The 144,179-nt window shown below is 33.8% G+C and overlaps 4 protein-coding genes across 6 annotated transcripts; 1 reads left to right on the top strand and 3 right to left on the bottom strand.

Moving 5' to 3' along the window:
- The first annotated feature begins 43,604 nt into the window (after nucleotides 1–43,604).
- Nucleotides 43,605–65,887, top strand: MS3_00004018 (uncharacterized protein). The gene is made up of 13 exons (XM_051211899.1): nucleotides 43,605–43,665; nucleotides 45,187–45,266; nucleotides 47,240–47,496; nucleotides 48,202–48,340; nucleotides 49,428–49,592; nucleotides 51,708–51,913; nucleotides 53,216–53,327; nucleotides 54,928–55,128; nucleotides 55,902–55,995; nucleotides 58,773–59,296; nucleotides 62,525–62,689; nucleotides 64,067–64,361; nucleotides 65,510–65,887. The coding sequence occupies exons 2-13, from the start codon at nucleotides 45,201–45,203 to the stop codon at nucleotides 65,704–65,706; spliced, it is 2,421 nt and encodes an 806-aa protein (XP_051072022.1). The 5' UTR covers nucleotides 43,605–43,665; nucleotides 45,187–45,200; the 3' UTR covers nucleotides 65,707–65,887.
- Nucleotides 65,888–66,178: 291 nt separating this feature from the next.
- On the bottom strand, nucleotides 66,179–74,076 carry MS3_00004019 (uncharacterized protein). Its single transcript, XM_051211900.1, has 4 exons — nucleotides 73,679–74,076; nucleotides 73,498–73,646; nucleotides 69,022–69,253; nucleotides 66,179–66,557 (listed from the first exon to the last, which is right to left on the bottom strand). The coding sequence occupies exons 1-4, from the start codon at nucleotides 73,940–73,942 to the stop codon at nucleotides 66,435–66,437; spliced, it is 768 nt and encodes a 255-aa protein (XP_051072023.1). The 5' UTR covers nucleotides 73,943–74,076; the 3' UTR covers nucleotides 66,179–66,434.
- A 6,336-nt stretch (nucleotides 74,077–80,412) lies between these two features.
- On the bottom strand, nucleotides 80,413–93,802 carry DLL4 (Delta-like protein 4; the record flags this gene model as incomplete). The annotated part of the gene is made up of 8 exons (XM_012938868.2): nucleotides 80,413–80,951; nucleotides 82,255–82,486; nucleotides 84,852–85,051; nucleotides 85,958–86,112; nucleotides 86,371–86,425; nucleotides 88,432–88,689; nucleotides 92,958–93,111; nucleotides 93,797–93,802. 8 exons carry the CDS (start codon nucleotides 93,800–93,802, stop codon nucleotides 80,413–80,415), a joined length of 1,599 nt encoding a protein of 532 aa, XP_012794322.2.
- Nucleotides 93,803–124,860: 31,058 nt separating this feature from the next.
- Nucleotides 124,861–134,625, bottom strand: TIMM50_1 (Mitochondrial import inner membrane translocase subunit TIM50). 3 transcript variants are annotated; one of them, XM_051211901.1, is made up of 9 exons: nucleotides 134,374–134,625; nucleotides 134,308–134,339; nucleotides 134,254–134,275; nucleotides 134,162–134,220; nucleotides 134,008–134,127; nucleotides 133,866–133,970; nucleotides 130,134–130,392; nucleotides 128,053–128,156; nucleotides 124,861–125,063 (listed from the first exon to the last, which is right to left on the bottom strand). In XM_051211901.1, the coding sequence occupies exons 1-9, from the start codon at nucleotides 134,588–134,590 to the stop codon at nucleotides 124,971–124,973; spliced, it is 1,011 nt and encodes a 336-aa protein (XP_051072024.1). In that variant the 5' UTR covers nucleotides 134,591–134,625; the 3' UTR covers nucleotides 124,861–124,970. The 3 variants fall into 3 exon arrangements, with proteins under 3 accessions (XP_051072024.1, XP_051072026.1, XP_051072025.1); XM_051211903.1 differs by adding an exon at nucleotides 129,414–129,491 and having other exon boundaries at nucleotides 134,254–134,339; XM_051211902.1 differs by having other exon boundaries at nucleotides 134,008–134,220.
- Nucleotides 134,626–144,179: the final 9,554 nt, after the last annotated feature.

Genomic DNA, 144,179 nt, shown 5'->3' on the forward strand with positions numbered 1-144,179 from the left:
AGTGCGAAAGCGAAAATACAACAAGGGACGTAGTGTCAAGGAAGATTGGGTAAGTAGAAGAATATCCACTGTAATTCATTAGTTCCTTATACTATATTTACTTTATACTAACTGTCTTCTGATTGGCCAATAACTGTCAAGGATACTCAAGATTCGTTCAAGGTTCGTCCATAAACTAGAGTCTCGCCGATCGTTTTGTTTAAAAATGAAAAATTGGGTAGACATTGTGATTTAGAGTAAAGAAAGTGAACATTGGTTAGTAAACATTAACCCTGTTCATTAAAACTTTACTTAATTTGGCATCTGATAATCGATTTTGTTTGAAATAACTTTATATCATGTTGTTGTTTCTTTTTGGATTGAACATTATGTACACAAATATATTTCATTTTTGAATTCACTTGGTATTGTTTGGCTTGTATCTTCCCATTGAGGTTTAAGACTGCAATTGATCAGTCTGTTATTGGCATATGTGCATACTGTGTGTATGCCTCGATATTACCTTAATTCACAAGTTATTTGTAAGCAATGATGGATAGTGGCTAGTAGTGGAATCTAGGACGTGCGTTTCGTCCTATGGATTCCACTGCTAGCCACTATCCATCATATTTCATTTTTGGTTAAAAATATTGTTCTTATGTTTGTTTATCCACATTTCTGACCAACATCCATGTTGTGACATTGTGTTATATATTCACTTATTAAGACTACTAGCCATATAGTCACATACTTCATATCGATTCAAAATATATTAATCATATATTTGTATAAACATACAATATTACTCTATTATAACACACCCCAATCCAAATCTCAGTAAATATATTCTACATAGAACCATTAGTAATTAACTGGCGACTGAATTTCTTTCCATTATCTTATCAATATACTTACGTTTAACATATCAATTCATCTAAGTTGACTAATGGAATTCATATTATAATTGATGCATTTATCTAATATGAATAGTAGAACAAAGTGTAATGTTAACAATAATAATGAGATAAAAGTAATAATGTTTTCTTAAATTTTTTGATTGACATTTTATAATTGGTTAGTTATTCATTATGAATAATTCTGAACTTAACAACAATGAATACATAAATCAATCTAATATGACAAAAAAAGAAAAGAAAAAAAAATGTCAAAAATTTCTTTTCCATAAGTATACCCTTTATGATAATATTGTCTAGACATTTTAAATGTATTTTGATGAAGTTTTATTCTCTGACTAAACCATTCAGCTCAAAGAATAAAACTTCATCAAAATTATCCATCTGAACTACAAATCTTCCCCACCATTTTAAATGGGTATATTTCACCCCACCACCACCACCACCAACAACAACAACAACAAAAATAAACAATCCATTTGATTTATTTTTCTATATATTTGAGAAGTATTTTAAGAAGTAATCCACTTTCATAAATATCAGAAATGATACATTTAATGAGTAAATGATAGAGATAAATCTTTACATTAGATTGATAGTTATTCATTTCAATTTACTTAAGAAAATTTATATTATTAGTATTATTATTATTATATTTAACCATACAACTAGATTCATCATAATTCTGAGACAATGTTCTTCATATCATGTTAACTGACATTTTTCATTGGAAAAACAAACAAACAAACAAACAATAACACACAATAATATTGATTATTAAATGTTTTATCTGATGAAAATAGATATATATATTGTTTCGAATTAATCATCAGGAATGTAACATAATTATTGTCATTTATGAGTATTCAATTAAAAAAAAGTCATACAGCGATTGAATTTGGACAGAATTGATAGTTAACTATGTTGCTGTTATGTTTTTTGTTATTTTCTCAAATAACTCCGCCTGGAGCCCCTCTGATGCTACTGTTGGTCCCTAGTTCGGATAAAGGGGGAGGCTTAGGCATAGGATTGTTGACCCCATCCTGTAGAAAATTAACTCGCTAACAAAACTCTAATCAGAAAAAAAGTAATTCAAACGATTTAAACTATGACATGGGAGTTAGAAGGTCATTGTTTTCTCAAATGTTTGTAAATCGCCTAGATTATTAATGTTTGTAGGTATCAATCCTAAAGTTTGAATTGATAGTATTAAATAAATTGAGCATTGAGTAGAAAATTAGTAATAAAAATATACATCTGTTATCCTAATTCGTAGAATATTGTATTTCTGATATCTCATGACTTCATGAAAGCGCACTTCTGAGGAGTCCCATACCAGGATCAAACGGTCGTCCAGCGCATCCAGGTTTTCAATGGTGGTCTAGCTTAAATGGACTCATGAATCCAACTGTTAAAATACTTCAATCTACAGAAATCCACATACTAATATTTATTATCACCAGGATTAGCTACAAAGAAATACCATTGGTCGATGTAAAATTCTTACTAACACATAACTTATCATAAGTTTCTATCAGTAATCACATTGAAAGACACATCATTCACAACTGACTGATCACTGGGTGGTGATCAGTGTCATGTGTGTCAGGTCATTCTTAGTGCAGATCGAATGCTATCGACCAAGTTGCAATGTTACCACTAGTCTAGGTGATTCGACATTGCGTGCAATATGTTGTGATAAGATGGTGATTGAAGGTGGTCAACAGGAGACCCTGGAACCGGGTTTCACGTTGTTTGACACTCGTCAGCAAGGTTTACCTGTAATCTTTAGGGAACTGGTGCTCCCTGACTCATTCGATCCCGTATCACCTAGCTTCACATTCAGAGATGTTACCAGTGAGCTAAGAAGGACCTGACACACATGATATTGATCACCACCCAGTGATCAGTGAACTGTAAATACATCTCAGTCCACCAGGAGTTTAGTCACGCCTCCAATAGCTCAGTGGTAGCATCTCTGACTGTGGAGCTGGGTGATAAGGGATGGAATATATCGGGGAGCATCAGTTCCCTCAATATTACACGTACATCTTGCTGACGAAAGCACGAAAGCCGGCTCCAGGGTTTCTTTTTGACTACCTCCAACCACCATCTTAAAGACACATCATCCATGAGATTTACTAAAAATGTAATGAGTATGTCAAAAAATACTAATATCATGTTGAGGAGTCATTTTTATGAAGTAACTGGATAATGATTATTATTATTATTTGCACTTGAATTCTTTATTCTGTCAATACTACAAGTTGATATAATAATGGCTTTATTCATAGATTGAAAGCAACTGATAGAATGGTATTACCTCAAGTCTAGTACTATTTTTCATTCACGTACAAGGTATGTCTGAAGTTTTGTTTCTATTGCTTCTCATCATGGGATCTGAAACTTTGTTATCCAATATCATGTATTACATAGTACTTTTAATAAATTTTGAGCTTGTTATCAGCTTAAATATTTGTCAATGTAAATAAGAAATTTGAGACGGATTCTAAATATGAAATAAAAAAAATAATGTAAAATACAACCATATGCTTCATCTATAGCAAAGTACCTTAACATAAAAATTACTAAATAAAGAAGGAACAAAGTGTATTGGAACAAAAGTATTGTTCACAAAATTACAATTCATAAATGACAGTACTGAGGAAATTGTAACTTAAAGACTAAAAAAGCGGCACAAAAAATATTGAATGCAGCCAGGCTAAAATTGCTCATTTCTTTCCTTCTTTATTTACCAAATGTCAAACTGGGAATTTTCACTTTAAAAATTGCTTCTGGTATTTGTTATTTTTGGATCAGAAAAATCCCCCAGTTGCTAAATAATCATAATAATAATAAACAAATGTTCAATTTAACTTTGACACTCAAATTCCTCTTTAAATGTTTTATTGTAGGTGGCAGGAACAGTTAGCACAGATTTTCAAGCAGGCTGCCATTATCATACATATTATTATGTTTATCTTGATTTGCAGCATGCTACCAACATTTTCTTTATTACTAGTCGGCACATTGTCAATATTCTTCATTATTATAGTTTTGAAAAAAAATATTCCAGATTCTTACAAAACAATTTACTTCTTTCCTTTTGTTCAAATTGTAATATACAATACAATAATATACATATTAGTTCAGTGATGTTTTTTCCACTCAAATATTTGGAATTAAATTATTTTCAAATCATAGTAGCTTATAAGGATGTTTATATATCAATAGTTGAGATCATGAGTCAATTGAAGCTAGACCACGATGGAAAACTTGGGAGCACTGAACGGTTGTTTTGTTCTATTGTGGGATCCCTCAACAGTGCGCATGATCTCAACTACTGAAATGACTAAAATCTCCACAAAACCCCTTCTGATATATGTATATACATATTCTTAGAGGAGTTGATTAAAGAAAAGAAAATTGAAATAGTATTTTGAATCTAAGAAAAGAAAACTCATACATACCAACGTATCATTTATGTTTGAAATAGAAATTTGTTTTCAAACATTTACGGAGATACTTTAGTTATTAAAACAAAATATTTTAGATTCAGATAGTTGAGGTGGTGGAGAAAATTTATAGCTCAGATGGATGATTTTTATGGAGTTTTGTTCTCTGAGCTGGATGATTTCACCGTGGAGCTTCAGATAGAAGTCTAGATCTTGTGCGAATGATGTCGTTCAGAAGAACGATGAAAGCTCCACGTTCGAACCATCCAGCTCAGAGAACAAAACTTCATCAAAAGTAAGATTGTTTTGCAATTTTCTTTTATACACGACATTGATATAATTGAAAAATTTGTAAAGTATGATTTTTTGTTTTTGTTTGGATCATCTATTTTGAATTATGAATAAACTTATTATTTTATTGATTTATACATCAGATAAATGTAAACTGAAATGAAACAGTCATTTAAAATGTAATGACTTCAGTCTCTTTCTTTTCTTTTGTTTATTCTATTTTGATCATTTTAATCGACATATTGAACTTTTATAAGTTTAAATAGCGATTGATTATTTGATTATAATTTTGTGACGACAGACCACGGGTGAACTCGAGGAAGCTGTAGAATGCTCAGAAGGAGTCAAAGATATTCCATCCATTCGCGTTTTGGAAGAATATTCTAGAATTCCTACATGTAGCTTCCCGATCGGACAATACTAATAACCCCCTGTATGCGGATTGGAGGACTGTAATGATGATTTCGTTCTTACTAAAAACTATAAATACCTGACAATTTTGTACTATAATTGACACTGTCTGGGAATAATATTCCTTTCATTAGTTTTCTGTCTTCTCATTGCGACTTGGGTTCTAGCGTTCTAGTGCTCACGTTATACGCGGTATATCAAGGACAACTTTCTAGATATAACAAATTTTTAATAAAAAATACTGATGTAGTTTCATAAATTTTTACAATTTTTCTTCCGTTTTCTAATACATTACATTAATAACATCAAGTTAAGATAATTTTAGCTTTTAAAGAATTTACTACTTAATTTCATGTTTACAAAAGTTTGACTACTTATAGAAATTCTAGTCATTCAAGTATATTTTTTTCAGTTAAATTAAAGTACAGAGTTATTATAACTTCAGTAACTAACCAGGTCTGTTGTGAGATAGGAACTCACTGAAGACAATAGTGTACGGTGGCGCAACTTCATGGATTGGTTGAAGTTAGATATTAACACCACAGGATGCCAGCCGGTTCAGTGGTCTAGTTGGTTAAGCTCCTGGAGCGAAACTGATAGGTCCTGGGTTCAAATCTCGTGGGGTGCGGGATCGTGGATGCGCACTGCTGAGGAGTCCCATACTAGGACGAAACTACCGTCCAGTGCTTCCAGGTTTTCCATTGTAGTCTAGCTTCAATTGACTCATGATTTCAACCAGTGAAATTTATAAAAATCTCCAGAAAACCCATTCTGATAATAATGCATTTATATGTTTCACTACTTATTTGGATTAAATATATGAAAAGTATTCAAAGTTCATATTCAATCTATTTTAAATTATCTTTCGTTAATGTAACTTCTGTGTATTTAACTAAAATATTTTGTTATAAAGATTAGAATAAAACATAAAACCGATTGTTTAAATGTTTGCATATTCAAATATGTTTCTTAGTGTGATAGAAATTTAAAATCCAGTCTGAATGATATATGTGAAAATGTAATCTATGTAAAGATATTCTGATTGATAACGGTACTATCAAATCAAAGTCTTATAACACATATGTTTTTATATTATCATTATTATACTATCCAATATACTTAATTTGTAAGCGGTACATCAAGAATTTTCAAGTTGATTATAAATTATTTATTATATTTATTTATTGATTGATTTGAACACATAAATATTGATACAAAGCGGGAAATAAATAGATATGTGCCACATAAATCATTCGATTTGTGTGACGGCTAGGATACTTCCCGGGTGCCCAAACCGATGCAAGTGGTTTTCTCAGGAGACACATCTGGAGTCTTCGACCCAAAGGTCTAATTCACAAGGAGGTATGGGAACTTTAGGAGATACAGTCTGATTGCAACCGGTGACTAACGATTGGTTCATATGCCATTTGTTCCCTCAGGATTCTGCAGCTCATATGCATCTTTGGTTTGGAATCAGGGTTTTCCAACTCCCGTAGGTAGAACCTACATATCCACTGACGCAGTTAAAGCACCGGACATTTACTTTTCATCTTTTCTAATTCGTAAACCACACACCCGTCACAAGAAGGCAGTGAGTAGGACTTCTCTCTCAGAGGCTGTATATGAGTGGCCATATGAGAGCATTTCAAGAGGGAGAGTGAACTCTCCCCACCCTCGGCCGTACCAGGGCATTTAAAAGCTGAATAGTAAACAGATGTAAGTTTTCGACGCGTACTATTTTATATCTCTTAGGCATTTTTTCTGATCCGTCTTGTATAGTGAATTTCTGCGTATCTAGCATACCATAAAAACCATAATACGATTAATCATATCAATTACAAAATAGACAGATTATGAAATCTCAGTCTTAAGAGTCTTTTCCAAAACCATCTATTTATTTTACTATTGATAAAAAATCAAGATTACGAATTTACCATTCAGCCATATTTATTCACAATCTCACTGTTCACTTCATTTTACATGCCTTGTGGTGTATGCTACTGATATTGACAGATATAAGTAGTATGTATCATCAATATTGTAAATGAAGTATTAATTGTATGGTGCTCAGATTTTACTAAGATATTCTGTAATGTTCTATTAAAATACATTCGATTGTCTCCACTTTTCTTCTTGTTCACTACAACCTTACTATATAAAACAATTTTGCAGTGAATATATTTACAGATTGTTATCAAATGACAAATATGTAACGACAGTATAATAACTAATAGATTACACATTATATTGACAAATGTGGTCGTATTTAAATGTTTCACTGTTGTAAAATAGTGTACAGAATAAGGATTAGTTTTTTTACTTAATCGAACAAAAATAACTATTATATTCTATAAACTATATATATCACAATATTTTATCATTTGTGAATTCAATGTGCATTTACCAATTTACCTGCTCTTTTGGAGCTAGGTATATAGGTCGTTCGATGCGTACTTTATCCAAAAGAATTTAAGAAGATTGTCCAGCGTAGCTAAAAAGAGGAGGCAACGGCTCAATAAGAAGTTCTATAATCGAACACCTTGTGAACACAGGTCACTCAATCAAGACAGTCTCTGCTTTCAAAGTCATCTACAAGGCAAGTAGAAGTCTTCCGAAGACAATTAGACTGCATCTTCCTTGCATTGCCGAAGCAATAGCCATACATCTGGAAAGACCGGAATTGTGTGTGCAAAAGAGACTGGTACAATCTCTTCTTTTACCGTGGCCTTAATGTATTAAAATTTTTCACTCGTTTTCATACTCTTGTTCCTTTACATCTATCTGCTTCACCTTCCGCCTTCCCCTTATACCTTCTACCCCCAACCGGTTTATTTTTATTTCCACGGTCATTACGATTACATTTCATATCTGTTTCAACATTTTATCTTGTCATGCTCAGCCATCCTTTCCCAATGATAATTTCCTTATCTATCTTTTGCTGAATACTTAAGCCATTAACAATCAAACGATTATTGAACTTTCCTTGTTTTAAAAAAAATTTAAGTTTACTTGGTATTGTTTTGCTTGAAGTTTCCCATTGATGTTTAGGACTGAAGTTGATCAGTCTCTTATTGGCATATGTGCATCCTGTGCGTATTGCATCGATAATGTCTTAGGTCACAGGCTTTATAAGCAGGTCCATTCATCTGACGAGTCCCATGTGGGACGAAACACCCATGCTGGATTCCATTGCTAGCCAGCATCCATCTTTCCTTATAGATAAATGTAGGTTTTCTATACAGTGTAAATTATTTGCTTGATTATAATGAATACAAAATTTAAAATTATTAATTATTCAAATGAATAATATTTGGAGGGAATTAAGCTGTTTTAACTCTAATTCATAAGCATTGATTCCATAGTGGAACATCAAACTTACAACCAAAATCAATACAATAATTTCAATAACCATTGGTCAAGTGAAAGAAAACAAGAAATAGAAATAAAGTAGTATTTAACTTTATGCATGAAAAATTAGGTGAAAAAAGTAAAATAGCTAAATTATATGTAATAATGGGATTTGTGAATATAACATGAAACCACTGTTAATGATGATCTGAAATCACCCGGAAAAAAACACTGAAAAGCTTGGAAACATTGGATAGTTATTCCATTCTAGTTTTGTACTGACGAGTAATTTAATCATATCCGAGAGTATGAGATATTGTTGTTTGGAACATAGTTTTAGATCTTGAAGTGGAGCAGTAATTAATCGTATTTTTGACTTCAGTTTCCGTTATAAATCTAGATCTTTATCAGTTTGTTATTTTCTCATGTTTTATATTACAGGAATTTTCAGGTAAATGTTGGGGAATTCAGTTCAAAGCTGAATATAAAGAACATAGCTGGTGTTAGATCAGATGAGTTTTTAAGCAATGTTTGTATATTTTTCATAAAATGAATTGATATCATTTCGATAATGCAATAAGAAGAGGTAGTTTATCAGAATTATGTCGGTTGATATCAGTTGCAGAAGCATTAAAAGTTTATTTATTCGGAAAATAACTAACAAATGATATAAGATCAAGATAGAGCCAAAATAATTATAATTAAAAAAACATTTAGACAACTAAATTTTATTTTATTGATCTAAAGACATAGTTTTTGTATGTGTTTTTATACTTCCAATGTTCGGTCAAATATAAGATCCAATCTAAGGTCAAACAATTATACATGGTCTTCTAGTTGTTAATTACTTTTCAGCTGAAGTTTTACAATCATGAAAATCATTCTCAAGTTCCATAAAATTTTCTCTATAAAATAATTTTATTTTCATTAGTTATAAAAAATAAAATAATTAAATTCTTCAACAAGAATGGATAGTAAATAGCAGTTGAATCCAGGATGCGCGTATCGTCCTAGTTTCAGATTTGTCAGCTGGATGTACCTGCATCTTAGAGTTCATGTTCACTCTGGGACTCGAATCCAGTACTATTCGCTTCAAACACCATCACGTTATCCATTTAGCTACTGAGTTTTGATAGCCACTTTCTGGTGCAATAGAGTGATGTTTAAATTCATTTTCTATCGTTTGCTTGAATCTTCCCATTGATGTTTAGTACTGCAATTGATCAGTCTGTTATTGTCATATATGCATACTGTGCGTATTGCCTTAGTTCACATACATTATAAGGAAAGATGGATAGTTACTATATAATGCTTATGAATTAAGGTTATATAGAGGTAATACACACAGTATACACATATGCCAATAACAGACTGATTAATTGCAGTCCTTAACATCAATGGGAAGATTCAAGTAAAAATAATACCAAGTAAATTTAATCATTCACTATGAATTATTATTATTATTATTATTATTATTATTATCTTTTACTAAATATTTGAGCGCAACTGTTAAACATCATCATCAATTACAATTATTGTCATTTTCATGTTAATTTTAATGGTTTGAAAGATTTTTGTCTGAAATTTCTTTCTCTTTTTTGTTTGTTTGTATTAATATTTATTTATTGGTCATAATGACTTATTTGAATTCATTCAATATTAAATAAGAGATATACTTAGAGTGAGTTTATCAATATATCATAATGTTGGGATTTTACATTTTTCTCTATGCTATTATAATTCATTCTTTAAATGTATATAAATCAAATTGTAAACAATTCAACTTATTAGTGATATTTAAAGAAGATCGTATTGACATTAAAATGAATGGATAATAGTTTCATTTATTCTTGTTACTAAGATGATTGTGAAATCATTGTAAAATTTATTTTTTGTGTTATAAGTTATTAGTATATTTAAATGATATTTTCATACTGAATATTAATATTGTATATGGTATATCATAACTCCGCCTAGAGTCCCTCCGGGGGCTACTGCCGGTCCAAAGGAGGAGGGTCGGGCATGGGGTTAGCAGCCCCATCCCGTAGAAAACTAACTCGCTAAAAAAACGCTAACCAGAAAAAATTATTCAAATCTTTTAAACTCTGCCCTAGGAGTCAGGTCTTCATTTAGAAGAACTATGACGCCTCATGATGAAAGCCGAATTCCTTCGGAAGTTACGAGGCCAATGCTCCTTCTGACAACCAGAGCGACCATTTATTTAGGTAAATGGAATGTTCGTACAATGTGGGACACCGGGAGAGCCTTCCAAACTGCTGCAGAAATGAGAAGATACAACCTAGAGGTACTTGGGATCAGTGAAACACATTGGACACAAGTTGGACAACAACGACTAACTACAGGAGAGCTCCTGTTATACTCCGGCCATGAAGAAGGAAATGCACCACATACACAAGGAGTTGCATTGATGCTGTCCAAACAAGCGCAAAATGCACTTATAGGATGGGAATCTCATGGACCAAGGATCATCAAAGCCTCGTTTAAAACAAAGAAAGAGGGCATTTCAATGAACATCATCCAATGCTATGCGCCTACCAACGACTACAATGAAGACGCTAAAGATCAGTTCTACAATAGGCTGCAGTCAATAGTCGAGAAGTGCCCAACAAAGGACCTGACCATTTTGATGGGAGATTTCAACGCCAAGGTTGGAACGGACAACACTGGATATGAAGACATCATGGGACGACATGGACTGGGAGAAAGAAACGAAAATGGTGAGAGATTTGCAAATCTATATGCCTTTAATAAGCTGGTCATAGGCGGCACCATATTCCCACATAAACGCATACACAAAACCACATGGACTTCACCGGATCACTCTACACAAAACCAAATCGACCATATTTGCATCAACAAAACGTTCAGGAGGACTATAGAGGGCGTGAGAACCAAGAGAGGAGCTGATATAGCATCAGATCATCACTTACTGGTCGCCAAGATGAAATTGAAACTCAAGAAGCACTGGACAACGGGGCAGACAGTATCACAAAAGTTCAATACGGCCTTTCTCCAGGATACTAAAAAACTCAACAAATTCAAGATAGTCCTCAGCAACAAGTTCCAGGCCTTTCATGATCTACTCAATGGAGAAGGAACTGCTGTGGAGAGCAACTGGAAGGGGATCAAAGAGGCAATCACTTCAACATGTCATGAGGTCCTGGCTCACAAGGAATGGATAATTGTTGACACACTGAATAAGATTCGAGAAAGGAGGAACAAAAAAGCAGCAATCAATACTAGTCGAACAAGAGCAGAGAAAGCCAAGGCACAAGCTGAGTACACAGAAGTAAACAAACAAGTGAAGAGGGGCATCAGAACCGACAAACGTAAATATGTGGAAGATTTAGCAACGACGGCGGAAAAGGCTGCAAAAGAAGGGAACATGAGACAATTGTATGACACGACAAAGAAACTCTCTGGAAATCACCGTAAACCGGAGTGATCAGTGAAAAGCAAGGAAGGCGAGGTAATCACCAACATTGAAGAACAACGAAACAGGTGGGTAGAACACTTCAAAGAACTCTTGAGTCGACTAGCTCCACTGAACCCACCCAACATCGAAGCAGTACCCACGGACCTCTCAATCAATGTTGACCCGCCAACAATTGAAGAGATTAGCATGGCCATCAGACAAATCAAGAGCGGCGAAGCAGCAGGATCAGACAACATTCCAGCAGAGGCATTAAAAACAGACGTAGCGGCAACTGCAAGGATACTCCACATTCTCTTCAATAAGATTTGGGATGAGGAACAAGCACCAAAAAACTGGAAAGAAGGACTTCTGATCAAAATACCAAAGAAATGCGATCTCAGCAACTGTGATAACTACAGGGGCATCACTCATCTCTCAATATTGGGAAAAGTCTTCAACAGAGTATTGTTAAACAGAATGAAGGACTCCGTAGACACCCAACTTCGAGACCAACAGGCAGGATTCCGTAAGGATAGATCGTGTACAGACCAAATCGCAACCCTACGGATCATTGTGGAACAATCAACTGAATGGAATTCATCACTCTACATCAACTTCATTGACTACGAAAAGGCATCTGATAGCGTGGACAGAACAACACTATGGAAACTTCTTCGACACTACGGCGTGCCTCAGAAGATAGTCAATATCATACAGAGTTCATATGATGCATTACACGTGCATGGAGGACAGTTGACAAATTCGTTCAAAGTGAAGACCGGTGTTAGGCAAGGTTGCTTACTCTCACCCTTTCTCTTTCTCCTGCTGATCGACTGGATCATGAAGACGTCAACATCTGAAGGGAAACACGGGATACAGTGGACATCTAGGATGCAGCTGGACGATCTAGACTTCGCAGATGATCTGTCCCACCTATCGCAATCGCAACAACAAATGCAGAAGAAGACGAACAGTGTGGCAGCAGCCTCAGCAGCAGTACGTCTCAATATACACAAAGGGAAAAGCAGGACTCTCCGATACAACACAGCATGCACCAACCCAATCATAATTGACGGAGAAGATTTGGAAGATGTAAAAACCTTTACATATTTGGGCAGCATCATTGATGAACACGGTGGATCTGATGCAGATGTGAAGGCGCGGATCGGTAAAGCAAGAGCAGCATATTTACAATTGAAGAACATCCGGAACTCAAAGCAACAGTCAACCAACACCAAGTTCAGGATTTTCAATACAAATGTCAAGACGGTCCTACTGTATGGGGCAGAAACCTAGAGAACTACGAAAGCCATCATCCAGAAGATACAGGTGTTTATTAACAGTTGTCTACGCAAAATACTTCGGATCCGTTGACCAGACACTATCGGCAACACCTTATTGTGGGCGAGAAGAAACCAGATCCCGGAGGAGGAAGAAATCAGGAAGAAGCGATGGAAGTGGATAGGATACAAATTCAGAAAAGCACCGAACTGCGTCACAAGACAAGCCCTCACATGAAATTCTCAAGGCCAAAGGAAAAGAGGAAGGCCAAAGAACACATTACGCCGAGAAATGGAAATAGACATGAGAAAAATGAACAAAAATTGGGTGGAACTAGAAAAGAAGGCCCAGGACAGAGTGGGTTGGAGAATGCTGGTCGGCGGCCTATGCTCCATTGGGAGTAACAGGCGTATGTATGTAAGTAAGTACATGATTCTATTTAGTAAAAAAGGCTTTAGTTTGTTATTCAGCAAGCATTAAATGAAATCTTGAAGATTTCAATGATTACCTAGCCGTTCAGGTTAATGATATTATGTATCCCAACCAGATATAATAATCCTAAGTTATTCACACCATAATTGGGCCTTCTTTGATAGCAGTTATATATACTGTTCGCCAAATAGTAATGCAGTTGGCAATCTATTCTTCAATCATAATCAATATCTAATAATAGTAAGTTTATTTATTGTGAACAAAATATTGGAGCTATTACTCATATGACAAATACTTCATATAGTATAGGAATTTGTGGAGATTGTAATGTTTTAACAGTCCATCTAAGCTAGACCACTATTGTAAACATGGATGCACTAGATGGCCGTTTCATCCTCATATGGGACTCCTCAGCAGTGCCAATCCACGATCCCACACATTGGAGTCGAACCCGGAGCATCCGGCCTAGTGAACACCCACTTAAACTTTAGACTACCAAGCTGACATCCAACTGTGTTAATGTCTAACTCGTGTCGAGTATGAAACAGTTATTTAACACCGACAGTGGATGAAGGGTTGCGCAAGATAATGAATCAATTTAAGTTAGACATTGACGCCGTTGGATCCCGGTTCAGTGATCTAGAGTTTAGGTGTTCACATACGAGACCGAAGGTACTGGGTTTGATTCCCGTGTTCAAGATCGTGGATGCGCATTACTGAGAAGTCTTATACTAGGACGAAACGGCCGTCCATTGCTTCCAGGTTTTCAAAGGCTATCTGGCTTAGATCGACTCGTGAATTCAACTTGGAAAAAGTTCAAAATTATTCTTTCTTTCAAATATGATCTAAAATTATTGTTTCAGTGAGTTTATTAGTATAAATATAATATTTAAGGAATTTCTAGACAGAATGTTACTTTTATCACTTGTTCACGGCTCATATAAAAACAATTATATAGTCAAGAAGAGACTGATGATTGTACATATCTGTTTATATAAACAAAATAGTAAATTTCGAGATTCTGTTTACCCTTGAAATTCACTTTATGCATCTTTAAAATGAGCAAGTACTATGTCTTAAACAGATAATATAATATAATTCTTTATCAGTAAATCATGAGGTGATATGAGGTAGCACCGGAGCACCATTTTCAAGATACTAGTTTTTCGTGATAACTAAAACATAATCATTATACTACAATAACAAAGCAACAAATCTAAAAAGTAACTTAATAGTTGAATTCATGAGTCAACTGAAACTAGACCACCATGGACAACCTAGAAGAACTGGATGGCTGTTTCTTCCTAGTATGGGACTCCTCAGCAGTGCGCATCCACTCATGAATTCAACTATAATGTCCACAAAACCCCTCTCTGATTATAGTATTTAAACAGGATTAAATATGCTCTATTGTGCTGACCAAAATATAATAATCTTTTATTCTTGTTCTATCCAGATCCTCAAATAAAATATTCCCAGTAGAAAAAAGTCCTGACTTTTTTTGTTTTTTTATGTGTCAATAGTCAAGCCTTAAATCAATCGATCTACAAAAATTGAAGTAACAACTTACCTTTAAAAATGTGGAAATTTAAAATTCATTAGTGTTATAACTTGTGAATTGAATGCTGATTGTTTTGTCTCTTTTAATGCTACTTTTTATACCTGGTCGTCGCTGATTGTTATGCCGGAAACGCTCATCACTCATACTCGGAACGAGGGACCTCGGCAGTTCTCACGATGCGAAAGTGAGAACACAAAGACTGGTATAAGTGAAAATTTATTAACCCCAAAACACGACGACAACAACCCTAGGAGAAAATACACTCATTTATATATTGATTGTAAACCCACTTTTAATTAATATTTAGGATGAAATCACATACATGAAGAATACTAAGAGTTATAACAAATTACATACTGAGCATACTTCATGTCAATGGAATACAAGGAAATCGTATATTATACAGAATAAAATATCATAAGAGAAGAGAAAACAAATAATACGTTGAGTAATCATTGCATTGAATCAAAACGGAAGTAATCTTGAACTTAAACTCATAATGAGTAAACCAATCGAAAATTGACTTTTCTTTCCATCATGTCAATTAAGTTAATTACGTCATTTAACTGTATTAAGTAAGTGAAAATTAAATACTTATAAAGTACTGAATTATCACCATTAAATTTCAAGTATTTGTTAAAACAAAATATCTGTCTAATTTGTGTTATCAGAAAGGGTTTTGTGGAGATTTTAGAACTTTTACTGGTTGGAATCATGAGTCAATTGAAACTAGACCACCATGAAAAACCTGGAAGCACTGGACGGCTGACTCATGATCTTAACCATTGAAATTACTATAATATCCACAAAACTCATCTGATATTAATCAACATATGCTCACTAATGACTGGCTTCAAGAGGTATATCCTGGAGTTCTAGTGAGAAGTAGTGACCAGTGGAGTTCAACCAGGTCTGTTGTGAGATATTAACTCACTGAAGACAATGGTGGATGTGTCGCTCAATTTCGTGGATTGGTTAAAGTTAGACATTAACACCGTTGGATGTCGGCCGGTTCAGTGGTCTAGTGGTTAAGTGCTCGCGCACAAAACCAGTAGATCCTGGGTTCGAATCTCGCAGGGGGCGAGGTCATGGATGCGCACTGCTGAGGAGTCCAACAATAGGACGAAACGGCTGTCCAGTGCTTCCAGGTTTTCCATGATGGTCCAGCTTCAATTGACTCATGATTTCAACCAGTAATATGTTTTAATCAATTGTATAGTTAAATTAAAAGAAAAGAAAATTGGGAATTTTATTTTTCTTGTAATTTCCTAAATTATGTTCATTGGCATTTCAGTTTAATGGGATTATTTATGAGATGAGAATCACTTAAAATACCGGTAACTACATTCTAATGATAAATGACGTAACACATGACTTGTTTTTTCATGTTTATTTAAACATCTCATCGCCATAACATAGATAATTGGATAATTTTAAAGTGCTGTAATAATAATAATATAATTTATATACGACGTAAATCATAAGTTGAATATGTATTATATCAGATTGAAACATAGTGTATATGGTCAATAAGAAAAAGTTAACAAACTTTGGAGTGAAATGGGTGATATAGTAGTATCAGTGATGCTAGGAGTCAAATAAACAGAATAATGGATTTACAAATCTGTAACAAAACATACAATTTAAAGAAAGAAGAAAAACGTGTATCATCTGTAATGTGATCAAATTTAAAACAATTCGTCGAGGTTATTAACGATTATTTCATGATTAGCTTGTGTATTGCAACTAAGAACTTTATACTTAGCAGCTCGAAGTAGAATAAAGTTCTCTGAACTCATGATCCGACTACTTCTAATCTCCCACATATTTATTCGAGGGATTTTATCATAGACCAAATATTATTATCTAAATATCTTTCAGCTACTTAAAAGTTATAATCTTGATCATTCACAGTGCTGCAAAAAAGTTTACGTAAACAGTATTCACAGAAGCCTAAAATTTGGTGGTAGTAAAAAGCAAAAAAAGAATCTGCTCTCTATGAATCCAGTATAGCAATTACCGAATTGAATTATATTTAAGGGAGTTACGTGTGGCTGTGTCCACAGAAAAGTAAGTGATATTTGTGTATAAATATATATAGAGTGACAAATTGAATGAATCAAAAAAAGCAGATTTATTAATATGATCACATCCATGGCAGTTATTATTAAAATCGGTCACACAACTGATGAAGATACAAATTTTAAAAAAAGTATCCAATTAAATTTAAAAGAAGCATATGCTCAAATTATTCGGAGCTTTGGAAAGAAAAAAATTTGCGCTATCATTTAGTTACATGAAAACAGTGTTTTATTATTTTACATTCTCTTTAAAAGCTTGATTATCGTTTTTCCACTTGGTGATATTGTGTTGATGTTTACATGACATATATTATACAGTATGTTAGAAATATGGTGCTTAAATATACTCGAAGCAAATAAGTGTTTATTAATTAATCAGCATCATATTCATCACATAGTTTACTTTGCATATACTTAGATTCTGGGTCCAAGTACCTAATGAGGAGTTTACCATCATTTGTTCATGAAATACCAATCCAATAGTTTTATAATACAATATATAACATATTTATATTAAATATATAATATACATAACATTGCACAAGCTAGTGGCTATCTGAACTCAGTAGCTAAGTAGAGAACAAAATGGCATTTGAAGCGAACTGTATTGAGTTCGAATTCTAGAGTGAATATACACTCAGATGCAGTTACATATATCTTACGAGTGCCAAATTAGGATGAAAAATGCGTCTTGGATTCCACCATTAGCCGACATCCATCTCCGCTTATAATATATAATGTAACAGTTTGCAACTGAATAATTAAACCATCAAATATTCAAAGCATGCTTTAATAATTTATTGATAATAACCATATATACCTTTCATGTGAATTTTAATGTGAAAAACTAGTTCCAGAAGTTAAGATAGATAAATTTAAGAAAATCATTCTCCAACTATACACTTTACTCATTAAAATGATTCAATTAACATCAAGCTTTTATTGATTCCTTGTTTGTTTTTTGTTTCCGTTTTCTTCATCAATCACATTATCTATACATATCAATAGTTTTGCTAACAAAGTTTATTTACTTAGTTTTCGCTTCAATGATCATTTTTTTTCTTTAAAAAAGTAACATCATGATATTAACTATTGAATAGAATTGTATTCAATAAAGCTGTCAAATGTTATATACAATTTTATAATGAATGATATTTAGATAAACAAAAGTGAAATTATTACTATTATTATTATTTATGTTCCGCGTTTAGATTTTAATCTTTTATTCAGTTGCCAAGTATAATAACTAACACAAAGATTGAATTTTTTTTGTTTTGTTTTCTTTCATCGATTTTTATATTGAATAATTTTGTTTGTTGTTTTTTTTTTCAATTGAATAATTTGTAATCGTATACGGTAGTTTTGTTATGTATGTCAAAGAATGTTCAACAGTAATAGACAATTATTCTAGTGAAATAAGTAATATACCTATATATTTATATATACATAGTAATTGGTTGAAAATAAAATAACCACTATGATATAATGCAATAATTCATCCATAAACATTTCATATTATACAATAGTGTTACTTCAATTCAATAAATTAATAATACACGGTTTGTATATGACATAGTAATTTGTTTCTGTCTGGTCAAATTCTATATTACCATGCAATTGTATTTACCCATTTATAAATAACAATAAGTAAACAAGTAAAAAAAAAGTGATAGCTAAACGACAAATTTCCAAGAAAATAATAAATAAAATAGATTCTGGTTTCTAGGTGCCATTACCAAAGTTTGACTTGATAATTTCAAATCAATTAACCATTGGGTAGAATAATTCACTTGGTATTGTTTTACTTGAATCTTCCCATTGATGTTATGGACTGTAACTGATCAGTCTGTTATTGCCATATGTGTATACTGTGCGTATTACCACAATATTGCTTCAATTTACAAGCACTACTAAGGCAATACGCACAGTATGCACATATGCCGATAACAGACTGATCAACTGTAGTCCTAAATAATAATGGAAAGATACAAGTAAAAGAACACCAAATGAATTTCAAAGTTATTCTCATCTTATTTGTTTACTCTGAATTTTTTCCTTAGATAAATTTTTAACCATTATTATATATTACATTAACTCTCATAAATTGTCAATACATATTGGTGGTTTTAGATACTTGAGGGAGAAATCCTGAACCTAAGTTTTAAGTTAATAAGAAACTGTCAATAAGATAGACTTGAAATCTTCAGGAAAATGATAATCCCTAGTGAGTTATAATCTTCACAGTCTCACATTCTATGATGCCGTTAGTGAGGTTTGAAATAACTTTTTATCTGAGATATTTTCAATGATCAGTCATTCATACATACTGTGATCGGTGGATATAACTATTAAATATTATTATTTATTGATTATAGGCAACTAATAAGAAACCTTTGAATCCAGTTAGCATTATTCAGTAAAATATATTTATAGAGTCGAATAAATTGATAGTCCCCATGGGAATCTTTATCAATTTGTGTTTTGTTTATAAATTGCTTGTGATAAAATTCACTCATATTAGAATGTGTTAAGTTTTCAGACCCATAAAGTATTACTTATCAGTGTAAAACAAATAGTATGCAATTAAATAATGTTCAATTGTTCTGTTATTTTCTTATTCTTCTTCTTCTGTATTCAAAATTTGTTAATTTTGTATTTTATAATTTATACAAGAATAAATACTGTTGTCAAAATCTATTAATTGTCTGTTAAGTGAAATAGCTTGAGTAAGTTGATAAAACATCAGTAATACATGAATTTATTTACTTACTTACGCTTGTTACCCCCAATGGAGCATAGGCTGCTGACCAGCATTCTCCAAACCATTCTGTCCTGGGCCTTCTTTTCTAGTTCTGTCCAATTGTTGTTCATTCATCTCATGTCTGTTTCCATTTCTCAGCGTTGTGTGTTCTTTGGTCATTCTCTTCTCCTTTGATCTTGAGGATTCCATGTGAAGGCTTGTCTTGTGACGCAGTTGGGTATCTGCCTATTTAGTTAGTAGTAAATGTTTTTCAAACTTTGTCAGAATGGTCAGATAGTTTAAATATGATTTGATTATGGCATTAAGATGGTTGAATTTTCTTATTTACCATCTAGTAGAAAATGAAATCTCAACGTAAGCTAACAAATTTATTTATTTATTTGGACATATAAATATTGATACAATGGGTACCGAATAAATAAGTGTCACACATGTCACTCGATTAGTGTGTGGGCTGTGATACTGCTGAGGTGCGCAGTCCGAATCGGGTGGTTTCTTAGGGTACCACACCCGGAGCATTCGACTTAAAAGTTTGATCCACAAAGCAGTGGAGCAACGTTAGGAGATGCAGTCCCATGGTTGCCGGTGACCAATAACTGGTTCATACTCCATTCATTCCATCAGGATTCGTGGGCCCATGTGCACCACTGATTTGGAATCAGAGTGTTCCGACTTCCTTGATTGGATCCTCCGTATTCACCAAACTGATTACAGTGACACATCCGTTTTTCGTCTTCCCAATTTCGTAAATAACAGTAATGTTGCGAGAATATGGTGAGTAAAACTTCCCTGACAGTGGCTAACAAATTTATTTCAGTAAATGATTTAGCTTAAAACCTTGGCTTTCAATAACATTCATACTACGCTAGGCAAGAGAAAATTATTATCAGCAAATATCATACGCATAGTTTTCTCGATCATCTTGAAGAGAGCAGAAGCAAAGATTTGGATATCGTCAGCTACATAAAACCTGTGATATTTAAAAACAATAATTGTAAAATGGGTTTAAATTGCTTACATGAAAGAGTTTCGTTGGAAGTTACAGCGTGACTATAATCTATAAACGAACCAATCAGATTAAAGATATATGATCCTAGATTTTGGCGCGATATTCGCTTACTCACTTGGCTAAACATCATTTCGGCATTATAGTTGAAGTCAGTTCATGATGAAAATATTAAACCTAATTTCTAACCCTGACGTTCAATTATAAATCCTAATCCTAGTCCCTCGCACTAATTTATAACCCTACTAAGTAGATAAACATTTTCAAGATCATTTTAGCGTTGCTCCAGGGTCATCCATAAATTATAGTCTCACCGAAGTTACTTTGAAAATGCATCAATATAATATAACAAGTAGACTAAATAAAATATTGTAATTCCATATCTTATACAAAAGAACATTATACAGCATTGACAGTAACAAAAGTTTAAATGGCTAGAAACAATTGGTTACGTAATAAATAAATGTTGATAATAATTAGAAGTAAAATGAATAAAACTTAGTGAGTTAATATCAGATGGGTATTGTGGATATTATAGTAATTTCAATGGTTAAGATCATGATTCAGTTGAAGCTAGACCACAATGGAAAACCTGGAAGCACTGGACGGCCATTTTGTCCTATTGTGCGACTCCACAGCAGTGCGCATCTATGACCTCGCCCCTGCGAGATTCGAACCCAGGAACCACCGGTTTCGCGCGCGAGCACTTAACCACTAGGCCACCGAATGAATGTGTCGCTCAGTTTCGTGGATTAGTTGAAGTTAGACATTCACACCTTTGGATGCCGGCCGGCTCAGTGGTCTAGTTGGTTGAGCGCCTGGCGCGAGACTGATAAGTCCTGGGTTCAAATCTCGCAGGGAGCGAGGTCGTGAATGCGCACTGTTGAGGAATCCCACAATAGGACGAAAGGGCCGTCCAGTGCTTCCATGTTTTCCACTGTGGCCTAGCTTCAACTGACTCATGATCTTAACTGCTGAAGTTAGTGAATTAATATAAGACTACTTATTTAGAAGATAATCGAAATATTTAATAATCAAACCATTCTCTTTAAAACTTTTCAGAATAATAGTTAATAACCGAAGAGGATATACCATGAAAATGAATTGGAATCATTCACGAAATCAATATTTAAACGATATTACATAGGAAGAGTTCAACTTTCAATGTAACATTAATCATTCATAATAAACTAAATTGACATTCACTCGATGGTAACATAAGTTTATCATAGATATAAAGTGTTATATACATCTATGTTTAATTTTTATTTATATTTTATATTTTAATGATATTACTTACTTACGCCTGTTACTCCTCGTAAAGGAGCATAGGCCGCTCACCAGCATTCTCCATCCAACCTTGTCATGGGCAATCCTTTCAAGCTCTTTCCAGTTGTTATTCACTCTTTTCATATCTGCTTCTATTTCCCAACGTAATGTGTTCTTTGGCCTCCCTCTCTTCCTCTTCCCTTCAGGATTCCAGGTTAGGGCTTGCCTCGTGATGCAGTTTGACGATTTGCGTAATGTATGTTCTATCCATTTCCATCGTCTTTTCCTAATTTCTTCTTCAGCTGGAAGTTGGTTTGTTCTCTCCCACAGAAGGCTATTGCTGATGGTATCCGGCCAATGGATGTTGAGTATCTTGCGTAGACAGCTATTTATAAATACTTGTACTTTCTTGATGGTGGTTGTTGTAGTTCTCCAATTTTCACCTCCGTACAGTAGAACTGCCTTGACCTTCGTATTGAAGATTCTGACTTTGATTTTTAGTTAAAAGTTGCTTTGAGTTCCATATGTTCTTCAATTGTAGGAATGCGGCCCTTGTTTTGCCGATCCTTTCCTTTAAGTCTGCATCTGAACCTCCTTGTTCATCGATGATGCTTCCCAGATATGTGAAGGATTCTACATCTTCCAGAGTTTCGCCATCAAATGTGATTGGATTGCTGTTTTCCGTTTTGAATTTGAGGACCTTAATTTTCCCCTTGTATATGTTGAGGCCCACTGATTTTAATGATATGGCTGATAAATAATCAGAAAAAAATCTAACAGAATAAATATGATTATTCATATATATCTGTTAAGACACCTGTTAGTTACTAAAACCAGATGTGAATTTTTCTTATCATAATGTCCATAATTGAGTTATTTTATTTTATTCTATTTTATCTACAAAGATAAGTTTCATATTTCAAGGGGTGGATAGAAGTAAAACAACAACAAAATAACACACACAAAAAAAACTAAATTGGTGCCATATTTTTCAGAATTTTGTATAATAAATTGCATTAGTAACTTATATTTTAAATGATATATATAATAGTTTAGATATGACCAATTGAATAAGTAATTCCATTACAGAAACATTCAATTCATTTTGTATGAGAACAATTATGTTTAATGTTGTAATATAAAAGTTTTCAAAGAACTAACTGATCAAATATAATATTTCAAATCTATCTATTAGTTGTGAATTCCTTTAGTTGGTTATGATTCATTTTTACCAAAAGTTGTACTACATGAAGTTTGTATTTTAAAGATTTGATTATGAAATTATATATATGTATTAGATAAATGGTTCATTTTGATTGAGATCATGAATCTATCCACTATCCCATACACGTGAATCGAACTCAGGACCATCGATTTCAAGCACGAACTTTTGTTTTCTAGATCGCTGATGTAGTTATCCACTGAAGACAATGGAAGATGATCACGCGATTCCATGGTTGGGTTGAAGTTTGACATTAACACCGTTGGGTGCTGGTTCAGTGATCTAGAAGTTAGGCGTTCACGCGTGATACCGAAGGTCCTGAGTTCGATTTCCGTGTGTTGGATCTTGAGTACTCATATCTGAGGAGTTCTATACTAGGACAAAACGATCATTTGGTGATTTCAGGTTTTCAATGATGGCATAACATTGATCGATTCATGATCTCAATCAAAACTCAACAATGTCTACAACCCTATACTAATGACATGGTTTATTCTTTCTCGTGAAGCTATCTCTATTCAGTAAATCTAGACTTAACATGGAAACGTCAGAATTGCAAAGCTGTTGTTTCACAAGAGTAAAAAATTTAGAAACTTTAAACTTTAATTTAATCATTCAGAATGTTTCATTGAATCAGCCTTCATAATCTGCACATTATACTTTAAATTTCCTAAAACTGTTCCATAAGTTTAACTTCTCAACTTGTAACATTATATGATATGAAATCTACTTCATTCACGATGTTCACTATTGCTGTTACATATCACCTGATGGATCTCACCAACCATAATATTGTGTTGAAAGCTTAGATTATTCTGTTAGTTTGGAAATTAATATACTAAAAAAGAGTGAATTTGATCTTGAAATATATTTACTGAAATCACGAAATAAACAAATCAGTCAGGCTATCGTGTATTATCCTTTCTTCAAAAATACCATCCAGCTCAGAGAACAAAACTCCAACAAAATCATCCACCTGAAGTACAAATCTTCACCATGTCCGAAACGCATGACTTTTTTAATCGTAATACGATGTAGAATTAAACGAAACTTTCCAAGATTTCAGTAAGAGGCTCTAATGTGTGATGAATTTGCTGAGACTATAATTTATGGACGACCTATGAGCGATGCTAAAGTGACCTTGAGGGTATCCACCTAGTAACTAGGATCAAATGAGGGTTATAAAGCAGTGTGATGCATTTGAATTATGATTTATAGTTGATGGTTAAAATTAGGAATCAGATTTAGGGTTTTCATCATGAACTGATATCAGCTATGATGCCAAAACTTTATTTAACCAAATGGATGAGTGAATTTCGCGCTGAAATCCGAGACATGTTATCTTAAACCTGAATGGTTCGCACATAAATTAGAGTCTCACCGCGAATTTTAAACAAATTAGTGACATATACTAATTAATGTCACTGAATAATAATCGTAAAACACGACAACCGCAAAAGAATTGTAAATATATTCTCCTTAGTATTGTAACCAATATGAGACAGGAATTCGATCGATTTAGTTTAATCTAAGAGTCAAAATTTTTTTATCATAATGTATTTTTAAAGTACTATACAGATTTTTTTATTATTGTTTGCCCAACTACGAATTGTAATGCAAAGTGTTGCTTACTTAGTCATAAGACTAAGGAATTATGATTACAATTAATAACATGAAGTATATATTTGTCCTTTTCAATCAGGATATGAATAATTTGCTTAGTTTAAATAAAACTAAATATTTATTCATTTATTTATTTATTTGAACACATAGATAATGGAACAACGAGGCACCAAATACATATGCGCCACACAAATCTCATTTGATTTGTGTGAGGGCTGTGATACTGCCCGGGTGCCGAAACTGAAGCAGGTTAAGACCTAATAAGAATTGGTTCATTTATTTTCTTAAATGATCAGTGAATTAAACCTTATACTTTCAAGTGTTTATTGTTGTTAATAAATGTGGGTTTTAATAAACATATTCTTAATTGTATATTTGCATGACCACTTTTTTTTCATATGTGAAAACATAAATTATGCATGAAGTTATTGGTGATTGGATTTTACCTGGAATACACTCATATGTAATAAAGACTTCTATTAAGTAAAGATGGATAATAGTTAGCAGTGGAATCCACGAAGCGTTTCGTCCAATTTGCGACTTGTTAGCTAGATGTACCTGTATTTCAGTGTTGTTGTTCACTCTGGGATTAAAATCCAGTATCTTTCGCTTCAGAAATTATCAAGTTATCCACGTACCTACTGAGTCTTGATAGCCACTTGCATGTGCAATGAGGTGAAGTTTAAATTCATTTGGTATTGTTCGCTTGAATCCTCCCATTAAAGTTTAGTACTGCAAATGATCAGTCTCTTCTTGACATATGTACATCCTGTGCAGATTACCTCGATATTTCCTTAGGTCACAAGCATTATAAGAAAAAATAGATGGTGGTTAGCAATGGAATTCAGGAGGCTAATCACTGTTCATCTTTGCTTATAATAATTGTGACTTCAGACAATCCGCACAAGATGCCAATAAAAGACTGATCAATTGTAGTATTAAACATCGATGGGAAGATTCAAACAAACAATACCAAATGAATTTAAAACTTCTATTATTAAAATTATTATGTTACCATTAAATTTACAAAATAACATAAAAATTAAGTGAAATCGAATCATGTACATGGCATTTTCCATTAACTTTAAATGACTATTCTACAATTAAATTAACTGGTTGAAATTATGAGTCAATTGAAGCTAGACCACAATGGAAAACATGGAAGCACTGGACGGCCGTTTCGCCCTAGTATGGGACTCCTCAGTTGGGTGCATCCACGAACCCGCATCTCGCGAGATTCGAACCCAGGACCCATCAGTCTCTCGCCAGGTGCTTAACCAACTAGACCACTGAGCCGGCCAGCATCCAACGGTGTGAATGTCTAACTTCAACCAATCCACGAAGTTGCCACACCGTACACCATTGTCTTCAGTGAATTGATATCTCACAACAGATCTGGTTGAACTGCACTGGTAACGGCTTCTCACAAGAACTCTAACAGTACCTCTTGAAGTCAGTCATCAGTGAGCAGATGATTATTATCAGAAGGGGTTTTGTGGTGATTTTAGAAATTTCACTGGAGTCCCATACTAGGACGAAACAGCCGTCTAGTGCTTCCAAGTGGTCTAGCTTCAACTGACTCATGATTTCAACTAGTAAAATTTCTAAAATCTCCAAAAACCCCTTCTGATAATTAAATTAACGTTGTTATATTTAAAAAGTAACTTATGTATTGTAAGTTTAACTGTGAAATTATTCATTAGAATTATATTCTATTAATTAGAAAGTTTATACTGGACATACAATTTAACATTATCCTGTAATAAACTAGTGATCACAAGTTATATAAATGTAATATATCTGATTATTTTTTCATATCAGATGTCAGCAACTGTTAATGACGATATTATGTTAATGAATTTAAAGTTTTTATTGGGTGTGATAGAATAAATAGTATAGTTTCATCAGTTCATTGTGAATTTGTATTTAGTAAAATTGAAGATTATATCTAATTTAGTGTTATGTTCGTTAACTTGAATGCTACTACTGATTCGTCTTACTCTGAATGGAACGAAGAATCAATGATTCAGAGACTCAATGGGCTATACTGGTCTGTTGTTCCCGACTCAGCTAACTCGATCCAGAAGTCTTGGTAAGATGTAGAAAGTGTATTCTACAGACAACTAGAGATACCAGATTCCTCAAGCACACAAATCAAGCGTATTTATACAAAATATATATGATCGATATTGCCATGGAAGTTTTTGAACATTTAATCGATAAGTTAGTCAATCGACTATGTGCATGGGTGGTAAGAAGTGCCCAAGCATACATTTGCATACAAGCTCCACAAAGATAACATTACGAAATATGAGTTTTGGGGATCTAACGTCCCCATTACTTAGAAATATCTACATAATGAATCAGCTGTAAAGATTCCCAAATTGACTTTGTATCTTATAAAATTATCGTTATAAAGTCTACAAATTTTAGAATTATTTTTATATAAGATTTCCATTGAACATTGTTCAGTGCTACCCATTGTTAAATGTAAACTCATTCGTATATTTAATTAATTAAAGTACTGAACAATGTCTATACAGATTTAAAAGAATACCAAACCATGTTAATGATATGGAGAAGTAATCAGAAGTAGCCTAGTGAGAAGATCAATCGATAGAGATCAGAAGTGAATTAAAAGACAACTGCATTTCATTGTCTAAGAAATGGGTCAATTTCCTAATGATTAGAGTATATATATATAAATGAGTATTTGTACATTTTATTCAACAACCCAATACAATTTCTCTCTCACTCTTGTTTCCTAACTCAAGTAGTTAGTTAGGGAAGGGGGTTAACGCTCAGCACACTGTATATCAGTATTAGATTTTGAACACCACCCCATCGCAACAGTCATCTTTTTTCTTATTTAAAAGACATGAGTTCTATTATGAACATTATTTATTTATTTTATCATAAGATAATAAAGAAAGAATTTACAGTTTCTGTTTTACAATTTATTGATTATTTTAAAAGTTTTAATATTTTTAACCCTATAATATTAACCAATTCTTTTATTCTATTCATAGAAATTTCATACTTTTCTAATGATTAACATTCATTCTTGACAAAATAGAAAACTTTCTACTAAAAACTAAACTTATTACTGACCAACATGACATTTAACATTCATCTTATTGATATAATATTATGTAAGGAAACTAATCCTTAACAACAACAACAGCAAAATCATTCTAATTTACTATTAGTTATCATATTACATTAACCGGTTTGACTTATTTGATAATAGAAATAGAATTTATGTTTTTTTTTTCTTTAGAAAACAAACAAAAAGTCGTTTAACAATGGTATACATGTCAAGAATATGTATGTATTACATTATTTAGAAAAAATGTTTTACAAAAAGAAAAAAAAGGAAAAAAAGACACAAGGATGCAGATTTAAAAGAAAATAATATCGTTGTTTCTTTTCTTTTTCTTTATCTTTTTTTTCATTTCTCATTGATTCATTGTTTATGATGACTAAAAAGAATCTATAAAAAACTAATTTTTTTCATTACAGTTTGGAGCCAATTATCAGATTTTAAATGACATTTACAAGTTTCAATTTCTTTGTTTCAATGAGGTTTATTATTTTTTTTTCTTCGAAAGTTACGAATTAATATTACTTCTTTATTATTATTATTATTATTATTAGTTTTGTTGCTTTCTGTAATTGAACTATCTTAAGTTAGTTTATATATCAGTTGTTAAAGAAACATGCATAAAAGTTCCCTTATCATTTGATAATTATGACGCATAAAATATTGTTCTCTAAAAGGAATGAGTGAGTCATTATCTAATAAACAATTATATGAGATATTGTGAATCAAAAATCAGTAGTAAGTCTGTTGAATAAAACTTATTTAGAATATCACAGATTGAAATCATGAGTCAATTGAAGCTAGACCATCATGGAAAACCTGGAAGCATTGGACGGCCGTTTCGTCCTAGTATAGGACTCCTCAACAGTGCCCATCCACGATCCCGCACCCCACGAGATTCGAACCCAGGACCTATCAGTTTCGCACCAGGAATAATTAAAATTTATAATGTTTCTTTCTGTTGATTATTTGGAGCTTTTGTTATGGATCAAAAATATTAATCGTTTTATTCTAATCAACGTTTGTGTAGATTGTTCAATTTATAAGTGGTTGTTATCAGTTACTACAGTTAGTGTGAGAATCTTTGAAAAGTCCTAAAAGTATTATATAATCAGTCGAAATCCTATATTCCACAGTTATTTGATGTGAAGTTAGTTTTTATAACCGACTAGATTGATTGTTTAAGTCCAGTCCAGTTCGAATTCGAGAGTGTTTACTGTTGAGAGATAACTTTTTTCGATAGTTTTCAGTTATTTTATGGTTTAGTTAGTTTTGCATTGAAGCGTCACTTAATTTAAATGTTTTTTTTTCAATTATCCTTCCATATATTACTCTTATATCACAATAGCATAACAATATAATGTAATATAAAACCCATAAGCTAATTTTCTTGTCATTGAAGTGTACCATAATGATACTAATACTAATCAAATGATCTAAACGTAATTTTTTATGGAAAGTATTTTTGTTGTGCCGAACATTTATGAAAATAACCGTAACTCAAAGTTTATTGACAGATGAAAATTCCATTTCTCTGTCTAGCTTACTTTCTCGAATTCGACAATTTTTGATGTTTATTCTAAGAACAATAGTTCGATTGATTAGTAACGAGATATTAGAATTTCACTCTGAATTTTGAAGTAAATCTGTATGGCAATCAACAAACCAGTACGTCAACAATTCAAACACCGATGGCTGGAATCCTCTTTATTATAGAGTTTGCCTTATGACCTCGGCTACCGACATAATATTTACGGTTTATTCTCAGAAATTTAGAAAGAAACTTAATTATCTCAAATACAAAAGAATCAAAGGAAGTTTACAACAATATAAGACCAAAGTCTTCCATAAATCAGTTAACGCTCTCTAAAATAGTTTATTTTGTTTGAAAACAACCAAATTAAAATAATTCCAACGCGAGACTGTGTGTAATGGCCAGGCCACACCAACTTTGTATTAAACGTGCCTTTCATAAAATCTATATTTTTTTATTTAAAAACATTTAGACCACACAAAAGCTTATAGTGACTATAAAGAACATGAAAATATACAAATTAAACATACAAATCTACTGTCTATCATATCGTCCCTTGACATTGATGAAAAATATATTGTTGAGCTAATTCACTTCATGTTAAAACTATCATTACCTATAACTAATGTGATCTAAGCTAAATTGGAAAATTGCTCTCAAATTAATTCATCATTCGTCCTCTAAATCTCATACTTATCTAAATTTTACCTCACAAGAAGTAGTACGTACAAAAAGTACTGAACATATAATCCTGTTGTACATGAAACGCATTATAACAACCTGTTTAGACTTGTCTAAAGTGATTTGATTTGTTTACTTCCTTATTCAGGCACATCTTAACCTAAAGGTCATTTACTCCTCAAAAAGTGTTTACAAAAGACTCTAAAGTGTTATAAATACAGTTGCTGATTTAACTGAAATGTCACCGATTTAACAATTGTTCAAATCACTAAACATGACAAAACGTTTTGCTCATATATAATGAATTATTTGAGAGTATGTTAGGATAATAGGCGTTATTTAATTCATTGATTTACTTTATTGGGTTTGTTTTCTCTTAAGACAACTAAAAGTATTTTCAAAAATATAGTATGACTTACTATGAACCTTTTACATATTATTTACGAAAAATTTAAAAGTAAGTCTGACGTTAAACATTCATTCAACGTTGAAGTTTATATACAAGATATATATATATATATATATATATAAAGTCAGAATCTTCAACACAAACGTCAAGGCAGTTCTACTGTAAGGACCTGAAACTTGGAGAGCCACTACAACCACCATCAAGGTACAAGTATTTTAAGATAGTTGTCTACGTAAGACACTCAACATCCATTGGTTGGATATCATCAACAACAGTCTACTGTGACAGAGGACAAACCAGATTCCAGCTGAAGGGGAAATCAGGAAAAGATTATGGAAGTGAATAAGACATACATCACGTAAATCATCAATCTACATCTAGAGGCTAGCCCTAACTTGGAATCCTGAAGGGAAGCGGAAGAGAGGAAGGCCAAAGAACACATTACGTTGGGAAATAGAAGCAGATATGAAAAGAGTGAATAACAATTGGAAAGAGCTTGAAAGGATTGCCCATGACAAGGTTGGATGGAGAATGCTGATGAGCGGCCTATGCTCCTTCACGAGGAGTAACAGGCGTAAGTGATATATATATGAGAAGAAATAGATTTTAATTGTTTATATCAAAATCATTAGACTAATATGCAACAGAGTATTTTAGAGTATATAATGAAATGTATATAAATGTTTATGACATGAAATAGAGTTCAGTCATCAAGTTAACTTTTAGAAGAAAGGCAAAAATAAAAATGTAAAACTTTTTTTTCATATTTATTTTCTTTACCGGCAATTGATAGACAGAAATTATGTAAATTTCTCATGTATATAAAAAACTAAATTAAAATAATCTAAACACTATGATATGAGGTAAATACATATTACTAGAGTCATTTCATTCATTTCAAGTGGTACATCATTTTGTTACAGTTAAATAAAGGAGAAAGAGAAAAAGGTTTTTCCCATAAACGTCTATTATTCTTACACTGATATATATGAAAACACATTATACATGTCAATCAAAGATAACTATGTACTTTTGTTATTTTTTTCTTAAAGAAATTACTCAGTAGACAAATGTCCAAATAATAATAATGCTAACTAGTAGTAGTACTGATAGTAGTAGTGATGGTAGTAGTAATAGTAGTGGTAGTAGTAGCACTAGTAATAATAACAATAATAGTAGTAATAGTAGTAGTAATAGTAGTGGTAATAGTAGTAGTAATAGTAGTAGTAATAGCAGTGGTAGTAATATTAGTAGTAACAGTAGTAGTGGTAATAGTAGTAGTAGTAGTAGCAGTGAAGCATGAAAAGTAATATGAAAATTTTAAGTTTTTGAAAGAGAAAAAGAAACATAACAATAAGAAAGCATAATACAGTGAAAGAAAATTGTTTCCATCTTTAATTCTTTGCATTTACGATTCATTCAAATTTTCAATCATCAATTTTTTTGTTATAATTAATAATACAATGTTATTCTTACATGAAACCTTAATTTCATGTATAAAAAACTTTATTATAGGAAGGAAAAAATAAATTAATAGTTGAATTCATGAGTCAATTAGTTAGATCACCATGGAAAACCTGGAAGCATCGGACGATCGTTTCGTCGTAGTATGGGACAGTTCAACAATGGGTATCCATAATCCCACCTCGCGAGATTCGAACCCAGGACCTATCTGTCTCACGAGCGAACGCTTAACCTGTAGACCACTGAGTGGACATCTAATGGTGTTAATGTCTTACTTCAACCGACTTACCTCCAGTGCTTCCAGGTATTCCATGATAGTCTAGCTATAATGAACTCATGAATTCAACTTTTAAATTACTACAAGCTCCACAAAACCGCTTTCTGATCATTTATATTTTGACTACAAAAGTTAGATTAGAATTAACCAAGTGTGACAAAATATAGAGTATATGTGGCTTATTAAGAATTATGTTATTTTTTTGAAAACTAACAATAAATTTATTAGCATTATGAAATAAAAAAACTTGTTATCATCTCAAACGTAAGTATTAAAGTGGAATAGGTTGTAATTCAGATACATCATTATTCGCTCAGTGAGAAGCTATGGGATCTAGTTCAATGAGCAATCATAAAAGGAAAACAGTGGAATAACACAATTTTGGATGGTGATTTAATTTTATTATCATTCACTGAAGTTGTAGTATATATATATATATATATTCCTAAAGCATGACAGTGTTGATTCAAGTAGCTCAGTGATAGGGTAACAAACCATATGGTTGGGTGTCCCCAGTTTCAACCTCATGCATAGTATCATTTCTCTCAAAATTGCTGATACGATTTTCTGATATTTGCCAGCTAGTGCAAAATCTAAGTTCACACTTTCCAATCGATTACCTCGAACCATCTGACACAGATTCACAATGTAAACAATATTGAGTTACTTAAATTAATGGCCAAACTAGTACTTGGTCTGTAGAAATCTATTAATACTAAAAAACAAGACAAATATGAGGTTGATTACTACTTAGTAACCAATCACTGTGTAAAATGTTTCAATGAATGAGTAACTCGTATTTCATAACAGTTTGTAGAATTTTCAAAGTAAAATAATTACTTGACAGTGAATTTTACTAAGAGGTTTAAAAACAGAATTCTGACATTATCAAACTAGGTTATCATAGTCTATATGTTATGTGTACATGTTATGTATGAAATACTTTCAAATTTATATTTTCAATAGTCAATTAGCATCTATCTACGCAAAATACTTCGGATCTGTTGGCCAAACACTATTAGCAACAACCTATTGTGGGATAGAAGAAACCAGATTCCAGCGGGAGAAGACATCAGCAAGAAGCACTGGAAGTAGATAAGATACACACTGAGGAAAGCACCCAACTGCATCACAAGTCAAGCTCTCACATGAAATCCTCAAGGCCAAAGGAGAAAAGAATGACCAAAGAACACATAACGCCGACAAAACGGAGACAGACATGAGAAGAATGAACAACAATTGGACAGAACTAGAAAAGGTCTAGGACAGAATGGTTTGGAGAATGCTGATCAGCAGCCTATGCTCCATCGGGGGTAACAGGCGTAAATAAGTAAACAATCCATTATAACTTTATAAAACTAGTAAATATTTAAAGCCAATGAAATCTCTAGATTTGAAGACAAATTAGATTGACTGACAGTTTCAATACGATACAAATATATTCGAACATAGAGATATTATAACTAGTTTCTAGTAATATACCTATTAATATGAATATTTTTTAAAAATAACTAACATTAGATTCAGTATATTCTGTTAACAATTAAATAAACCTTCTCTTTAGACTTAGACTATGAATACAAAATATTAGGGAACATTCTTTTATCAAAAAAATATTTGGAACATTCTTTTATCAAAAAACTATTTGGAACATTATTATTAGAATATAATAATAATAATAATAATAATAATAATAATATTAATCAGGTTATTATTTTTTATTAAAGTAAAATCATTTCCATGATATAAAATGCCTAATTTATAGATGTTTTACTTATCTTCTCCTATTCAATAGATAAGAATCTCTATGACCTGGAAAAAACTATATATATCTATATACTGTCCAATTAACCTAAAATAAACTCTTATAACTTAAGAGTTCATACTGTTATTATGATGATTAGTTTATTTGAAAAGAAATAAAAAAGGGGTTATTATTACCCCCCCCGGTAGAATTCTTTTGTTCTTGAAATTTGTTTCTTTATATTTTTTGTATTCTAGAATGATTTTATTTTTAAAAAAAAAGAAGAAGAACAAGAAAAAGAAGAAAAGAGCTAAGTTTAGAATAATGATAAACATAAATTCATTATTATTTCAAATGAACAATGAATCAAAGCTACAATAGAATGTTAGAATATTTTGATGGTTAGAAATAATTATGAAGAGAGAAAAGAAGTTATGACTTTATTTTTTTTAATGTTTTCCTATTGATTATATTTAAGAGTGATTTAGTTACATTACTGTTTGTACACAGTTTTCTATATAACAGATATACCTTATTTAATTATTATTGAATATAAAAACAACAAGAAAACATAAATATTTTTGACTTTTATTCTGTAGTTATTTATCAGATTTAATAATTAAAGTCATGTTGTGGTGCGTGCTACTTATATTGACATAAGTAGTATATGACGGGAGTCAGGAATGTAATGTCTGGCACCGGAAGATGGGGAAGATCAAGAAAGGAAGAGTGGGAATAGAAAGCAATTAGTATGGAAATGCAAGAACAACGAAGTTCGAGACAATCATTGAACATTTTGCAAATTAAGTATTATAGTATGTTTTTTTTCTATTTTACCAAGTAACTGTAATTTTGTGCTAAATATGATTCGATTGTTCCAACCCGTGTTCAGTTCACTACAATTTATGTCAAACTCTACTAGTTAAGTTGGAATGTGCCTACTAGTTTAAGTCACACAACATTGTGTGCATTTTGTTGAGATATAAGGTGATGACTGAGCGTAGTTGACCTAGATTATATGCTACTTAAGACTTATTAGCAAGCTGTACCTGTTTTTTTACACAACTGATGTTTTCTGACGTATTCAACCCTGTTTCATCCAGCTTCATAGTCAAAGACATTACCACAGGGCTATCCAAACAGAGACTGATCACGTATGCCAATTCTTTACTCGTGCTGATTGATTTTTTTGTAGATCACGTTAGATTACAGGCACACCTCGCTGACGAGCCGCAAATAGCACGAGGCCTGGGCTTTGTGTTAGATACCTTTAACCACCACCTTGCATTTATCGGATCTATAGACCTAGTAACCATTTCCATTCAGTAACTGGATGGACGATTCTTTATCATTTAAAGCAGAGATCGTCGAACATGCATCTGATCTCTGAAAGCAAGTGTATAGAATGAAAAAGCTCTTGATACGAAGAAAAATGCGTCATTGAGTTGAATTCTGTTTAGTATTAGCTATAAGTTTACTGTGGATATATATGAACATAAATCGAAAGGGAACCATTTCGATAAGCTAAATATATAAATATAATCCTTGGACAACAACAAAAATTATCAAGTCGCCTAATGTTTTGAGTGTTAAAGCGTAAAAGAATAACAGTAATCGTTATGAAGTTAAATACTCAAGGTTGTGTTTAACGTAAAATGGATTTGAAGTCATCATAAATCACAATAAACAGCATTGACTGTTACACTTTATTTGATGATGTCTGTTGCATAATCAGAAAAATGTCTTCAAATCCAACAAATTAACCAAACGTCACTCATCTGAATTATAGTCTCCTAACTTTGTATCACTTTATACATCAATTTCTTATATTTCGGCGGGTAGTCTTGGCCAGTAATCTATCTTATTTCAAACGAAACAGTAACATCAATACTATCTTAAGACAGTAGTAACTAAACCTCATAACAAATTCTGTCAATGGTTTGAACTCTCTTGTTTAAAATTTCAACACGACTAGGTGGTTTTTTGGACGATAACCTATTCGTTGCATCGACATCGAAATCCTAAACAATTATATGTCAAAAGATGGTACCATCACCTCACTAATCGAGAAAAGGAATAGATATTCGGAATTGTCGGAACCAAAGTTCCGTGGAAGATTTGAGGTATGACTGGTGAGTTTCATCCACCAAGGAATCGAAACAAACATAACAGGCGTCAATGAATGAGGACCATGCAACATAGTAAATCGATTATATATGTACTTGTAAACCACTGGCTACTGTCTTAGCTGTCTATGCGTAACAATCTCAACATGAGGCCTGAAAAATGTAATTTTGTATAATAAAGTATGATACTGTACACTTCACCGTTTCTCATTAGGATTTCACCTATGGAAAAAGATTTTGTGAAATGTTACATGAACTTTGAAGTAGACTGATATCATCAAAAAAATTATCAGTTGTTATTAAATCTCAATGCTGTGCTTAAACGATATTCTGGGTTTTATCCCCAGTAGTGATTGTGAATACCTACTTCTAAAGATTATGAAACTTGAATAAAAATGTTGCAAAATAATTTTTTGCTTTCATTGCTTTTGTAGCTAACTTTAGTGTTTGATAAAATAATATTGAAAACAATATAGAGGAGACTGTAGTACAGTCGATTTCAGTTACCGTAGTTCCCTATATATAAATATATATATGTTTATTTTAATCTTGGTTCAGTAAAACGTTGAAAGAAATAGCTAATATGAAAGTTATTTCAAACGTTTTGATATTTACTATTATTCACATTTCTTTCACTGAATGTAATAATCCGGTATCATTCATGTCTATATTATATCATCTACTTGACAATGTCAAATAAAAATTTTTTCATAAGTCATACTGTAGTTGCTTATTTCATATTATAAATATATACAGTATTTACCTGTCTTGATAATCCAAAGATCAAAGGTTTTACTGTACATCGTTACTTTTGCAAAATATTCTGTTATATTATAAACATAAATAGTACCGACAACAATTGAACATGAAAGTGATTTTGATCATTTTAACACATAGAATTTGTAACAACTGTCATAATGCTGCCATCAAATATATATATATATATATATTAGTAAGGATGAAGATAGGAATTATACGTTATATGTATATTTAAAAGTTAACTAACTCAAATTCTGTATACACTTCAGAATTAATACTATTCATATCGTGATTCGATTATGTCGGAAAGATTTAATATGAAACTAACACATGATAAGTAAATTTTCCAAACAATCTATCCACTGATATAATTTTATAAAAGTCAAACTAAATACACTTATATGAATTTGTAGTGGCTGTGCTTCGTTGACCAATCACCCTCGTAACCGTTATCATATAATCCTCAACGGTGTTTGAAATCAGAAGGCAAAGAGAAGCAGCGACTACAGTTTTATTAGCAGATAACTCAGATCACAAAGCAGTGAGGCGAATGAGTGAGTCAGCGAACCGAGAGTGTAGAGTAATAAATGTACATGTATATATGTATAAGGAAATGAATGGATCATCGAATCAATTAAACAGTTAATAATAAAGCTAGCAGAATGAATATATGTGTAGGCAGTAAGCAATGCTCAAGCATACATATTCATACAAGCACAACAATAATAAAGGCACAATAAGTTGTTATAGTACGGATGACTTTGTCCGCTAAATAAGTTAACAAAAGCGCTTAACTGAGTTAAATGAGAACAAACTCAATTGGACGTGAGTTGCTATCAGTTTTTTCTATGCACACATGTAAATAAACTTATCCCAATTTCATCAGTATTTGTTTTCTATTTTAATGATATTGTGGTATGTGCTACTGATACCGACGGATATAAGTAGTAAGTATCATCAATAGGAAGTGAAATGCTTACTGGCGGAAGGTTAAGAAGATCGACAAAAAAAAACAGAACGAGAACAAAGAATGATTGGTGTAGAAACAAAGGAACAATGAAGTTTCAGACGATTGATTTACATTATGCAAATGAAGTATTCATTGCATGGTTCTCAGATTTTATTAAGAGATTCTGTAATTTTGTATTCAAACGCATTTGATTGAACTTACTGGTGCTCTAGTTCACTACAATATTATTATGCTGTTATCTTAGAAACAGGGAGCTTGAATTATAAACTATCAATAAGTTATTTTTAATAACTTATTACATTTATTTAAAAGAAAAATATACTGGAAGTAATGTTAGTATTTTGGATAATTTGAAAGCTATTTCCAGAATGACAAAAAGAATAATTTAGAATCTCTGACTTTTTCAAGATTTAAAACTGTTGAACATTCAGCAAATTAAAATAAATCAGTTAATTAGCCCTTCAAAGATTTCATTAATATCAGGGTTGATATCAATTTTTAGTCAAATTTTATTCCATTTAAATTACTAGTAAATGAACGAAAAGCAAAGGTCTTTTAGATCATATAGAAATTTTTCTTATTTAAAAAATCTAGATCATTTCGTTGCTTGAGTTATTTTTTAAATGAATTTTAACGGAAGCTCCCTATCCTTTTTCTGTTGTTTTTAAAAATGAAATCTGAACAAAAGTATATTCAATGTTAAAACACAGTGGCAAATAGTAGTGTATGTTAGAACTTTATACTTTACGGTATTAAACATCAACGCAAAGTGAATGACTCATTCTGTTCTCATGGTCACATAGATCGGAGTTCTCGGACAGCATTTCCACCGCAGGAATTTCCTTGATAGTAAAACCATTTTATTAAACTTTAGCCGTTTCTAGTTTACTTGATATGTTGCCTGTGAATTTCAGTACTACAGTAGACTTCTAATGATCAATTTTTTCTCTATAAAAAATAAACTGGAGAAACAATTCTATTATTTCAATAAAATCAAACTACGTCACATCAGTGTGAATTTTATTGACTCCTAAAGATCTGACGGCAATTGGGAAAATAAAGAGAGATAAATATATGTTTACTTCACCGGTATCTCGACTGAACTGTATTCACACCTATCAGTATTTTACACCAACCGCACGACAAAAACCCAGCCAATATTTCGGACTTCACTTGTAGTAAATTCATGCTTTAGTGTTTGAACTCCGTATAATATTGCTCTCATTGAAGAACTAAATAAAATTTTTAGTATCAGTGAGTCAAGAACAGTAGTGCTTTCTCTTTAAGTAAACAAAACTAATGCATATAGTTATTTCAATAATTTACATATCTTATCCTCGAAAAATGATGGAAGAAATATATATAAGGATGTAGGGTCACACTGCTGAGCTAACCTTTGTGGTATCTATCATGTTTGAACGTTAAAATAAGCATTTGAAGAATCAATATCAGTGATGAAGAATGGAAGAGGAATTAAAATAACACTTCGGTACCACAGTTTTTCCAAAATTCCTTTGGGAGAAAACGCGGACGGAGAATTTATGAAACTGCTCACAAATATTTAAATGAATCTGTGAACTTTCGGGTCAGAAATGTGTATCATAATAACGATGTTGTACATCACTGAGGTGCTGCCGAGAGTTCACTATCTCGTCGACACTGTCACACATATAACTGTTTTTCTTGCAGATTCTAATGACCGTCCTCATAAGCCGGTCTTCATCTAACGGGCAACAAACTGGTAACTCATTGCCACATACGGTAAGAAATACGTTTCTCTTAACGTGGGTTTACGCACACCCATTCATCGGATTTTAGATTGTACGGTATTGACCTGCTACAACACCACAGTCTACTCATCGACGCGCGCTAACGGAGGTTAGTAGACAGAGGTATTAATTTTTCTAATTATGGAACTTTATTTTATGGTTGTAGACTATCCCTAATCACTTTTAAGCATATAGTCAAGCAATACTACCACACATTAAAAACCTAACACTACCCTACTAGGTGCGACTGTCTGATGTGAAACGACTCCCTGAATTTTTTGGGACATCCTTTTGATCTCGAGGCATTTGGCCACTGAACGGCAAATTGACGGTCATTACAGATTACACGGAAAGGACCACAGTCAAGCATTTACGTACTTTCAAAGGCCTAATAAGCTTTTATTGACGGTCCGTAACGAATCACATGTCTCTCAGGGAACCCTTAACAGATCAACTTCGTGGAAATGCTAAATTCCTTCATTTGAACGAAAACACGAACAAACGAATCTCCACAGTTAAGGGAATTATCGCAAAAGCAACAATATTCGCACGTCAGGACATCAACTACCATTAGTACCACATTAGACACTTCAAACTCCGCAATCGAAAGAGTCTTATAATAATGGGTAAATAACATATGTGAACGTGATTTGGCAACGAATAAATAAAGGACTGTTTGAATGGAAGTAATTTCAAAAAATTTTAAATAATATGACGAGACGTTTTGTGGCGGTGAAAATGTCCTTAAAATGAATGGATCTATATGTCTTTGACATCTATGATGACGTCATTTATTTTGCTAAGCAACCCTATCTGAAGGCTCTCGGTCACGCAACCGTATCAGATCACGAGTTGGTATGTAACAACTTCAGTTGTTTGGTTAAGAGTTGAACACAAACATCTAAGCAACTGTCAGGACATTAAAGCTGAAGTATATACTCACTTCCTTATTTTGTGTAGAGATTATATTTTCTGTTATTTTATATGGGATACCGAAAAGCTTTGTGTGTTTGTAAATATAACCTTGTGCTTCACTCCACCCTCCAGGAATAAAAATAAAGACATATTTTCATACTGTTCCGATTTCTTCTACCAGTAGAACGAAGGATGTGTTACGGTAGAAATAAAGACATTTGGCTGACTAAAAACTTCATATTGTATATTATTGATTTCACTGTGTTTTTGGATGTATTTGTTTTACTCAACTTCTGAATCTGTTTGTTTATATCATTATTTTCGGACATTTTGGTTTCTCTTTGTCTTTGGTTTGGTATTTGCTCCGTGAACCTACAAAATTGAAGGCTTTTTGTAATTGTTATAATTATTGTTGTTAGAACGACATTTGGGTCGACAATTTGTGAATTGCGAATAAACTTTGGTACCTAGATTTGAGTTTGGTTTTATTATTAATTTGATTTCGTAAATTGCAAATAGATCGCTACACCGCACTTCAATAACTGAACGAGCAAAAGCTTGGACGTAACATGGTGCCCATAGGCACGAAACGTACGCTTTATTATACAATCCTTACAACTGCTAGCCAGCTTAAACCAAACGCTTCTCGACGTATCGGTAGCTTTTCAAATATACATTTGAACCCCTTCATTCCTAACTTTTGATCTGACTGTGTTGGTATACTTCGATTATAAAGGTGTTACGTGTTAAGACATCGTCAAATTCAGAATACCTGTCACATTTTTACCATAAAATTTAATTGGAGAAATACAGTGTTTGGATTCACTGATGACATTTTAGTCTCTTTTCATAATAAGCACGACGCAGTCAGGCAGACATTATGATTATGCTGTACTAAAAGATGATTTTTCGTAGCCTATTGGTCTGATTATAGTTTGAAGGAACGTACGTGCCATGAACTCAAATCTTCCGATTACTTCTGTATAATAGATTTAAGCTAAGGCCGATTGTATAACGGCGTCAATAAGAAGCCAAATGAGATTTACGTGGGATTGGTTTATCCCATGCAATCGGTAACACAGATAGACACAAAAAAGAAAAAATGAAACAAAGCGGAGAGGACAAGCTTGCTGACTTATCTTGATTTAGCGCAAGTGACTCCCTAAGGTCAGACAAAAAAGTAAAACAGATGTGATGAATAGGATGATCGACACACATACACTGTTGTATAAAACACTCAATTTTATTCGCGGAAAACAGATATGGTCAAAATGTAGGCCGAAAAGCATAAACTTATTTTCTGCCCCAAAGCTAGAGCAATCCACGTAGCTATGAAGGTATTAAACAGTAAAAACTTTTACGATTTTTCATCCACCTTCCGTACTTCAAAATCAAGGTAGATAAAATCGCTTAATTTTTCCGAGACACCTTATTCTCAGCTCTCTCCATGACAGCTGAATGGATTGTAGCTCCTCTGCTTTACTAAAATTCCAGTGAATCAAGTGAAAGGGTTATCATTTACAATCGTAGTTATCCTGGCATCAAGCAAAAAGTAAAAAATAACTAAAGTTAGGGCTCAAAAGTTGATCCTCGTTGAAAATTATGGAGCGACTCCACATCACTAAGTAAAATTAAATACACCCAAAAAGTGCTTGATGATTCACACGCACTAAACTATGAAAAAAACTGGCTCTCCATGGAATCACAGACATGCACAATTTCTCGGTTTTATGGGTATTCTGAGACATGATTTTTCCTGTTTATATTTCAAATTCTTCTTCAGTCATTTGAATTCTGTCTCATTAGAGGTGTAACACGTAAGGAATGCATAACAAAAGATATTCTACAATGCCTTCTGCTCGCTCTATGATTTTTCCTACCTGTATGTATTGGCATTTTTGCCGATTCTCTGTACATTTTGATATGGCATGAATTTTATTCGGTAACTAAAAGACCATTCTGAACTCCATAGTTTCATTTAGCTAAGTAGGCCATAGATGTACAGTTTTACACGGAAAAAAGTTTGTAGATGCACAACACGAAGTCATTATAATAACGAATTAACATAATGTAGCGGTAAATAAATCCCCAAAATAATTAGCTCTGTAAGTATTCGACATTGGATGCTGACTTCCTGGTAAGGGACTTTCCTTATTTTTAGGTGCAGGAGAAGGAATAAAGGTCAGATAAGCGTGAACAATCAACCGAATAGCCCAAACCAATCAGATATGACAGTCTAACACGGAATCACCGTTTTAACCCAAAAGATCGCCCTCGAAGAAACGGATGGCAAAGTGTGCACGATCAAGTATGAACGCATCATGCTTTAATATGAAAATTATCAAGCCGGAAAATTCTTTCAAGCTATGAATTCCCTTGAAAATGCGCTGGACAATGTTGTGCATAGTTGTGGACTGTGTTATTTCAGTTAAATAACTGGATAATACAATGAATAAAGCAACATTTCACTTCTAATTATTCATATCCACCTGACTATCTTTTTCCATTCCACATCCTGACATGAATTCAGTCTTTATTGTTCTTTCCCCTGTCTCAGGATCATTAATGTAACCAAGGAAAATACTACCCGATTAAGTAACGGCAACTGAAAACAATTACGTGTCAAACTTCTGAAATCAAATGATAACAAAGAACGAGTTGGTAACGATGGGCAAATAAATTTGTATATGTTAAATCAAATTCGAAAAATTATGTCATTCCATTTGCTGTAAAGTAAGTGAATTTCAATGGTTACATGGGAGCCATATTTGTTTGTACGCACTAAGTCGCTTTGGTGAGCGTTTGAGGAATTTCAAACGAACTCGCAAATGGAGAAATTATAATGTAAGTTAAAACAGAGTTGAAGAATTCAAATCACCGGAGTTTATGCTTAGCCTGTTTTCATCGTTGGCATATCAAACATAGGAAACAGTAACTACGATCTATAGCTACTTTTCCGGCTTAATACGTATTCGATCTGACCTGTTTTCGAATGCCTATATTACTAAGAGATTCAGGCATATTTATTCCGCATTTATCCTCGTTTAACAAACAACTAATACACCCTAAATTCCACATAATTTTGCCTCATCGAAATCTCGAGCATATTCACCCTAAGGTGAAGTGAATAAACCTAATGAGTTTTCCGAAACATTTTACACTCACATGCATGTATGTGCATGTTAGCGGTTATACACTTGCAGACATACGTGTGATAAAATTTAATTTGTCTAAATATTCAAGTGATTGTTTACAGTTGCATTTGTGCAGTGTTTCTGTGACAGATTCCATATCTCCTGTCTATTAAGAAGCAGAGAAAGAGCAAAAGGAAATTTATTCCACCTTCACAAGGCGGGAGATAAGTTCTAGTTATGAATCAATCGAAATTCTCGATTCGATTCCATAAAGCCTTAAAACAATATAAAACACACCAATGTATTTGGCTTCATATGATGGACCTTAGGATATATTGGATGCACATTTGACTGGTACTCATAATGTAACTGAGGTTGAAACCATACTACGGACCTCGACGTATTTACCCACCCAATAAATATGACCATGAATCAGTTTTCATTTGCATTCAGTAAACCTGAATACGATTTTAAATAATTACCAACAATCTGCCATGATATAATTCATTTATGTAAGGTAAATGTTTCACACAAACAGTGCAACGATGTGGAGAAACTAGCTCTATGATCAGTTACTTGAGTTTAGGAAAACGGAATATCAGAAATAAAAATCGGGTACATATCATATTTTCTATGGGTGGAACTAACGTCTTTTGTTATGAACAGAGAGGCTGTTCAAAACTATTGCGTATAAACAATACAGATGTTTCAGTAGTGAGCACTCAGCCACGTATTTGCTTCAGACTCATAGGCTTTTCCAAATACGCGAGTATAGATGTCAAAGAAATATAGAGAACATCGTTTAGAAGATTGTTCGTTGCATAAAGGTTAACAACCAGCTTTAAAGATTGAATAATTATTTCATAGGATTCTTTTTCAAGGTTATGCGTAGTGATGACAGTACAAAACGAAAAACGAAGGCAGAAAGGTATTCAAGCAATTCTAATCCATCTAAAACAAAACGGGTCACATATTTGACCACTGATCGTTACCTTTTGAGTAGACGAACTAGCTGGTTTCGTTTAAAACTATAATTGTCTGTTGCTTTGACCCAGTTTTATTAGAATGATTATTAATTTAGAAACTTCTCACATTTTCAGCGCACTATAGACGTTTTGTTGAAAGCTTTACAAATGTTTAAGGTTTTTTAACTTTACGTGTAAACTTTACGCAAGTAAGCATTCGATTTACAAGACAGTGAAAAACATGATTGTTTCCAATTTTTTGATAGAAACAACCTATTGAATGGACGGAGATCCACTGAAAGATCTAGCGACAGCAAAACTTACAGCCGAAATTTTTGAAAAGAAAGTAAGTTTTACGATGAAAGATAAGAAGCATTTATTTCTCCTTAACATTCTGAAACAACTCATATTTTTCCCGGATATAACTGGAATACACTCATTTACGTTACTTAACTCAGTCTCCAAACATTTAAACACTGCTTTGCTTGAATGTTAACCTCAAGACACGTATAATTTACTTTAGGTAGTCTATCCGTGGTTGACTGTTACATATATTCCTCACAATCATTAATTATTGTAAATGTCTCTTGACAATTAATGCTATCTACTCTGTTTTATAATGAACAGAAAGCTCTAAAGCTACGTACTTCGGACGATTCCACAGTATAACATGTTCAGAAAGACGTGAATTCCACCAAAATATGATTCTGAATCACGTAAGACAGAAACATTAGGAAGTAAAACCTAAAATGGTTCATAAATCATGATGTGTTTATTAAGAAACTTTATTTATTAGATAAAAATGTGTATTCACCCTGACGTTAGACTTCATTGGCTCATTTCACTCTATAATTTACTAATCACTGAGTAGATATGTATCCCGGATTGCTTTTGCACATATCCTTTGTCCTAATACATATGATTCAACTTAAAAGGTCAAATAATAATAGTGTTGTAAATGCACATATCTTGAGCATTCTTATAAGCGATGAGTTAAGCAGAACTCAATCTATATTTACAACTAAACAGTGAATAAAATATAAGTAAGTAGGTAGGCATAGATATACAGGGAAGCATACATGAATATAAAAAGGTACAGTAAGAGAAGTGAAACATTACACCTATGAGAATAATTATAACGATAAATATAGAGGAATGTACTTGAACACAACTTCAAAAGATACACGGTCAGATTAAAATGGCACATTTACTGATCAACCTGAAACAGGTTTCATACTATTGTAATAAGAAGTGCCGCGAGGGACAGAATCATGAACCATTGACACAATAGGACATCTCAATAAAACATAAAAGGCGAAGACATTGGTAAAGTCGCTTTCTAATATAAAATATAAGAATGAGTGCTGTTAGAGGCATGAGGGTGGTTATCACTACCCGGTTGCCCACACCGTAGAAGGGTTGTTCTGGAGGTGCCTAAAAAGGAAACTGGATTAGAGGTGGTCTTAGTGACCTGAGAGCGTGACCGCAGTGCCCAATAGACAACACACGACCTTTTTATGGATAATTTTTGTGTTAGCTCCGTACTTGTTGAGACCTTACCGCCGGAGACGGATATCCGTGGGATAAGGCGAGGTGTGCATTTTTAGGGTCGACCTTTTCTAACCCCACCCCTCCTTGTGGGAAGGCAGCATCGCTGTCATGTTGGTTGTCTGAAGGAAACACCTTACTGCTGTCACACCTCTGTACATTCAGCAGTACGACTTCGCCTTCGGACCTTAGGTTTGTTGCTTTCGGTCTTACCACTCTTCAACCGACCTGTCTGACATGGTAGGACCTTGATGAACGGTTGTTCCAGCCAGTACAGCTCGGTTGCTTCATCACGATAGGCAAGCCCGACTACCACGTCAAGGTAGCAACAACGGTCGGGAGGTAAAAAAGTAAAATACTAAGAAATCATGAGCAATGAAAATATTATGCCCTTCATCTCCTGCTACCTGTAAAATTACTGTTATAAGTTTTACTTGTTGCTGTTGCATTTACATGATGTATAATGACAATCGTCAGAAGAATAATTCCACTTTGTGCTTGTGGTAAGTTCATGTTAGTATTCATTTTTCTGTGACAAATGTTCAACCAGTTAGTACTAGTCATTAAAATTTTAAAAAGTTTTTTGTCAAATTAACTCAATATTCTTTGTGTATACTGGATTCTGTATTTAAATTTTAATATGCTTAAACAGTCTGCTTAGATTCAGTTTTCTTTCACTGTAACTTGTAATGTATCGAAAATCCTACTACTCATAAACAATAATGTATTTTCTTATATTTATATCATTCCTCATATGTTTTGTAAATCAAGTACCATGAAATAGAATATGAAAAAGAGAAATATCGTGAAGAAGCTCGTCTAGCTAAAAATCATTTGGAATTAACAGAAACTGCCCTGAAGAATGCTGAGGAAAAACTCAAAGAGTATCAAAAGAACATTGAAAAGTTAGAAAAGGACCTACACACTTACGAATTATTAAAACATCGAAGCCAGGCAGCCGTAGTTGGGCTACAAAAAGTAGCGAGAGAGTCTCAAGACAATGTTATTCATTTAGAATCACGTCTGAGGTAAGTTTTGAATGAAAAATGCTCATAGATTTTAAAGTTTGTCAGCTTGACTCATTCTTGATACATTGATATTGGTTAATTCAATAACGGTAATCATAGACTGAAATCAATATGGACGGATAATAATTCATAGACCTCAAAGTCCATTGAAGTTGACAAAGATATTCTAGACATGACATATATATATACAATCACTAAGAGGTGACTATTTTAATGACAAGTGTTTCACTTAGCATAATAAGTATTTCTACTTGTCTACTCCAAATAGATTACTTCAAATGAACTTCGTCAATTGTGCATACAATAATTGTTAAAAGTGTATGTGCATACTGAAAAACGTACAGACAAAAAGTGAACTATATATTTTTACCCGAATGTATTGAAATTTTTACTGGCTTCAATGTACTGTGAGATTGATATTTAAAACTGATAACATGAGATCTAATTAAAATTAACTATGTTCAATACTATTCATTTTAATTTCTTAGCTTTGGGACAACATAATATCTTAAAATAAACATAACTGTTAAGTATGGATGAAGATTCAGTTTTAGCAACTTAGTAGGCTCATTTAAAAGCACTGAAACATTCATATCATTGTTTAAGTTACTATGTGCTTCAAATAATGTTTGATTACGAAACAAATATTACTCCCATTCTTTCTATTAAGTGTAAATATTCCAAACTTTTCTCGTTATTTAACAGAAATCTAACGGAAAGTCAAAATTCTGAACAAAAAAATCTTCAAAAAAAGATTGATGAATTCAATAAATTTCGTTTAGAACTTGGACGTCGAATTGGTTTATCTGAAATGAATGCAGACCTTGCTAATGTTATGGAGAAAGTAATCGTTATTTCATAGAATTATCGGATGTGTTAATTATATCTAAAAGACCAGTATATTAACTGAATGTTTAGAAATAACTAGGAGTCTATAACAAATATAAAAATGATGAGTGTTGAAAAACATATGAATACAAACCTAGAATGGCATATGCGAAGAATACATTCAGTGATCTTTGAACTAAGTTCACTTGTTATGTGAAAAACAACAGTAAAACATATTATTCCCGGGAATCTTAGGAAAACGTAGTTGTAACAAGTGATCACAGAATAAAAATGATTGAAGCCATGAAATCTTTGTATTGTTTAGTTGCGAGTTTGTAGCTATTCAAATTATGCTTATACAATAAGAAGGGGTAGTAATTCACTATGTGCAACAAAACGTGTAACTTTTTTATAATGACTAAAATTAAGTCCTGCGCTTTAACCTGGTTGGTGGACACGGAGAGTCCACCTAGGGGAGTTGGAAAACCCTGATTACAAACCAATGGTGCAAATGGGCTCCAGTACCCTGAGGAAACAAACGGAGTATGAACCAGTCGTTGGTCACCGGCTATCATGGGACTGCATCTCATTACGATCCTCCACTGCCTTGTGGATCAGACCTTTAGGTCAAAGGCTCTGGGTGTGGCCCCCTGAGAAAACCACCTGCTTCGGTTTGGGCACCCGAGCAGTATCACAGCCATTACACATATCAAATGAGATTTGTGTGGCGCATATGTATCTGGTGCCCCGTTGTACCAATATTTATGTGTTCAAATAGATAAAATAATTATTAAGACGTACTACTCCCTGTTATTTAGACAAAGTCGAATCCCAATTCATAACTCGATGTTTGAAAATGGAGTGAACAAGTTGATAGAACATGGTATTACATTAAAGTATCTGAAACGTTTAATCACTCAAATTATTTCATTATTTTCTCAATATGATGAAAACTTCTACTCAATGTCTAAAAACGTTATACAATACATCATTTTTGATATATTAGTTATAAATTTTACATTGAGTCAAATATATTTTCTTGTTTCATCGTTCAACTCAAGGAAATGTTTAATTAATGTTTTTTTAATGATGACAATGTTAAGGTTTCACAGCGTTTAGATGAAGCGGCTCTACTTGAACTTAAATGTACACAGAATACATCTAATTTGAATAGAACCATTATAGAATTAAATTCAATAAAACGAAGTACAGATGAAGTGACCAAGAGAAGTGAAGAATACATACAAGAAAGGAAAATACTTAATGAAGTAAGTTAAATAACTATTTTTGATGATGCAATATGCAATATCAATAAATCTGGTAACAATACGGAACTATCAATACAAAATATGGATACGTTATAACCATATAAAGATTTTTTAATAATTCGACCGAAATCCCCCTTTTACCAACTAACCATAAAAAAGGGATTTTACTATGACATTACCTTTTTTGGCATAATTTTTTTGTGATGTATCAGTGTTATATATCAGTGATAAATCAGTATTCTGATTAATTTAATCATTTTGCAAATTATTGTAAGCTTCCCATATTTACAAAAATTTATTATAACATTACTTTGGATAAGAGATGAAAATGAAAATATCAGTTTTAAACGGGAAACTGGTAGAACTTATCAGTACTATGTTAAGAATGATACTTGTGTAAGGTGTTTATGCAAATGTGATTTGACAAAAGCGCGATAACAGTTTTAAGGTTAGTTAAAACAAACAGATTTATCAGTTTTTAGCCTAACTTATGTTTTTACTTGATGAGTAAATACAATCTGCATATTTTAACAACCACTGAAGATATATAATTTCCTGTTTTAATATTCAATAGAACAGTAGAATCTTACTATGGTAATTCATTGTAAACGGTACTCATCTCATGTATATTAGTAGGACTAAAGAATTGGATTCATTTTATATCAGAATTGTTTCAAGTGAAACAGGATCAAAAAGTCATTCGTTTTTGAAAAAGTGATTACTGTCAGATAATAAAAGTAATGCTCACTTTATATCATATATTTCATTAAAGAAAACAACTTTCAGCGCAGAATATGCAATGTTGAAACTGAATTCACGTTTTATATACATTTAATTTGTGAATATTACAAAAAGTTATATTAAAAAACTCAACAGAGTGATATGTTGCCAATCATATTCATCCGTCAATGTTTACGACTAGTCTTCCACCAATTCTTGTACTTCTTTCATTTATTGATAACTACATTCGTCTTAGGTAGTAATATCTTGTGAAAATGCGTAAGTAAACGTGGTGAACGGATATAATTAGTGACTTAAAATAAATATAAGAAAATTTGAGATGGTTTGAAATATCCTGTTGCCCATATTTTTGACTGATATTTGATTAGTCTTGGTTGGAATTCGACCATCCTGTCCAGATTGTCTCGTTAATATCATTAAGACACAAGCTGATATAGAATAGATGGAACGGGGCTAGTAGTAGGATCCAGGAAGCGCGTTTGGTTTTGTCTGGGACTGTTTGGCTGGATGTACCTGCACTCCAAAACTGATGTCCACTTCGAGACTCGAACCCAATACTATTTGCGTCCATTTAGTCACACACTACTGCAATGGAGTGAATTCTAATTCATATACATTGGTCGCTTGGATCTTCCCACTGATGTTTAGGACTTTAACCCATCAGTTTCTTCAGGGATATATATATCCTGTGCAGATTGCTTCGATATAGACATTAAGTCACGAGGAGTTTTAAGTAGAGATGAATGGTGGCTAGCAGTGGAATCCAAACCAACCACTGCTGAACAAATATTTGTCAAAAACATCGACAAGGGGACAATGCGAATCACTTAAGATTGAATTAAATCTCATACTCGTTACAAAGAAAAGCCTTTAGCAATGAATGGATTTTTGGAAAAGTGGTGACTCATTATTTTCAGAACGCCATTGTTTCTTTGGTATTTTATAGACTACTGAAATCTACTATCGTTTATCAGGTTCATGAGAACCAATCTTTTCATCACAGAACTTGAAAATGATAAACCTAACCTCCTTCAATGACTACTAATCTTCACAACTTTGTAGGTGTATCTTGTTGATAAACGCCGACAAGTATAAAACCTGGACATATTCCCTATTAATGATAATCTTTAACCACCTGATACTCATCCACAAGGCTTTCTCATTTTATTCACTTAAATTAATAACCAAACTCCCTATTATATGAATGAGATTTCAGGTTACACTGAGATCTCAACAATATAATATCAGAAGTTGTTCAGTGTCTGATTAGTTCTGTCGACTTCATATAAAATACAATTAAATAAAACTCTAACTAAAGTAGTTATTTTTTGTTTTTACTGCTAACCAGCAATACTTTACATTTATTTATAACAGAAAATAAATTTGCTTGAGGCCAAAAATGCAGATTTAACTTCACAATTAACATTATTACAAAATATGTCACAAGCAAAAGAAATTATCATTAAAGATCTACGTAATCAAATAGATGGATTACAAAATAATAAACAATTAATTGAAGAAAGAAATAAACAAACTGCATTCAAACTTCAAATAGAAAGTACACAAATGAAAGCTTTATTGTAAGTGAAAATAAATAAGGTAAATAATTGAAATGATATTGGTCAATAGCCAGTACGTTTGTATTTAACTGGCTTAAGAAGTTCGACACAGAGTAACGAGCTATTCAGCTAGGTTTTAAACGATGTTCACTGAATTTATAAGCCATTCTTTTTTCTCAATAATAAACGCTAGATCCAAACTTTCATTTCTTTTTGTCTATTTATTTTTAAAGTACTTTCTGTACTTCTGCTAGAGGGTAAGTATATTACAACATAATTTAACTAATCGTAGAGTTCATGAATAAGTGAGTAAGAATGTCAATAAACAAAAGATATAGTTAAGTTAAAATCTCAAACAAGAAGCGTTTCTTTTAGCTGACAAAGTTCCTCTCACTTTTATGGAGAATGCAAAGAAAAAATAAAATAAAATATCAGTTAAATCTTATTTTGAATCATATCTTACGTTGCAGCACCTCGAAGACCCCGGCCATGAAGTTGTAATGGACCAACAGAAGTCAGAGCCACAAGATCACAGAATAATCAATCTTCTTCTCTGTCCACCCAATCCTAATGTTGGCAAATAATGACGGATGTGGAAATCGATGAAATAACATTCGTTGGTGTTGAAAGATGGAGACACCAAGTGAATCTCTGTCGCTATAACCAAAAACGGACTGCCGGACAAAATTATCGTTAGCATGTTGTTGCTACAAAATGCGATAGACTCTTTGAGATCATCGATTATAGAACACTGAGGGCCGTCGAATGTTTTCAGCTCTAAAAGGGTCAGTTTTGTAGCATACGGCGGAACTGCTCTTAGCGGTCCTTCCATACTCAACGTTTTACAGCTAGATTGACTTGGTTCATAATAGCATAAATTTCACGATATTTATCATACTCAAACACCAATATCGGCATTTACATAACTACCTAAAGTATCAGATGCAACTATTATTCACTCTCAATCTAGATTAGATAGATAGGTAGAACAGTTTAAGGAACAGTTCGACTGGCTTTCAGCTAGCCTTCAATTATTGTCCATACCCTATCAACCTGAACAATAAATCGATACAAGTACTCAACAGTAAATGAAGTTGAAAATGATATAGATAGTCCAGAACGAGAGAGAGCAGGACGACCTTATGGCAAAACACCAAAAATAAATAAATCTGTTAACAGAAAGTACTTACCAGAAGGTTTTTTGTGGAGATTTTGGTAATTTCAACAGTTCAAAGTACTTACATTTATCTAATTAACATGAGATAACCGTAAATGTTAGAAACATTTTGTTGTTATCATTTCATTATTTTCTTTCTACACCAGAACATCACTTTCTGCATCTTTATCAACAATTGATAAACCATGTGAACCAACTGAAATAGGTGTCAAAGAATCTATAGTGAGAATTTTAGATCAAAATGTTCAAATGCGTGAGGTAAGCTGATAGTTTATTCATAGATAAATGGTTAAACCCGACCGTAGCTGTTACCTTGACGCGGTGGTTGGGCTGGCCTATCGTGATGACCCAACCGAGCTATATTGACTGGAACATATGTTCCTGTAGGTTTTGCCATGCCATGCAGGTCGACTGGAGAACGGTAAGACTAAAAGCAGCAACTCAAGGTCTGAGGGTGGAGTCGTACTGCTGACTGTAGAGGGGTGTGACAGCAGCAAGGTGTTTCCCTCGGACAACCAGCATCTGCGGCGATGCTGCCTTCTCACAAGGACGGAAGGGGTTAGGATGGAAAGATGTTCGGGATGCGATTCTCCCCCTCGAAATGCAAAATGTTGCTTCAGGATTGGGTGGCATTGACACTTGAACTAATGATAGGGAGTGAAGTAATTGAGCGTGTTGACCGCTTCACTTATCTTGGAAGTCTCATCAGCCCTTGTAGTCTGGTGTGTGGCGAAATCTCAGCACGGATACAGAAGGCTCGACTAGCTTCTGCCAAATTGCATCATTTATGGCGTAGGCGAGATATCCGTCTACCGACCAAAGGACGGGTTTACTGTGCAGCAGTTCGTTCCGTCCTACTTTATAACAGTGAAACATGGCCAGTAAGAGTAGAGGATATTCGTACGTTGCTAGTATTTGATCATAAGTGTCTTCGAAACATTTCTCGTATATCCTGGGATCATCGAGTAAGTAACGCAGTTGTTAGGAAACGGATACTAGGTAAGGGTGGCAAACCAATTGATGAAGTAGTTAAACTTCATCAGTTGAGATGGCTGGGACACGTGTTACGTATGCCCAACCACCGGCTGCCTCGACGTGCGATGTTCAGTGGTATAGGAGTAGGTTGGGAGAAAGCTAGGGGCGGCCAGACCAAAACATGGCACAAGTCCATGAAGTCACTGACAAGTGGACTGAACCATGTCGGTAGGTGTAAACTACCTGGTTGGGGACTGCGAGATGATAGCAACCGATGGTTAGAGACCTTGAATGACGGCTCGAAAGCGTTTGCAATGGCGCAGGTGCATCTACTCTTTGTGTTCTCCCAAATTCTAATCTTTTGAATTCTTCATGTCCCTTTCTTTTTCCTCTTTCCAAACTTATTTCACTGGATTATAATTCTTGAATAACATCTTCAAACCCTAATTTTCCCGATTACTGCTTATACTCCTACTACCTATACCATTACGGGATTTGAATCGACAACAGCATCTCTGTGCTAATATGGTGTGGCAACTCGAACTGATGTACGTGCGTATGAAGTTCTACGTTGTTACTGACTGACTGATTAAACTCAGTATTATATGAATTGTACATAGTTGATTCATGTGACAGTTGTAATGTACCGGTGACAATCTTGAAAAAATAATATCGAGCAAAATGTTATTTAATTTGACAAATAGAATGTATTTTGTGAAAGTTTCAGTTATAGTTTACCATGACTTGTATTCTAACGGAAAACAATAAATAATCCCCAACAATGGTATTATTTCATTCTCATATAGTTATTATCTTCACTTATAATATTATAATCAATTGTTTACCTAAAATAAACACTTACTGTTTATTTTATTTATTTAAGGCTGGAAATAATTTTCAAAGTAAAGTACTTGAACTTCAAAATCAATTTGAAGCGCAACATAAAGCTGGTTTAGCAATGAATACAGAATTGAAACAGGCAAGAGAACGAGTACAACAAGCTGAAACTGATTGTGCACGAATAGAAACTGAGTTATCAGGTCTTCATCTTCTATACAAGCAAGATCAGGAATTAAAAGAGAAAGTCAGTAAAATACGTGAAATAATTACTCGTTAAATAGTTTCGATGTTAAAATGATGTTTTCAGTAAATAAGTTCATTTGTAAGGTAAATAAGTATTTAGATTATTATTCTCATAACTTGAGAATTAGGCAATTTTTGGCTGCTTCAGAGACACCAGTATTGGATTTGAGCTGCATTGGCATAATGAACGAAAACTCAGGTGGGAAGAACAAATTAATTGTTTAATGCATTATCGCACAGCGACTTATTGAAATGTGAAAATCATACACTAAATACATCATTTGCACATTTTTGCACTATCTTTTACGAAATCGATTCATCTGAGTTGGCAACAATGAATATTGTTTTCCTAAACCAAGAATCAACATTACTCATTGATTGTTGGTCTGACCACTGTCTATAGATGCAGCCTATCTGATTGTGTTGGCGAAGTAACCATGATGAATGGCTTGAGACTTTGAGTGATGTGACACAGAATTGTTCATAAGGGCGCAGATGCATTAAGTGTTTATGCTGCTGTCAGTCTTGAATTTCAATATTATTTCATACATACCTTCCCGTATTATTTTCTAACCATATTCCTCAGATTTAATCTCTTTTGTTACTACATGATTCCGAACTTTTTTGTTATTTTCATCACATCATACAAATGTAGTATGGCAACGTGGGCCAACCCACATCTGCATCAGGCCCCATTTTAAAGATGGTCGACAACTGGTGGCTTAATTGCAATTTAATTTAATAATAATGATAAATGTATTTACCATTACTTAGGTGAAATCGTTGTTGATCCAACTGTGCGATTATTTGAGCATACAAATCGATCATCAAGAGGCTAAACCAACTGAAATGATTTCAGCTTGTCTAGGTAAGACATTTTTCTTTAGTTTATTTTGTGCCACCAATTATTATGGTTACTTAAAGATAATACTAAGAAATTTTAGTAAGACAAGTTAGATTTCAACGAAGTGTTTGTATTTTGGTGACTCTATTAAAAACTAACTTATAAAAGCTAACGTTATCCTAATACCTGGAGAACAGACTAATTTAATTCAAATTCACTGTGATGTTAATAGTCACAAAACGAAGGTCTCAGTTTATCTGGACAAATGTACAGTTCTATTTAATGTGTATACAAGACAGTTTTTTCTCATTATAATTATTTATACTTAATAGAAATTTTAAAACACTTATAGTATCATTGTATAATTTTCTGTTTGCTGAGAATTAGGTGTAACGAATAATTTCTACAAATGTACTATCAGTAAAGTGGGGAAAACATTTGAAAAACAAAAAAAAATTAAAGATAATACAGTAACACAAATGGGCCTCTATGTCATACTAAGTGTACTTGATATCAAAATATACTTGTTCAAGCTCTTTACCTAGAAACATATACTTGTACTTTGATACCGAGTTACACTACAGTGGTATTACGTGGGTCTGATCAACCAGTTTAAGGAATTAGGATTATCCGACAAGAAACCTTGAAACATTCCCTATTAAATAGTTAAATTTTGATGGTTAAGGCTGTTTAAATTTACTAACTTTCTAGGTAACAAGTTTTATTTTACATTAAATAGATAAATATATCATACGTCAATCTTTAGTTTCAATAAGTAAACTTATTAATCAATTCAAAATGGATGTAAGAAATATAACCACTTAGTGTTGATCTGCATACTTAATAAAACACATTTCCCTGAATGTATTTAATATTATAATTAGATAGGGATTTTGTGGATATTATAGTAATTTAATACTTGAATTCATGAATCAATTGAAGCTAGACCACCATGAAAAACCTGGAAGCACTGGACGGTCGGGTCTGTTTTGAGATAGTAACTCACGGAAGACAGTGGTGGACGGTGGCGCAATTTCGTGGATTGGTTAAACTTAGTCATTAACACCATTGGATACCGGTTCAGTGGTCTGGAGGTTAAGTGCTAGCGCGTGAAACTGGTAGGTCTTGGGTTCGAATCTCGCGAAGCAGGATCGTGGGTGCACATTGCTGAGAAGTCCTATACTAGGAGGAAACTGTCATTCAGTGCTTTCAGGTTTTCCATGATGGTCCAGCTTCAATTAACTCATGAATTCAATTATTAAACATTTAATATTAATTTTTTTTCGAAAGTGTTATGACTATATGTCCGGCTTTTATCACGCGATTTACCCACCAATCAAAATACGACTTGTACAATCTTCGCACTGTGCCAAACCAATGACGTTCGACCGGTATGGGCAGTCTAGCGTCCTTATAGGTCGTATGTCCGCCTAGTCCGTCCACTTGAGTCCAGAACACGAAATACCAGCTCCCAATATGCGAATCGAATCGAATTATTTATTTCAAACATACTGGGTTTATATATCAATCAAACAGACCGCAACGCACCATAAAATAGGAAATAACATTCGTACACAATAAAGCTAAAAAATGGCTGTGAACGTGGGAGGCAGTAGTTAATAAACTGAACATAGCTTAAGAACCATAAATCGTACAATAATAAATTATAGGTCAAAATGAAGCTTATAATAAGAGGAATATAAATATATATAATCCAATTATTGAATAATTATACCATAAGAATGTATAGATAATATTAGTCAATTAATGTCTCAGAAGTTACTCGTGACTTAATCTTCGCTCGGATATAACAAAAAGAATACAGAATTAAAACGTTTAATTCTAATATTATCTAATGGTTATATTTACAACTTAGAAATTTTATGTAAAATAACTGTATGAAGAAATTTATAGTAAATTTTGTTATTGAGACTTATTATGTATGTTACCTAAGAGTTTAAATCAATCAACAACAAGAATTAAATTCAAGTGATTGTTAAGTTTATTGTTTATCGATATTTTTTAAATAAAACAAATCTATACTCTGTGAAATAATAATAATATTATTATTAGTTATATCACTAAGGGTATCATTTCTATTCCAATAGTAAACATGATTTAGTGTCACCTAGGAATCTAAATAGTACTCATTTCTGTTAGGTCCCGATAAACATAATGAATGGTAACTTTGGGATCCTTTTATGGACCAATACTAACGTATATGTTTATCGTATAATTATTAAATAAATAAACTAAACATATTCATGTTCCTCTTACTATAAGCTTTATTTTAACCTATGAACTGTTATTATACGATTTTCCATTCTTGAATTATTCCCTGTCTATTAGTCACTGCCTCCCTCATCCACAGCCACATCTGGCTAATTCTTGTATAAATGTTGTTTCATATTTTATTGGTACTTTGTGGTCTGTTTGATTGGTATATAAACACAGTATGTTTGAAATATAATGATTCATATCGCAGAGGCTCGGATTGGTGTTCTGGACTTAACTGGCTGGGCTAGGCGGAAAGCAGGACCAATCAGAACTCCAGGTTGTTCATACGGGTTCACGCATCACTGCTCTCTAATCGGCGGTCACAAGTTATAAGAATTTCTTATTATGTTATTGACCTGTTGCTTATGAAATATTAAAGAATCCTTTAGAAGTTACATCAGCTGGCTGATAAATAAATAAAGTTTATCATTTACTCAAATTCTAATCTATTAGTGTTTGTATTATATAATAAATACTTTTTTTCCCTGAGTTATTTTTTCTTGCCCAACTTATTTAATTTACAGATCGTATTGAGCATCTATTAAATAGAGGTTGCTTACCATGGGTATGTGTTCAGTCAAGTGAAATACGTGATCATCATCATTTTAAAAATCATGAACCATTAGTTCCAAATGAACAATTTGTTCGGAATTCTGATTATCCAAATAAATGTTTACATGATCTAGAATGTCATCAGTCACATTTACCATGCCATTTACAGATGAGCAAGGAGCTGTCAGAAAATGATTGTGATCATAAACAGATTGAATATATAACAGATCAAATTATAATGAAACAAGGTCAGTTATCATTAAAAGATTGGCGATCAATCAAAAACTTGTGTAACTTATGTAATGAGAAATTAATAAAATGTTTTTCTGATCAACTGAGTGAATTATTTGAACAAATAACAGAAATTCATAAGGCAAATGCACAAAATCCGAAGTGTAATGACCAAATTTTAGCTAAATTACAAGAAGAACTTGAAAGTAAACAGATAGAATTGAATGATGTCAAAAATAACTTCGAATCACAAATTTCAGATAGAGTAAGTTGTTAAATTTAGGACGACAATAAATTTTAACATTATTTTTTGTGAAGTACATTAAATATTGTAAATCTGGTAAGTATTCAGTTGTGTGAATGTAGTCTACGTCCACAAATTAAGTACTTAAGTATTTATATGCATATATATTTAGCTTTTTATGTTTTATACTGTAATCTCACTAAACATTCAGTCACATGTCCGAATCCGGCTTCCTTTTGAACATCTGGGTAGATTCACTATCTATCATATAAACAGGGTAATCCAAAACCAACTGAATAAAAGTGAACTTCATAAATGCGTTACATTCATGTCTCAAGTATGGTAAAGATAATTCCTAGAGCTAAGATCATTTAGTAAAAGCTATAATATCAGTGACATCTATTGATGCAACTTCTAATCTCTCGTACATTGCTACCGAAATACTTGAAAATGTTAGACAAATTTGAACCTATACTATTCAATATTGTTATCATAGATGACCTGACAAATTATCTAAACTTTATACCAATTTCTAGTTTTATAAAATTGAGCACAGTTAAAACAACAACTGTAACAGAATGATATAAACTCACATATTCCAGGTACTCTCTTCAATTGCTTACAATCTAGAAACAACAGTACTGTTTATTTAAAATCATTGTAAATAATTTTTATCATAATGATAGAAATTAATAGGAAACTAATAAACCTGGAAAAAGATGTTCTGGCAGTTAAATATTTCATTAATCCTTATCCTTTCATAAATTTAAATAAAGCGAGAAGAATAATATTTCCAGAATTAAGTTAGCACATTATATTTTAAGGCTTGTCATCAGTTGCAAACGAGCTACATTTTTACTCCGTACCATTATTAATAAAGTTTAGTACGAAACAACATATTTAACATAACAGTTTATATATGTTAAAGCTGAAGTGATAAAAAAAAGAAGGGGGTGAAGTTATAAATAGTAATAAAGAGACAATGAATCAAAACAAGTTGTCACCAAATGGCTAACAATCAAGGCTTCTGTTTAATACAAAATTAAAGTTTATGTCATCAGTGAATGTTAACGGAAGTCTTACCTTAAGTTATAAATCATAATAAGAAGATAATACAACTGTCTTACCATGGTAATGGTAGGTTTAGTACATTTTCTTTCTGTATACAAGTCAGGTTGGAAGCGCTTGATCGCAATGGCCTCAGAAAAGCGGTGTAAAAGTGGTGCACATCGCCTGTTAATTATTTTGAATACATTTGAAACAACCACGTTGTGTCTACTATCTATTAAATGCTTAGTGATCGCACATAAAATAACTTTACTTCGCTTTAAACACAACATACAGTGAATATGTTCCGAAAACCTTGCTGATACCCGACTTTCAGTCCTTCCTATGTACTTGCTTCCAAAAGTACATGTAAACTGGTAAATACATTTCGAGGCGACCTCAGAAGGGTATTGATCCATTTTGATTGATTTAAAGAATATCTGGTGTTATACACCAACAATAGTTGGGTTGCAAAGAAACTTCTCTTTAGCACTGCTATAATCCTTTTATCAACTCTGCCCAAAATCTCCTTATCTTTTGAATCCAAGACGAATGAAGGCAGCTTTTCTATTAACATTTGGTTAAGACTTTCAGTAATCGTCTTGCCATACTTCAAAATAAATTTCTTTGTGTATCCATTATTTACCTCATTTTTTTCATATATTTATTTTAATTAATGTAAAAGTTCTAGAACAGAAAGTTTCAAAAAGCATGGAGAGAAGTTTCTAGGAAATAAGCGATACCAATGTTACGCAACAACAACGTTAAAAATTGGATAGATTGACAGAGTAAAATAAATAAAGCTCATTAAATATGCAAAACTGTAGAAAAAGAATTTGTAATTCAGAACATGAAATGTTACGAAACCAATTGTTGTAAGCTGAAGTCATTAGGGTGATGCGAGACTGATAACTACATCATAATGAATGAGTGGATTCGGTCATAATCTTTTAATAAAGATGCCTTTGTCAAAATGTAACAGATTTGAAGTTGTTTGGGTAGTGATTATTTTGAAAAATCCTGAAATCAAAAAACCATGTCTAAGCTAGTGTGGAGTGTCCTCAGAGTTTTGTAAATAAATGAGTTCGTAATAGATTATCATTTTCAGAAAGTATAAATGATACCAGTAAATCTATAAATAAGTTATAAATTCAATTCGTATTGGTTACTTGAATCTTCCCATTGATGTTTAGTGCTGCAATTGGTCAGTCTCTTGTTGTCATTGTGCATCCTGTCTCGATATTGCCTTAGATCACAAGCTTTATAAGCAAGGATGAGAAGTGGCTAGGAGTGGAATCCAGGACGCGCGTTTCGTCCTATTTGGGACTCGTCAGCTGGATGTACCTACCTCTCTGAATTGATGTTCATTCTGGGACTCGAACCCAGTACCGTTCGCTTCAAACGCCATCGCGTTATCCACTCAACCAACTGCTAGTGCGATAGGGTGAAGTTTAAACCCAGGGTCCAGAGTGAACATCAGTTCTGAGATGCAGGTACATCCAGCTGAAAAATTCCAAGTATAACGAAACGTACGTCTTGGATTCCACCGCTAGCCACTATCCATCTTTGCCTACAAATAAGTTACTTTGCTCAAATTTACCAGAATAAAGCGCAGTATGTAAATAATTTGTAAACTAGTGTTATTTATAATGACAGTCCATTCACGTCAGCTGACTGGATTCATCTCTCTCAATGAAAGACAGAGACCAGAAGTCTTTACTGCGATACACTAAACCAATTAATTGTAGACTAGTTAACTTGTTGTCCGAAACAGTGTATAAAACTACATTTAGAAAATTGGACTAATACTTAGTAATCTACTGTATAAACTAAAAACTCTTAATCACCACTCACACTAAAATTACTTCGTCAACACTAGATGCATAGTAAAGTTCCATACAAAATCTAAGAAAACTTTAAAAAGTATATGACTGGGTATACTTTGAAAGTAAAATGTTAAAAGGACTGAAATTTAAAAAAAAACCGACATCCTAGAATACATAAGTTAAAGCACATATATCACTTGGTACTTTTACTACTTTCAACTCGTAGTATTTCGTTCACGTCGTTATATTAACTGATAATATATTTTTACAAGTCCACATTTATCAATAGCTTGAAAATAAGATGCTTCAACTAATTTCTTGCATAGAGATTTTATAACACTACATTTTTCGTATTTAAAAAAAATAATAAAATTAGGATAAACAAATTGAAAAATTGAATGGATCTTTGAAACTTCAAATACAAAAAACGGAGAAATTTCAAAAATTAATTGAACAACAACATTCAAATTCACAAAATAAACATGAAGCATTTAAAATGGCAAAAAGTTTATTAGTTAATGTACATGCTAAAAAGAAAGAAGTAAGTTCAAATTCTACTACTACCGTAATAATTATTAACAATATAATTTGTTAAAGAGTGAATAAGAAATTTTCTAGCTGTAATTAGTATATCAATATTCAGTCTTTTTTTCAATTTATTAATTGAATCATGGAATAAAACGAGATTCAAAGAAGAGATTCTCATTTTAGTAAAGCTTAAGCGTTCACGTGCGAAATCGAAATACCTGGGTTCGAGTCCTACGTGTGGGATTGCAGATGCACACTACTGAGGAGTTTCATACTAGGACGAGACGGTCGTCCAGTGCTTCCAGGTTTTCAATGGTGGTCTGGCTTAGATTGACTCACGAATTCAACCATTAAGATTTAATTATTAACGAAAGCATTGTAATGCACAAAACTCAGCTCCTTCGCAATTTCATTGAATAATAATTGATAAAACTTTTGGGAAATTAGTAAGATTGAATGTAATACTTAGTAAGAATGAAACTTTAACAGAAAATGAGTCAAAAATTACAAAAATGACAAAAAGAAATACGAACCTAGCAAAATACTGAGACAGAATATACAACTTGTGTTAATTCTATCCGGTAATTTACTTACTCTGAAGAAGCGGCATAAAACTAAGTCGCAAAACATCAGAAATACATTTTTTCTACTCATTGGGATATAACGAAAAATATATATATCAGCTCACTAACCAATGCTCATTTTTTCCAAAACTACCTAGCCCAACCTTGGCATTGATACGTATAAACAATACTCTAGTTTTAATTTGAATGGTGACTTTACCTACTACTTTCCATGCAAAGCAGAAGTAACCAAAATGCTTTTAAGAGTAACAAGATTTCATTGACACCTTTTTTATGAAGTATAAAAGGATGTGTTATGCCGAAAAGCTATACCTACAAAACCTTTTAATCACTAGGATATTTCATTGATCTATAGTAGCGTCTTACTCTCGCGTGTGAGAACAAAAGAAATGCACCATTTTCTCAATAAACGAGTGATATTATTCTTGATAGGCCATTAAGTATTATTTGGTCACAGGACCTATTTCCTAATGATAACAGACAAAAAATGAGTGACTTAATATTGTAATACACATTATTCAATACTGAAACTTTTAAGAGTCAATAATGAGCCCTAAATTTAGTATGCAGCTACTTAAAACAATATTCTGTCAACGTGTTGCATAATATCCAGTATTTAGTTAGTGTACAAATTCAGTCCCATAACTTCCCGGTCATACTGGATATCATCAGAAATCACGAAACCAAGTAGTGGAGATTCAGATCCATAAGAGGCTGTCAGTCTCCTTGAGGCTATGAAGTTCGAGTATCCCTAAAAACATTGCTAAGCATTAACATAACACGAGCTTTTGTTTTATTTTTAAAAGCTCGGGACATTTCGGGATCTTATCGGAAGAATGCTGGATGTGGATACGCGATTTTCTCCAAATCCTGATATGATGATATTTCAACGACTTCAACAACTGATAGACTTTGCAGTTTCTAGCCGTTTAACATCAATTCAACCTAATATAACAACCTCATTTAGTAACACCCTTAATAATACATTTTATCCTTTTATAAATTCTTCTAAATCAACAATGAGTCAAATCCCTATTAAACCGTTAAGTTCTACGTATACAAACAACCTAGCTCTACCGTTATGGGATAAACATCGTGAAGGTAAGGAAAAGTGTTTATGAATTATGTGATGAACAATAAGCAGCAATATAAATCACAAACTGCGAGTCGCACATACTAATTTTAGTTACTGTTCTTTTATGATATATAAATCAGTATTAAACTTTGTTAGTCATCTTATCAAATAGGTAAAGAGCGAACACTTTCAATGGCCTAAAAATAGAACATTGAATAACATTAAATCTTCACAAGGATATTTCTTCACCAAGTAGTAATGTGGTCAAAGTTATCCCTACATTAAAAGCACTCATATAAAAGCCAACTTTCACAATTTAACTCAATAAATCAAAATTCATGGCTATATTATACATATTCGATGGTATTAATTTTCAAATCAAATTACGGTCCTAGTCCATACGAAAAATAAGCTGATACAGGTAGATACTGCCTCAGACAACAAATACGACTACCCCCTAAAGCACCTTTAGTTGATCACTGGCAAAGTAGAAACTGAGACATATATGCATAGAGTCAAATAGTCACAGAATATTATCTCACTACATTGGAGAGATACCAGAAGACAATGCCTTGTCTGTGATCACAAAGAATCATTACTGGACGAAAATATGATTGTCCATTAAAACTTTTAGCCAATCGAAAATGAAGATAAAAAATGGTTGGATTATTTACACTGATTAAAAGAAAGGATAAACAAGACAATTGGGGATATGTAGTCGAATCTCTGTCTGACTAACTACTACAAATGTTTATTTTAATGTTACCATTAACAAGTGTTCTCTAAAATATATGTGGATTTTGATAAACACTCATTGCCAAACCAGGCGAACCTTGTGTGATTTGGAAATACGTACCTCTCCCACTTACTGCTTAATAACACTAGAATTTCAGTAAACTTTAGTCAATGCAAAAAAACCTACAATTAGTTACTAATTCTAATATCCAGATGCAATTGATTTCTTTTCTAAAAAGTGATGCCTGTTATCGTATGTACTTCGATTTTGAAGAATAACCGGTTGTTTCGAAATCTCTCTGAGTGCTGCAGTGTTTTCATTACGAATAATTTGTACTTCTTTAACTACATACATCTCGTTCAGATAGAATTCATTAATTTCCAGTAAATTTAATTACTCAAATGGATTGTCACTACTTGATTTTCATGTTTGTTTTAGGCCACTTGGACTTGCAGTCAAAACACCAAGGAAAAATTAGGCCTACATCAGATGAAATGACTCAAGCAGAAAGTGAGAAAAAACAAATACACCGACAAAGTGTGCAAGAAAATAAATCAAAAGCCTCCACTAAATCCACATCTAATGTACCGAAGAAATCAGAATCCCGCATTCAAAAGGATGACCGTCAATACTAGGAAAATATTCACATGACACTACTACCTCAGGAAGTAGGCACTTTATTTAAAATACCTCAAAAACACTTATAATACCAACAATAGATTATTGCTCAAAGTCCAAACCTTTTAACTTAAAGTAAGAATTGGGAGTAGATCTCATGTCCAATGCTAGCCAGATATAACAAGCTTAGAAACAGACAGTAAAACGAAAAATGCCACTTTCGTTAACCGATGTGGTCAAAACTTTGCTATCATCGAAGGTGGAAGATAAATGTATCTTGTCATAAATATATTTAAACCATTAACTGAATGTGATGAGACATAGTAGGTATTATTGAGGTTAATAGTTACGTTTTTTACAGTAATAGTAAGTCAGTAGATGGACTTGCAAACCAAAACGATGTGGCTTCTGGATCATGACCAAATAATCGTATTTTGCAGACAATTGTGACTTTTATCAGAATTTAAGAGTTATGGTGAGCAAAAGACTTTCACTCATATATATATTTAAATAATCCAGTGAAGATAATCAATTGAATTAAATTAGTGTAGCAATATCATCATTTGCTAAATAATGTGTGACTCATAATCGAATGATAAGTGAATTTATAGGTAGCGCCCAATGAGCATTACTAACCAGATACAGAAGTAAACATACTTCAGGAGGACAACAATGAACGTTGGAAAATAAATTGTCATATTTTGAGATACAATAAGAAAAATAGAATAACCGATTAGAAAACACATCAGGATCTAGGTCTGGGCTTAACAACAGAATGGAAAGAAGTTTTATTTGCGAAGTTTTGAATCCATGGGTGAGAGATGATTCCTTCTAGGGACAACCGATCCGTCGGATAACGTTGAAGGATCTGTGAAGATATTATAAATAAATGTATCACTGAAAGATAGTGAAAACAAAGTGAACTGAAACTAAATCAATATACACTAAATTTGTCAGCGATATTTGAACGAACAGATGTCAGTATTTACTGAGATTTTGACAGGGCTAGAATTCAAACAACTACAGGTGTATTACCCATAAGTGTATCCTACAGATATTTGCAGTAGAAACACTTTCCACCTAATATTAAGAAACCAATTAGACGCTGGTTATTATAACTCAACCGCGAGTTTAGAATGTGGTAATAAGACTATTAAATGCGTTATCGGATTTGACCCAAAACTTCCAACAGACAGTAGCAACAACTAACTGTATTATTAAGATGGAAAACTTCAACACTTGCTTCTTACATGAAATGTTTGGTAGAACAAGACAACCTGACAACACAACGTCAAATTCTTGTCTTTAGATGTACACCAGAAGTTTAAGTTGTTCAAGAAGTTTCGTTTAAAATATCAGAAACTGAGTAAACCGGTAGAGTGACCAAATTTCATTAGACGACTATTACAATAGCAAGCGGTTTAGGTAGTATTGAGTATTTTACTATCTACCATATATTGTGTGGAACACTTAGCTTAAGACCATAACAGCGAACGCATCCAAATGCCTTGGTATGGCCGAGAGTGGGGAGAGCCAGCTCTCCTCGAAACGCTCTCACATGGCCACACGTATGCAGTCACTACCAGAGAAGTCATAATCACTACATTATCGCGGCGGGGATGTTGTTTACGAAATTGAGAGAAAGAAAAGCGAATGTCCCACGCTTTAACCGGGTTGGTGGATACTCCGTATCCACTTACGGGAGTTGGAAAACTCTGATCCAAACCAGTGGTGCATATGGGCTCCAGGATCCTAAGGAAACAAATGGCGTATGAACCTACTGTTGGTCACCGGCTACCAAGGGACCGAATCTCCTTACGTTGCTCCACTACCTTGTGGATTAGACCTTTAGGTCAAAGGCTCCGGGTGTGGCCCCCTGAGAAGACCACCTGCTTCGGTTTGAGCACCCGGGCAGTATGCCAGCCCTCACACTAATCGGATGATTTATGTGGTGCATATCTATTTGGTGCCTCCTTGTACCAATGTTTATGTGTTGAAATAAGTAAATAAATAATAACAGTGAACTGAACAAATGACTTTGTAAATGACTCTTACTTAAACCCTACCTAGTTTATTCAAAACTATGAACCAACCACTCGTTACCATTGCTCGTAGTTGGGTATGTATTTGTTGATAGCAACGAAGTGAATAAAAAAGGGTCTAACATTGACTAGTCCAGATCAGATTATTTGACTGTGCTGAGAATTGTTTTACTATGAACTACTGATAATATTATTGTATTTATTTAAAAACATCCCACTGAAAGAAGTTGCGTAATCAAGTTTCACTTAAAGGATATTATTGGTGTTGTTTATTAAATCAAAAAGGTTGTGTGCGATGGACTTATAATGATGAGACTTACAATACCGTTTGACAGTAAACTACTACTACCACAGACAATTCAATCTTAAACTGCTGCTAATGGATCTATAATGATTTATTCCAACCAGAAATAAGGTGGCATTTAAGGAGGCTTCACTAATATGGTTTGAATAAGCAACAGATAACTATCAAGTTTCAAAACACTATTTAACATATTACAGCGTAGCTACTTTCGAAGTGAAGTGGTGGTTTGAGGTGAATGGCCGAAAATTTTCATTGGAAGACTCCTCAGATATTAATAAAACAGACTCCACGTAATGTTCAAGGTACAACTAGTGAATAAAGCTAAACTTATCGGGAGAATTTCAGCTATATCCCGACTCCCAATACTTGCCGTTAATATGTTATGTAAAACACTTGGGTTAATATAGTTTCACAGAACATTCTACATATGACTATTGAGCACAAGCAGTCTGAAAAGTATACAATTTGTTTTCTCACTAATTATTTTTTTACATAAATTATCATGGACAGTTAGTTATCTAGTCTGATCCAAGAGCTATCTGAAGATGATTCCAATACGGTCAGATGAGTATGTTCTGGAAATACAACTGAAGGTGCCAACTAAAATCAGTATAGTTTTATTTATTTACCCAAAGATCCGGAATAAACGTGATCCTAACAAGATATAAATGGATTTAAAAATCAAAAATTACTTTACTGTCTACTGAAAGTTATTAATTCACGGACTTTATCCCCATAAACAGTAGTCCCTTGAATTACCTAGCCAGACACTTCAAGATCTTTTCCTTATACTTTAATTACTATCATCTTTGTTGGTCCACTTAGTTTAAGTCCTAATTATGGCTACAGTTGAGAGTTGACTCACTAGTAAATTTATAGTTACTTGCTTGTGTTCACTAGAGTCCTCGAAAAAATAATGCCTGATACACCTCATATATAAGCATCTAAAAAATGGACTAAAATTACAAAATGTTTAAAAAAACTACCTTAGATATCATGTCTTGTGCCATCGGAGTTATAACAGGGGGGAAGGTATATTTAACAGTTTTGATACAGGCATAAGTGTCTTGTGTATTAGGATGTTCAAACGGAGGTTTACCACAAAGCATCTCATAGCATAAAATTCCAACAGTCCAGTGATCCACACGTTCATCATGGGAAACGCCAGCAACCATTTCTGGAGCTAAGTAGTCTATTGTTCCGCAAAGCGTTCGTCTCCTACAAAAAACAGCATGATATTTGACCAGGAAAATGGAATATAAACTCCCAAAAGACTAAAATGCACCCTTCACTATTATTCCTAATTAAAAAATACCCAATGCATCATAACAGTAATACAATTTACTAGGTAATTTTTCAAATGATGCAATTGCACGACTGTAATATCATGTTGACTACAATATGAAAAATAATGGGACAATGGGAAGTCCGTTACGCATGCTGAACCATCGTCAACCTCGACGGGCGATGTCTTCTAGTATAGAAGTAGGCTGGAAGCTAGGGACGGCCAAGTCAAAACATGGCATCACTCCATGACGTCACTAACAATTGAACTTATCCATGTAGATGAGTGTAGACTACCTAAGTTGGAGTTTGCGTGATTATCGTAACCAGTGGTTATAAATTTTACATAACATGGCACGAAATCGTTTGCAACGGTGCAGGCGCATCCATTTTTTGTGTTCCCCCAACCTCTAAACTTCTGAATTCTTTTATTTCATTAATATATATTTTCTTGGATACTTGATCTTTCCGATTACCACTGAAACTGTTACTACCTCTACTGCTCTGATATTCGGACTGACAATTTCATCTCACAGTGCTAATGGAGTATAGCAACTTGAAACGGTGTACATTAGTACAGTAGTACTATTGAATATTCTGGAAACTACTGCAGATACCATACCAACCAGCAAGAACAGTGCAGTTGCTATAAAATAACACAATATTTAGCCCCAAAGTAGTGTGGATTTATGTGCTAAACGCGCTATTGTTAATAAATAGGTGCTTGCAGTACAAGTATCACAGTTAAGAATTAAAGCCAACTCTCGGTTTAGAAGGACATTATCATTTCTTTAACCCGCTCTTACACAACCAAGCTTTAGCACTTATAACACACGTTCCAAGCTTATTATCTGATAAAAGTTCTGGATAGAATCACATTAGAAACTCAGTGGAGTACCGTACAAATAATATTAACAACAGACATAGACAGTGCTTCGGTTACACACGTAATATCTTCTCATCTTCCATTTCAAGCGGTTGGTACCTCATAGTTGAAGCGTATAATGGAAAAAACTGTAATAGGATACGCACTATTCCATATGTACACGAACAACTTTCACGGGCCTCCGAAGACCTAAGTTCGTGCAAAACAGACCATTTGTGTTCGTTAATATATTCCGTCAATTATGTTGACTATCAGAATAGGTCAGTCAGTCAGTCAGTACCAACGTAGAACTTCGTACGTACGTACATCAGTTCGAGTTGCCACACCACAGTAGCATAGAGATGCAGTTGTCGATTCAAATCCCGTAGTGCTAGATGTAGTAAGATTATAAGCTGTAATCAGAAAAATTAGGGTTTGAAGATGTTATTCAAGGACTATAATAGGTAAGGTGAACGATTTCCCCGAACAGTTCCCTATCTACAGTCAGACTAGGCATCCACACAGACCATTTTTAAAACACTACTTTAAATTTGCGAAGGCAAAACCCGTCCCAAGAATCCTTATATTGATGCACGAGACTTGAAGACTGCAATTGCCGCATCTTCCGTCAAACAAGGTTAACATTTGCATACTCAAAGACTATTGGGGAATCTCCAGGTAACAGATTAGTTCCTAAAGTAGTATACACATAGCGAAATTGAAATGAAGTAAAGGCCGATAGCTTTGAGGGACACTACTTGATATAGCTGATAAATTTAATAGTTCACCGAAATCTCCAACGCGACTGCAACTGTTCGGTTGAGCGTGTCGACCGCTTCGCTTATCTGGGAAGTCTCATCAGCCCTTGTAGTCTGGTGTGTGGCGAAATCTCAGTTCGACTAGCTTTTGCCAACTTGCGCCATTTATAGCGTAGGCGAGATATCCGTCTATCAATTAAAGGACGGGTTTACTGCGCAGCAGTTCGTTCCGTCCTACTTTATGGCAGTGAAACATGGCTGGTAAGAGTAGAGGCTATTCGTAGGTTACTAGCATTCGATCACAGATGTCTTCGAAACATTGCTCGTATATCCTAGGATCATCGAGTAAGTAACGCAGTTGTTAGGAAACAGATACTAGGTAAGGGTGGCAAACCAATTGATGAAGTAGTGAAACTTCATCAGTTGAGATGGCTGGGACACGTTTTACGCATGCCCAATCACCGACTGCCCCGGCATGTGGTCTTCAATGGTGTAGGAGTAGGTTGGAAGGAAGCTAGGGGCGGCCAGACCAAAACATGGCACAAGTCCATGAAGTCACTGACAAGTGGACTGGGCCATGTTGGTAGGTGTAGACTACCTGGTTGGGGACCGCGAGATGATAGCAACCGATGGTTAGAGACCTTGAATGACATGGCTCAAAATCGTTTGCAATGGCGCAGGTGCATCCACTCTTTGTATTCTCCCAAATTCTAATCTTCTGAATTCTTCATGTCCCTTTTCTTTCTATTTCCAAATTTATTTCAATGGATTATAATTCTTGAATAGCATCTTCAAACCCCAATCTTCCGGATTACCGCTTATACTCTTACCACCCCTACCACTGCGGGATTTGAATCGAAAACTGCATCTATGTGTTGTGTTGTGGCAACTCGAACTGATGTACGTACACATAAAGTTCTACTTTGTTACTGACTGACTGACTGTCCGGTTACGTCCTTGACAGTGATGTACTTTTTTAGTAAGGAATTCAATGACAGAGATAAAACATAACAATTAACGGGGTAAAGAAATGAGGCCCGTTGGATGAGAGTATATTTACGTTTCGAAATCTTAAGGTTGTGATTGAGACGATAAATGAACGATCAGGCCTCAAATGTACTTCGGTTTGCGTTTGTTAGTTTAGTGACGAGCGTCAATCAGTAACAACGTAGAAATTCGTACATACGTACATCAGTCCGAGTTGCCATACCGCATTAGCACAGAGATGTAGTTGTCGTTTCAAACCCCGTAGTGGTAGAGGTAGCAGTGACGAGCGACTGCAGAATGATTATGTAAACTATATTGATGAAGAGCATAAACAGACAACTTAACAAACGCATATTTATGTACTGGACTTTGATCCAGTGAGACATTTTCCACACAAATGCATCAAAAATAGCAACAAAAAAGACTTGACAAACAGTGCATAGTAATTTAACATTCTGGATGTAAATGAAGGAACCAACTGAAGAAAATTCTAAGTTCAAGACCGTAAACTTACCATATTGATATCATTTAAGTACGTATCAAAGTTGTTAGAACTTGACAGCAGGTCCTTCAGAGACAGCTAGGGAGCGATGTCTACCAAATGATTAGCATCGAGGTTAGGCTTTAGTCACTAGGGAAAAGTGGGAAACTAAGCTTCGAACTTTCCCTGAAGTAGCCGATGCTACCTATGACAATCCATTATAAACCCTGACATGGAAAAGTGGATAGTATAGAATTCCGAATGTTTAGGAGACTATACCAAAATGTGACACGTTTAAGAAATCTTCCACTACTTAATTGAGCCACGTCTGGAAGAGCGAAACTCCGCTTTATAAACACAACCTATGACTGGTAATCTCCGAAAACACAAAAGCAATTGTAGTGGTGTAAGTACGTTCATTCTATATATTTTAACCTCCAGTTTGCAGTCAGCTCACACCTTTGGAGTTAATATGGTTTATCTGTGTTGACGAGTGGTGTAAAGATAGGTTGGTGTACATGTTCAGAAGTTCCAGCATTGTTCATGATCGACATATATTAAAGAATACGTCTGGACTACTAGTAGTTTAACAAGAAAACGAGTTTGAAACTTATCACCTACAAATCTGTTCTGTTGGCTTAGGCTGAAGAAACCAGTTTATTATCGGACTAGTGTAACAAAATCAGCTGTAGAGTTTATTAAAACGGTGAAACTATTAATTATGGACGAACCGGTAAGATATAAGTTAATGAGTCACGAATTTTGGCGCGAAATTCATCCATACATTTGGCTAAATAGAGTTTTGGCATTATAGCTGATGTCAGTACGTGATGAAAACCCTAAATCTAATTTTTAACCCTAACCATCAACTGCAAATGAGAATTCTAACTGCTATATAACCCTCATTTAATCGCAATCAGTAGGCGTCCACTCTCAAGAGTCGCTCAAAGGTCGTTTATGAATCATAGTCTCACTAAAATGTCCTATTTCAGTAGCCAATCAAAAGTACAGAAAAACATCATCACAATATACTGACCCTTCGACAAACGACAGATAAACCGAGGTGAATACACTTATAAGTACATACCTGAGTGATGGAGCATGAACAGCCCAACCAAAGTCCGATAGTTTCAACTCTTGATGAAAACCAAGAAGTAAGTTTTCAGGTTTGATATCCCGATGGATTACTTTCATCCGGTGGCAGTACATAAGCGCATCACACAGCTGGTATATGTACTAGGAATTTTATACGAGAAAGTAGAACTTACTGTGGCTGAACGCGCTTCACTAAAGCGTCCGAGCCTTCGCAGCTCAGTATACATCTGACCTAAAAAAGCATACTCAAGAACCAGGTAAATTCTCTTGTGATCATGAAAATATGTGTACAGTTGAAGAATGTGTGGGTGCTGAAGATGACACATGATCTCTATTTCGCGTCTTATTTGGTGTTCTAATTTGTTCTTCACAATCTGCTTTTTGAAAATGACCTGAAGAATTTGTGTGAAGCTGGGAAACATACTTTTATTGCACATGGAAAATGCGACTTCTTTGTTCTTGCAAGGAAAACAGTCCCGAACTTCCCACGACCAAGTTGTTTCCCGATTTCAAAGTCAGACAGAACGCTTACACTACGCGTAACTTCCATTAATAACCTGAGTGTCAATATGAGCGCCTAAGCATAAGTAACCTATCATCCGTGCGAATAAACAAACCAAAACTGCCTTACATTCTAGATGTCCTGAAGTTGTATTCTCCTGGCTGGAGTATTTCCTTATCTCAATTTACGTAACTTAATAGAATTCAAGCCGTCTTAAGATAAATAGAGAATTATATCTTCCGTAACTACTACTGTTTCACAAATCTGTATTTATTCGAAGTTGTGTCAGTATTTCTAGGGTTTGACATAAAGAGCGCATGAGGGAATTCGTAGAAGAGGAGAAAAGGGAAGAAAGCAAATGCTTGGAGAACAATAAAGCCACTGATAACAAGCAGAACGCACTTACATTTGGAAGTTGAAATAATTGATAAAAATTTCAATAGTTGAGACAATGAGTCAATTGAAGCTAGACCACCATGGAAAACGTGGAAGCACTGGACGGCCATTTCGTCCTATTGTGGGACCCCTCAGCAGTGCGCATCCATGGTCCCACTCAAATTGTGTGTGAAACTAATTCGTCCTGGGTTCGAATCTCGTAAAGCGAGATCGTGGATGTACATTGCTAAGAAGTCTCACAATAGGACGAAACGGTCGTCCAGTGTTTCCAGGTTTTCCATGGTGGCCTAGCTTCAATTGACTCATGACCTCAACTATTGAAATTACTACAACACCCACGAAAATCTCTTGTCGTACTAATTGATGACAGTTGGAAATTATGCAGATATGCAAATAAAAAAGCCTGACAACAGTATCTAGAAGTTGATATTGCAACATTTTGCATCTGATTCGGTTACTTTAGGAAAGCCGTAGGTTTTAGTCGGAAGAATTTAGAAGTAGATTGTGAGGGACATTAGAAAGTAGGCTTGCTTTTAGTGTCTCTTTCAGAAACAGAGAACGATAGATGGATTATCAGCTTGTTTTAGGAATATTATTATTGATATTCTGTTAAGTGACAACAAAAAGGTATGGATTTTGATGGAAAGCATTTCACATTGCCCACTTAGGTTTCTACCAGCTAGGTTTTGTAGAACCGGGACTAGTTGGTGCATGAAAGTGGTCTCCAAATCTAGGTTTCTGTACGGGCGGCAAATCGTGAGTTACTTATTCCTTAATTTCATATATCAGCAGACTTTATGTTTACTAGGGGCTGCTACAATGACTAAGCTAGCACTTCGACATTACGTGTACTCAACACGGTTAAATGTGATTTTCGATGGTTGCAAATCTAGAACATGTGAGAAATTTCCGCAAACAACGTTTGAAGAGAGATACGCAACCAAGACGATATACAGGCAATTCAGGAGGATCTGACTCGACTTCAAAGTTGAGCAGACTATAACGAACTTACCTTTAACACTTCAAAATGTAAAGTAGTCCATCTGCGACATGTCGCAGACTACAGTTATAACTTAGGTACCTCCTCTCTAGTAGTATCCCGAGTCGAAAAGGATTTAGGAGTCCTGGTGGCCTACGATCCAAAGTCTTACGCTAACTGTGACAAAAATGCCTTCCGAGCAAACCTTGCACTGGTAACATTGAAGCGCACTTTTGGCCAGTTTGACGGAAGAACTTTGCATATAATCTTCAACAGTTTTATTTCTCCCCATTTAGAGTACGGAAATTTGGTATTTCCTCCCTCACTCCAAAAGGATAAGGACACTCTGGAACGCATCCAACGGCGAGCCACGAAATCAGTTCGAGGACTCAAATCTAAACCTTATGAAGAGCGCCTCCAATCACTTAACCCTCACCCATTAGAGTACAGGCGTCTTAGAGGTGACCTTCTGATGGCTTACAATATCCTTAACACTTCTGGACCTCCTTTTGAACACCTATTTAAGCTTAGGCCCAGTAATAACCTAAGGGGTAACACTCGGAAATTGGAGATACAACATAACAGAACGGACTGTAGACACAACTTCTACTCCTTAAGAGTTGTCAAATGCTGGAATTCGCTGCCAGACGAGCTAGTCCAATCGACTTCCCAGGATTCTTTTAAAAGGCAACTTGATCTATTCTCAAGGACTAAGGATAGTATCTTACTATGATTTACCAATTTCTTTCTCCTCCCTTATCGTTAATATACAATGGTTCCTGCATGGAGGTATTCGTGATCTCCTGCTACTAGACACGGAAGCCTGTTAAGCGAAAGCTTCTTCTATACCGTCCACAACCATTTGAACCATTCGAACGTAAAACAATTTTCGGTTGTGGTACAATGAACAGTGATAATCTGGACACATGAAGTTACTTCACCTAATCTAACGTACCATAATTTACAGATTCTAATAAAGTAATTAGGAAAGCACATTGAAGTAGTACATTTCCATAAAGATTCCAAGAATTCAGTAATAATTGTGTTCCTCGACGAAGCAATTAGTAAATTAGTGGAGAAATTAACAAAGACAGTATTTAAAGATACCATGGTTATTCAGGGTTTGACAATGCTTTAGTTTGTAACACCTCTACAATCAAACGCTATCAACCGAGTCGAATCAGAATTCAGGACTGGAGGAGTTCAATTTTATATTTTGAGGGCATTTCGTATATCGAGAATTGTTTGATCTGAGTTGCCTAGTTGTTGCGACTGATGCGTTGCACGGCGGACCGAATAAAGATCTGTTGCGAATGAGTGATCGAGTACCTTCAGTTAGTATGCGTCCAACAAAACCAATGAGGTTGGTACAAATGTCGAGGACTTATAAAACAACTTGTTTTGCGGGTTGATTTATCATCACAACGTCTTCCCATTCTGGTTGATAGGGGTGTTACCACAATCAACGATACCTTCCTGAGGCTGAACCATATTTTGCCAGATAATCTGAAGGCTGTCACCATAGTTGAATTTCAAGATGACATATGTGTTATGTGGTATTTTATTGTTTAGTGCTTGACATTTATTCCTGTTGCTCAAAAGGTACAAGATGCAAGTACATGTCTATAAATGTAACTGAAAATAATTCACCACGTAATTAATTATATGAGACATGGCGAAGTTGTCCCGGGTTTAATAAACTTTCCTCTTTTAATTGGAAGTGTACTTTTTTTGTATTCCAATGAGTAGAAAATTGTAGTCCTGAAGTTTTGTGGTGTAAAGTAAGCCACTTCTTTAGAGCAAATAAAATTTGTACTTTCAAGTAAAGATGTCATAAGTATTCGGAGTTTGACAACGACTTTACCAGTAATACCTTTATATCTGGCTTATGACAACCCAATCAGAAATGGAGGGGTTCGAAGATATATTTGAAAGACTATAGATCTATGAGGAAGCGTTTAATCTAAGTTGACTAACGGTTGTAGGAGATACGTAGCACAACATAACCATTCGTGATCTGGTGCGGATGCATGACGAGCTCCTTCAACTAGGTGTGTCTAGTAAAACCATTTAGATCATCAAATGTCAAAGGCTTGTGGACCCATTTATCTTGAAGATTTATTTACTGCTACTTAAGCATGCTCGGCTCGCCAAAACCATTATTACCAATTTTTCTGTAATAATTCAGGCAAACTGTGTTTCAACCTCAGGAAGGTATCGTTGATTGTGGTAACACCCCTATCAACCAGAATGGGAAGACGTTGTGATGATAAATCAACCCGCAAAACAAGTTGTTTTATAAGTCCTCGACATTTGTACCAACCTCATTGGTTTTGTTGGACGCATACTAACTGAAGGTACTCGATCACTCATTCGCAACAGATCTTTATTCGGTCCGCCGTGCAACGCATCAGTCGCAACAACTAGGCAACTCAGATCAAACAATTCTCGATATACGAAATGCCCTCAAAATATAAAATTGAACTCCTCCAGTCCTGAATTCTGATTCGACTCGGTTGATAGCGTTTGATTGTAGAGGTGTTACAAACTAAAGCATTGTCAAACCCTGAATAACCGTGGTACCTTTAACTTAAAGGCTGAATCCCACAGAATTTCTAAAACAGAGGAAACAAGATGGGGGCAACAATCGCCGTTGCTTTTCACCGTACGAGATTGTTTTCAAAGTGTCAAATAATTTAAACCCTACAAATCGCAACCCTCCATATTATGACATGGTGAAGCAGGACGACTAGACGTAGATTTACTAACCTTATGTGACAACAAATAACCAAGAAATGCCAATCGGTTAAACTTATTTAAATCACCTAATTTCCGAGACGAGTGTTGAAAGGTTTTCATATTCGGGAGTTACAACGCTCAGTGACGGAAGCCAAGATTCTTATGAAGTCACAACTACGACAGAAATTCAAAAACCTGAGCAACAACTTATATTGGTATGTGTAGTGTCCAGACAATGTAGGCGATCGTTAATATTATTCAACTAGCCTCATAAAAGAGAAGATACAGCCTAGTGATCCTCGAAATACTTGAAATTCGTGGCAAGCAATCTGAAGATATGTTGTAATAAAACGACTTCCCACACACGAGAAGTTTAGCTGGTCTAGTTCAAAGAAACCCAAGAAGCGCTTACAGGTTGAGAATCTTGTGAATCCAGTATCTTCAAATCATCCTTCAAGACAAAAAAGGAAAAATCCACAACGAATAAGTTTTTCACAGTGAATTCAACGGAACTCTATCAATATTCATCAGTAGTTTCTGAATATGTGAAAAATGTCTTATTGATTCATTCGATTCCTTAAGTTTGAGGTAGACTGTAGGATTACTTCGGACATACAGTAACCTGGACTCATTCAAATTATTAATCTCGTGGAACCTTCTATTGAAGAAGGAACATACTTATTCGAAGACATCTTTACCGGATCTTGCAGATGTACTTTGTGATTTCATGGATTGAAAACTCACACGCCAACTCCAGGAACCTAATTACACTATTTCAAACTGATCTAATGGTTGAAGAATCATAGGGATTCTGACCTCATTTATGGCCATCCTCCCTCATTACAAGTGGCAGTAGGCGCTTCCTAGTTACTGCGAGTTTGAAAGGAGTCAGTGTGTTAACGGGTGGTTTCTATTTGACGCTCTCATACATGCACTGTGTCTGAAGAATAATTCTGTTTGCAAAATACAATTAAGAGTAACCATTCCGTCAAATAACTATTCATTTTACCCAAGCTTTATGATAATCAGTAGGTTAGTTAATCCAATTAGTCAATTATTTTCGACCATTTGGTGTTACTGTTGTAAACCGAAGTTTTTTTAGAGAACAAAATTTTTGCCGTGTATCGATGACATATCTGGTTTAACATAGTCTCCTCGACAAATTATTGAACCATCTTATCTATAAGACCAGTTGTGACACCTAGGATTAAGGTCTCAGTCATCATCTAGAAACCACATACATCGTGACAGATCATGAGATGACAGGACCAAAATGTGACTGGAATAAATTGAAAAAAATCACTTCAATACTGAGCTATGAACTACGTCAAGAAGCGTAAGGAATTAGAACGACTAAATAGGGGAGCCTTGTAAACGTGGATTTCTTGGTTTCCGACATAAAGTTGCAACATGTAAAACGGCTAATAAAATACACGCATTTCAAATTATAAGTAACAGCTGAGCATATACGAATACCGTATGACCAATTCACTTCAAATTCCAGTCTGGTGTTGTATATTACCTACTGTTTCCATATAATATTGTGGTAACCACATCCTCAATTACAGCAAATTAGACGTGTTTTAATCCCAGTGGCTCACAATCCAATTAATTGTCGTTCTCATTTCCTTCCAAGTTGTTATCACTTATGTGGTAGCTGTATCTGTTGATAATTCCTCACTATAAAACACTTTGGAACCTTCAAGTCAGTCAGAAGTTTTGAATACCTTTGCCCATCACGATATCGTTAATTTTATCATGCTATCTGTATCAGAATTATTCTGGTATTAAAACTACTAAAACTTTATAATGGATTTGGTTTACATCTTCTATAATATGTTGTAAATTATGCCCTATAATTTTAAGAGAAATTATCGAATTAAGTATTTTTGAACGATTGTTAACTCCTCCTATATAACCTGAGTAAATTCATAAATAATAAGAGAGGATCATAATCAATGTAAATTAAATAGGAAGTTAAAATAGTTATGGAAATTAATTTATATACCCTTAATAAATAGTCAAATACTCTGAAAATGGTGACCATATACGTTTGTTTGTTCTGTAGCATATAATTTAAATGTTTCTTAAATGTAGATTTTTCTCGAACATTTTAACTCCAATTTGATGTAATTTTCAATCCAGCATCAAGTTACTTATGATATCCAGTAATAAACAAGCGGCTTATTATCTCCATAAAAATATTTTACGACCAATTTATTTTCATCTAGTTCATGTGATCTAAATGAGTGTGTTTAATTTATACAGTAAGTTTTTTTCTTTGAGGATATTCACTTCTCGATGTCTGCCAATTTATTTACATGATCAATGTACAAGTTACTATTCAAATAGCAGCTGTTTTTCAGTTCTTTGAATTGATTAAATACAAAATCGCTTCTTGTGTTCATTGAATTTCGAACATAATTTAGTTCAACATCAGACTCATGATTATAGTAAGCGATTTGTCTGAATGCATTTAACCTTAAAACATATTTCAATAAAAGAAGTGATATAATTACAATGAAGAGAGTTAATAGAGTAAATATCACAATTGAGGGACCATGGGAGAACTGTGTAAATTTTAAGTAAGTTGGCTGTATATCTTTAAACGATATTCCAGATTTTGTTTGATTGTTTGAGGAATGTAACGCTGTTAACTTATGAGGAATTGAGGAAACACATAACGATGTTGTACTGTTTGTAAAACATTTATAACCATAAGGGCATTTATTTGTAAAGCAGCTGTATTCTTGAGTTTCACAGTTATCTCCATTATAACCAGACGGACATACGCACTGATAACCGTTCACAACATCTTTACAAAGTCCACCTGGAATTCAAATGATGAAGAGCAGAATAAAACATCCGATATACACCCACTACACTTGCATAACTTAAAAATACGAAAACTGACTTGGTGCAAATTAATTATATTGGATAAATTTAGGACTAGTGTTATCACTTTCTTGAAGATTCGATATATTCCACTAATTCATTTCATAAAAAAGATTATACATTCATCTTTATGTATACTAAATTCATCTGGATCATGTCAAAATGTTTACTGATATTTGGTGGTAAGTGAAATTTATCCATTAGAACTCGAATTATCTATCCAATATATTTTGAAAAAAAACTTATAACATTCCCCCATGAAACATTACTTAAACATTTAGGATTAAGTTCATTCACTTACAAATAAAAATGAATATCATCTATATTCTTTTAAGTCAGTATCATTTTGTTTGAAGACAGGATCATTTAAGTGTATCATAATCTGATCCACTTCATTGTAGACATTTGTAGAACTGATATCATTGGTTTCTGCTTCCTTTGAATTTACTCTGTTAAGCTGACAAGTTATCATAGCTCCTTCTCTTTCAACGTTAATCAGTTGTTGTATAATCAACCTGTCTTTCCATAAGGATTATTAATGAGAGTATAAAGCCGTTTATTTTTACATGTTCGATTAGAATTTGTATAACATGACTGAAGAACTTAATTTACTTCAATTACAAGCATGAATATTATAGAAAAATTTTGGAAACATTAATATAGGGTAGAAATATGACTTAACTAAATTGGTTCATTCACTCATTACACATAAATCGTCAGTTTTACACAAACTATCTCAGATGTCTATTTAGCTCTCACCCTATTATACTACGTCTAACTTTATTAACATCAATATATGAGGAATTTTTTTATATCTGATTGAACATTTGACCAGGTTATTAGTTACTCCATTACTTCTGCCACCCTTAGTAAAGTGATGTAGTTTGAATAATAATCTCTCAATTTTAATCAATCCACGAGTTGAATAAAGTTTACATTACATAATAGTCCTTTTATCGCATTTTATCAAAGGGTAACAAGTTTATTCCCATTAACAAACTTGCATTAAAGAAAACTTATTTATTGTAAACTTGACTGTTCTTTTAGAACTAGACTCACAAATGTAGTTTTAGATGTGAATTCATTGAATATAACATTCTTCTTTCATATCTCTTTTCTAATGTAATGGAAATTGTTAAACAAATTTAAAATCAATTTATCATATACCATGTCGAAAATGTAAAGTACAGATGATTTATCACACCAAAGAAAAGTCAGTTAAAGAGGATTTAACACACCATTTTTGCAAGGCTTTTCAAAACATTCATTGATGTTAATTTCACAGTTGGAACCTTCAAATCCTGGAGGACAGATACATACAAACTGTTGGTCATTTGAAGGAAATCGTACATCACTCATTTCTCGTTCTTTACATATTGACCCTGTTGCCTGACATGGAAATTCGTCGCAGGTTGTTTGGTTGAACTGACAAAGATTTCCATGATAACCGGGGTGACAGTAACAGGTTGTCTAAAATATTGAAAAACAACAAAACTTATTACAGATTTTTCTACCAACTCAGTTTCGAACAGAACTATGTCTATGTAAAGACATTTTCTTTTGTTGTAAGTGCCCTTTTTCAGTTTCTAATTTTATCGGTTAGAAAAGAAAGGAAATTCATTAAACCTTGACTTTCTGAGATATAATAAGTTAGAAGCTTGGTAGTTATTTCAAAATTTTGAAAAACAAATGCTATAACCAATACTAGACTGCTATATCCTAACAAAGAATAAATAAATAGTATCTTCTGGGAATTATTTGTGGACTGTTATTACGTGTATTCTCATTGGACAACTATTAAGTAACTATATTATATGCATATTCATATTCATTTTATTATAAGCTTCCATTTGACCAATTGACTACGATTATACGATTTACTATTGTTGAGTTGTTCCCAATCTATTAGTTACAGTATCTCACAATCACAGCTACTTTTGGCTTGATGTTGTGTAATTGTTGTTTTCTGTTTTATGGTATGATGCTGTCTCGTTTGTTTGTATATAGAACAAGTATGTCTGAAATACATGAATCATACAATGGGAGCTGAAATTGTGTTCTGAACTCAAACAGACAGGACTAGGCGAGAAGAACCAATAAGGACCCAGAGTTGACTCTAGTCTGCTTATACTGGTTTATGCGACATTAGTTTGGTGTTTTTTAGCAATGTTTTTTCCTACGAGATGGGATTGCCAACCCCATGCCTAACCCTCCTCCTATACCCGGGCTTGGGACCGGCAGTAACTCTAGAAAAGCAATAGGTGGAGTGCCAAGGTCATACAGGTCGATGTACTAATTGGCGGTTTAGCCACGTGATATATTCACAAGGCATAAGGACATAATATAGACCACGAAACGACATTCAATGATCTCAGCTTTAATCTATATATCCTTATTGTTACTGCAAAACACAAAAGATTTTCGATGCAACAATGTTTTAGACAAGCATTGTTATGAGACTAAAGGCGTTAATCTGATACTTGACATTGATTTCCTCTTAATTACATACACATCCTGACAGGTGTCAGCTGGCACAACGTCTGTCTTGAGGGTTTTTTGTCAACCGATTCTAATAACCCAATATAAAACGAAATGCATTATAGCACTAAGTTGTGGGAACTGGTGATGACATGATAATTTTAATAATGAAATTTATCTAAATTACAGTCTATACAACATGATAATTCAGAGCGATCAGTTAACGTATAGGCTTAATTTAATTTATAAACAATGCCAATTATGTAACTATAAAAGAGAGCATCAACCTTTTTTTATCATAGGTGAGTTATACTGTTAAGAAATTAAACTAATCTAAAAGTTCTTTCAAAGAATGATTAAACACGAAAATTAGTAAGAAAATTATAAAGTTTACTGTTTCAAAGATAATTAAAAAGAAACAAACCATTCAAATTTGAATGCTATTGCCAACCCTAATTACAATATACCTTGTATAATGGTTAGTTGTACCATAATAACAAATTATATTGATCTCATCAAGTGTACAATATGGATTTTTATAAGAAATTTGAAAATAACTTGCATACATTCATACATACAAACGAATTAATGAACAATGATAAAACTTGGCGTTATATAATCAACCTTTAGTTACTCCGCTTAATTTTTTCAGGTACCCTTTGAATTCATTTCTCTTTACCAAATGAATATGAAAATCGGTATCTTTTAATTTAACTGAAATAATAAGGCTATTCAAATAAAAACTCACTAATTAACCCTTAATTTACAGAGTATAGTAAATTTGAACTATTTTCGTTGAAAACAAATTAACTGTAATCTAAAGTGTTGAGGTGATCCAGAGAATTGCTTGCAAAAGACAAGCAAGCATCAGGAAACACTAAGAAACGTTTAATCCAATCAACGTTCACTTGAAGTCTTAACCAAAAATATCAAGGAAGCGAAACTTCACATGCAGAGGCTCTGATTGATTGGCTGCTACACTGCTACTACGTTAAGTAGCATTCCAGAATCTTCTAGCAACCCAAGGACATTTAAAATATTATAAAAACCCTGTATTTTCTGTATTAAAATGAATCTTGGAGTAAACTACTTCTCACATACTTTGAGTCTTCTCTCTCGTGTTCAGGTCGCTGTATAATTCTAGCTTGGGGGTTACAGAATAGCTTAGGAAACAAATATATCGTTCAATCCGCAAGACTTATCAATAAAGAGATAAAAATATTTGGAATACTTCTGTTTTTAAAAAGCTTGAAATTATAACCTGGAAAACCTCTGATAGTGTACAGTTTTGGTTAGACTAAATGGATTGTATTGCATCTAATTAATAATTAAGAACAATAATATTAAATTAACTTACCGATCCCATTTCATGCACAATACATTCTCCATTTTCATTACATCCATGAACTCGACAGTCATAATCAATTATTTCACAATGATCACCATGAAATCCAGGTGGGCAAATACATTGATAAGGTACACCAATATTTGCATCATTATTTACACATATTCCATTGTTATTGCATATATTCAAGTGACTACTACAATAACGTAGGTCTAAAACAAAATTTAAGTTACATTAGAATTCTAAATTTAGTAGACCTGATATTTTATTCATGATTAAGCAATACTAAATCCCATAGAACAAAGAAAACCTTACATTCACTGAAGGTAAATATATATAAAGTTAGGTGGTTAAAGCAAAATATTTTCCTATCCATCTGACAATTTGTAAGCGATTAGTATTAAATGTTAATCTGGTTGAGTTTCGACTTTTTTGTCTCTTGCTAAAACTATATGTCACATGTTTTTTGTGATACCAACCAAAAGGCATATAGATTACATGGACATTTGTATTTCATTCCTTAATGTGATTAACATTTTTTGCTTCCCATTGGTTGAGGTAACTGTATTAATTGTCACGCAAACTACTTAAGTTCAATAATCTAGATACATATATTTTAACCAAAAAGAGTTTTGAGCTAAATCAACGTCATGAAATTGAAAAGCAGGAACAATTTAAGGTCAGTATTGAACAATGATGTAGTCCTACGACAAGTTTCCTTAAATAAGGCTTTCTTTTTCGTCACATTATAATCTAGGATAGAAACGAGTGTAGTGGAAGTTCTCGATGAATAAATGTACCGTATGAATTAAAAATTAGCATCATCTAGAAAAAAACACATTTTACTAAGAAAGTTTCAAAGATAGATATGAATGATTTACGAGCTCAGTGAGTATTTCAGAATCTTATTCAGATTACAGACGTACGAAATTAAAGAACTGGACGTTTCTGCTAGTAAAATTTATAGTCATGAGACAATATAACATTAATCTTATCTCTGGGTCATCATAATGGTTATTTTCAGTTATCTCCCTTATGTTTCGCTCTATGGATTAAAGTATTAGTTAAAGCTTATATTCTCGTAATCAAGTTTATATATATGTATATATTTACTTTACCTTTGTCGCATAACATGCCTCCCCAGCCATGATCACATTCACATGTGAAAGGAATAAGCGTATAATTACGTTTGTCAACTTCACAACCACCATGAAGGCATCCAGGATAAACACGACATTGACTACAATCCTTTCCATACCAACCGCTATCACAACTAAACATGTAGAAAAAGAATAGTGTTAGAATAAATCAAGTTGATTGGTAACATTTTAAAACTTTATCAGTAAAACCATATGAATGTGGTTATTTCCGGAAGAGATTCAATAAATGAACCTTTTAAGTGGACAATACAGTGATAGTATAACTCTAAGATTAAAATATAAAATTTAGCAATATAACTTTACGAATCAGCTGTAAAGTCAATACTATAAAGCTACATTTATAACATATATATGCACATATTAAAACTCACTGGCAATAACCCGGTTTTATACATCTTCCATGTAGACATCCAAAGTCACATATAGCTTAAATTACAAAAACAATAAAATACATTTCAGAAATTAGTTAATTATTTTTAGATGAAAACGATATTTAAGCAAATTATTTATTTAACAAAGTAGAACATCTTTTTCTAAAACTCATCCACTTATCAATGTAATCAGTTATATCGGTATTCTAATTACAGACTATGACTGATCTTGATTACAATCAAAGTAGTCTCAACCATGAACTTAACGTAATTCTAGTAGGATAATTAAAAAAACGGTTCAATTTCTTATGAAAGATGAAACTTCCGATTTAAAAACACCATATTTTACTATTTACAATAACATGGAAATATTTCATTTACTCTTACACAGTCTAATAATGATTATGTGTAATTAGACAAAAAGAGTTAATTGTTACAAATTATAATAAATAGCTTCACTTCGTATTGTTTACTTGAATCTTCCCATTGATGTTTAGGACTACAATTGATCAGTCTATTATTGGCATATGTGTATACTGTGCGTATTAACTCGCTATTTCCATACTGAGTTCCAGTCTCAGAGTGAACATCAACTCTGAGATGCAGGTACATCCAGCTGACGAGTCCCAAATAGGACGAGACGTGCATCCCAGATTCCACTGCTAGCCACTATCCACCTTTGTTTATAATAAATAGAGTTTATTTAAACATTTTTATCTTTTGACACTAATTCTTATTTCAAATTGTAATTTATAGAAGCAGTCAATGTAATATAGTTGTTACTAACGCACAGTACTTCCTTTTAATTTATTATTATTATTAAAGTGAATAACAAACATATTGACATTTTAGATGGTGGTTGGAGGTAGTCGACAGGAAACCCTGGAACCGAGTTTCGTGCTACTTGACACTCGTCAGCAAGATGTACTTGTAATATTGAGGGAACTGGTGCTTCCTGACTCATTCGATCCCGTATCACCTAGCTTCACTGTCAGAGACGTTAACACTGAGCAGGGAGCTCCAGTTCCCTCAAGATTACAAGTAAACCTTGCTGACGAGTGTCAAGTAGCACGAAACCCGGTTCCAGGGTTTCCTGTCGACTACCTCCAACCGCCATCTAATCTCAATATATAGTGCACGCAGTGTCGAGTCACCTAGACTGGTGGCCACATTGCAACATGGTTGATAGCATTCAATCTTGTTGTAACGTGTCACTGCAGATTATGATAAGCAGCGTTTTATTGATCGATTATAGTGACACGTAAACACGTAATGGGCGGCCTAGGGTTCTGATTGGCCCCGCTTCCCTGTCTAGCCCAGACAGTTGAGTCTAGAACTCAAGTCACAGCCTCTGAGTTATGAATCATTATATTTAAAACACACTCTGTTTATATACTAATCAAGCAGACCACATCGTACCATAAAATAGAAAATAACATTGTACAATATTGACCAGTAGGAAAATGACACGTGAAATAAGCACTGACCAATAAGAGAATAATACCATCTCCAAGTCCAAGAATAGCATTAGACTTAATAGAATAATTTTTGGGATATTTTCCTGAATATCCCAACAGATCTGCACTAAATAAGGACTTGACACGCATGACATTGATCACCATCCAGTGATCAATCAATTGTCATATTGACATTTTGCATACAGTGTTAAAGACTATCATTTTTATTATGATAATAATGTTAATTAAATGACCTATTGTTCTTACACTTTGGATTACAATAAGATTATGTAACTTAACAGTTCTATATAATAAAAAATGTTTTCCTATATTTTCCACTTAAATGACACTCATGATAACCTTTGGTAGGTAACACAAAAATGAAATAGACTTAATACTCAAGTCTTAAAGTGAAACCATCAGTTAGATAACTTGAAACTTATTGATTGACATAAAGTTAAAATTCACCAATTCCTTTATCTTGGGGTTTTCAGAAAATAGTAAAGCATCAATACAATTCAGAATATTTGCATAATAATTAAACGTTTGTTCAATTTAATTATGTACAATATTATTTTTAACTTTTTCTATTAAATTATCTCACCTTCGGTACATGTCTTACCACTCCAACCATGTTGACATATATGATTACCTGTTTGTTCATCACATTTATAATATCCATGAATACCATTTTGTTCTTGACAAAATATTTCACAATAATTACCATAGAAATTATTATTACATAATACTTGATAATGAATACTTAGATCATCATTTTGATTACTTGAATTAGTAATATAATAAGTAGTATTATGAATTCTTTTCAATATTTGATAATATTTCTGTTTTGATGGATGTACATCTTTCAATGGTAAAATGTAATATGCTTCATTAATCTCTAGAATTTAAGTATAAAATCATTTAATGAAATTAGTAAGAGAAAAATTAATGAAACCCCAAATGGTTGTTGAATAATAAATAAGAACTTTCGTCTAAATTTGATTGAATAGTTTCACAATATTTGGGCACCGAGTTAATGTGAGACATTAAAGAGGAAGAACAGGTATTTGTAAAATCTCAGCGAAAGAATTTGAAGTAAATCCAACGTTTCATCTGGCAATCTGGTCTAAGCTTTTCCTTGAAAATACATTCTTCTTTAATGTCTCAAAATGGTTGTTGTTTGTAAGACAAACAAAAACAAAGGAGGAGACGTATAAAACAACTAAAATAAACTATCAATTCATTTCAATTCATTAGTATTCAATAACTAAATCCAATCATTAATTTATATATTAATATTTGAAAAATAACCATACAAATTCCCAAACAATATTGTTTTCGGAATGGGTTTTTGTGGAGAGTTTTAGAAATTTCACAGGTTGAAATCATGAGTCGATTGAAGCTAGACCACCATGAAAAACCGTCCAGTGCTTCCAGGTTTTCCATGGTGGTCTAGCTTCAATCGACTCATGATTTCAACCTGTGAAATATTGTTTTCGATTAGATCCTCATCAGGCTTTACTCTGACATACTGTAATATTTATATGCATATACGATATTACTAAACCAATCAAGGTAGTTTATGAGTCAACGATAACAATGGAAAAGATGACATAATAAGTGAAAAGTAAAAATTGTTAGTATGATAACAGGTGTACTAGTTTTGATAAGAATCAATGTTACATAATCGGGGATAGGTCAATGATTAGAAAAATATAGGCAGTGAGATTGCGTAATAAGAAGTATTCAGATAATTAGACGGTGGAGCGTATATCTGAAAGAAAATAGGGTGGGGGTGTGAAGAAAAATAAACGAACAAAGAGTATTGAAAATGATAATAGATAAATTCATTTATTAAGGCCAAAGGAGAGATAAGGGTGTTACGAATTTCTTATGAACACAAAGACTTGGATTGTTGGCTCGAATCCTTATAGCTTCTGCTATGTGTAAGAGACGAGATCGTATATGTATATAAATATTACTGAATAATAGAGTAAAGCCTGATGAGGATCTAATCGAGAACAATATTGTTCGCTTATATATGTTATCTCTTAATAGTCCAAATTATGTTAGAAACCAACTCAGTTAGCTATCAGAAAGTTTAAACAAAAAATAATTCTAACATTTAACAATAATAGATCTATTATAAAAGATGAATTGGCAATAAGGTATAGCTTAATTCATTTGGTTCCCAATTACGATATTTTTCCAGAATAATGAGTGATACTACTGTAGTGAACAAGAACACCAGTGGGAACAATCGAGTGTATTCAACACAAAATTACAGGACTTGTTAATCAAATCTAACAATCATAAAGTAAATGCCTTATTTGCAAAATGTCCACCAATTGTCTCAGAATAACTCAAGCTTCATTGTTCTTGCATTTTCATACAAATCGCATTCTGTTTCGATTCTTTACTGTTCGATCCTCTTGTCTCTCTGCTGCCAGGCCTTCTGTTCACGACTAACATCATATACTACTTATATCAATGTAAGTAGCACAAACCACACTACTATAGCATTCAAACAGAAGTAGTCGACAAGGTGTTCCCAGCTACATCGTCACTTTAAGTTAATTGGTAAGAAGGTTAAGTGAATGGTAAAATGTTGTTGTCTGTTAAATTTCTCATTTCTTTTTAAGAGTTCAATATTTTACACTGTGTAAATTCAACTCAAGTGTTGTAGAAAAATAAACGTCTCTTTTCGTAGATAATAAACATTTTGGATTTGTGTGAAACGTTTAAACATTACCTGGTTTGAAATATGAAGTACTGGGTTTTAACTCAGTGATTTTTTTTGTCTATAGCATGTATAGGTCACAGTTACGAGCTGGTATAAGTTTGCTGATGAATACATCTAAGGAGTCTTAGAACACGACAAAGTAGTTATTCTGTGTCCTATGATACCTATTAATTCTTTCTAAAAAACTGATTTCAACTATGTGTTGGTGAAATTAAGAAAACAAATTGTACTCATTAACTTCTTAGAACTTTTAGTGCTTGAATTTAAAGGGAATATAATATTTGAAAAATGAAAGATTTCACTGTATTTTCGGAAAGACTCGCCAATAAATTATTATGTTATGAGTTTTATACAGCGTCAGTAATTCGAACAATTATTATTGACAAATAAGTATCCGGAGCTGTTCGTTAAAATTAAGAAGGAAGCTATGTGCTACACTCGTGAGAACAGGATCCTTAATAGCTGATATAATGAGAGAACCTAAAGAAATCACAGGACGTAAGATGTAAGCAAATGTAAGTTATACTGAGTGAGTCACTTATTCATACTATTAAAATCACCGTCTATATATCCATCTCTACGTTTATCTTATCACTTATAAGTACGCAATTATTCAATTTTCTCAATGCAGCATTCTATGCTGTCCCATTTTCTTTCGGTTTGATTAAGTTAGTCAAGTAATAATAATCCACATAGTAACTGAATTCAACCACAAATGAAAACATTTACAACAATTTTAGACCATTAACTATATCTTTATTTATCTCAGCCGAGAGTGTATGAATAAAAGACACACTATATTGCAGTGACTTCGAAAGATTTTGTTTAAATCCAAGAAAATGTTCATCTTTTTGTTCAATTTCAACTTTTATTTATTTATGAAGGAGTTTAACAATAAGGACTTCATGATTACTGAAATTTTTTTCATTTTATTATTAATAGTAATAAACCTACGTGGATTTATATTCATCATACAACACATTTTGAATTGAATAACCAGTAAAACATCTACCTGTAAATGAAATATTCAACATTAAATTATTCAAATATCATCGGATAACATAATTATGATAATCAGGACAATAATAGTATAGTGCTAATAAATAAATTTTTTGATTATGTAACAGTTATGATTTCTTAACAGATAACGTTCATGCTTAATGCTCCATCTTTTATATTTCATTTATTTATTTATTTGAACATATAAATCTTGGTACGAAGGGCACCGAATACATGCATGCCATACAAGTCACTTGATTTGTGTGTGGGATATGATACTACCCAGGTGCCCAGACGGAAGCAGGTAGTTTTCTTAGGAGTCCACACCCCGAGCCTTTGACCTAAAGGTCTGATCCACAAGTCAATAGAGCGACGTCAGGAAATGCAGTGCCATGGTAGCCGGTGACCAACGATTGGTTCATACACCATCTGTTCCCTTAGGATCCTGGAGCCGACGTGCACCATTGGTTTGGAATCAATGTTTTTTTCAACTCCCGTAGGTGAACTCTCCGCGTCAACCAACCCAGTTAAAGCGCCGGACATTTGATTTTAGTCCTCTTAATTTCGTAAACAACACTTTCGTCGCAAGAATGTAGTGAGTAGGATTTCACTGGCAGTGGCTGTATATGCGTGGCCATTGGGGTGCACTTTAGGAGGGCAAGTGGACTCTCCCCATCCTCAGACGTTTTAAGGTATTTGGGGGTGGGAATTTTCATTTGAATTACATTCTTTCTCATGTCGATGATTATCTTTTTTCAATATAATTTACCACCTTTTCTCAAAACTTTAGATCGAAATTTCAAGGTGTAATAATTACAAAACACAATACAAGTTCATCTACAGCAGTTGAGAAACCATTCGTCATTATTGCATAATTTGCCAAAGCTTAATAGAAAAGTTGATCTAACTTATGTACCCTATAGACCTAACAATTATGTTTTTCTTAATTACTTCTCAGCATGCTTTAGCAACCACAGAAAGTATGAAATATGCTTGTTTTCATTTCAAAAAAATACATTACACTAGGTCTAATTAATAATATTTTCTCTTCATTACCTGGTTTATCATTACGATTGCAAACTTTAAAAACAATTTGTTTGAGCAAAGTCTAATTTCATGTCTGTTCTTTTTTAGGAGCCAACCGGAAAAAAACTTAAAGTTGTTAAAGTATAAAAATTTGCAAGCTTTCAAACGCTTAGATCCGGGTGCGACTAAAAGGTGAACAAACATCATGTTTGTTGCATTATATATATAGTGAACTGGACTGTAGTATTCAATTTGTCAAGTTAATCATCAGTACAGTGGCTGGTTGCACATGTTTGACCCAATATTATCGTGTTCACTAAGATACCCACAAGAAGATATATATCAAGCAGTAGCAAATGAACTTACAGGCCAGACATCTTTATACACTATTGATATGTTGCTTCTGGTGTAATTACCGAGAAAATTTGATTTCGATAGTGTGTCAGCTGTGACTCCATATTTGCAATGTGTAAAATCATTAAAGCTCCATAAATCAGAAAATGGTAACAAACAAATCTATAATAGAAGAAATCAAAACAAATATATTGAATAATATTTATGAATAATGTTTGCCAATTTTCATTTCTTTTAAACACTTGTTTTGAATAATATTAATTATATTGGACATTGAATTCAAGTTGGTACTCACTCTTCGTCAATATTTATCTTTAAGATGAAAATAAGTCTCACTGCTTGAAACCATGAGTCAATTGAAGCTAGACCACCATGGAAAACCTGGAAGCACTAGAAGGCCGTTTTGTCCTAGTATGGAACTCCTCAGCAGTGCGCATCCATGATCCCGCCCCCATCGAGATTCGAACCCAGGACTTATCACTTAACTGTTAGACCAATGAGCAGGCATCCAACGGTGTTAATGTCTAACTTCAACTAATTTCAACTAGTGAAATTTCTAAAATCTTCACAAAAACCCCTTCTTAAAATAAATTTATCAAATACAAAGTATCTAGAGATTAAGCTCTCGTGTGTGTGACCAATAGGTCCTGAGTTTGAACACCGCGGTGCAGGGTTGTAGATGAATACTGCTGAGGAGCTCCACACTGAAACGAAACGACCGTCCAATGCTTCCAGGTTTTCCATGGTGGTCTAGCTTAAATTGACTCATGAACTCAACTATTAAATTATTATAATATCCACAAAAAACTCCATTCAGATAATAATCTTCAAAATGTAAATTATTTACATGCATATTACTTTATCCAAGAAATAACAGCATTAGCAGCCTCCAAACTTTTTCCCAACAATGTTATTATTCATTTTGTTTACTTGTAACTTACTTTGAGTTGTAGACCAATTTTATGCTTTTCACGTGAACATTGAATTTTTTTGCTGATTCCTCTTATTACCTATTATTTTCACTTATGGTTTATGCCAGAGTTTTCTGTTACTTTAACATAGATTTCCGTAACAACCTTTATTATTTATCGATTAGTAAAAATGACCAATTCTAAATACCATATTTTTGTGAGTTAAGGACAGGATTGATAAAAAGTGATTTTGAAAAGCTTTTTCTCAAGTAAATTGTTTTATGGTTCAAACTTTGTAAAAGAATTTCCAAAGCACTAAGTTAAAAAAGGAAGTATCCTCAAGGATTCTTTAAAGATGTTCACTAGCAAGGTGAAAAGTAAGATCTTAATAAACAACAAATGGAACAACAACCAAATCACACAAAATGGCAAAGTTCTGGAAGAGGTCGAAGTTTTTACATACCTAGATAGTACCATTAATAAACAAGGGGGTCTAATGCACATATAAAGACAGAATGGGAACGCAAGGGCACTATTCCTACAATTGAAGAATATTTGGGATTCAAAACAGCTTAACCAAAATCAACGTCAGAATTTTCAATACCAACACTGAAACAATTCTACTGTGTAGAGCTGATACTTGGAGAACTACAATCATCATAAAAAGGTACAGGTAGTTAAGAGCAAATGTCTACACCAAATACTCTGGATCCGTTGACCAGATACCATCAGCAACAGTCTTCTTTGAGAGGGAAGAAACAAGCTTTCGGTTGAGGAAGAAATTAGAAAAGGACGTTGAAGGTGAATAGATCACACTTTATGGAAATCATCAAGCTGCATCACAAAGCAAGACCTAACTTGCAATTCTCAACGAAGAGGAAAACGAGACAAACCAAATAACACTCGGCCTTGAAGATCAGAAGGCAATAAAAAGCCCTCGAAAATATCTGTGAAGCGGAGCATATCTAGGTTTGTTTAGAGATCCGTGATTGATGGTTAACGCCCCGCGAGAGGTAATATGCCTAATAAATCAGTTTCCGACTCTGTTTTTTCGATATTATTACCGATGAATGAATGTCCATAAGATTTGCTTAGTTACATCTCCATTCTTTATTATTTCTTTTATTGAAATGATCGTTAAAAAACGTAATTGAAGTGCTGTTTATTTATCGATCGATTGATTGACTAAGTTTATAGACTTAACTGTTGAACTGGAACCACGCTTTAAGAACTTTCTAATACTACTTAAATCCACTTATTCCTAAACTTAAAAACAGGAAGAACGATAATTAACGTGAGTCCATCGAAAATGTTTGTCGAATCGATTTTCTACAAGAAGTCTATATCGTTAAATCAGAAACTTGATCTAGTCAATTAACATCAAGATCTCGGAAAACACGGATAGTATTTTGAAACACTTCAAAACGTTTGTCCTTAATAAACTGATTCATGCCGTTTAACATAAAGGATAAGATGGAATATCACAAGAAAATTAACACCCTGTATGATTGAAAAATCATGAAAGATTATACGTTTTATATAACATATTTCCCTAAATCTGCTTATTGTTGAGTAAAACAATTCACCAGAAAAATATTTCATCTTCAATATCATTCGATCAGTTTGTTTTATGACAAAATTCAATTATATCTCACTAATTTACTAAACAACTATAGATATACACTTGTTGTTGTTTCACTTGTATCTTCCTATTGTTATTTAGGACTGCAATTGATCAGTCTCTTGTTGACATAATTGTATCCTGTGCAAATTGCCTCGATATAACCTTAAGGCCTAAGTGAATAACGCGATGGCGTTTGAAGCGAATAGTAATGGGTTCGAGTCCCGGAGTGAACAGCAACTCTGAGATGCAGGTACATCCAGCTGACGAGTCCCAAATAGGACGAAACGCGCGTCCTAGATTGCACTGCTAACCACTATCCATCTTTGCTTAACCATAGATACCATTAGTTTTTACAAATTTTTATTGATTTTCTCTACAGATCTCTGACAAACATCACATGAGAAGGATTACTGGCTAAAAAGGATTGTAATCTTCAACTATCTTGTCACCTACTTAAAAATATGACAATTAAAATTTCAAAACTGTACTAATAAAATCAATATACTTATTATTTAAGTGTTCCTCACTTCAATTTTTGGTACTGAAAATCATTCATATTTAATGAAATCTCAACTGCATATCTCTACTTTTAATATGATCTGTAAGCATCAAGAGATCATAATTATTTTTTCATTTAAAAGTTTAAAATCCCTAACTATCAGAGTATGTGTTTTATTTCATAGCTTCAATATTTAATAATCTCGAACTAAAAGCTTGACTGAATGAATAGATCATTCTGTTTATAGTAATAATAATGTTAGTTGAGAAGCATGTTATACTTATCTGAACTCACTTTAATAGAAATACAGCTGTCTAAATACGGCGAAAGTAATTTGTCATCTTTTTCATAATCAAGAGAATTATTAAATCGATGATCTAGTGAATGAACTTCTGAATGTTTACATGAAAACAACCGTAAAAAATTCGATAAGTTATGTGGAATTATGTTAAATTGAAACAAGACATCGCCTTGAACAATCTGAAATACAAAGCGTGAAATTTAAATAAAATGAAATAGTTAATCTTAGTGTTATTGAGCTTTAAAGAATAAAACTTACTATAACTATATAATGAAGCTTTTATATAATTACCGGTTGCGCACAGTTAACTTGTAACAAAAAGCTACGTAAGGCAAACTCAATGTCGATTCAGTGGTCTAAACGTTAAGCGTTTGTGCACGAGACCGAAGGTCTTGGGTTCGAATCACGGGTGCTGGATCGTTGATGAGCACTGCTGAGAAGTCCAATACTAGGACGAAACGGTCATCCAGTGCTTCCAGGTTTCCAATGGTTGTCTATCTTACATTGACTCATGAATCCAAATATTAAAAAAACTTAATAACTTTTAACAATTATTGCCTTTTGGCAGTTATAATAGGAATAATAGGTCTACTTAATATTTTATTTTTAGTCACAATAAAAAATTTTAAAGATGACATATAAAAGCTCTTGTCTTCTAAACATTCAAAATGTATTATTTGTAAAAATCGAGAATTGCATAAATTCAGTGTTTCGTCCAGCAATCTTGTCTGAGTTCCTTCATGGTTATAATCAAAATTAAAATTGTCGATGAATATTTTATGTTCAACAGTCAAGTCTACAATAAAAGCTTATCTAATAACATTCAGATGACAGTTTTATTGAGTAGGAAAATATGAGTCAATAAGATGTGAATAATGTAAAAAGTTTGCAATGTGAATAAGTACATATGTGTATGGGTACTTTTATGCTAGTATCCGTTAAACCTTAGTTATAAAAAAGAAAGTAATTCGACGTCGGTCTACTACCAAGCTTAAAGAGCTTGTGACTTAAGGCTATATCAAGGCAATCCGCGCAGGATGCACATACGTCAACAAGAGACTGATCAATGGCAGTCCTAAATAACGATGTGAAGATATAAGTAAAACAACACTAAGTGAATTTAACATTCATGCCATTGCACAAGCAAATGGCTATCAGAACTCAGGAGCTAATAGAATAACGGGATGGCGTTTGAAACGAACGGTAATGGATTCGAGTCCAGGAGTGAACAGCAACTCTGAGATACAGGTACATCCAGCTGACGAGTCTCAAATAGAACGAAACGCGGGTCCTGGTTTCCACTGCTAGCCACTATCCATCTTTTAATTATTTTGTTCGTTTAAAAAATAAAGAATAATAGTACAAATTGAAAAGTTTCAAAATGTAGGAATGTATGTAAAACGAGAATTGTTATATACATAGTTGTGATTTTTAAACATTTTAATGAGTTTTTTTATATAATGCCACATGTAGTGATAAGATTCTAATTATTTGTTATTAAGCATTTCCTAAGGAGTATGTGGCTGTATCCCCTCTTTTCTGAGCAAACAGTTCTGATTAAGTCATATGTAGCTCATCTTCTGTAAATTTTTCTTTGTACGCACCAGATCCTTTCTGAATTATTTTAGCCCCTTTAAGGTTCATCTTGTATTTTGCTTCTGACAAATATAGTGCTATTCTCGATTTCACGCTACGATTAAAGAACATCTGTCAAACAATACTCGTGTCTTTTCAACCTCACATTCAGCTGTATAGATATCCTTCTCACATAAATCGCAGTGCATTCATGACATTTAATCTCATAGACAAAATCATGCTCCTCTTCCTTTGATAATTTATACTTGAATCTAACTAAAGTCCATCTTACGATATCACTAGCCAGGAAATATACTATATTTATTTGGAATCCTATTGATTTTCTCCGATGCTTTTGCACCGAATTCGATTATGAGGGTGTTATTCAATTCTCTCGGTTTATACTTCAATACAATATCTTTTTTTATCTTTCATGTTCTTCTTTAAAAAACTATTTAGTATAGATTTTGCCATAAATGTAGACAGAATTAAATCTAATTCAATCTGTTGATCTTCTTACACTGTAACAAGATTAGAGCTCCTATTAATTAAATTTTTCACATCTGTAACCTTCAAAAAACATCCACTTATCGATCCATAATCTGAATATTCCCTGCATTTTGATTTCAGAAGTACACCAATTGTCATCTTATTGTTATGTATCCTTTCAATTCAACAATCGTAAGAACCTAGTTTGTGGTCAACAGATTCTATTTCCTTGGTTAGTTTAATGCATGCAATAAGTTATTTACACATTTAAATATTTATTGCAAATAATCTCGCTTGATAATGATAAAAGTTTTATCTACATACCGTAACTAAACTTTATGAGGAATTGCATACAACATGTTCACACAAGTTTCGAAGGAATGCATGAATAAATTTATTACAATAAGAGAAACTGATTAAGCCATTGCTACACCTTTTTTGTCCAAAAAGATGGCGAAATAAGATGGATTGCAGACACGATTCCAAGCATTTATTAACCTCAGAATGATCGAATGAGCGCCGTTAAATTCAAATGTATCAGATTGTCGAAAAAGCATAAATAACAGGATTTGTTTCAAGTTAGAATGCAAGTTGGTTTACAGAAGTGTGTGAGTACTTACAATCGAATTCTGGCGTTTTGCCTTTTTTAGTTAGTTCATAGTATTGCACTGGCTAGTTGTATTCTATCAACTTTCGTATTTTGAAGCCACTAATTAATAGCAAACTAGTATAAGTAGACTACATCCTACATATGTTTAGTTTTTAAGTTATATCCATACAAATCAAACTCCAGTGCCTGATCAGGAGAAACCATAAATAATGAAGAAGAAAAAGCTAAGATCAGGTCTCTCACTATACATAACTTAACTGACAAACTTCAGTTAAGACTTTAAAAGTGAACTGTCTCTGTCCTGTAGACCATTTATATAAGTAATCTAGTTCTATGTTAACTCATCAACAAAAACTATCTTAAAACATGAAGAAAATAATATTGTTTCAGAGAATTGAACAAATATTATTCACTCTCTGCTAAAAACTACTGTTACAAGTCAATTAGTAACAAAAAGTGAATTAACAACTGAAGACATGTCAAGTGGCACTATGTTAAAGTTTCCTGATAAATCATACAAAAGTGTGAACGTACTTCATTGAATAACTAAATTATTAGCCTAATCATGGTAACCACATACAAACCAACTCTCTGAGACATTTTAAATACCCATAAATACATGAAAATTTTATTCATCGTTCACTTAGGTACATAAATTTCTCCTGAATCTGTTTTTGCATCATATACTCATATTTCGACAGGTCAAACGTCATAAGTGACCGATTATGAATAAATCAGATAAAAGAACACATCTCAATATAATACTAGTTATTCTTTTATATAATTTAAGATATAATATTTTTCAAGGTGATGATCGAGCCATTCTAGTCTCATGGTAGTGATATTATTTGAGCGATTTCAACAATAAATATCTCCTTATTATAACATGAAGATAGCACTTTGTATATTTAATATATATGTTTTTTATCCGTCATTTTGAGTGATACTACACTGTTCATGACAGATAAACTTGGATAACTTCAGATGCTTGAAGAGAAATCTACTGTGAAAGTTACACTCCTATGTAACACTTACTCTTCGAGTTGACAGAAATGTCCAAAAATGATAACACCACACGCTTATTGAACATTGAAAAACTGATGTATAAACTCATGACAACATTTCATTTTATACTTACACTTTATTCATGAAATATAATTACCATTTTTTAAGTTTATTTTACTGTGGTAATTCAGTTATATTATTGTTTGTAAGCGTAGAATAGTCAAAACTCATTAATGGACTCTATTTTAAATATCTAGTATTTTCCTTTCAATTAGTGAGTCTCATTAATGATTTTAAATAGTTCTGAAGATATTGAAATGTATTGTCAACGGCATCCATAGATGACCATAATAAACTTTGTTGATATGTTTAATACTGCACTATATTTAATTCTATAGATAGCCTTACCAACTATGTGATAATAACCAAGAAATCCAGTACTAAATAACAGATGTTCGTAGCATAGAAACATTTATTGCTTTGAATACATTAAGTATGAAATTACACTTTAAGATTTATCTTAAGTTAATTTGAATAAGAAATTCTTAGATACGCATAGTTGAACTATAATCACTTAGCTAAAATACATATACTCCTTCATTAGACAAATCTTATAATCGATACTATCTTAGAATGTAAAGTCCAGATACACTCGCTAAATCTGCATGATGTATTTGAGTGAAGCTTAGAAACAAAAAGAGAATGTAAGTGTAATGATAATGAGTAGTATTATTCAATAAGTAGCTTTGTACATCATTTATATGCATCATATTATGACTCATTGTTATGTACATAACTATTATATATTCAAGCTTAATATAACTGACAAATCGTTTGTAGACAGATGAATCTTCATTCACTAAAATGAATATACATATTGTTTTCACTTATTTTAAAATTAAATTACCAATACTTTACTGGGTAATAGCTTAGATAAAAGCAGTGTGTTAGTACTTGTCGGCGATATTTTTCTAAGCTCATATGATATAAAGGAGAACGAAGAAAACTGTATCATTCATTTCTACAAACACAAGAATCAAAGTCAGACTAAATGTACACGATTTAAGCAGAGTGATTTTCAAACCAATTATGATAATATAAGTTAGAGTTCTGATGTTTAATCAATGACTGGATTTGCTTAGTAAAAATAAGATATATACGGCTCCTAAAGCCTTCCTGGTTATCAGAAAAAATGTAAGTTACAAAGGATAAAAGTTAAAGTAGATTATAGTGAAAGGTTTAAATCCACACTTTCCTTTAGAACAAATATCGAGATATGAATTAAACAAGAGTTCTAAGTTATCTAGCCTTAAATTTTAATGAAGTTTTATTCATCAAACTTGCGACGTGATTACTAGGCTCGATAAATCGTTAGCTTCCAAATGTCTAACATACATAAATATACATATGCGTTCTCACTTATTTTTGAAGTATGCTTGCCAACTATCCACATTTAAGTTTTGTCAAAGTTCATTCGTATTTTTTAGAAATGAATAAGATTATCATTAAAGTTTTGAAATTTCCAAATTGTATTGTAAGCATAGGCGTCTGCACGATCTATGAAATTTACATCACTTCTATAGATCAAAATACTATAAACTAAACTAAGTAGTGCACATCCACGATCCCGCTCGTGAGATCCGAACCCAGAACCTCCGGTATCGCGCGCGAGCGCTAACCTCTAGACCACTGAGCCAGCATCTGACAAAAGCCGAAGCTTAACCTGGTCCAGCTAGGGTGTATATATACATACATATATATATAGTATATTATTTTGTTAAATTTAGTCAAGTGGGATAATACCTCACGCTCCCTTATATAAACAACATTATACCAATGAATAAAGTGTGAATAAATGAAAGACTGAGAATTCCTTTTATGCTAATTATCTTATTGGTTGAAGACAAAGTTAAGAGAAAATCAAAGCTATTAAAAAGGAAAATTGTAAAACAAGCATCTCCAAAGAAGAAATTGAAAGTGATGTATAAATATACTGAGACTAGTACCTGTACTATGCCATTTAATACTTAATCTTTTACTGTTAATCAACTACATTCCTGTACATATACAGTGGTTTGTGTAATTTAAAAAGTAATGATGGTAATGTATAAAATACTATATCATTAGTAAACCGTTAAACTGTGAATAAACTTTTGTATTAGCTGAATTCCACCTCAGAGAGTAGTTTACTTTGACTTTTGATACCAAGAACTTTATTTATATCTTTATTAAACTTCTTTTGCAAACGAACCTACGCATTTTAGTATACAGATCCACAGTTCAAATCATTGTAAATTATGGTGAAACTTTACTATGTATTCTTCTAACTATAAAACTAATTAATTAAATATAATTAAACGATAAAACTATCCCACTTTTAACATTTGTGTTTAATATGTTACTACTATGGGAAAGATTATTTAAAAGCAGCTGGTTTATTGAATGCTGTAATGTTAATTTGAAACTTCAGTGAAAACTAAAAAGATGTTTAACTATTTTATTTTTATAAAGAAGAAATAGGTTCATTCAGTCATTATAACAGACATTTTACGTAGGTTGTCTATTCTGAAATGAGTGTTTTTTTTTCATAAACGGATTTGATAAAAACATTCTGTTTATTTCATGAACTTGTATAAGCTTGTACTTCTGTTTAAGGTCTACAGAAGTTTATATATATGTAATAGTCTTATGTCAATGTCGAAGATGATAATGCAACATCATATTCAACATCGAACGCTTGCTGCCGATTACAATACAATCCCGGATCACGTTAGCATTTACCCGACAGATTTATCTGTAACTTTAAAATAATATATCCATCTGCATAATATTTGATTTATTCTCTTCCAGTATTCAATATGGCAAACAAGATTTTCGTGTTGATCAAAGCCTGAAACTTGTATAGCAAATAAAATTACGATATGCGAAACCTAATATCAGATAACTTATAAGTAATTCATATTTCACTTATATATTAGCTCACTAAATAATCATGACTTGATCGATAAAACACCTTTAATTCATCAAGAAAATTGAATACAAGTACTTTAATTCTATCCTATAAAACATGATAAATTTCTCATATCACCAGCATCTTCACTGTAAAAGACTCATTGGAACTTTAATAAACGACTTTATAATAAAAATGATGATTTATTTTATTTGTTTCACAGTGGTTATCCAACTAGACTTTTATTCCGATAAACAGTTATATATGGTTACTCTATATGCTCATTAATTACATTATTTAATACAACTGAAAGGATAGATTTTAAGTTAATAATTTTTCCTAGGATACAATGAAACTTTTAGTGTAACCATAAGAATTGAAAGTCTGTTCTGAAATCTTAGCATTGTATTTATTATAAAATTATCTTTGCTTTTGATAAACGTACAACTATTGTTTTCTTAACTTCATAGAACTATTATCTAATCTTGCTTTAAAACAGATAGATATATTTTCAGTTTGACGTTGTGGAGATGGTTGGATTTAACTGAAATTATGAATTGATCCATGTTAGACCTGAAAGAACTGGATGGCTGTTTCATCCTAGTCTAACATTAATCAGTTCATGATTTCAATGAGATAAATATATTTTATATAGAACAAAACTAAAATGTTTCTTTACTTTACGATTAGTGATTTAATGATTAGCTGTACGCAAGTATGCAAACAAAAATCACTCGTCTTTTACTACAATAAACTGATACGTATAACTATATTGAGATCAGTCACGTTGTTTAAAAATAAAATAAAGAAATCATTCTCTTAAATTATAAATTCACATAATAGTTCCAGACTTAAACCTAACACTTATATCGGTTGTCTAAATCTTTCGATTGATGTTTAGGACTGAAATTGATCAGCCACTTAAACCTAACCCTTTATATTATAATGCATAATAATATTTTCAGATGTTTACGTGAAAACTATTACTAAAGTTTTGTCTATGTAATCCAATTGAATTTAGAATTGCTATACCTTCAAAATAATTTAAATATGGATAATTTAGTGTAGGTTTGCAATAAATAATATTTTTATCCAAGTTTCAAAACATTCATTAGCGTCTTATAAGATTGAATTAAGTACATTCATGTGATATACAATAGAAAAACGTTATGTATTCTACTTTTTGATATCAGTTAAATAAATTAACTAACGATTACAACTTAGAGACTAACCTAACTAATTAAACATACTTGTAAAATGCAGTCAACATTTGCTAATTTGTTCTCGTTGATAAAAGCGAAGCTTCAAGCTTCTCGATAGTCATTAATAAAACTTTTCTCAATTTTGAGTAAAAACACAAAGCATAATACAATAATTAACAATATAATCGGTTTAATCAGTAAGTCGAATAATCATGTATTTTCGTCTCTATAACTTATAAACCCCAATGTTATTGATGTTCATTAACTGAATGACTACAACTGTTAAAGTTTATATCATTTTTAATTCAGTCTATCCAAAGTTCCATGATAAGTTACATTTCTAATTCATTAAGATCGTTCACATTCAATTTCAATGTTCTTTGTATACTTTGATTATTATTAGGAAAGGCTTAATTCAGAAGAATTCAATTTGTACAAATCACAATCTATTTGAAGTCTCAATTCTTCTGAATAAGTTCAAATATGATAACCGGAAAAAGAAACAAGATTTGTTTGAAGCAATTAGTCCCTCTTACCCTTCATTTCTAGTCTAGTTGACCTTTTATATTATTATGTATAAATGTTCATAACAATTTTATTATGTGTGATCGGATTGTTCGAAATGTATTGTGCTAATATATTACATAATTCTGATAATCTTCATCTTCTCATTACACTACCGAAATGTATCAAAGGGACTAATTGCTTTAAAAGTATAATGTTCAATGATTTCACTCTATAAAAAGACAAAAAAAGGTTGCGTCACACATACATAGGGAGGGGTAATCGTGATCTCAAAATTAGGGTATGTGAACATGTACCAAAATTGATGAAGAAATAAATAGAATCAAATATCCCAATAAAAGTAGAGGATAAACATTCATCATCCTCTGTTGCCAAACTCATAATTAAAGCAGGTTATAAGATTGATTTTAACTTGACTATGTTGGTGTTGTGCAAAAGTGCAAAAGGACATATACTATGATTTATCCAATTCTTAGTCATACGAAAATTAAAACCCCCTCTGTGTGTTCAGAAACAGTTTGTTCTCATCTTAAACCTACCTTGGTTTCAAATTGTTTTCATATTATTTCTTTATTATCCTTGTCTCCTCTTTTCCCCTTCATTTCTAGTCTAGTTGACCTTTTATATTTTTATATATAAACATGCTTAACAAGTATGTTATGTGTGATCAGATTGTTTCAAATATATCGCTTTAATATATCACATCGTTGTGATCATCTTCATTCTCTTATTACATTATCAAAAGATTTGCTTGATTTCATATACCATTAATTTTTACAATTATAAACTATCTATTTAATAACTAATGTTTTTATTCTTTCAAAAATGTAAATCTAAGTTAAACAATGAAGAAAGAAAACCCTTGAAACTTGTCGACAACAAAAAATGTACTCACTTTAAAATTTTGTCCTTGAAATAAACATAAAATAATGAATAATATTGAAGATTTCAATAATTCATTATAAAATCCATAATATTTATCTACTTGATTCATTGTAAAGAATAATTTTTATTGTTGCCGTTGTTGATGTTGGGTGTTGCTGCTGCTGCTGCTGCTGCTGGTGTTGTTGTTGTTGTTGTTAATAAATCAAAGTAACTAATAATTTTCACAAAAGAAAACTTGTTATTTAAACATTTTATATAGATTGTGTAGGTGGGCGTGTATTTTCTTTTCTTTTTTAACCAAACTATTCATAATAACCCATTATGATCAAATGTTTAACTAGATCAAGATTTTGTTTTATATAAGTCAGTAATTATTATTTATTCAATATATATGTATATAATTCTGTTACAAAATGAAATCTGTAACCAAATGTTATAACAAAGTGAAATTTTTTTTAAAAAAAAGGGGGTCTTAACTGATTAAATTGTAATATATAGAGGAAAGAAATCATAATGTGATAAAATATAGAAAATGATTGGCAAGTAGAAATGTAAACACTTTTTTGATTTAGTGCACAAATATGTGTACACAATTAAAACCCTATAATTTATTGAATAATCATTTAATAGTGAAATATGTTCTCTTACATAATTATTATTAATATATACACAAATACATATTTGTTAACTAGTCAGTGAATACCTAATATTTCGTTAACCAATTCGCGTATATACACCATTTACAGGGTCTGTGTTCATGCATATATACATATATGCGCATCATTTTTACACGAATGAATAATTAAGCCAGATGGAAATTATAAATAAAAACAATCTATGAATTGTAATTCTTAATGTAGTGATATAATACTCAACTTATTTATGATAAAGCTTAATGTCTATAGTGATTATTTACTGAAAGTATATCATAAATTAACAAATGGAAAACATAGATAGAAGATATGAAGTAATGCAAAACATAAAGGAACATTTCTCTCTAATTATTATTGACAGTAATTAATTTATTAATGTATGGGTATAAAAAACGAAGGTCAGTCAGGTCATCTTACTTTTTTTTTTTCAACTTCATTTCATCATTATTTGTTTATACATTTTAATATTGTTCTATGTTTGAATTATATTCCATAAATAGATACCTGGAATAGTAAATGTTTGATTGCCTCTTTTTTTCTTCTTCTTCTTCTAAATTAATAATCCAATCACTCAACTTTGACTAACTTAACTCATTTCAAATGTAAACATTTTTATTTACTTATTAATGTTCTACTATTAGCCACTATCAAGACCAATACACACAATATGCATATATGTCAATAACAGACTGATCAATTGCAGTTCTAGACATCAATAGAAAGATTCAAGTAAATCATACGAAGTAAATTCATCAGTGTTTGTTTTATTTTTGATCAAAATTGTTATTATTTTTCAAATTCCTCTTTTTTTCTGTTTTATCTTTAAATCAGAAAAAGTAAAGATCTGCTGATGAAACGTTTCTCAATTCTAAACCAAATCATTTTTTAAGTTCTGTCTAATAATTTCTTTCTTTCTTTCTGAGGGAAATAAACAATAGAATAAATAAGGGAATAAATAATAGTGTGGTGCGTGCTACTTATATCGATGTAAGTAGTATATGACGCGAGTTAAAAACGCAATTACTGGCAGCAGAAGATGGGAGAAGATCAAGAAAGGAAGAGAGATAACACAATGCAATTTGTAAGAAAACGCATGAACAATGAAATGTGAGACAATGGATTGATGTTGGCAACAGGAACAGTTCGGTTTGATATGATGAATTGATATTTTGCAAATTAAGGATTTACTATATGGTTTTTCTATTTTCCCAAATAACTCTGTAATTGTGTGCTAAATACAATTCGGTTGTGCTCACCTGTGTTCTCCTTTACTACAATAGTGTAATAGTACTTAAACATAAAATCAACAAACAAAGAAAACGATGTGTACAAACTATTTGAAAACATTTTAGTAATATTACATTCATTAGCCTGGATAGTTCAATTTTCCTGCTACTATTGTTGTATGCATTTAGAATAATAGATTCATTATTAAACTATTCAGTTTAAAGTATGAAAATCCAACAATAGTATTCAGCTAAGAATTATAACTTTTCTCTGTAATTTCAATATATATATTACAAGATGACAGTTAAAATTGTAGTGATTAAAGATTCATTATTTCTGAATCCGTATAAGTTTCACCGGGTTATAATAAATGACTCCAACACATATAGTTGAGTACATGATAACTGAGATAAATATATCCATATAGTAAATGAAACTATTCATGATTTTCAGATGAAAATAAGGTAATATTCATACACAGTTGATTAGTGGCTATGAGTGGAATTAAAAGTGCATATGTCTTCCTATTTTTAGACTTATCACATAAAAGTACATGAATTCTAGTGTTACCGTTCATTTCAAGACATGAACCAACAACTTTCATTTTAAACACCAACTCATTATTTACTTAGCTACTTATTTCAGATAACCACTTGCTTATGGAAAGGAGATGAACTATAAGGCGTCCAATCTTTTTTTGATGTAAGGATTGCAAATGATCTTTCATTGAGTTCAATTTCCGATATAAATCTCAACACTGAGGTTCTAGCCACTAACCAGCCCTCTCTAAAAATGACTGGGACTGATGTTAATATCGAGGCAGTTCTATCGGGATTTACTAATACACAAAGAGAATTAATAATTACAGCCGTCAGCAACAATACCGGAGAGACTTGAATTGGCTGAATCAAAAAATTATGTTAATTTCCAATACCCCTTAGATTTTTAGTGTGGGTTTTGGAGATTATTGAGTTCCATTGAGATCATGAACCGACTAATGTTAGACCACTACTAAAAATCGGGGAGGACTAGAAGACCACTTCGTCCTAGTATGGGACTCATTAGAAGTACGCAAAACAGTGGATTGGTTGAAGTTAGACACGGTTGGAAGTCGGTTCAGTGGTCAAGAGGTCAGACATTCGCGTGCAACCGAAGGTCCTAGATTCGAGTCCCATCAGTGATGCGAACTGCTAAGTAATACCCTACTAGGACGAGACGACAGTCCACTACATCCCGGTTAATGCCATATGTATTTGCCATCATATCAATTTAAATATGGAAACTGAACAGAAACGATCAGTGAAGAAGAACAAATAATTATCCTTCTTTGTGAGGATATAGAGCTGATAACTGGTTAGACATCGTATGCTTAGCAACAAAGAAGTATCCAGCTGAAAAGTTAAATGGCAGTACCATGTAAAAGAAGATAATTATTAATCAACACTCACAATACTTTTTTCAGTAATTGATTAAAATAACTAATTTCGTTTCAAGATATTTAAATAATTTTACGAACTGATATTCATCAAACTGTTTGGAAGTTGAAAAAGATTATATATCCTGAAAATTAAGACCTTCATCACGATTAGAGTCTATTTTTATGAATCTGTTTACATCTGTAAAATTACTCTAATTTTTCAGTCATATTTCTGCTATTGTAAAAGCTTTAACTAATTGTCTTGGATTTTATTTTACCCAACCGTAAGCTTTTGGGTTAAACCATATTAATTTTGACTTGTTTGACTGTACACATTTGATTCGGTTGAATTCCTTAATTATTAGTAGATATAATAAAGATTTTTGTTAGTCATGAATCCTTACCTCTTTGATAATTAGATTTTTTCTACCTATTCATTGAATCACAAATTTTACAAATTATCTGGAACATTTGTTAAATGTATACCGACGAAGCAATACTGTTAAGATCTTCTGTATATTTTATGTTTATACCAGTGTTCAAATACTACAGTAAATACCATCAGACAATAGTGTTTTGTTGTCTTCTGCTGTAGTTACATGTTGACAACATAAGCACTACTAATGTACAGAAAGAGAAAAAAAGCTTAAATACAATCCAAATTGTGTTTCTACATCTACTACACTCAAATAAGAATTCTCAAAATTGCAGTAACTACAGTATTGCTCCATCTTACAAGTAATTAGTAGTGATCCCCCACAGTCCTATACAAGATCTGATTAAAGAATTTTTTCAAGTTTGTAGCTTTGAAAGCATACAACTGATTCACAACTTTCATACAGTGTACATTTTACATGTTATCACAAACTACTATTATCAAGTATTAATTTCATTTCTTTTAAAGTAGAGAAAAAAATGTATCGATAAAAACAAAACCACTATTCATATCATATTTATTATATTAAAATAAAAATTGTCGCCTACATTCAATCTTCTATAGTTCCAGAGAAAAAAAATTGTTTCGTAATTTAAAATAAAGTCCAAAATTAAGTTCATTGCAGAGAAGCCCAAAACTATTTTTCAAAACTTAAGTAATACATTTAAAATTTACATGATACATTTATTATTAATGTAAATTATATTATCAGATGGGTTTTGTGGATATTATAGTAATTTCAATGATTAAGATCATGAGTCAGTTGAAGCTAGATCACCATGGAAAACCTGGAAGCACTGGACGGTTGACTCATGATCTTAACCATTGAAATTACTATAATATCCACAAAACCCATCTGATATTAATCAACATATGCTCACTAGTGACTGGCTTTAAGAGGTATTTCCTGGAGTTCTAGTGAGAAGTGGTGACCAGCGGAGTTCAATCAGGTCTGTTGTGAGATTGTAACTCACTGAAGAAAATGGTGGATGTGTTGCTCAATTTCGTGGATTAGTTAAAGTAAGACATTAACAGTGGTCTAGTGGTCAAGTGCTCACGCACAAAACCAGCAGGTCCTGGGTTCGAATCTCGCGAAGCAGGATCGTGGATGTGCACTACTGAGGAATCCCACAATAGGACGAAACGGCTGTCCAGTGCTTTCAGGTTTTCCATGGTGGTCTAGCTTCAACTGACTCATGAACTTAACCACTGTAAATTATATTAGTTTACTTCATATGTATAATGATATACAAATATCTATAATAGAACACAAAATTGTAATTCTAATTAAAAGCCTTCTATGCATGGTTTCAAATATCATCAATGTTCATTATCAATATTCTTACTGTTTATTATTTCAATTACCTACCCAATTTAAATTTTGTTCACTATTTTTTTCTAAAAAAAATTCACTTAAACAGATACCGAATTTTGTAAATAAGAAAAAATCAACCTTTAGTCTCATATTACATGAGAAATTCAGTCAACAAAATTCTTACTAAGTGAATAAGAATGAAGATTGGTAAAGGATAATATGAATTTTATTTTATTTCATTAGATTCTTATTAACTACTTATAACCTGAAGTATTTGAAAATCAACGTTATTGACATACTTATACATGATGTAATGGATACCCACTGAGATGTATTGTGAAATATGGAAAATGTAAAGATAAAAAAACTCAAAGAAACCACAACAAATAGAAAACCTATTTTTGTTTAACGTAAATTCAAAGATGATGATATCACAGGGTCAATCAATATGAGACTAGAAACTGCATTGACAAGAATTTATCCCGCTGCTAAACTGATTGTCCTATCCGAAACAAAATGTTCTTTAACACAATCAAAAGTCGACAGGTATCCTTTTCATGTTGCTATTAACTGTGTATATAAATTTACATGCATCTGTCAAACCAGTTACATCGGTAGAAGTAACTATGTCAATATATATAATAACGCTGATTTTCAGATATCTTACGTTGTAAGCAGCTGATGAGAACCTAACTAAATAAAATGAATTCATACATTATTCTGAACCGATATTCGTTCTTCCTCACTTTAAAATTTTTTTTCACAGTGATTGGTTACTGACTAGTAAGCAACCTCATATTTGTCTGGTCTTTTAGTAATAATAGATTTTTACAGACCAAGTACTAGTTTGGCCATTAATCTAAGTAACTCAATATTGTTTACATTGCGAATCTGTGTCAGATGGTTCGAGGTAATCGATTGGAAAGTGTGAACTTAGATTTTGCACTAGCTGGCAAATATCAGAAAATCGTATCAGCAATTTTGAGAGAAATGTTACTATGCATGAGGTTGAAACTGGGGACACCCAACCATATGGTTTGTTACCCTATTACTGAGCTACTTGAATCAACACTGTCATGCTTTAGGAATATATATATATATACTACAACTTCAGTGAATGATAATAAAATTAAATCACCATCCAAAATTGTGTTATTCCACTGTTTTCCTTTTATGATTGTTCATTAAACTAGATCCCATAGGTTCTTACTGAGCGAATAATGATGTACTTGAATAACAACCTATTCCATTTTAACACTTACGTTCAGAATGATAGCAAATTTTTTAAATTTTATAATACTGATATATCTTTTGTTAGTTTTCAAAAAAATAACATAATTCCTAATTAGCCACATATACTCTATACTTTGTTATACTTGGTTAATTCTAATCTAACTTTTGTAGTCAAAATATAAATTATCAGAAAGGGTTTTTTATGGAGATTGTAGTAATTTAGAAGTTGAATTCATGGTTCATTAATGCTAGACTACCATAGAAAACCTGTAATCACTGGATAGCACTGGACGTGGATTGGTTGAAGTTAAACATTAACCCCATTGGATGTCAACTCAGTGGTACACAGGTTAAGTGCTCAAGCGCAAAACAGATAGGCATTGGGTTCGAACCCTGTGAGAAAAATCGTGGATGCGCACTGCTGAGGAGTCCCATACTAGAACGGCATGCTCGTCCAGTGCTTCCAATTTTCCATGGTGGTCAAGCTTCAATTGACTCATGAACTCAACTATAAAATATAAATTACTATAAACGTTAGACTTGAAGAAAATTCGTTTATTATTTTGCCTTTCTTTTAACAACAGCTAGGAAACGTTTAATACACAGCTTTAATAAGTATAAATGAATAAATTGTTTCTTAATAACTTGTATTCCACTATTTATCAATAGAAAAAGACAGTAAGTTTTCAAAATTATGAACTGTAGGAAGAATATAAGCCACTTTCTTAGAAGAATATTACATTTATTGTTTATAACAATGTTATAGTGTGTAAGTAGAATAGATTGTGAATCTTCAATATCCAATGATTAGAAGCGACAGTGTGTTTTATTATATTATTTATTATGTTCAGTTACCCTAATCTTAACTTCAGTAAGTCAGTACCAGCTATAGTTTATTTCAATTATTGTTGGTCTTTTAAAATGGCGCATATAATGTTATGTTTAATTATTTACCTGTCTTTTCTTGAGATACACAAAATCTCTTGCAAAATCCCATCTCTCTAAGCACTCTCATGCGAATACAACTGTCATACGTCAGTCATCTGATATTGTTAATCGTTTTCAGTTTAGTATAGTACTAGAACTATTTACTAGGTCATATCAACAACTCTCAACTGCAAATTACACCACAACTGAGTGAAGCTAAAAAGGTGAAAATTACATGAGTTACAATGAAAATTTAAACAGTAGCGAAAAACTAAATAATTAATAAAATTCAAAATAAGTCTAAGATCACCTTATGTGATACGTTAACTCCGTCTGGATTCCCTCCGGGGGCTATTGCCGGTCCCAAGCCCGGATAAAGGCGAAGGATTGGGCATGGGGTTAGCGACTCCATCCCGTAGAAAACCATTTATGTGATACGTGATTGATCCAAATATGTTATAAATAAAAACAGATTCAATATATATTGCTTCCAAATTATAACTATCATTAATTAATACCCATAATTTGTAATCCAAATGATTTATTTTCAGTTAGTTCAATTGTTGACAAGCAATATAATTAATTTATGAAAATCAAATATGATCGAACTATGAAATTACATATAAGACATTTGCTTGAAATTCTAGTTTCCTTTTTTTTACTCAAATTGTACAAAATAATTTATATCTTTATGTTTAGTTTTAATTAGTAACAATTTGTTTTTAAAATATAGACATGAAATAATAGACAAATTTCCATAGCATAGTAATTTGTTGACCGGATAGATGATGCAAAGCACCATTTTTGTATTATTATTATTTTTGTATAAGGATTATATTTACAAGTGAAAATTTATTTATTTAACTTCTTGATATTATAATGACATTTATCTTCAGTTAAGTATAAAGTGAAATATTATTTTTGTTATGTCTTCTGAATGGATGCTACTTGTTATACCTGGTCGTTGCTAATTGTTATGTTGGAATCGCTTATCACTCATAATTGTAAAGCGACGAATCACTAAAATTTTCACAACGCAAAAGTAAGAACACAAAGACTAGTATAAGTGAAGTTTTATTAACCTCAAAATACGACGACCGGGAAAATAAAAGAAATACTACACTGATTAATCATCACAATTAATTAAGATGGAAGGGATATTGAACAAAAATCATAATGAGTAAATCAATCTAATTTTCATTTTTATTCCCTTCATATCACCTTACCTTTTTGTTTTTTGAAGACTCGAAGTTTAGATCCTGAATTAATCCTCCCCCCCCACGAACTAATGTTGGATCCTCATATTCCCAAGTTACAATTAATGTGACTTTATTTAAAATATATTTACGGCATTGAATAGAGAGTCCACTAGAACTGACTAGATGGTGAGGATCAACGATACTTGATATGAGGTCATTAGGGTTTGATTCTTCTGAAACATTTTCATCAAATTTATTGAAAATCTCATAAGTAGATAATGGATCACTAGGATAATCGTCATCTATCAAAATTTCATTAGGTTCCTAATCATCGTTTGATACATCTGACATATTTTTCTCATTTTTGTAAGAAATTTAATCAAAAACATGTGAGTCATTAAGATAACCGATATCTCGTAAAACAACTAGAGAGGTTCATCAGAAACTTACGTCGCAGAATGATTAGCTCGATTTTGTGCAACTGTATTCATTATAATGCTTGATTCATTTTCTGTTCCTTTGTGGGCTGGTACTGAAACAATTTCATGAACATTTAACAAGACATCGTATTTCTGTGAGCTGGACAAGTCAGTGTTTGTACATTGTGTCTCGGGAATAATCGGATTTGAACCCACGACAAGGCATATCTCTGAAATAGACATTACTGAACCACTGGACGGATTATGTATGATTGATACTGGTTTATTTAAATTACTGCTTGTCATGAATTCATGGAGGCCTTCACTGACACATTCATTCATTCTGCAATCATTCTCTAGCTCTGTACGTAATTTAGAAATTCATTAATTAACTTCAGTCACATCTGCAAAGTATGAATGATTCAGCAGCCGTGTGTGTAACTTGTCTATAAATTCCAACTAGCTCTCTTTAAAACGCTGCTGTTGTCGCTGAATAACAACTGTAATTGATCGGAAGAGCGAGCCATTTTCTGTTTCTGTATGAATCCGCATGGTAATGTAAAATAGAGTATGACTAATTAACAACCAATATCGATCAAGGACACTGACGACAATTCTGTATACTGACTGTCCGAAATAATTACACTGATTTTCGTCCAATTACTGGCTGATCTCGGTTTTTTTTCCACCCCGTAGCCACTGTTATATATTCTCGATTGAATGCTAGATTCAGTTTCTAAGCTCTGCTAGTAACCCCGAAACACGACGACCGGGAAAACAAAACAAATACTACACTGAGTAACCACATTTAATTAAGACGGAAGTAATATTCAATAAAAACATAATGAGTAAATCGACCTAATTTTGACTTTTCTTCCCGTCATATCAATTTTGACCATCTTGTTTGAAATATGTTGATCTTCATGTTGATGTAGCTAAAATAATACAGATGAAATTCGACAAGATTTTATAACTAATCAATTTTCAAAAGTAACCCATCTAATGAAGCTGTATTATTTATTTAAGTTTGAACACTTAAATTATTATCTTGACATAAATAAACAACTGAAAACTACGGAAATTTTATGAAATTGCTATATTTGTAACGAATTGTTAAGATTATGAAACTCGACCTTAATCTCAGAAACTATAGCTAACTTATCATTATGGGATTAGGTATCGGTTTGTTGGTTGAGTTTCTACTGAAGTCAGCTTATGACTTTAAAAACTCGCTTTTCGGAGACCAATCATGAAAAACCTGGTAGATACCTAGACTTCCTAGAAGATAAAGGAACTCAGCAAATTACCTGAAAATCGCGTTTTTTATCGCTTCAGAAAAAATACAGTGAAGTGTTCATTTTTAAATAGATACTTTAGATTGTTTGCGTTAAAGCACGGAATACAATGGGCAGCTTGCATGCAACTAGACGATTTGGACTTGGCAAACGACCTAGCTTTTCTATCCAATACACACCAATAGATGCAGGTCAAGGCTGTCATTGTAACAGCAGTAGGCCTCAACATACACAAGAGAGAAAGACAGTTCCTCAAATACAACACGGAGAACACCAACTCAATTAAACGTGATCAAAAAACTCTTGAAGAGCTGGAAAATTTCACGTACCTGAACAGCATTATCTATGAACAAGGAAGATCCGATGCAGACGTAAATGTAAGGATTGACAAAGCCAGACGATATTCCTACGATCAACGAACATATGAAACTCAAAAGAACTGTCAACTAACATCAGTGTCAGAACCTTCAATATGAACGTCAAGACAGTTCTACTGTACTGAACTGAAAACTTCGAGAACTACTACAACCATCATCAAAAATGTACAAGTTCTTATAAACAATTGTTCACACAACACATTCAATGTCCGATGTCCGGATACCATCAGAAACAGTCTACTGTGAGAGAGAACAAACCAGCTTTTAAATGAATAGGAAACTAGGGTAATACGTTGGAAGTGGATAGGACATACACTGGGGAAATCACCAAATTACATCACGAGGCCGCTATCTTGGAACCCTGAAGGAAAATGGAAAAGAAAAAGACCAAAGAGCATACTGTGTCAGGAATTGGAAGCATACATGAAAAGGATGATTAGGAACTGGAAATGATTGTGCAGGACAGAGTTAAATGGAAAATACTGGTGGGCGGCCTATGCTCCTCCACGAGGGGTAACAGGCTTTAAGTAAGTAAGTAAGTAACGGATTATTTGTAAAATTCTCCAGTAAATAAATCTTCAAGTCCAAACAAACTATTGGGTGCACTCACACTTCGAGGATAATCAGAAAAGTTTAAACCTGGATCTTTAAGAAGCGTGCTAGATTTAAATAGGATTTTGAATCCAAGGTTTACGTATATATTTATCGTTGAATGCTTAAATATCTTTGCATTTAATGAAAGCCGAAATTCACGGCACTACTTTACATTCGGATTCGCTACGCAATCGCGTGTCTGTTAAGATCATAAAATAAAGTTACTACCTTGAAAAGTCCTTACTAATTGAAAAGTTCAATTCCACGTACACACCTTAGCTGTTGAGAGCTAGCGTATCAATTGAGATGAAGTTTTAAATACTAGAAGTTGGAGAGGTATTTGCCATCTTAAATTACCGTCGTCACTTCATAATGTGAGTTATGGTGTAAAACTTCAGTTACACCGTACTATATCATCGAATAGTTATGATTCACTAACGCAAATACTGTGTTTTGTGGTCCGTTTTTCAGTAATTCAATTGTACCAAGTTTTCGTATCTGAAATGATTACACTGACGCAATATGCATTATGAACTGGGATATACTTTAAACAAGAAAAATACAAAGACTGATTTTTGAATCGTTCATCATTATGCAACATAATTCCTTGCGCAATCGATCTTAAGGTGATTGAGAAGCAACGTGAACATGTAACAGTCCCAAGAAACAAACACCGCCATTTTTCTCAAATGATAACAAACATAAAATGATAAACTACTAAGATTATATAACTGCTCACTGAAATTACTAACCTTAGATTCACTAAATATCACTGAAATAGAAAGCACTAATTAAACTCACAGCAAAATATCTTGGTTATGATTGAGATTTTAATTAATAATCAATCGACCAGAGATAAATTAGAACTCAGTGGAAGGTTTACTAGTCTTAAACTATCAGGTCGAAGGCTCAATTCCTTGTTTATATTTCACAATGATAAAGACTTGAGGATCAGATGGATGGTTTTAGTAATGCTTTGTTCTCTAAGTCAGATGATTTAATCAAGAAATTTATTGTCATTAAGGGAGATATCATCAGCGTACTTACTCCTAAATGAAACAGGTAGATTTTAAGTATTTCTTGATTTTCAATGATTGTTCATTTTAAAGTAGCTCGTGATGTCAACTACAAATCGGGCAACTTTCAGAGACCTCTAATACTAATGAAATATTAAATCAAATTATTCTTGCCATCAATCAAACGCTTTCTATTTAATCTGGTCTATATTAATAACAACTTATCCACAATTATAAACACGATTGCTAGTTAAATATAATGTAGTGAACGAGAACACAAGTGGGGACAATAGAATGTATTTGAACACAGAATTACAGAACATCTTACTAAAATCTGAGAACCATACAGTGAATACTTAATTTGCAAAGTGTCTATCAATTGTCTCAAACTTGACTGTTCCTTTTACAAACATCAGTTAATCGTATCAGACTTTATTGTTCCTGAATTTTCATACCAATTGCTTTCTGTCCCCGTTCTTTCCTTCTCGACCTTCTGCTGCCAGACATTCTAATCCTGACTATCGTTATATAACACTCATGTCGATGAAAGTAGTACACACCATAATAAGAGGGACAAGTTTTTATAACACTTTTATCAATGGTAAAAGGTAGCGTATGTCGTTTAAGTTTTGTCATGAGTAACTCTAATAATTAATACCTTATCGTTAACTATCAGTTGCCATTTACAAGATTCTAAACATATTAGCAAAAATAATGGTTGGAAATATAATAAAACTGCTTATACATATCATGATCAACTGTGTTCAAATACTTTGGCATTGGTTCGACGATTAGGCAATGGACATCGTATGTTAAATTAAATCAAACTAACGGTTATTAAAGATCTTTAAATGTTATTTGAAAAAATATAACATGTATTATGATCAAACTACGTGGGGTTACCTGCATTATTTGTGATGTCTTATAGTTGTGCTTTGTCTATTTTCAAACATCACAACTTTTAGTGAGTGAGTGCTAGTCTATAAATACCCATCATTGCCAAACAGCTTAAATGGAACATTGAAGTACGTCACCCGAAGCTCGCTGAAGCCCAGAAAGCTATGGTTAATATAAACAAGGAAGACCAGCTGATCCAGATGTCTTTAAAGATGGTGGTCCAGTTTTAGCGATTAGGTTGACTAATATTTTAGCTAAGATCTGGGAGTTGGACGTGATCTCATCTGACTGGTCACAATATATAAGAAAGGGTCGAAATCGTCCTGTGATAACCATAGAGGGATTAGTTCGACTAATATAGCATCTAAAATACTAGCCTAAATAACCATCTCTCGCCTGATAAAGACTCGTGAACTGCAAACACGAAAAAATCAAGCTGGCTTCAGACCTGTTCGTGGCTGAATAGACAACATATTCACCGTTCGTCAGGTTCTAGAACACAGGAATGCTTATCGGCGTCCGACAATGGTGGTCTTTCTTGACTTAAAAGCAGCATTTGAGTCCGTAGACCGCGAGATCCTGTGGCAGTGTCTGTCGTTGAAAGGCGTACCTCAGAAGTACATAAACCTTGTAAAGTCTCTTTACTCGAACACCACTAGTCGAGTCAGAGCTTATGGCAAACTGTCATCTAATTTTGCAACCTCAAGTGATATCCATCAAGGCTGTCCACTTTCTCTATTTTCCTTTCAATTCATAGACCTACCGATGGGAATAACGCTCTCATCGATTGAATTTTCTGGCATTGATCTCCCACCAGGAGGTCTACTTATCGACTTAGAATACGCAGATGATATGATGGTTGTTAACTCAAGAAAGGAAAAGAAAAGAATGAAACTTAAGAAAAATCTAGACAAACAGATCCCAGAAATGAAATTTCCATCCAATCCAGATCAGTACGTACACAATTTCTATAGTGTTATACTGGATAAAACTGCGCTAGAAGCGTTATCATTAGGCCCTAAGTTTTGTGACTTCAAGAAAACAGTAAATAAAATGGACGTTGAGATTCAATTCGAAAATCTTTATGCTCAAACGGCAGAACTAGTAACTTCATCAAAAGATAATGTAGAAAGATTTAAATCAACACTAGTCGACTGTTGTTTTAAATATTTAAATCATAGACACAACACGAAAGGGATTTTGACGAAAAAACATACAAAAGCTTTAAGAAAACTTAAAACTAATGACAATTTATTAATCATGAAACCGGACAAAGGACAAGGAATAGTACTCATGGATAAAAATGATTACATAAACAAAATGAAAGCCCTTTTAAATGATAAAAGCAAATTTCAGAAACTGGCTGTGAAGAACGACATAGCAGATAAGATTGAAAAGCAATTAACAGATTCACTGAAAGAAATTAAACAACAAGGTTTTATTTCAGAAAAGATGTTCGAAATGTTGAAACCTACAGGAACGATGACACCAAGACTATATGGCCTACCAAAAATACACAAAAGTGGCTTACCCCTTCGACCAGTTTTAGATATGAATAACTCAGCGTATCATACTATAGCAAAATGGTTGGTGCAAATTCTTAAACCATTACACAAAGAAATTGTCAAGCAGTGTCAAGGATTCCTTTGAATTTGTTGAGAACATAAAAAATCTATCAGTCAAGAATAATTTCATGTTATCACTTGATGTATCATCTTTATTCACTAACATTCCACTACTAGAAACAGTTGAATTTATTTGCAATGAACTAACAGAGAGACGCATAGAAACCCCGATTCCAGCATCCGCGATAAAACAGTTAATTCTTAGATGCACAATGAATGTACAATTCAGATTTGACAACGAATACTATAGACAGCTAGATGGAGTTGCCATGGGATCACCATTGGGCCCTCTACTGGCTGATACTTTCCTTGCAAAACTGGAAAACGGACCACTTAAAAGCATAATTAGCCATTTACCAACTTATTATCGCTATACAGACGACACCTTCATAGTACTAGAAAAAGAAAATGATAAGGACAATTTACTTAATACATTTAATAACGTTCATCCATCAATTAATTTTACATCAGAAGATGAACAGAACGACAGCATATCATTTCTAGATGTCCAACTAAAAAGAAGAGCAGACGGAACCTTAAAAAGAGGGGTACACAGAAAATCTGCAGCAGGACAATACACTCATTTCTATAGTGCAGTTCCAATCAGATACAAAAGGAACTTGATAAAGATCTTGACACATCGGGCTAGAATGATTTGCTCTAAAGACACCATCGAAGAAGAATTGAATAATATTCGGAACCTACTTAGCATGAATGGGTATCCCAAGAAATTTATCGACAAACATATGATGGAGAAGAAAACAAGGACAAAGATACCCACCGTCCATAAGAAGGTACTATTCATAAAACTACAATTCATAAATGACACCATTGAAGAAATCTTGACTCAGAAACTAAGAAGAGCCGTGCAAAAAACATTTAATGCTGCCAGATTAAATGCAATCTTCTACAACTATCCCAAGATACGAACAGCCAACAAAGACAGACTGCCTGAATTCGCCAAATCTGTGTGTATCTATCGTTTCAACTGCTCCTGTGGAGCCAGTTATATTGGGCGGACAATTCGGCAAGTCCGTCATCGCATTACTGAACATCATCCGTCGTGGTTAAACAAAGGACAGGTAAAAGTGATTAAAAGTTCTATTCTCTCTCACTTGGTTGACACAGGTCATCAAGTCGAATTGAATAAAGCTTTTAAGGTTATCTACAATATCCCATCTAATTTGCCACATGGTTTACGAGTGCGCCTCTTGCACATTGCGGAAGCCATCGCAATCCATGTTCACAAACCTGACCTTTGCATCCAAAAGAGATTCGTACAACCACTTTCCCTGCCCTGGCCATCAGTTTAAGATTTCCTTCAAAAGAACTATTTTTCATACTTCTTCCACTTGTTTTTTTTTAACTTTTGTAATTTTATTTCTGTTGCTTTTGAACTTAACAACTTCTCAACATTCATCTCTTGATTCTTACGTAACTACCATCCTATTGACCATCCGTTAAAATTCTGTTCCTTCTTTGTTCTTACATTACGCAACGTAGCAACTTCTTGATCACTTTGAATATTGATAATCCTCTTTCTTCCAATTAATCAATGTTAATTTAAATGTCGTTATGTAATTATTACGTAACGTATCTACTCGATGAGTATTATATTATTATTGTAAATATATATATATATATATTAGTGTAGAGCCATGATGAAAAACTAATTGAAAAGAAATTTCTTCGCTCAATTCGTTCCTTCTTGATATAGTCCTGTTTGGCGAAGACACTGATAAAATGCAGTCTTTTGATAACACTGAGCAACGATGCCAGGATGTTTGGGATGCGTTTCTCCCCCTCTAAATGCCAGTTGTTGCTTCAGGACTGGCCTGCGTCAACACCTGAACTAAGGATAGGGAGTGAAGTAGTCGACAATTTCGATCACAATGGCGTCGATGTATACACTCCTTATCTTCCCTTAAGCTATGAGATTAAAATCGTTTCATATCTTTCTTTCTACAAACTAATTCTGTCATCCTGTACTATGTCCTTGTATGCAAATTTTCTTTATATATTACCACCACTGAATTAACTACTTCTAGGAATCCGTGTTCATCTTGTTGTGCTAATGAGGTATGGTAACTTGGACCGATGCACAAATGTGCCTGGTCCTACGTTGTAGCTGACTGTAATTTCATTTCAACCATCTAAATTCATCGGCAATTGCTTGTAATGAATAGATTATGGTTTGATTAATGTTTATTGAAAATTAATATACAGTATTAACCAATTTAACGCAATCATTCCCAGATTTTTCTAACTGAATAAACTTAGAAGTAGGTTTACTCACTTTTCGGACAATAATAAGTTTCAAGACTAAAATCTTTACTTTGCCGAATTGAATGGCCAATTTATATCTCTGAAAATGTATAATCATCAATGTTAGATAGATCCACTGAGGAAAACTTACAGTACATTGTTTCGAAAACACAACATTCACCATTTTATAAAAAATTCCGTGCCGGTGAGGTTTAATAGATGATGAGTGTTTATCACGTTTAAGACCCATAAAATGTAAAACTGCTTTCTGAACAATATGATTTATCAAAAGTAAGATCAAATTATGGTCTTCGTTAATGAACATTACCCAGATGTACTGGCTGAAAGTTAGGTAACCATATGTGCAGCCAAGATATGATTTCTTTTGTTGAAAAGGTATATTTTAATTAATCCATTGTTTAAAATGATCGTTCGTGCAAAACACTGGAAAAAGTTATTTTAATGTTCATACTATTTAAGTAGTAAAAATATATAAACCACAAATTAATCGAAGAAATGACTTTCGACTAACTCGCGGACTTAGACCATACGTTTTTCAGCTGTCAGTTACAACGTGAGACCAGGCACATATATGCTTCGGTTCAATCTGCCATACTTCAATTAGCACAACAAGATGAACACCGAATTCATAGAAGTAGTTACTTCAATGGTAGCAAGCATAAGACAAATTGGATGATTGTAAGTTAATTAAAATTATTTATAGTCATTATTAATTTACATAGAGTAATTCAAGTCTTAAATCTTTGTTTGAAAAATAAATTGAAACAGGTTGTTATGATACTGCATAATAATTAGGTCTTTTTCTAAACATGTGATCAATTATATAGACCAGTTAAATGCAATACAATTTTCAAGGGTAGAACGTTGGGTAATGCTAACAAAAACGAAATAATTAGTTGATATACTAGTTTGACACTAATTAATTGAGTTAAAGAGACGAAAAACGTAAAATATATGACCATAGTTATTTTCTGAGTGCAATTTTAGACAAGTTGTGTTACACACAACGAAGATGAAGAGTGCATACAAGCATTTCACGGATACATGAGTTAGTGTGAACTCCTAAGGTAGATTTTTGGGAATTAGATAGGCACTTTCAAAAACTAGATTTACACCAATCCTTTGTCCAGTATCGACTAAACGTATAAGAATGAAGTCTCTTTTGCTTTGCCTTTGTTGAACCATTATCATGACACGAAAACGAATGAGTATCAGCGTTTCGAGTCAACATCTAACATTATATTTATGATGAACAGCTTTTACTCGCCAATAAAACTAACCAGTAACCTGCTAAATAGTTGACAATAGGCAGCGATAATTAAACGTTTTGTTTTTTTACTATTATTAATCAGATTCCCGAAAAACACTGTTTGGTAGATTAAGATTAATAAATGATAGACTAATACAACTAACCACAAACAGCGAGAACAGGAGAGTAAAAAATGTAGACATATTGGATTCCCATGGAGTAATAAACTTTCTACCAAAAACTTCATTTCAGTAGTACATCAAAAACACTATCAAATAGAAGCCTCACCAAATCTAAATAAGGGCTGAGTAAATCGTAATGAAGGAAGAGATGTGCATGAAGTCACATCACTTAAGCCTACAAAACATCTAGGATTAACTCGGAATCCAAAAAATAGATATTGATCAAGAGAATTAAAGAGGGAACTCAAGTGCACTGTTGATTAGAGATGATACTCAGTCAGCTCACCTAATTTGTTCTTGAATAACTTGAAGCGTATAAAGATAGAGGGAACCAAAATAATGGTTTTATTCAACTTCAATTTAGACAAGTACATCACGTGTTAATTACATCCAACGCTTTATATTTTGCTGTTACTCTTATTGGAATATCATGTTAAAGCAGGCAATAGCTTGGAGTTCAACAATCCTACTGAGATTCGCCCTGACATTTTCATCTGTGTGATAATGGGGCACAACAGCTTAAATCGATGTAAACAAGCGCCAGGTTCCACGTTGCGTACGACTGACTGACTGACCCTAACCATAAGAAAAGTGTACTGAATACAGTGACAACCCCTGAGAACTGTACAGATCTAATGGCCAAATTTAGCAACCAAATAGACTGATAGAGTTTCATACTTTCCGAACACCGTTTCACGAATGTTTATAATACGATAAATGGCGTTTTTATATTTCAACTCTCCCTTTAAAAAATGTCACTCATTGTTATTCTATACTGTTCCAAATGGAAAATTTATACAATCTCATCAAGTGTCACATTTGCAATAATGGAAGTATAAAGTAAGCAGCAACAATTTACAGAGCGAATATACTGACCACATGAAGTCGAATTGCTCCTAATTGTATGATGACACTTGGTAAATTGTAATTTAAAAAATTACCGCGGGCAGGAATCTCTAAATCCATAAATGGTTTCAAAAGTGAAAAATTTAAGCACATAAGATTATATTTATATAAAAACAAGAGGATTTCAAAATCCCCTTGAGGATTATTCCTGTACAACGTTCTGAGATGTTATTGCTGGTAAAATCAATGATATCAGGATCTAGCCATACCAGTAAATGAAAATGTTGGTCGAATGCGTTTCGATAAAGCTTTTTCTGTTTCCTGTTTACGTTTGGCTTGAATTTCCTGAATAAATAAAAATTGCAAAAAGTCCAGAATAACATGAAAGTAATTTAGAAAAACAAACAGTCAGCCATCAAAAACTAACTGAGTATATTCTTTTACGACGATTACTAGCATACGTATAAACCATTTATAATGTGGTAAGCCAATCAGAAGTAGCCTAACGGGAAGGTCAATCGAAGACAATCAAAATTGACCTGAAGGACAAGTGCATTTCAATGGCTAAGAAATGGATTAATTTCCTTAGGAGTAGATTTATATATATATATGAATTTTATTTGCTAGTCCAATATACCTTCTCACTCAAAAAGTCAGAGGGTTAGCGCGTAGCACATCGAGTATTAGTATCAGATTTCAGACACCGCACGTAACAACAATTCACATTTATGCTAGGAAAAATCGAATGATATGATATTTGAGTATGAGTACTCGAGAAATAAAGGGTGAAAAATAAAACATCTATGCCCTACTTTTTACCGGTGATTACAACTTTGAGGAGTCGTAGCTATTATCAATTTTAACGGTAGGTAAAACCCAGCATCTGGAAATCATTCTTACCAAAATCCAAACCTTCGTTAGAATTTCTGTAAAATTAACATGTTGGAATGTAATTAGTCATTATTATTTATTCATTTTTGCACATAAAACTGGATACCAAGATAAGAATGCTCCATACAAATGTCGAGATGACATTGTGAAGGGTGAAAAAAGGATAGGAAGGTAATAAAATCAAAGGGAAAAACGGAAACTGAGTGAACATAAGTGGAATATGATGAGGGATATCTTTCAGTTAACAATACAACCGAGGTAGATCCTTTCATTTTTGAAAAAAAAACTACAGCAGGTTCACCAGTAACCAGTAGCTTTTGTTCTGAGTTATAAGTAGTTAGTTAAGTAAATGAACTGTATATTACCCCAGAAGATTATGGTCAGTAAGAACTGAGATGTGTCAGATACTGCTTGTCGCTAACCATGAAACATTCCAACACCATATTCAACAATAACACGAAATGAGGTGGTGAGCACTAATTTGATATACAATTTTACCATGAAATTATATACATATGTGGATTGCTTACGCTTATCCAAACCCGTTATTTCGAGACGTATATTGGGTCTTGTCGAGGATGTGCGATCTTCAAGAACAACTTATGAGGAAGGAAATCAGTATCGATTTGATGTGAACACATTTTTGTCACATTACTTTAGGAACTTTCAATGAATTTTTATTATGATTTGTGTTTAGTGACAAGTATTTAGTTCATAAGTTCTAATTACTGTAACCGATGTATAGCAGATTGGCTTAAATGTCTTCTTAATTCTACCGATGTCATAACCAACAAAGCTTTAATTAAGAAACAGCACTTCTCACTTAAGTTAGAGAGGATAAAAGTAGTCTCATTCATTGTATTGAAATCGGTGTTGCGAAATATTAGCATAGCCCACGAACATATTAAAAACTGACTTTATTTTTACAGTAGATTGAGTAAGTTACTCTTAATTTATAATTCAAACACAGATAATTTCCACAGAATCCATTAGATCATTTTCAAATGAAAAACATGGAAGGTTTCATTGGTCGATATTTACGAAACCACAGAGCAACAAACATAAGTGAAAAGGTGGTATTTTTGTCATGATCGCCTCAATCTTTATTTCCATAAATTATACTTATTCGGTAACATCCACTCTTATTTTATATTCCATCATTTGTCTATTCCCTTTTATTCGCTTACTGTGTAATCCTTTATTTTTCAACCCACAAAAGCTCGCCCATGGTGGAAATTCTGTCCTATATAAACGATCTCAAGTCACTGTGTTAAGACGCATGGGCAATCAGACATGGGTCAGAAGAAAAGCCGATGGCGATCCTGTTATAATTTTCTTTTACTTTCTTCATATAAGAGGATAACTTCCTCAACTGAAAGAATCCTTTCCGGTTGTATTTTTCTTAACTGAACTGCTTCTCTAATCACTATTACCATTTTCTGTCCACTTCCACACACTAATTTCTATTTGTTTTCGTTCTCTTTTTATCATACTCATCTTTTATCAATCTCATTTTTGTGTGGCGCATGTATATTTTGGTGCTCCTTTGTGCCAATGTTCGTGTTGAAACAAATAATCTCTAATGATCCTCTCGCTAACTACAGAATAGGTGTGATGGACAGTTCGCTAAACTAAGATAGTATCGGGGATGCTAGATCCCCAGAAATCGCTCAGTAAGCGTCTTATTTTTGTAATTTTATTTTGGAATTTGAATTTCTCGTTTTCGCATCAAGAGCGCCCATTTTTACCCTCAGATTCTACTTCCCATTTGGAGGGACCCTAAATGTCATTGGCTTGTTGCCTTTTATAATACGCTATTTTGTGGCATTTCCTAACGACTTTTATTATATATATATATATACTTGAGTTGTGTGCTTGGTTCGTTCGTGCTTCTGCCGATCTTAGGTGACCTCGTAATCTCTTCAAACATAGTGGATAGCTTGGTGTTTTGAAGATAACTATGGAGTTGTGTGCTTAGGTCGAAAGCATAGCCACATAAAAGGGTCACATGGGTGGCACCTACATATTAAAAATAAGGTGATCATCTTTTACAGTCTTGGGCAGATCACAACCTATTTCTAAGAAGAACCAACCTCCAATAAAGTAGCCACCAACAAGCTATTTATCATCTATATCTTTAACTATGAGTGGTCAGCCATTAGAAACAGTCAAGATGATCGAAAATCTACGTTGATGGTGGTGTAATAAAAGAGATCTATTATCGAACAGGGCTGTGTGACATATACCACCCTTAATCACTTTTGCTGCCTTCGCAATGTCGGATATACAACGCCATGTGGATAGTCCAATATTATAGCTGAAAAACCTGGTTTCGTTTGAAATAAATACTTCATAAATTATTTTTTGGCTGTAGTTTGCCTGTTAACACTACAAAAGTATCCATGGTTTTAAACAAATAAACTTAAGTTCAACATTGACTCACCATAAGTTCTTCATGCTTTTCACGGAAGAAGGCTAGAGGATCATCGAACTCTCTGTAGTAATCTAGCACAAGGCGAACATCATCTACACTCCCCATTGCAATCACTGGAAAATTATGAATAATTAAGAACAGAGGAACATATGATAAGGCTAGTTGACGAGCATTTGAAAATGTAACAACCGGTAAACTAGAGCTGAAAGGAGAGGTAAATTTCACCAAGTTTCAGAACGAGACATTTAAATAGTTACTGACTACGATTAATTGATAGCGGTTGACTAGTCATCATGAGTTTGTCTTGTAACTTCAATCTGGAAATTAAGGAAGTCCCATTCTTAACCCTCCGATACCGATGGTTTTGTACACGAAAAACCAATGGGCGGAATTGAAATAGGATACATGCTACTAAAAATAGATACCAACATCCTATTCTGTACGGAGGTAAAACAAATATGGAGCATAGTTCTAGATGCGTCATGATTATGTATATTTTGGGGTTGCTAAAATGAGTGAATTTAACCTTGATTAACAGATGAAAAGAAATGATACAATGTCGTCGACTTGATGGAACAAACGTACGATGAATTTACACTAGAGACACGACTAGTCAGCTGGATAGGATTTTTCTCAGTAAAACAACACAATTATAGGCAAAATACGGTTTTATGTGGTTGGAGTCTATCGTAAAGAACTGCGCAGGAAAAGAACTGACCATCTTAATGGTGGCCCTGAACGCTAAGGTCTGTATGGACAACACGGGACATGAAAGTACCATAGGGCGATATGGACTAGCAGAAAGAAATGAGAATAGTGGGAAGCTAGCCAATCTATGTACTCTCATTAACATCGTTATAAGTGGAACCATTTTCTGGTGAGACTATAATTTATGGACGACCTTTGGGAACGTCCACCAATTTACTACGGCTAAATGAGGGTTATAAAGCAGTTTGAAGAATAAGGACCATGATTTACAATTGATGGTTAAGCTTAGGAATTAGATTTATGGTTTTCATCACGAACTGAAATCAGCTTAAATGCCGAAACGCTATTTAGATAAATGGGTGAAAATTTTTCGCGCCAAAAACCAAGACCGGTTATCCTAAATCTGTTTAGTTTGTCCATAAATTATAGTCTCCTCCAGCTACATGGGTTTCAACTGATAACACTACAAATCAATCATACCTGAATTAATAAAGACTCTAGAAGGTCCATGAAGGACTTGAGAACAAAGTGAGGAGCTGATATTGGTTCAGATCATCACTTGGTGGTTACTAAGTTGAAACCGAAGCTAAAGAAGCCCTGGACAACTGGAAAGGCAGCATTAAAAGTGTCTATTACAACCTTACTACAACCATCCAACATACCTGGGTAGTACCATTGAAAAACAAGGGGGGTCTAATGCAGAGGTGAAGGCATGGATTGGCAAAGCAAGGGCACCATTCCTACAATTGAAGAACATATGGGACTCAAGACAGCTTAACCAAAACCAATGTGAATTTTCAATACTAACACTAAGACAGTTCTATTGTAGGGAGCTGAAACTTGGAGAAATACAATCATCATAAAAAGGTACAGGTAGTTAAGAACAGATATTGACACCAGATACACCAGATTCATAGACCAGATACTATTAGCAACAACCTACTGTGGCAGAGAACAAACCAGCTTCCAGCTGAGGTGGAAATTAGAAAAAGGTGCTGAAGGTGAACAGGTCGTACCTTACGGAAATAATCAAACTGCATCACAAAGCTAGACCTAACTCGGAATCTTCGGAGAAAACATAAGAAATATAATCCAAAGCACACACTACGCCGGACACAGACATTAAAAGAATAGCACTTGGCAACTGGAAAGGAGAGCCCAGGACGTAGTTGGTTGACAATCCCTGATTGGAGGACGTGTGCCCCACGAGAGGTAACAGACGTAAGTAAGTATCCAAGACATAAGAAACTGGGGAATGTAAATTTTATTAGTTGCTTACTTATAAACGGAATCAAGGCCTGACTATCAACGTCAATGCTTCCTCATAATATCACAAAGTTACTGATGTTTCAAATCTCTATTTCGCTAAGGGCTGTACTTACTTCTTAGGAAGGCAGCTAAGTCTATCAATTCTCTGTCTGACTCATCGCCATCCCAACGTTTTATAATCAGTGAATTGCGTGGTTGCAACTGAGCTGCAGCAGGATCCCAGTCAACGAACACCACACGAGAGAGATCTCTATTAAGACATGACAGATCCTTGATGTGTTTTCCTCCTTTATAGCGGGTTGCTTCGCGAAACAGTCGAAAGTGAATAAACTGTCCTTGAGGATCCATCTGAGCCAAGACAGGACCTCCAATCTTCGAAACAGTGAAATTACTTATAAATAATACTGAAAAGATTTTGTCAGCGCGTATCCACGCAGTAAGCAGTTACAAACAAAAGCAAATGACTAATAGAAAATAATATATTTGTAATATTCCAATGAGTAGAATTTTTTAAATTTTCTGTTTCGTGACTCAGTATACGCCACTTCTTCAGGGAATAAATAAACAAGTTAAATCAACCCACGTTTAAATAGAACAAAGCAAGAATATTCGGTGCGATCAATTAAAAACAGGTCTGATCAAGTCAATGTCATGTCATTGAGGTCAATGTGGTTTATGTGCTGCATGTTTGTTTATGTATGTTAAAGGATGAAAAAGTGCGAAATTTGTGGTACGAAAGGATAGAGTTGAATTTGTATGTACAATAACAGAACTCCAAAGAGTCTTAAAACAATACAGGATTAAAGTATATCACAAAACAACGAACACCCTTCGAAATAGTTCAGTTCGCATAACAGAATTATGTCTACAAATTAGAATGTGTCGGTTGTGACACCTTTAACATTGTAGAGTCATCTCGTGAAATCTTGACTAGAGCCAAAGAACATCTTAGGTGCACAAGGGAAGCTCCAAATAATCCAATAGAATTGAAAAGACTCAAAATTAGATCGATAGTAGCAGTTCACGCAATTTTCAATAACCATCAAGTCAATATTAAAAACATCAAAATAATACAAAAAAGGCTTTTCCAACTACAAAGAAAAGCGAGCAGCTGAAGCTTTACATTTATTACGTAATCATATCTTCCTCAATAGAAAAAAATGCCCCACTATCTATCCGACCTGGACCATCCATCCGAGCTATCATGTCTGATTCTATTCACATCTTACACCACTATCGTATACACAAATTCAACCGTATCCTTTCATACCACAGACTTCGCAGTTCTTTCACTCTTTAACATAAATAAACAAACATGCAGCACATAGATCACCCTGACCGGAATGACATGACATTGACTTGATCAGACTTGTTTTTAATTGATCGCACCAAATATTCTTGCCCCCCAAATGCCGAGTGTGGAGAGAGTCAAGACTCCCTCTCAAAATGCCTTTGCATGGTCATCGGCTAACATGGGACTACATCTCCTAACGTTGCTCTACTGTCTTGTGGATTAGACCTTCAGGTCAAAGGTTCGGCACCTGAGAAAACCACTTGCTCCGGTTTGGGCACCCGAGAAGTATTCCAGACTATACAAAAATAGAATGATCTGTGTGGCGGGTATACATTTGGTGCCTCCTTGTACCAATGTTTGTGTTTAAAAAATAAATAGATGGTAATAATAATAATAATAATACCAAGTGTTCTTACCTTCTATTTAAATTTGGATCAATTAAACTTATTTATTTATTCTCTGAAGTGGCCTACACTGAGTGACGAAATATTAGAAAATCTAAAAATTTAATGTTTCTACTCATTGGAATATTACAAACATATTATTCCTAATAATAACAATCTACTCAATGCTCTATTTATTCGAAATTAGCAAGCAAACCTCGGTAATGACACCTATAAGATGTAAATGACGTAAGATTCGGCGAGACTACATTTACTGATCTAAATGAGTGAAGTCTAATTTCCAAAGTCTATCAAAATACTTCACGACTAGCAGTCGAGATAGATTGAGCTATATGAACACTGCAGGAATAAATCAGAACTTATGAACTGTAGTTGATTCCACGTTGGTTGTACTAGTTTGAATACAATAGATGAAGTCTGGAAAATCCTAGGAGAACCGTAATGCAGAGCTTCACAAAATCCAAGCACTAATTTATTTTGCCATTATGGTGAAGAGATTACAACTTACGACCCTTTTTCGGAAATATTTATTTAATCGGACGCTATTTACATTTAACGAACAATCCATGAGTGCGAAACATGCCAAATACAAGTACACATCGCTTTGGCTTTCAGACTTGATAAGTCAGTCAGCTACAATGTAGGACCAGGCACATTTGTGCATCGGTCCAAGTTACCATACCTCATTAGCACAACAAGATGAACACGGATTCCTAGAAGTAGTTAATTCAGTGGTGGTAATATATAAAGAAAATTTGCATACAAGGACATAGTACAGGATGACAGAATTAGTTTGTAGAAAGAAAGATATGAAACGATTTTAATCTCATAGCTTAAGGGAAGATAAGGAGTGTATACATCGACGCCATTGTGATCGAAATTGTCGACTACTTCACTCTTTATCCTTAGTTCAGGTGTTGACGCAGGCCAGTCCTGAAGCAACAACTGGCATTTAGAGGGGGAGAAACGCATCCCAAACATCCTGGCATCGTTGCTCAGTGTTATCAAAAGACTGCATTTTATCAGTGTCTTCGCCAAACAGGACTATATCATCTGCGTATTCTAAGTCGATAAGTAGACCTCCTGGTGGGAGATCAATGCCAGAAAATTCAATCGATGAGAGCGTTATTCCCATCGGTAGGTCTATGAATTGAAAGGAAAATAGAGAAAGTGGACAGCCTTGATGGATATCACTTGAGGTTGCAAAATTAGATGACAGTTTGCCATAAGCTCTGACTCGACTAGTGGTGTTCGAGTAAAGAGACTTTACAAGGTTTATGTACTTCTGAGGTACGCCTTTCAACGACAGACACTGCCACAGGATCTCGCGGTCTACGGACTCAAATGCTGCTTTTAAGTCAAGAAAGACCACCATTGTCGGACGCCGATAAGCATTCCTGTGTTCTAGAACCTGACGAACGGTGAATATGTTGTCTATTCAGCCACGAACAGGTCTGAAGCCAGCTTGATTTTTTCGTGTTTGCAGTTCACGAGTCTTTATCAGGCGAGAGATGGTTATTTAGGCTAGTATTTTAGATGCTATATTAGTCGAACTAATCCCTCTATGGTTATCACAGGACGATTTCGACCCTTTCTTATATATTGTGACCAGTCAGATGAGATCACGTCCAACTCCCAGATCTTAGCTAAAATATTAGTCAACCTAATCGCTAAAACTGGACCACCATCTTTAAAGACATCTTGAGTCAATCCATCTGGACCAGCTGCTGTTTCTCGTTTCAGATTAGCTATAGCTAGTCTGATAAGACCTAAAGATTAGGCTGCTACACACTAATAGGTACTTAACCACTTCTAAGGTTTTATCAACGCTTACATTCCCATCTGGGAAAATATTCATCTAAATTACCATGACCTGTTTTTACAGAAACTACCACCCATATGTTGGTTCTTTAGTAATTTTATTCATCTCGTCAGAAGATTCACTTTTATACAAGTCTCATTTAGCATGATAGGACTAGATTTACTCGCGATTTTCGGTGTCGTTAAAGACTGGACGCAAATTGGAAAGAACATACGTTAACGATATACATTGACTGATACATATTGCAAGTTACTGATACCAACAATGCAAAAGGTGTACCTAATTATTCCTCCAAACTAAAATTTCCAAAAATGTTCAAACTTACCATTACTGATTCGTTTGTATAGACAACAACCTCATAGTGAGGAGATAGCTGTTGCAAAAACAAATCTAACGCTGCTCTTTTCTTAAAGCGCCAACCTGAGCGAAACTGTCATTTTTAAACCAATTTATAGATAATACACTACCTTCCAATCAGGATGAACAAGCACGTCTGTCATCTCCAGAACAAGAGTATATGGTGGTTGGTAATATGGAGGTTGTACTGGATCTGGAAGGAGTTTTTCACTAACAGGATCCTTTATGCTCTACAGACACTGAGTGTGTGCTCTGAATACTTACTTGGTTGAATTCAAGCAGAGAACTGAAAGTCCGACAAAGGTATCCCCAGATAATTGGTTCTGCGAACTATTAAGTACGTATTTGTCGCTTACTTCGACTAAAATTGTCTTCAATCTAATCGGAATGTTTAGGAATTACCCACTTACTTCAACTCCGTTATCATCCTTTTTCGGAGGACCTATTAAGCATGAATAACTCACTACCTATCTTACCCCAAGTAGCCACGGCAAACCCAACCGCAAACAAACTGGAACATCCCAAAGTAAAACAACCTATTTTCCATGCATTTTTCCCACTCCACCAAGACTGTTGAGACTTATCTTCCGATGAATCATTTGAGCCTAGGGAGTAATACGCACTGCACTGCTTGAAATAAGTCCATCTATCAAATCTGTTCAGGGCGAAACGTCGCGTCGCCGTTAAAAGCATCACGTCCCTCACAGTTCGTTTTCCCGCCAATTATTATTGTACTAGATCCAAACCGAATTACACGGTGATGGTAAGCTAATTGTCCACTGACATCTTTGACTAGTTTTTATGTGTGGTTCTGTGGTGTTTGAATTAATTAATCATTCTTTTGTACTTGTTGAGTGCTCGACTTCGAATTCTAAATACAATACATTCGTTCGTGCTTGTGTCATACTTCTTGATTCAGTTGCGTTAATTCTGGGATTCTTAGTTCATACGATAATTCAAACACTTATAAATATTATAGGTTCTTCCGTGTAAAATGGAGCAGTTCTTATTTCTAGTGGTTCTTAAGTAGTCGGAGAACGAAATATTGATTGGCAGACTTGTAATACCCATGATATACCCGTTGGAACTACTGAATCTAAAGCAGACTTCAGCCTACCTTCAAAGGAATCGTTGTATGCATGAGATCGATTGCAGTTCATTTCTTTTATTCACAAACTTTCTTCTGCGACTACAAGGATGTTTTAGGGTCTTGTGGACAATATAAACTGCAACAAAATGTTCAAACAATAATTAGGGCTTGACAGTAAGCAGGTAAGTAATTGTTGTTGTCTGCCAGTCTGCAATTTCAACCCGCTCACATAAGCTCTGATCTCTCGTAAAAAATCAGCTGTCCAAAGGTACATCAACTACAGGACTAGAATACTTCCCAGGTAGTGGCAAGCGAGTACTGTACATTAATTCGTTGTAACCCTGAGTCTTATTTTATGGTACTCTGTAGGATAAATATAATTTTACGGGACATTAGACGGATTATCTGATGGCCAGATCACTGAATACCGAACAGTTCACCGACCCTTGTCAAGGTCAACGTCATAGACCGACCCGTGATATAAAGGTCTCACTGTTCCTGGTTCCTACTCTTACTAATATACTTCTTTAATAACGTCGTTTGTGTTGTATGGTCATAAAAGTATTTATATTACTAAAGGACAATCTATGTTAGGTACTAACCATGAGATGTGACTTTGACGTTAGCTAGTTGGTCACACCATTGCCGTCTAACTTGAGGAGGCCCCCAAATCTTTAGACACAGGTCTTTAGTTGGGATCTTTATTTTGTCGTCACTTAGATCGCACGATGTTGTCGATGGGCTCTCCACTTTAGTGGCCCAAGGTCTGACTCCAAGTAGATCGTATGACGGATTGTTATTGAAATATATATGTCGCCTCTTCTCATATATTTAATCTAATCAAATCGCGTTAGTCAATAAGGGAATTTAATAACTCAAATAACGAAAATGGACCTTTGAATACACATACTTTGTATATGAAGCGAGTGAAACAGAACGAAGCGAAACGACGTGCAGTTGAGAATGCATGTGAGTCAACTCCATTTAGTCAGGAGTTAATCAATATATATAGTCACGCAAAAATAAGTTACAGACATATGATGAGTAGGATAAGAAATGTACACACACATATGCGCTCATATAAAAACATTCCTGATTGATGAGTGAATAATTTACAAGGTCAAAATGTGACTCAAGTGGAATGAATGGATTGGCCTGTCCGAAAGCTAGAATAAGGCATATGAGCCTAACATAATAACCGACACTAAAGATCGTCTAAGTTGGCGATTCGCAACTGCATCCAGAAGCTGTCGATCAGAAGTTTTTTCATTCAATCGTTTAGAGTACCCATTAGTACAGCTTCCAGGTTCTGCCAAAGTCGTCACGAGAAGGTTGCATGATGACTATTTAGTTCGTATATACTTGGACAAGGTAACTATTAGCACACTAATAAAACGCGCGCTTTATGAACGAGACGTTTAGTCCTAACGTGATTTCCATTTCTCAAACTTTTGTCGTGTTCTTACGCAACAAAAGTGCCACTTCTGATTGAAAGAATCTGTTCTGAGCTATTCGTTCAATAGATTACTTTTCTTTTTTAGTTTTACCCAATTTAATAGTTAACTGTGGTTTTGCCCCAGCTTACTACTTGGTTTTTTGGTTTTTCACGTCAAGGTTTGTTTCAATTTGTCTTAACCGTTTTCATCACCTGTTAATATCCATTTTTACCCGTTTTAGTGTACTATTTTTTGAGATCCTAGGCTTTTGCTTACTTACTTACTTACTTACTTACTTACGCCTGTTATTCCTCGTGAAGGAACGTAGGCCGCTCACCAGCATTCTCCATCCAACCCTGTCCTGAGCAATCCTTTCCAGCTCCTTCCAGTTGTTATTCACCCTTTCCATATCTGCTTTTATTTCCCGACGTAATGTGTTCTTTGGCCTTCCTCTTTTCCTCCTTCCTTCAGGATTCCAAGTTGGGGCTTGTCTCGAGATGCAGTTTGACTATTTGCGTAGTGTATGTCCAATTCATTTCCATCGTCTTTTCCTAATTTCCTCTTCAGCTGGAAGCTGATTTGTTCTCTCCCACAAAAGGCTGCTGCTGATTGTATCCGGCCAATGGATGTTTAGTATCTTGTGTAGACAGCTATTTATAAATACTTGCACCTTCTTGATGATGGTTGTTGTAATTCTCCAAGTTTTAGCTCCATACAGTAGAACTGCCTTGACATTCGTATTGAAGATTGTGACTTTGATATTGGTTGAAAGTTGTTTTGAGTTCTATGTGTTCTTCAATTGTAGGAATGCGGCCCTTGCTCTGCCAATCATCGCCTTTACGTCTGCATCCGAACCTCCTTGTTCATCGATGATGCTTCCCAGGTATGTGAACGATTCTACATCTTCCAGAGTTTCGCCATCAAGAGTGATTGGATTGCTGTTCTCCGCTTTGAATTTGAGGGCCTTGGTTTTCCCCTTGTGTATCCTGAGGCCTACTGATGCAGAGACTGCTGCTACATTGGCTGTCTTTATCTGCATTTGTTCATGTGTATGAGATAGGAGGGCTAGGTCATCTGCGAAGTCCAAATCGTCTAATTGGTTCTCAGATGCCGAGGTCTTCATAATCCAGTCGACCACCAGAAGAAAGAGGAAGGGAGAGAGCAGATAGCCTTGTCTGACTCCGGTCCTTACTTGGAATGCATCTGTCAGCTGTCCTCCATGCACGACCTTGCACTGTAGTCCGTCATATGAGTTCCGGATAATATTGACAATCTTCTCAGGAACTCCGTAGTGTCGAAGAAGTTCCCATAATGTCCTCCTATCTACACTGTCGAATGCCTTTTCATAGTAAATGAAGTTGATGTATAGTGATGAGTTCCACTCAACTGATTGTTCGACGATGATCCGTAGTGTTGCAATTTGGTCTGTGCACGACCGATCCTTGCGGAATCCAGCTTGTGATCTCGAAGTTGGGCGTCTACTGCATCTTTCATTCGATTCAGCAAAACTCCGTTAAAGACTTTTCCTGGTATTGACAGTAGTGTGATGCCTCTTTAGTTTTCACATTTGCTCAGATCTCCTTTCTTCGGAATCTTGATGAGGTGTCCTTCTTTCCAGTCCATCGGCACTTGTTCCTCATCCCAAGTCTTTTTGAATAGAAGGTGAAGCATGTTTGTAGTTACTTCGATGTCTGACTCCAGTGGTTCAGCTGGCATATTGTCGGGTCCTGCTGCTTTCCCGCTCTTGATTTGTCTGATGGCCATTCTGATTTCTTCCTTCCTCCCTTGCAGCTTTTTCCGCCGTCGTTGCTAGTTCTTCCACGTATTTCTTCTTGTCAGCTTTAATGCATAACTTGCCTGTTTGCTTCTATGTATTCAGCTTGCGCTTGGACTTTCTCTGTTCGTGTTCGGCTGTTGTTAGTTGCTGTCTTCTTGTTCTTCCTTTCTTTGATCTTGTCCAGTGTTTCTATAAACATCCATTCCTTATGATGGTGCTTCTTTAGACCCAGAACCTCTTGATACGTTGATACTTTCTCAGTTGTCCTCCATAGTAGTTTCTTCTTCCTCCAGTAGATCCTGTAAGCTTGGAACCTGTTGTTGAGAGCTATCTCGAATTCGTTGATTTTGTTAGTATCTCGAAGGAAGGCTGTATTGAACCTTTGTAATGCTGTTTGTCCACTTGTCCAGTTCTTTTTTAGCTTCAGTTTTAAATTGGCTACAACTAGGTGGTGATCTGAAGCTATATCAGCTCCTTTCCTGGTTCTCACATCCTCCATTGTCCTTCGGAATTTTTTATTGATGCAAATATGATCTATCTGGTTCTCTGTAGTGTGGTCCGGTGAGATCCACATAGCTTTGTGTATACGTTTGTGTGGAAATATTGTGCCTCCTATGACCAATTTGTTGAATGCACACAGATTTGCAAATCCTTCTCCATTTTCGTTTCTTTCTCCCAGTCCATGTCGTCCCTTGATATCTTCATATCCGATGTTGTCTATTCCAGCTTTGGCATTTAGATCACCCATCAGAAAAGTGAGGTCCTTTCTTGGGCACTTTTCTATGATTGACTGCAGCCGCTCATAGGATTGATCTTTGATGTCGTCGTTGCTATCATTGGTGGGTGCATAACATCAGATAATATTCATTAAGATCCCCTCCTTCCTTGTTTTGAATGATGCTTTGATGATTCTGGATCCGTGAGATTCCCATCCTACAAGTGCATTTCGTGCTACATTGGACAGCATTAGACAACTCCCTGAGTGTGCGGAGCATTTTCCTGTTCATGACCGGAGTATAGTAGCATTTCTCCCGTATTTAGCCTTTTCTGTCTAGCTTGGGCACAGTGGGTTTCGCTGATTCCCAGTACTGCCAAGTTGTATCTCCTCATTTCCGTTGCTATTTGACTGGTCTTCCCGGTCTCCCACATTGTCTGTACGTTTCATGTACCTATAAAAATTTTTGCCCTGGTTGTTAGGAGGGGCATCGGCCTCGTGGCTTCCGAAGGAACTCGGCTTTCACCATAAAGCGTCATAATTCTTCTAAATGAAGACCTTCAAACTCTCAGGGCAGAGTTTAAATGGTTTGAATTATTTTTTCTGGTGAGCGTTTTTTTATCGAGTTAGTTTTCTACGGGATGGGGATGCTAACCCCATGCCCAACCCTCCTCCTTTACCCGGGCTTGGGACCGGCAGTAACTCAGGAAGAGAGGCTTTTGCTAGGATCTATAAAACAATTTACTGCACTATAGTCGTGGAAAATTCATGCAGACGTCCAGGATACTGTCTTGCTGTCACATCTTGCATGCAGTGAGACAAGTGCAAAGGTCGGTTCCATGAAGCGTGCACAGATCTCATTGCAACTGCCAAAAACAGACTCAGTAAGTCGGATCATGGGTGAGTATATGTCATGTGCAACACAGATATTAATGTTTTGCTGAGCAACATCATTGTCCTATTTACAGGTCCGCGGAATAAGTTATCATCAAACTTGAAAAAAGACAGTCGTAAAACGGGAAGACAAACAAAGACGTGTAATCAAAACAAGGAGAGGGATCTCGACAGAGCTAGTAATGATGGAGCATGTAATAACATTAGTGACGAGATGTTGAAACTCAGCACCATCACAAAATCGGCCGTAATAGACTCCCTCGGAAGACTTGGATCTCCCAGCACAGGATCCCTGAATGCGATGGTGGTTCTTAAAAACTCTGTAATTGATTGGCTCGCCGCTAACAAAGTTGAAGAGGACCAGACATCCTTGTCTAAGAAGTCGAACATCCCAAATATTGTAGGAAAATCAACCGGTGATTTGGTCGCACAGTCTGTCCCCAAGAATGTCCATCCGGTCAGCAAAGAGCCTAGGAATCGGACACTCGCTAGGACCTCCAAACAACAAGGTCCTCAACTTGAACGCACCTGTAAACCTTCTCGAGCTTGATGTTTAAACAATTTTATTCCACTGAAGCATGTAAGTGCTATTAAAGCTTGTTAGTGAACCATCTTGACTGATAATTAAAATGGATGACCAGTTATTCTTATCAATCGAGCTAGTCCTAAAATTGTAAATTTGCCATGATGTAACTGCCTGGTTTACAGGATCTTACGTGCAAGTCACATCATTGTCTACACCAACTCATCGCATCGTAATAATCACCAATATATGATGGAGAACAAACCTAGGCTACAGATAGAACAATATATTTGACATGAATAGAAGATTATGTCACAACAAGTAAGGGCGACCACGCCTGCAAGGCCGAGCCATGCCGCCCGATCAATTCGAATTAACCCTATTCATTCTTCCCACCTTCTTCATCGTTTGGTTTTTCTCCGCGTTAAATATTGAATATCTATTTTTCCAGTTGTCTCGTGTTCAGCTTTGAGGATTGCGTGGTTAGGGTCCAATGTCACTACCGGCCCACTCTTGTTTCTTGTGTAGATAAATGATACACATACATATATAACATCATAAAACTTGATAGAACATACTTCTGCGCTGATGATCTAAAAATACTACACAGCTTTAATCCTGGGGCTCTAAGTGAAAGTGTATGCCAGACCTCAACAACCTAACTATCTTGAGTGAAAAATGGCGATTTCCATTTAACCTCAACAAGTGTGGAATCATGCATTTTATAAGACATCCATATGAACTACAACTTTAATTGAATAAAAGTAGGGCCAAAACACTCAAATCAGTACGTGATCTACGGATTAATTACACAGGAAACCTAAAATTTGAAGAATGTACCTCGTTTATTATTTCTAAATATAAACGACTAATTTGTTTCATAATGAAAAAGTTCTTCACAACAGAGGCTACGTTTGCCCTTTACGAAATATGTGTACGACCCTCTCTTGAATATCGCCCCTTTATCTTCCCAAACAAGAATAACACAGACAAGAGTCGAATATGTTCATAGACGCTTATTACTCTACCTGGTAGGATGTGACTCCACTCTCGACCACACAGGTAAATTTAAGCACCTCTCCTTAGAACAACGATATATATGTACCCACATTTCTAACTTACTGCCGAACCATGATCTATGACCCAGTCTACAGACTGAGAAACAACGCAAATATAGCTCTTACTATAACGCACCCAAAACCCATGCGTTGTAAGTTCTTTACAGTGCGGTATATTTTGTTGTAGAACTGGTTGCCAAAACCTATCCGTAACTGTGACACTATCACCAAGTTCAAAAAACTAATAACACTTACTTGACACTGACCTGAACTTCCGCCCACCAATGAGGCACTTTATGATGGACTGCCTAATACCTAGACTGATTATGAATATAACGAACCACAATTGTAATTATTATAAATATAACCAAATGCTAGAATACACGGTTTACCCTCTCTCATTATTCATTGATTATTGGTTATAACCTTATACTCCTACTCCTCAATATGAGATTCCGAATCTCTCTAATGGTTAAGATTGCATTATTCTTCCTAATTGTCATGTCCTTTTTCCCATTGCAAGCAGATATATAACTCACTAATTTCATGGATGCTGATCAACTAAGGCCAATTATAAGAAGCTCATTATGTCCTAAATTCTTGTGAGTTGCACAATGTTTTGTTTTTCCACTCGGAAAACTTACAACCATATGATTTTCATATTATTTGGGCTGCTTTCTGTCCTCACCATCTCTAAACCACATATAATCTGACCAGTATCTTATAACTTATACCATTAGTTTACCATTAACAGAGTGATATACTAAATGGATGTCTAACCCACAATACATAAGCTTTAGCCATTTGATTTGCTTGCAACATGGAACTGGTAGAGACAGTGTGTTCAATGAGGAGCTTAGATTAGGGCCATTTTTATACACACCACAAACATAAAAGAACCTGACATCGCAAAAGGGGGAGGGTGGAGTTACTGACCATCAAACATGATGGTGGGGAGATCATTTCTATCCACACATGCATGTGGGGCAGAACACTTTGTTTAATTACGGCTCATTATCGTCAAGTGGGATGCCATGAACCAATGATATTTTTACTAACTTATTGTGCAAAATACCCCTTTAAATAGTGTTTGTGATGTTGAATTGGTTTTACTTCCTACCGAGTAATCCTATTGCAAGCAAAAATAGACAACTTGATAAGAACAAAGCCTGCTCATGACCCTATAAAATCAGCAAAAACAAAAACGAGCTGTAATAGCTTTGACAAGAAGTGAGACAGCCATTCATGCATCAGAATACTGTTTTCAGTACCATATTTTAAAACCACATATATTCCGATACTTTCAGCTTTTTTTCGAACCACTTCTATCCATACAGTTCTTTGTCCAGTCATACAGTATTTGCGCTTGTTTTCCTTAATCTATTAGGGTGCTCTTGTTTAAAAAGTAAATTAACACAAGCGAACTAGACTAAGTAGTCATACACCACAAATGACTCAATGTCAGTAGGGATGAGCATTTTCTGCTTCGCCTCCCTTCCTTCTTTTTTTCTTAACCTACCTTTCTTTTCCTTGATATATGCCACCGAAAACACATATAAAACGAGTGACTTCATCCTGCGCCATCACTGATACTTCAGCAGTTCCAGAAGGATATAGGTTTGCGGTTTATAGAAGCTTTCAACTGTACGTAGATCTATTATCCGCCATCAGTCGCACGTCGCAACGCAACCTCCACAGAGCACGCAAACTGTCATTTTTACAATACTAGTCTTACTAATATTATATACATTCACATGTGAGAAGATTTATTCCCCATAATTCCATGACAAATGTACCTTATAAAATATCAACCTGAGTAACCTTCTACAGTGAAGACTGTATCCTCTATAACCCTCTGATCTTGCCTGTAAACAGGCATGCCTCATGTAACAGACTGTTGTTTGAGAATAAATTATTACCAATAAAACAGCGTATTAACTTCTAGAAACGCTGAATTATCGTGAATCACTGTTTTATTCAAGAATTTAAACTAAATGTCAAATAACTAGTAAGTTTTAAACGTTAGTGGTACTTTCTTCACTTTGTACAGTGTCAATGCAATGAATAACCTTTTTGATAACTACTCAGTGCTGTTTGTGGCGCTTCATGTTCAAGGAATATTTCAGTCGATGTAAGCGGGGCGTTTTTCTGGTATATAATACTGAACAGGCGTTACGGAAGCTGGACTGAATTCGGTAGTGTGCTAAAGGAATTCTAGAAAGTAGAAAAGAATTATTTTATCCCTTCTCAGACTACTTATACTCATTGCGTCTATGTCGAAGGTAAATTGCTGAAGAGCATGAGGTGTAAATACATGTTTGTGGTGTTTCAATGCACATTTATTCGTGAGCATAAACTACAATGTCTAATAGTGAATCGAAAACTTGAGAAATTTAACTAACATTTGACGTTTAAAGTTTAGGTTTCTGAACTGTCATTCTGTGTTCCGTGTAACTATCGACGGTGAAAAAATGTGTCATAAAATCATTCAAGATACTTCACAATAGTCCTTGCAGTAGTTTATGGCTGATTTGTGATCTATGCATCGGATGATTGTTCTCAGAATATAAAGAAACTTTTCGGGCGGTGATGCTGCAACAGATGAAATGGTAGAAAGTATTATTGATCGAACTTGTAAGCAGATCATTGTTGCTGAAGTGAAGACTAAGAAAGCTCAACTCTCCACGGGCGAGTGCATATAAATATATTTCAGGTTCTTTTTTAATAACACAATAGTTTCATTCCCCAGATGAGGCTTACAGTATTCACAGATTCAACGAAGCCGAAAT

The sequence above is a fragment of the Schistosoma haematobium genome, chromosome ZW, assembly GCF_000699445.3.
Source record: "Schistosoma haematobium chromosome ZW, whole genome shotgun sequence".
NCBI classification, from domain to species: domain Eukaryota; kingdom Metazoa; phylum Platyhelminthes; class Trematoda; order Strigeidida; family Schistosomatidae; genus Schistosoma; species Schistosoma haematobium.

Coding starts and splice junctions, on each gene's coding strand:
- MS3_00004019 (XM_051211900.1), bottom strand. CDS start 73,942: ATGTGCAATAAAAGTATGTTTCCCAGCTTCACACAAATTCTTCAGGTC. Junction 69,254..73,497: donor GTTCATGCTCCATCACTCAG/GTATGTACTTAT, acceptor TGTTTTTTGTAG/GAGACGAACGCTTTGCGGAA. Junction 66,558..69,021: donor CACAAGACATGATATCTAAG/GTAGTTTTTTTA, acceptor ATATCTTCACAG/ATCCTTCAACGTTATCCGAC.
- MS3_00004018 (XM_051211899.1), top strand. CDS start 45,201: ATGGACGGAGATCCACTGAAAGATCTAGCGACAGCAAAACTTACAGCC. Junction 49,593..51,707: donor AAAGGAAAATACTTAATGAA/GTAAGTTAAATA, acceptor TATTTATAACAG/AAAATAAATTTGCTTGAGGC. Junction 64,362..65,509: donor ATGGGATAAACATCGTGAAG/GTAAGGAAAAGT, acceptor TGTTTGTTTTAG/GCCACTTGGACTTGCAGTCA.
- TIMM50_1 (XM_051211901.1), bottom strand. CDS start 134,590: ATGCTTTTAACGGCGACGCGACGTTTCGCCCTGAACAGATTTGATAGA. Junction 134,128..134,161: donor CTCTGCTTGAATTCAACCAA/GTAAGTATTCAG, acceptor CAGTGTCTGTAG/AGCATAAAGGATCCTGTTAG. Junction 133,971..134,007: donor TTGTTCATCCTGATTGGAAG/GTAGTGTATTAT, acceptor TAAAAATGACAG/TTTCGCTCAGGTTGGCGCTT.